General features: G+C 39.6%; 1 protein-coding gene across 2 annotated transcripts; it reads right to left on the bottom strand.

Annotated features, from left to right (window-relative positions):
* Positions 1-65,995: 65,995 nt before the first annotated feature.
* drd2b (dopamine receptor D2b) lies at positions 65,996-136,839 on the bottom strand. 2 transcript variants are annotated; one of them, XM_067439952.1, is made up of 8 exons: positions 136,542-136,839; positions 95,089-95,395; positions 77,239-77,348; positions 76,050-76,186; positions 72,743-72,942; positions 71,177-71,263; positions 67,673-68,018; positions 65,996-67,570 (listed from the first exon to the last, which is right to left on the bottom strand). In XM_067439952.1, exons 2-8 carry the CDS (start codon positions 95,365-95,367, stop codon positions 67,374-67,376), a joined length of 1,356 nt encoding a protein of 451 aa, XP_067296053.1. In that variant the 5' UTR covers positions 95,368-95,395; positions 136,542-136,839; the 3' UTR covers positions 65,996-67,373. The 2 variants fall into 2 exon arrangements, with proteins under 2 accessions (XP_067296053.1, XP_067296054.1); XM_067439953.1 differs by having other exon boundaries at positions 67,673-68,015.
* Positions 136,840-144,179: the final 7,340 nt, after the last annotated feature.

The following is a 144,179-nucleotide window of genomic DNA, read 5'->3' as shown; positions in this document are numbered from 1 at the left end:
CTCGGGTGTTATTTGAGTCTCGTTTCCCGTCCCCTGAAGCGGATGCCCGGCAGGGGACGAAATACGATTTTCGATATTTGGACACTCGTCCCGCCCAGTCGCAGGTCTTACTCGAGGCGACTGGATCGAAACCTGCCCTAGGAAAAACGATGTGGCCCGAAGCGTCTGTGACGGCAGGATTACCACATCGTTTTGCCTTCGAGAGCGTCGCGCGAGAGACAACCTCGGTTGTTCCCGCCCGAGGGGGACCGCTCTCTGAAGCCCTACCACAGCTAGGACTTCTTCCCAGCAGCCTTCTTAGCGAGAAGGACGTTCCTTAGATCGCCCTTCTGCACGGAAGCCTGCTGGTGAGAGCGCCGCCTCTGTTGCCAAGCTCCCGGAGGAGGGGCTCTAGAAGCGACGCTCTCTTTTTGCACCTGACGGTGCGAGGAGCTGGCTGACGGCTGCGGCTGCCCACTAGTGGCAGCCTTTGCTGGTTTTGGCCGACGAGGGAGAAACTGTCGGAAGGCTGCTGACTGTTTTTCTCGCCTCCTGAAACCTGTCGACGACCGAATTAACGGCGTCGCCGAACAGGCCAGAAGGCGAGATCGGGGAGTCTAGGAGAAAAGTCTTATCTTTCTCCTTCATTCCCGACAGATTTAGCCACAGGTGTCTCTCCACTGTCACCATAGAGGCCATGGAGCGGCCGATGGCACGGGCCGTCTCCTTGGTGACGCGGAGAGACAGATCAGCAGCCTTCCTAAGCTCTAATACATCCTCCGGGGAGGGACCTTCTCCCTCGTCAAGCTCTTTTAATAGGTCGGCCTGGTACGCCTGCAATATCGATAGCGTGTGCAGAGCGCTACCAGCCCGACCCGCCGCCATATATGCCCTGCCCACCAACGCTGATGTGTCCCTGCATGGCTTGGTGGGCAGTACCGGGGCTTTTAGGGACGATGCCGATTCGGGTGACAGATAGCTCGCGAGAGCATCTTCCACCCGCGGCATCGTCCCGTAGCCTGCCTCGCGCGCACCCATGACATTAGCATAATCTAATACTGGGGGGTTGCAAATGCGCGCGGAGTATGGTCTATTCCAGGACCTACACAACTCGTTGTGCAGGTCCGGAAAGAACGGCAAGCCCCGGCGAGGCGACTGAGCCCGGCGCGAGAGAAACTGGTCGTCCAGCCTACTGGATGGCTGGACTTCCTGCCTCTCTTGTGGCCAATCGATATTTAACTTGGCCACGGCACGAGTCAGTACCTCGATAAGCTCCTCTTGGGCGGGTGGGTGCGGTGGTGACATATATGCGGCCCCACCCGCCTCGATGTTGATATCTTCCGGATCCTCGGATCCGGAGAGAATCAACATCTGATTCTCCACCCCGGGGGAAGAAGCCGCTTCGCGGGCTTCCACACGAGGTGGGAGAATCTCTGAACTATCAGAGGAAGATTGAGAAAGTGCCTCGGCAGTCTCAATCTCCGCTGATACGTCCAGCTGCGAGCCCCATGATCTGCGCCGCCGCGCCGCCTCAGCGGACGCAGGCCCAGAACCACGGGGCTCACGTGGTTGGCCGGCCTCGTCAAAGACCGCCAACCGAGACCTCAGCACCCTGAGCGTCAGCAGCTCGCAGTGGCTGCAGGCGGCTCCCTCGAGAGCCGCCTGAGCATGCTGAACGCCCAGGCACTGTACACAAAGAGAGTGCGTGTCCGTTCCCGAGATGTAGCGGGGACACGGATGCACGCACCTCTTAAACTCAGAACTAGACATATTATCTTCGTTCTTAGGTCTCTTTTTTACTGAATATATATATATTTATATGGGACAGACAACAATAAATAGACAGACAATGTTCAAACACACACAGAGCGTTATGCTGAAGAGCGATAACTGACGCTACTATGCGCCGGGCTCCCCTTTATAGCTTCCGGGTATGCCGTCACATCTACGTCATGACGTAGGACCAATAAGGATTGGACTAGTTTCATTCATACTTCAGACGCGTTCATGCTAAGGGAGTATCCCCAAATCGTCGTTCCGATGCAGTGCGAAGTTCCCTCGATATAGGGAACTATATGTTTTATAAGAGTCCTCATGAACATTTGTCATTAAAATATGCTGTTTAATTGTTTAACATTTACTTCAAAAAGTACATTTTACAAATGTGTTTGAATTCATCCTGTGTATTTAACATGGCTAAAAATGTAAACATGCTGAAAAGCAAAACAAGCCTTCAATAATTTTGTGAATCGAAGTCAACAAGCTTTCTGATAAAAGATGCCACAAGAGGTTTTAGGCTGGCAATTTTTCTCTGGACCCTTTTTTCAGATGTCTGGCTGATCTGTGATTTTGATTGGCATTTGGCTATCAGGGTTTATTCTCAAAATGAACCTGCAAGCACAAGAAAAAACACATTTATCAAACCACTGCTTTCCCAACAGTCATAACATGGTGCTGTATGCACTTTGATGTTAATAAAAGCAATATGTACTATATAAATAAATAACAGTGTAGACAGATTATAATAGAACTTTGTGAGATTGCAATTAAAACGAGGGACACATTTTTAGTGATTATAAAGGGACAGCTCTTTGCATGCTTTTTGACATGCCAACTCAAACATCCAGTAGCCTAAGCTAGATTATCTGTTAAAATTAACAGTGGTTTGTGAATGAGGATAATATATTGGTAAACACTTATGTGATAAGTTATGGGACATGTTCGGTTCACTTAGTTTTGTCGTGGCCACAACATATAAACTTATATAATAAAAGTTATATAAGTTGTTCATCCATAAAATATATCCTATCTTTTCATTGTTATGCTGATGACACGCAACTTTCGAAACATCTCCAAACTCTGTCCTCTTTTCACCTTTCCAGATGCAGAGAAAATTGTCCATGCCTTTGTCTCCACCAGGTCTAGACTGCTTTCTCCATAGAGCGCTCTGGAAATCGATGTGGTAATCCCCCTGTCAATGACGCTTTGGGCCACATCGGTTTCCAGCATACGCACACTACTTTGTCTGCCCAAGGGGTTTCGGGCAGGAAGCATTGGCGTCCACACAGCGAAAATCATCCACGACCACTCTCTGCCAGGCAGCTGCTTTAGGGGGTCTAGAATGGTATTCAAAAAACATCCATGGTCAGACATGAGAGGCTGATTCCCTTGGTAGATTTTTGCCAGGCATGGCAACACCTGTTGAATATGTTGCCATGGGTCCTGCACACATTAGAAAAGGGGGACAGACTGCAGTTCGGCAACAGCCCACCAAGATTCAATGGGGTGGTCTGGACTGCAGTGGTCCCAGAGTGGGCTCGGTTTATGGAACAGGAAGCACACTTCCTGCTGGTAAAGGAGACCATAAAACGTGTTTCTCCACCAGAAAGAGAGTCAGGGTTCTACAACTGGTACTTTATAGTTCCCAAGAAGGACCGGGGTCTGCTTCCAAATTTAGAGATCTCCCAGTCTCTGAGGAGGTTCAGGTGCAAGATGCTCACAATACCTATTAAGGCAGGCATACACTGAGCGAATTCGGACACTCGAGAGGTCGTGAGATATTGCAGACGCTACAAGTCAGTTAATTTGATCATCGCATGAAATTAGATGGTACACAACACAACTGCATTGCACGGCGAACCGGTGTCGATTACACAAGCTTTCATGTTAAATACATGGAGCTTTCAATGTTGGTGATAGCTTCAGATACAAAAAGAAAAAAAAAGTGTGCAAATGATTTGTGGAAAAGCAGAGAACAGTAGCCATTCCTTTTAACCGAAACAACCAGAGGGAGAGAGAAGGTGCGCGTGAGAGAGAGAGAAAGAATGTGTGTGTGGGTGTGTGTGTACGCTATATGGTTGCAGCCACTGAGCTATAGCCTAATAATACTCATAGATCAAGCCTATGTGACGTGTTTGTGCATGTTTTGGCAAAAGGGGACAGCCATACACTGGTGAAAATCGGACCGACTATTTAAACATGCTTAAAAAATATTGTACGGTTATGAGGTGCTCTTAACGTGCTCGGCTCCTTTCACATTTCCTCTCACCTGAGAGAAAAAAAATTGTCTGGAAGTACGTACGACAGCAAAAATCGCACCGTGTATGCCCACCTTTATCATGAATCAAATTCTGTCCGAGGACTAGTTTGTCATGATAGATCAAAAAGATGCATAATTCCAAGTTTGGGCAGCAACCATTTCCAATGACACAACCGCACATGTACTTTTTCCATACTCATTTGTCCCTAAAAACACTCCTAGATATCTAAAACCAGCCTTTCCCTATTGTAAACCCCCAGGAAGTGGTGGACATTTCCCAACTTGACCACAACACACAGCATTGCTTTTACACCAGTTAACTTTAGCCAATTATGCCTTTCCATAACACTCTAAAGCATGATTTACCACTTCAACATTACCATCTTCTCTGATTAGAATTGTAACAACATCTACATATGCAGATCATAACAGATTGCTGGTAATTAAAAAAATTTAAAAAATTTTTTGCAGACCTGCTAGTTCTTTCCTTAATTTTCATAGCAAGGACTCAATAACTATACTATAAAGTTGGCCTGAAGGGGAACAACCCTGTCTAATTCCCCTGTGAACTCTTACAGGAGTACTAAAGCCACCAGCCATCTTTATCATAAATGTGGCTTCAGTGTGCAGTAACCTTATCATTGAAATAAAAGTATCTCCGAAACCAAAAGCCTTTAGAGCATCAAAGAGGAAAATATGATCCACCCAATCAAAAGCTTTCTCCTGATCTAATGATAAAAATCCCATTTCAATCTTATCATCAAAAGCATAATCATACAAGTATCTTACTAAATGTAGATTATCTACAATAGATCTATATTTTATACAGTAAGATTTATATTTATGTATGATTACATGCAGTACATTATTTAATCTGTTTGCCAAACATTTGGAAACCTTTTTTTAATCTGAGCACAAACATATCACTCCAAAAGTAGGTAACACGGACAGGTCTCCAGTTCTTTAAGTGCATTAAATCCTACTTCTTAGGGAGCAGAGTTAAGACTGCATGCTGAAAGCTCTTAGGAAGGATTCTTTCAGTAAATCTTTTGAAGAACTTCAAAGTAATCACGTCCAAGAACAGGCCAGAAAGCCTTATAGAATTCGGCAGACAGTACATCTATTCCAGGTGTACGACCTATAGAGAGTCCCATAACAGCAGCCGTGACTTCTTCATAGGTAAGTTCATTCTCTAAAAAAAAATTTAAATTATGAAAACTGGAAGATCATAAAGCAGTTTGTTTCTACTTTAGTCATTAGATTTTTTCAGAAGTGTAGACTAGAATAAAAATCCACAGGGATTTTACGCATTTGTCTGATATGGGCTGCATTTCCCAAAAGCACCGTAAGCTTAAGTTGATCGTAGAACAACTGCCACCAGTGGTCTCTAAAATCAACTTAGGCTTACAATGCTTTTGGGAAACGCAGCCCAGAAGTGTCTCGTCCATTACAGTCTTTTAAAACATACATCAATTTTTCTTGTCCCCTTTTACACTCAAGGTTGAAAAAAATATGTTTTTTTTTTTAAACGACTTCTTACAAGAGCTCCCTTCACCATTTCCTTCAAAATTGAGCTGATCAGTTTAGTCTTTTCAGTCCACAGATCTTTACAGTCCTTTGCCATCATACATTGTTCAATACTAAATATTTCTTTTTCAAGACATTCCTTTTTTTATACAAAAAACGAAGAATGTGATAGGCTAAATATTGTTGACAAAAGTTTCTTATTTGTACCTTCCCTATTTCCCACAATATGATGCAATCTTCATAACAATTCTTCTCACTCTTCCATAACTCCCAAATATTTTTAATGCTAAAAATGTAACATTAAAATCCCAAAAATAGAAAAATATTTTAATTTAGAACTCTGTTCCTAATGCACAATCAAAACACGCCAGGCTCTGGAACACACCTGCTCATACCATTCTATCTCGGCATCTAATATCCCACGGGCACGCAGTAGAGAGTTATAGGATTTTTTTTGTAATATTTTTGTAAATTGTTTCTCATATTTATCCATATTCATTGCTATTTTTTTTTCCATTGCTGTCACTTATTTGCATGGTATGATATAAAAATTGGGGTAAAACACAATTAAGCCTTCGCAAACTCAATAACAACATTGAATTAGCTTGTGCTGATACACATACATACATGCATGCACTAAGGTTGAGTACAAAATATGGCAATGTCAAAAGAGCTCTCACAAAAGAGATTTGTTTATGGCTACAAGTACATTTCCAAAACACTCAAAATACCTAGAGACACAGCTGGCACTTTTTCATACATTTAAGTTTTGTTAAAGAAAAAGCAACTATGATTAAGGAGAATAAAATGTTTGACCCAAGAAACATAAGAAAAACCCTACATTTACTGCCAAAGACTTGACCTGATGAAAAGAGGAAAAACATTTAAATGCAGACTATAAGTAGAACACTAGACAAGCATAGCTTTCATTTTGGGTGACTAAATTGGAACTGTTTCAGCAGTATGTCTGGCTAAGCTTATGAGCAGAAGAGCACCATCTCCATAATCAAACATGGACATGGTCCAGTATTGTTATGGGGGTGCTTTGCTGTTGCAGGAAATGTAAATATTGACTTTATGAAGGACATCATGAATTCTTGTAAGAGCAAGGCATTTTGGCAAAGGTGGTCCTTGGTGCAGAGCCTAAAGCATGATAATCAATGGACTTTCCTGCAGGACAGCCATCCCAAAGTTCCTTGAGCTTGATTCAGGAATTAGGCGTAGAATGCTCTTCAGTTGCCTGTACAGTCTTCAGATTTAAATCTCATTGAAAATATTTGGTGGAATTTGAAAAACCAGTGGTAATGAGAAAACCAAAGATGATCAGTTTTCTGGGAGCAAGGAATTGACCAAGATTGCAGTAGACAGGTAGCAGAAGATTCTAAGCACTTACAGACAATGTTTATTGGAGGTTTTAAATAATAAAATATTCTGCACAAAATTTGACTTGTGGGGTTTGAACATTTTTGTAATTGAAAGTTTATAGCCTTTTTTTATTATAACTTTACATATTCACAAATACACACATGTATACTAATACATTTTTTATAATATTTTACTAATGCCTTAGCTGAATAGGTTTCATAAAATGTTGTTACAAATGTCTTGCAGGTCAAGGGGTTGAACATTTTTATCAAAACTGTTTAATCTGAAGTTTTTAAGGACCAACTCTAAGACTGGTCAGTAAACAGCCACTGTTTTGATTGTCCCACATCATTGCATAGGAAACAATATCAATGCTCAATCCCATATGGCAGGAGATGAAGGACTGAGACGTTCCCTTTCGTTCAGTCACTCCGAGTAACGTCAGTGACTGACGAATGGGGGTCCCAATACAATCACGCCACTCGGCTGTCTTCCAGTGCCATGTGCAATCGCAAGGGGCTGCATAAGGGAGATCACTGGGGTACCAGCCGCAGGTGGATTTTTAACCCCAGGAGGTGGCAGGCTTGCCAAGGGAAGACACCCGCTCAGGGAGGCTTACGGTGGAAATACACATGTGGGGGTCACCTGGAGGGGGAACCATGCACATGGAGCACCTCACCTGGCCGGACAAGTGTGTCTGGGCTTAGTAGGGCAGACTTACTGGCGTTAGCATCATCAGTGCTGGAGGAGCTTAGGGCTTTCAGAGAAGCTCACCTGAGAAGAATATCGCACGTATCCAGTCCGTGGAGTGGAATGGCGAGCAAGCAAAGACACCTGAGCCAATCCATTACCAATAACGCCATTACACAAGATGGTGGGCGAGTTGGGACATGCGGCGGGAGCATAGACGTAGGTGGTTGATGTACGCTACAGCGGCTGTGTTGTCCGATCTGAATAGTACGTGTTGACCCTTCAGCAACGCTCGGAAGTGGTGCAGGGCAAACCGTACTGCCTGCAACTCGAGGCAATTGACATGCAGGCGGCGCTGGCTCTCTGTCCAGGAGCCCACGACAGCATTTCCATTGTACATGGCACCCCAACCCGTAGTGGAAGCATCTGTTGACACAACAACATGCCTGGAAACTCGTTCTAAGGGAATACCTGCCTGTAGGAAACTGAGGTTTGACCACTGGGTGAGTGTCTGTCTGCAGGCCCGAGTCTCTTGGATCCGGAGCGTGCCAGACTGCCATGCCCATCTCGGGACTCGATCACGAAGTCAGTGCTTAAGCAATCAGAGCGGCGCGGCCTCGACAATCTTCGTTAAGACGCGAGGGCCAGGGTCTTCAGGGTCCCGTGGGGCAGCAGCAGAACGAAAGATTCTCCTCCAGCCCTCCCCTGGGGGAAGGAGCGTTCCTGCCACCGTCTCCCGGAAAGAACTGCCCATCCCTGAGCTGTCCACGTCAGGAGCGCCGCTTAGCCTGGCGTTTAGCGGGCTGCAGGGCTGGAGCGGACTTGGGGCGGTTTCCTGCGTCGCGGTCCGGGTGAAGGCTGTTGCCGCGCGGGAGTGGGCGGGAGTGGGCGGGACTGCAGGAGGCCCCCTTAGCGGCAAGGAGGCTGAGGCAACTGTGTCAGCGGCGCTTCGGGTGCAGCAGCAGGCCGCCAGGGCAGTATATGCTTGATAGCCTCAGTGCGCTTCTCAGCGGCCGAGAACTGTTGGGCGAAGCTCTCGACTGCGCCGCCGAATAGCCCATCCTGGGATATGGGGGCGTCTAGGAAACATGTTCACTCAGCGTCCCGCATATCACACAGGTTGAGCCATAGATGTCTCTCCTGGACCACAGCTGTGGACATCACACGGCCCAGGGAGCACGCAGTAACCTTGTCGCTCGGAGAGCGAAGTCGGTCGCAGTGCGCAGCTCATCTCTGAGCCCTGGCTCGGCTCCACCCTCGTGCATGTCACACAGCAACTTGGCCTGGTAGGCCTGAAGAGTTGCCATGCCATGTAAAGAGCAGCAGCCTGCCCCACAGCTCTGTAGGTCTTCGCCACCATTGAAGATGTGAATCTACAGGCCTTGGAGGGGTGCTTTGGATCGCCACGCCAGGAGGAGGTGCTCTGGGGACACAGTTGCATCGCCACAGAACGCTCCACCGGGGGAACCCCAGTGTACCCTCTAGCCACCGCCCCATTGAGGGCGCAGAAGGCGGAAGAGGTTGCCAAACGCTCGCGGTAAGACAGCGGGGCCCTCCACGAGTGCGCAATCTCTTCATGCACCTCTGGGAAGAAAGGAATTGGGGGCCGTCCTGCCGTGGCGCACCCAAAAACCAATCGTCCAGCCGCGAACGCTCTGGCCCGATGGAGGGATCCACTCCAGACCAAGCGCCATGGCTGCCCGGGCAAGCATGGCTGTCAACTCCGGGATTCGACTCGGGCAATGCTGGCACACCCGAGGGCGGCAGCACAGCCGAATCCTCATCCTTGGAGGACTCTAGCCCACCTTGTGATGCGGTCACCAACATCTCATCGTCCTTTGGAGCGCCGAACGAAACCCGCGGACCAGCCGAGACCAAGGCCGCGGGCTCCATCACAATGCTCACGGGTTCTGGTGCAACAGAGGGGGTGTGGGCCGAGGCATAACTATCAGAGCTTTGTTCCACATCATCACCCTCAGATAACCCTGGCCACCAGCCGAAGTGACGCCTCGCGTAGAGACTCACTCTGGAGGCCGCACGGAGCTCATTGAGTCTCGACCGCAACACGGAGATGGCCATATTCCCGCAGTGGGAACACGACTCATCCACAAGCACCGCCTGAGCGTGTTGAAAGCCCAAACACGTCAGACAGTGCAAGTGCCCATCAGAAGACGCCAGAGACCGGCCACACCCAGAAGCACACAGGCGAGACATCCTGAAAAGGTCGTGCCACGTGTGTGCTATTTTTGTGAGAGGTTAACCTTGCAGTCGATGCCGAAGCGCCCAGGGTAGTGTGCTATCGCTAGACCGCGCCGTTGACACCAACACCGACTGGAAGGTCTTGTCATCTTGAAGAACTGACTGTTAACTCAGAAGGCTTTAGGAGTGACGAGGTATGTAACCCTTGGCTCCGAAGCTAAAACATAATGCGATCATGCCAGCTACTTCCTTTTATACCCACGTGGGTAGGCGGAGTTACGCATGAAAATCTCGCATGTCCATGGCATTGGCACTGCCATTGGGCGTTTTCTAGATCTCGAAGATGATAGGCTTCTAAGCGAAACCCCCCATTCGTCAGTCCCTGACGTTACTCGGAGTGACTGAATGAAAGGGAACAGACATATAATCTTCCGACACAATCTGGAATGCCATAAAAATAACACTTGTTCATGATGCTGGGGTCATAATAAATATTTACAGGGAAGCAACTTTTTTTAAACAAATGTCAGACCATATCCAAACTTTAAAAGGGTGCCAAAACAGCTCAGACTCCAGTGGGTTAATAATCAAAAACACTACAAATCTAAGTTGTATACAAACATATGCACACATTTTAAAAAACAAGATTTTATCCTGTTGAAAAATCCAGCATAAACCAGCATGAATTTCCAGCCTGGTATTTCATTAATAGCCATAAATACATAGGTATTAATACGTAAATTTCAAAGACACAAAACCAATGTTTTTGTACGTTTGGATAGGTGCTGAAACGTAAAATATGGATGTATTATCGACATTTAAATGTAGATTTATTTCATTTTTATAGCTAAAACACTTAAAATATTAGCAAATCTTTAGCAAATTAAATATCTGTATACTTTCCCTTTTACCATTTTATAAATGTAAGATCCCCTAACTAAAACATACATATTTTATACAGAATATTCAAAGAATAAAATGTAATGGACTGAAATTTGTCAATTTTAGTAATAATATAATCAAACAATATTTTGAGCTACTAATCCTACACCTACCCCTAAACCTATAACCATTCTTCACAACTATGTACTGTTATAAATAAAAGCATAACAGACAGCAATCCCAATAATTTATTTATTTATTTTTTGCAAAAATTATAAAAGCTCTACCAAATGTAGTTTGACTGACGATGTATTGCAGTCCCATTTCTCTCTGGTGGTACAGGCAGATTTTAAATTATTAATCCATGAAAATGTTGATCCGGCTTCTTTCCGCGTAGGCGCACATTTACCATTTCAAATTTACATTGACCAAAGCATAACGTCATAATCTGTGATGAAGCAGGCGTTATAGCGTACGTTATAGTGTGTATAAAAACGTGAGCAAATGTATGTGTTGTATTATCATAAGATCACATTGGAATTATATGTTGACCGGGCTGGTTTATGCTATCAATCAATCAATCAATCAATCAATCAATCAATCAATCAATCAATCAGCTTTCTTTATATAGCGCTTTTACAATGACGATTGCTTCAAAGCAGCTTCACAGTGTCAAACAGGACAATATTGCTACAAAATTTGATTCAGCTGTACAGTCATTCTGGAGAAAACAGTGATGTTATCAGCTCAATTAAATTTATCATACAGCAACAATGTTGGGAGATCAGTATTATAGTTTATAGAATTAAATCAGACATAAATAATACATTTTATTTGTATATTTAGTTGAATAACTTAGATCATAATTTTAGTGTCCAAAGGCGACAGTGACAAGGAACCAAAACTCTCTCAGGGCATGATGGAGAAAAGTAAACCTTGGAAGAAACCTGACTCAGTTGGGGTGCCAGTTCTCCTCTGGCCTATTAACAAACAGTGTATGATTATTATTATTCTGGCAACCTTACTGGTCAGAAATCACATTAGATTGGAATATTCAAAGTTTCTGGGTATCATGCAAGAGACGGGTTTATTTAGGATGGCGTGTTGATTACACAAGAGTATGAATAATTGAAGGATCGGAGTCCTCGCATCAGAGACGGGTTTATTGAGGATGACGTGCCGGTGAGGCAAATTCAGAGGAGACACCAATTGACACTTCAGGATGAGCTGGTCATGTTTGGGTGCAGGTCCAACATCTGATCTGGACACGGCCTGCATTCGGCCGATTGCAGTAAACCTTGGTATAAACAGAGAGACTAACATTAGTGTGGATGCCACTCTTTTTATGATGTAACGAATACATCAGGTGTTATGGGAAGTGTTCCCGGTTCCGGCTGACCTAGTGCAGCCTAACAATCAGTCAATTGATTTGAATAATGAAAGTAAAAAATGTTCTATGTGTATGCCATAGTAAAGAGATGTGTTTTTAGTCCAGATTTAGACTGACATTGTGTGTCTGCTTTCCGAACAATGCTAGGAAGACTGTTCCAGAGTTTAGGTGCTAAATAGGAAAAGGATCGACCGCCTGCAGTTGATTTAGAGATTCTAGGTATTATCAACTGGCCAGAGTTTTGAGACTGCAATAGACGTGAGGCAGTGCAATGTGTTAAGAGCTCTAAAAGAGCTATATACTATATAGCTGGGCATATATACTATAGTCCCAGCATGCAAAACAAACCTTATGCTGATGGCAATGCTGATTTTTCCAGCAGTGTAGACAGTGCTGGCTAACACATTGTTCCAAAATCTCCAATAGCAGTTTAATAAAGTCAAGGTAACCGCAAAGCACTTTAGAATAATGGATATGTTAGAAATATGGCTTGTCTTCTAAATTGGTTAAATTTGATTAAATATTAAGAAAATCAAAAATCATTGTTTATGTAATTTTTATTATTATTGTATGTCTGACTCGAATAATATATATATATATATATATATATATATATATATATATATATATATATATATATATATATATATATATATATATATAATTAAAATCTCTAAAATGCTTTTACTAACAACTAATTAAAACTTCACAAATCACAGCATGAATAATAATTAAGTGTTGAGGCAGCAGCTGTCACAGAAATTCCTGACTGGAATTTCAAAATAAAAGCAGGTCAAAAATATTGGCATTAATTGCTGAAAAGGCTTATAGCAACACTGTTCACTGGAAAAAGAATGTCTGTTTTTAAAGATATTTTCTACCAAAATGCAGTTTTGCAAGATTTTTAGTGACAATTACATAAACAGGCATCTACGGATGCAAGTCATGTACTTCACAAATCTCATAATAGCAATATGAAAACATCACTCAAGTCACCTTTATCCTGCAACTGCAGTATAACATTCAGACAGCACTATGGTGATATTTCCATTTTTCTTTGGAGGACATTACTTTACCCAGGGTTAAGCATTTAAAATGTTAAAATGAGATTTCTGTGGTCATTTACTCACATTGTCCCTCCAAAAATGACAAACACACCTTACTGTGTGCAGATATTATTCTTCTGAATACATTTGTTAGCCTTGTGTGTGATGAACAGAATATAAATCATTTTTACGTGAATAGATTAATGACAGATTAAGCAATATAATTGGCTCTTGTGTGTGATTGTGATTGTTAATCTTTTTGAATGTGATTTGAGAGCTGAGGTGGAGGCTGATCAGTTCATTTGTTTAGCCCACAGTAATGTCACATGTTTCTCCTCCATATAAAAACCATTTAAAAGAGTCTCAAAAACTGCTCAGATTTGCCAAGATATCAAAATTTGCTGTCAAATTCTGGGTTCTGGATTCGGCAAAGACCTACTAAGAGGCCAACTAACAGCATCTTTGTACATTTGCTGAAAATGTAGATATATTTTATAATTGTTCCTACAGGGATTTCTAATTAGCTCATCATTGTGCTACTGTAAAATATTAAATAACTTACTTACAAAGTGATAAAAAAAATTCCCTCTACCTCTATGAGTCCCACTTGTAATTTCCTGTTTTATGAAATTAATTAGTGAAATGTCATATGTTGAAAGATGGGAGTGCAGTTGTAAACACAATCAAAGTAAGATCAAATTGTGTCTAAATGTAATAAATCAGTCCCTATTGTTGTTGTCTACAAATGCATCATTTGAATATTGTGAAGGCTTTTTATCAGCAATCCAGTCAAATACAACCATTCATTAGCACAGGGACATTTTGAATGTGTTTTATGAGCTGTAGCGGCACTGTAAATAATTTCCTGCTTTGATGTTGCAAGCATTAGAAAAATATTTGTTTTTGAAAGTGAGAATGTAGGTCAAATATGACTAATTCTGAATGATATATATATATATTAGTGGTGGACCGTTATCGGCGTTAACGTGCTGCGTTAACGTGAGACTCTTATCGGGCCATTAAAAAATAAAAATAAATAACGTTGTTAATCTATTCTCAAAGTTGTTTTGGGAGCTGGGTCTATACCAGCGTTTCCCAACCGGGGTGCCGCGGCACCAGGGGTACTGTGTAAAAGGTGCCAGAACGCACTTGCCCAGCGGTTCATCTCACATCTGATGACGCATCTGATGACGCATCCTGCCCTGAGGGCAGCACGACAAACACTAATAATAACAGCGATATGAACCTATTGAGTACTCCTGCCCTGAGGGCAGCATGACAAACACTAATAATAACAGCGATACGAACCTATTGAGAACTCCTGCCCTGAGGGCAGCACGACAAACACTAATAATAACAGCGATATGAACCTATTGAGTACTCCTGCCCTGAGGGCAGCACGACAAGCACTAATAAAAACAAGGATATGAACCTATTGAGTACTCCTGCCCTGAGGGCAGCACGACAAACACTAATAATAACACAGCAATATGAACCTATTGAGTACTCCTGCCCTGAGGGCAGCACGACAAACACTAATAATAACAGCGATACGAACCTATTGAGTACTCCTGCCCTGAGGGCAGCACGACAAACACTAATAATAACACAGCAATATGAACCTATTGAGTACTCCTGCCCTGAGGGCAGCACGACAAACACTAATAATAACAGCGATACAAACCTATTGAGTACTCCTGCCCTGAGGGCAGCACGACAAACACTAATAATAACACAGCAATATGAACCTATTGAGTACTCCTGCCCTGAGGGCAGCACGACAAACACTAATAATAACAGCGATACAAACCTATTGAGTACTCCTGCCCTGAGGGCAGCATGACAAACACTAATAATAACACAGCAATATGAACCTATTGAGTACTCCTTCCCTGAGGGCAGCACGATAAAAGTATTATTTTGAAGGATGAAATGTGGCGAAGTAATATGATATCATCATCATCATCATCATCATCATCATCATCATCATCATCATCATCATCATCTTTTTTCATCAGTCTTTTTTTGCATATATCAGCTGCACATACAGCGGACATCAGTCCTCAGTTTCTGTCCCCTATGACTGTGCAATAGAGTTACAGCCAGGTACGCCTCCGCCTAAAGGCAAGTTATACTCACTTTCTGTTCCAGAAAGGAAGGCCATGGATGCACATTTCTGATTCTCTAGCAGCCGGGATCATCAACCCTTCTTCTTCTCCGGCGGGGGCTGGGTTCTTTTTTTGTGGGTAAGAAGGATGGTTCTCTGCGACCTTGTATTGATTACAGAGGGCTGAACAACATTACGGTAAAGAATACTTATCCTTTGCCGTTGATGTCTTCCGCCTTCGAGAGGTTACAGGGAGCATTTGTCTTCACTAAATTGAGCCAGTTTAGGGGTACCAGCCAACTATTTTTCCTAGACTAGAATTCGAAGTTGTGGTCCCCTCCGTTCACGTCTTCATCCAGAGGTGCCACCGCACATGAAGCAGAGCCAGTGAGACTCTTCTCCAGGTGGGGGTGTTATTTACAAACCAGTTACTTAGGAGGTGTAAGTGGTTCATAAGATCAGTTAGAAAGTGCAAGTAAAATAATTGATAAACTATTTAAATGTACATTTATACATCTTATTATTAAGACATATAGTAGTTAGTCAGTATGTTAATAAAAGCTTTATTAACATGTATTCCTACAGTAATTTATGATTAATTCAGGTAGTTATAAAATATTTAGTAGTTGTCATTTAACTGTTTTTGTGAGCTCATCTAAAGTGAGAACTATTTTTGCCTTGTAAAGCTTTTACAAAGAAGATATAAAGGCTCAATCTTCTTCTAAACAGAAAAAGGAAACAAACACAACATAGTGATACATAACACAGATATAATAATAATAATAATAATAATAATAATAATAATAATAATAATAATAATAATAATAATAATAATATGTATAAATGGACATTTAAATAGTTTATTAATCATTTACTTACACTTTCTAATTTATCCTAATAATTATACTATAACCAATCAACTAAATAATTGGTTGTGAATAATGTAATAATTAATTTAGAAATGATGAATTGATCATTAATGGAGTATTAAAATACAATTATTAAACACATTATAGATATGCGTATAAATCAAGAATAAAGCATTTATATAGCTTTATTTATAAACTGCTTTTTTATGAATGCTTTATAAATTAACTGTTTACTAATGCTTAAAGGGGGGGTGAAACACTCAGTTTCAGTCAGTGTCATGTCAATCTTGAGTACCTATAGAGTAGCATTGCATCCTGCATATCTCCGAAAAGTCTTTATTTTTTTTATAATTATATAAGAAAGATGCGCTGTTCCGAGTCTTTCCGAAAAAAGCCGAGCGGGTGGGGGCGTGTCGTGTGAGCGGAGCTAAATAATGACGTGTGCGCCGCGCGCTGCTGCTATTGTGTTGAGTCGAGTGCGTCGTAAAGCTGTGTCATCCCTAACAGTGGGAAAATAACTTTATTCAAAATAAAAATATGGCTTTTAATCAGATACAGCCATACATCTATGATCCGGAATCAGACCCAGAGGCTGCAGTTGAACAGGAGCAGCAGCAAAAACGACTAGAGCAGGACGTCTCTATGTTTTACAAGTTATACACTAACTATATAATATGCTTAGCGGCTTGTGTTATTTACATATTTATACTTGAATTATATCGTCGTATTTTCGTCTTTGAAGGTGTACATGTGGGAAGTGCAGTTGTGCACGTGTGTTTGTGTGTTTACGCGTGGTTTGTGTAGACAGTAAGCGGACTGGTTTTGCACGGCAGGTTAAGTTAGTGTTTACATAGAAAGACACAGAATAGTAGCGCATTTGAATGAAGAAGCGTGCTTATTTAGTTCAACATATTTCCCCCCTCTTTGTGTATTGTTGTTTGGAGTGCTTTTACAATACACAAACATAAAGTTACACATATAGTGGCCAGCTAAACAAATGTACACGCACTACACATCGCATGCTCCATTGATCAATTAACTATACGTGATCATGTTTGGGCTACTTGATGGGCATTGGCAAAAACACAGACATTTGAAGCAGTCTCACTCACCGCCTGCGGTTCTAACGTTGGGACCTTTATCGTTGGGACTGCTCCATCATTCAGCATTAGGCGATCGGGAAAATCCGGTGTCAGGCTGGGCCTTGTTTATGAAACAGTCGGCACCGAAATGCAGCGAACAGATATAAACATTCGCGCAACTCAGTTGCTGATCCGGAAAAGCAAATTACATCCACTGTTGCCTTAACGCGGGGTTTTTGGGGAATCTGTGCGGGACTGTCTTGGTCTGGCAACCAAAAACGCACTTTTTTGGTGACATTGTTATGTGCACATCACCTGTCCAGCATCCTACAAGCCAGCGCTTTGATGGGCGTAGCCTGTTACTTTCGCTCTCTCCCTCTCTCTCTCTCTCACGCTCTTCCGGTAGAATTGTCCGTAAGGCCCATACAAGGAAATTCCGCCCCCATTAACGTCAAAGGGGACGCATGATCTCAAAAAACTTGCCGAAACTTATGACTAACCGGAAGTAGTATTTTTGACAAAGAAATACTCCCATTAAACGTCCACCATAGAAACTTTGTCTATGTTTAGTATGGGATTCCAAGTCTTTAACAGTGTAAAAAGATCAGTATGCATGAAACAGCATTTCACCCCCCCCTTTAACTAATGATTCATGCAGTTATTATAACAGGTAGCACTTTAGAATACTGATCCCATCATTAATGAATAACTGCACAGGAACAAGTAAGTAATGACATATTAACACTCTAGTAACTACTATTAAATAACAATAATCTTTGATTAATAAATAGTAGTTAGTAATAGTGCCTAGCTGAATGTGGTAGTTCACTATTAACTAATCAATAACTATACCATACATACCAGAGTACTACTAAGAACTAATATATGCAGGTTCAAAATGAATGTGAATAATGCAAAATGTTTAATTAATTCTGGAATGTAGATTATGGTAACTCACTAGTAATGACTCAGGTATTATTAAATCCTTCTAAAGGAACTACTAATTATTTGGATCAGTATTCTAAAGGGAAGATCATGACAACTTTTTCTAGTATGACTGAAGTCGTTGTAAGGTTTTGATGTTTTTGTAAGGTTTTCAATAGTATTGACACAAGTGTTACTACATACTTCAAAAGGAATTACTAAAGAAGATCATGGCAACCCACTAGTAATTACTTAAGTGTTATTAATTAAAACTTTACAAAAACCTCAAAAAGCTTACAATGACTTCAGTAATTACAAGAGAACTATCATGCTTTTCACTTATAATACTGATCTAAATGGTTAGTAGTTCCTTTAGAAGGATGTAGTAACACTTATGTCATTACTAGTGGGTTACTATGACCTTCACTTTAGAATTGATTATACATTATGCATTTTTCATGTTAATTATGAACCTATTATAGTAGTCCTATAAGGTATGAAAAAATAGTAGTTATTGATTAGCTAATAGTGAACTACCACATTCAACTGTATTATACTTACACATTTATAGTTTCTTGTTAGTGCACAGTACTTGAGTGTGTATGTTGTGGTACTCATTTGTTCCTGTGTAGTTATTGTATTATATTGATGGATCAGGATTCTACAGTGTTGCCTTAGAAATGCTAATAGCAACACTTGCTGACCCCAAACTTGTGAATGATGACGAGTAACTATAAAGGCTACAACTTTTGAAATTATCAGAATGTCAGGACAATTACTTTTTCAATCATTTCAAGGGCTACCTTTGTTGAATCGTTACTATATGTGTGCTGAACTTGTACAATGCAGCAGTGCATTCATGGCAAATTAAAGATTGTGAAGTGACCCCCCCCCCCCCCCCACACACACACACACACACACGTATCTCTTCTTCAGTGGGGGAGGATCTCATCTCAGATGTTTTACCAGTTCTGACACTAATAGTGACAGAACATCTTTTTAAAATTCCACCCCGATTTTAAACATGCTCAAAAATAGCACAAACTGCCGGTAGTTCCTGTCGTGAAGGATGGTGCGTTTTAGCATCCAAGGTGCTAATGTTAAATTAGACTTCCACTGCTTGCAACGGCTCCGTTGTATATTTAGATGACTGCAACCCCCTCACACCAAAACACTGCTGTATTTATGCTTGAGCCAGGCTACATACCTTCAAAGACCCAATCTTAAATGAATGTGTGAAACACTCCATCTGCTTCATATAATGCTTTTTGGTAAAAAAACAAAACAAACAAATCCTATTTAAAATTATGCTCTTAGCAGAGCGTTAAAATAAATGTAATTAATAATTATTATTCAAACATATGCAAGTATCCAAACATATAACACACTATTACAGCTGGGTAACGGTTGCGTTTGCATATCTTTTTCAATTCAAAGACCAAATACTCAGTTGTGGCCAAAAGTGATATCCAGAAAAAAATGACAGATTTGCCCTTTATTCACACATATTATTAAAAATGTATTAAACATGTTGAAGACATTGCATTTTGCATTTCAATTGTTAATGAGACATGCCAAATTGTGCCGACATCACTTTTGGTCTAGCTGTCTGCTCTTATTATTCCCATTCTATAATTCAGTCAATCACTGCGGCTGTTAGCTATATTAGACACTATTTTGTGGGCTTTTATTGAAAATAGCGTGAAAGAGCTGTCTCCTGCATGGTCAAATACGGTCAAAATACCTTTAGATATTACTTGTTTGCTGGATTTGTCTACAGAATTAATAAAAAACAGTGTTAGACAGGTACCATGCATAATGCAATGTGCTGGGCTAGTCAAAGAAGACTAGTGGGCATTTTGATAGGAGGTTAAATATCACCTCAGTGTGTGACTGCTGTAGAAAAACGTTTAAAGTCTTCAAAGGTACGTAACATTGAGGAAACGACAGTTTCATCTCCCACAGCAAGCAAGTGGGATCTGTTTGGAGATTAATGTGTAATTTCAAACACAATAAGGATCCCACACAATGAAGGCACACAGCGAAGTCATGCCATGATCCATTTAAAATCCCTTGGAAAATTCTAAACTTGAATCAAAATGAATGATTGGTGTTTGAGCCTAGGCTATGCAAATAACTATAATAATGCTTTGCAAGAAATTATGTACAACATATGCACAAAGTTTGATGTGTATTATTTTGGCAAGGTTGCCTGGTAAAATTCGCATTCATGGGTCTATATATCACATAATAGTCGCTTCAACCCACGGACATGGAAAACAACCCGCGGAAAAAAAACACGGACTTGGCAACACAGTGCAGTTGAGTTCTGTTGACATTTGACAACTAACGTTATGCGTCGCTTCGTTGCTTTGATTGGTTGTAGGTCTATCCAATTGAGGTCTTTCCTGGTTTGGTTGAAACACGCCCCATAATCACAGCCCAATCGAGCAGTATCAGACTCATAATCTGACTAGAATTGAGTATGACCAAGTCAGGCTATGGTAGAGCCATAAAAATGATAACATTTGTTAAAAAATGTTTTCCATGATCAGAAGGGGAGATTTAAAGTGATGTATTTCCTTGGGGGAAGTATGTGCTAAACTGCCTTATCTTGTCTTCCCCGTTCAATGGTGAGAGAAATTCCAACAACATTTTAGAATGTGTCTGTTTCTCTCCTTATACATTTTTATGTATAACACAGCAACTACTATATTTTTATGGTGCAGGCCCTTGAAGGAACAAAAATCAACCTTGGTGTCATGAAACATTTCAGAATAATGGAAACGTCATTCAGTAAATGTCATCGTGTTTTTGCTGTTGCCATGTATCATATAGGTCATCGATCCTTTTCAGTGCCCCATTAAATTTAAGTGTTTGGTCTTCACATTCGACATCGGCGTGAACACCTAGAGGTTACAGAGGTCATATGGTTATTCTAAAGTGGTGAATTATCCAGCACATGTAACCCTCCAAAGCCTGCAGAGGATTTCTTGTCCGTGGAATTTCCATGACCTGAAGCATTTATTATTCATCATCAGAGCACAAATGTTCACCATCTGAAGACCCTCAGAGGCAACCCATTACAGGACCTCTTATTCTTTGTTTCTTTAAAGTTGGCATGAAATAAAAAATAAAATTAATAAATTAATCAAAATAGAATAATTCGATCTTTCGATGAAAACAGCAAAATGTCTTTTCAAAAGTTAAGTACTTGGACATCATCCTAATACCAATCTTATATGCTCATAATTTGCTTTAAAGGCATTACAAATATTTTTTTCTGAATTTTTAATTCTGAATCTATAATGTAATGACAAAAAAATGCATCTGCATTTGTAGCTTTTTTTACAGTCTGATGCCATTGGATAATTTTTTCATAATTAATATTCTGTAGTTCTTTACATACTAGTGCTTAAAAAACTTGAAACCTATTAAATGACCCTTTAAAGGGTTACTTCAGCGTTTAGCATATGGCTTTGTATCAGTAGAAACCCTGGAGTATATTCGAATGATTGTGCCCCCCAGAGCCTTTAGCCAGAGGCTAAAGACTACAGCCAGCAGAGGGAGCCATTTCCGCATGTTTTCAACTCACGCGTGGGGGACGGGAGATCACACTCACAGCACTCAGCTCGCAGCTGCAGCCTCAGGCATTGATGTAAACGGTGCGGCCTGCAGAGCAAAGTAAGTCTTTCAATTTCTCAAACTAATTCCTATAAAAGTTACACTCTAAATAATGCTGGGTTATTTTTTAACCCAAAATGCTAGGTTAAGACTGTTGAGTAATTTTTGTTGGTTTATTTGATCACATTTTAAACCCCATTGGGTAGTTTTAAATTTCCAGTCGTTGGGTTAAACCTGCTGGGTCGCAATGCTTGGTTGATTCTACCCAGCGCTTGGTTGTTTCACGTGCTTCCAGCCTTGATTCGTTTAAATTTGCTCCCAAACTGTCATTTTGAAAGGACAATGCAAAAGGCAAAGCCACTGGTTGCAAAAGGTTTAAGATAAGTTCATATATTTTCATTAATAATCATTTTAATTAGCATAATTATAGTTTTTTTTCTTCTTAACGGCAACAATTCATAAGCTTACATGACGTTAAGACAACAAAGGTTTTACCTCAGAATCCGATGCAATGTGACTAGTGTTAGTTTAGGTAAGTTAGGCATGTGAGACGATAGATTAATACAGTTTGTGATTACACAGAACCATGATCCCCTTACGAAAATTAAACATGGTTGTATGTAGGGATGTCAAAATAAAAGTTCGATTTAAACGTGAATAAATTGACAGAATATATTAGGTTTGTAGTTGTCATTGTAGCCAATTTTAATGTCATTGTAGCCAATTTTTAAAATTTGTGTATTGTACCATTTGTCAAGCAATAAAAATGATTGTTTTAACAGTCTAAACATGCATTCTTCATTTGTTCTTTCATGATTGTCTAGTTTTACAGTAGGCTAATGCACAGGAGATTTTTTAAGAACAACCCAGCAAGAATAACCCAGAATAGCAAATCAATTAATGGTAAAAAATTGACTACATTTTGGGTTTTCTTAACAGCTCAGCCTGCGGTTAAAATGCCACTGGGTTAATTTGTTCTGTCCAATACTTACCCAGCGCTGGGTTGCAATTTGGGTTGTTTTTAACCCAGCCATTTTAGAGTGTAAGCTTTCAAAGGCATGAACTCAAAACGCGCCAGACTGAACATGCACTGTGAATCTCTGCCGCGAGTGTGATCGCATTACCCTCAGCTCTCATTACGAGCTCATCCATGACTGTTAATATATCTGAAACCCTGCAGCATTTTGGGCTGTGAGACTCCCTCAGCGACTAAATCACATATTGAACAGACACGTTCAGTTTTTAATTGTAGTGTTTGTTCTCTAACTGAACTGATTTTATGAAAATGAATGCGGTTGCGGTGGGAAAGTGAAAGTGATTCAGTAATCTAGTAGTGGTGGCTTTGCGAGTGGCCTGTAGGGCAGCGAAGCATTCTGGGAATTGTTGTCTTTCATCCCCATGAGACAAAAATACATTTTCTGTCTTTTCTCAGTCTAGAAAGCACCGAATTAAAAATAATTTCACATTTCTACTACATTAATGACCCAGTTTAAATAAAGATTCATCTTTCCAGCGCTGAAGTACTCCTTTAAAGAATCCTTCTTTTTATAAAGAGTGTTATTTGCTGAGCCCATAAGGAAAATAACCATTGAAAAAAGCAGTTCTATGAATTTTAAATGTGCAACATAGGCTCATAAAAAAAAAATAATAATAATAAAAAAAACATGTCTACCTATTTTGATACACTTTTACCGTAAAGTGCATAATTTGTAAACTAATGCATTTGCATATGCATCAGATAACCAGCTTCATAGTAAAGTTGCTTAATAGCTCACCTGGTACAGCTTTGCTTTTGCGATACTAAGCGCTCAGATAAAGGTTACAGAAACAAGCTAAAATGGCACTGTTAATTCTTTAAATGTTTTTAATTTTTTATTTTTTTTGCATCACTCAATGGATCTTTCTAAACTACTTAATTAAATATATCAACCAATGTAATAAAACGTTGCTAGATTCACCTTCATCTGTTTCGTATAAAACTGAACATGCCTTCAGCACCACTAACTGGACATTCTTACAATGTGTAAGAAGCAGTATTATATTACTTTGCATAAATATCGCCACAGGCAACTTTTTCCAATGAGTGTGAATTGCGAATGACAGTTAAAAACCTTGATTAAATAAAACATGGGATATTTATATGCTGTCAGTAATCTTGTTTAAACTAAATTAAGCATCCTTCTGGAGATTTAGTATGACTTTCAATACATTTATCCACCAATGTCTTCAAATGATGCCACATATTGAGTAGGAAATGGGAATACTTTGTGAGTTTACGCTCTGTCGATAGACAGATCAAGGTTAAAAAGCCTCTGGACTCTTAATTATTCCTTAAGAAGCTTTGCGGTTCATTAGGACTGTTGCCACTAAACAGGCTTGGTGTTTGTCCCCATAATTATGTGGGAAAAGGACAGCGAGGATACCACTTCTATTTATACCTTGACCTCATTTGCATGTTTCATACTGAGCAAAATTGTGTAGTGTCCATGCTTTATGAGTGTATTTCTCTTATTCTACATCAGCCAGTCCATAAATTACCCCCCCCCCATTATATAATGAACTTATGATAATTCAGCTCCATTTAAACTGAGTTTTGAGGCAAACAAATGGTATCTTGCTAAGCTAAACAAAATTTTACTTCTTGTATGACATTCTTCTGTATGGCGTTTGCTATTGAAAAATATCTCAGTTAAAAAAATATCTCAGTTAATGTATGAAAATGTATAAACAACATGTCAACAACATGTTAAAGTATACATTTAAAGTACTGGTGTCAGTGTAAAGCTTGATTAAATGAAGACTAAGATGAAAAAACATATATTACGAACGAGATTAACAAGTCAACATGCAATGACTTAAATGTTAAGTGTGTCTTAATATAAACACAACAACAACCGACAAAAATGAACAGCACAAGGGTAGGCGATTAGATACACAGTGATGATTAACTAAAAAGACAAACAGCTGTGATGAATGGTGTTAGTGTCCATGGTGACAGATTGTGGCGGGAAAGTATAAATACAAACTAAAAGTCCTTGAACTCAACTATACTGAACATAATGGTGACAGTACTCTACCCTCCAGCAAGGTGCGACCTTGCTCCGTAACAGAACAACAGAGGAAGGACCAGGGGGGCTTTGGAGGTTGATGAGGTGATGGTGATAGGATGGTGAGAGGCAGAAGAGGAGGGATGATGGTAGGATGTGGCAAAGGGATGGGGAAGGTATGATGACAAGACCCCAGCGTTGATGATGGAATGTCCCAGGTAGCACAAACCAAGAGCTCTCCAGTGTTGACAGCCCACAGCGGGCACGAGGGAGGGTCAAGGGAACTGAGTGACAAGTGCAGCAACGAGCATTGCTAAAGGAGCCAGAACACCCTAGACTCAAGAGGCGAGGCACCTGCGGCAGCCATATGGGTGGAGGGATGGTGCACAGAGGTATGTCTGTGGCAGAACTGGTGTGAAGACCAAGGGGTTGCGAACAAGATGAGGGAAACTGGAGAAGCCACTAGGCTGAGGGTCTCTGGTGGAGCCAAAAGTGGTAAGAGCCAAAAGGTTGACAAGCCTAGATAGAGCAAAGGGAGCAGATGGTGATCGATAAAATTAGGAATTCATAGTTCATACTCCTGGTCAGGCTCCGGATGGAGCTTCATGTCTGGGGCAAGGGTCAGTTCTGTCCTGTTTTCCACAGGGTCTGGCTGACCCATCATGGCAGGTGGTAGCTCTCCATCTGCGAAGGGCACACACAAGTTCTCCGCGGTTGAAGGTAGTGATTCGGGCTCTGGGTCTGGCTAGGTCCTGGATCGGGGACAGATCACCTGGTCAGGCAAGACACCTGAAGATGGTTTCTTTCCAGTTTAATCCAGTCTGGAAGGTCAACAGTGTGATGATAATTTGGCCTGATCCAGGCAACAACAGTGGCTTTGTCATTGAAAAGTAGGAATCTATGGTTAATTAAAGGGGTGCTTGTTCCCCTGTTGTTTCATTTAGTTACAGGGTAAGTACAATAAACTAAACAACACATACAAAATCTGATATCACTCAGAAATATTTATTTGAAAAACAACTTAAATTCAAAATAGATTTATGAAACTTCTTTTTTTTTAAATAAACATTTCATTTCAAATAATAACTGCTGGACAAAAAGAGACATGTTTTGTCCCTTTTTTGTTTCTCTTGCTTGTCTTCCTCTTTTTGTTCCTCTTCTTCTTTTTCATTATTTCCACTGATAGATCGTAAAGGGTTAGTTTACCCAAAAATGTCATTAATTACTACTCTAATGTCATTCGACACCTGTAAGAAATCTGTTCATCTTCGGAACACAAATTAAAATATTTTTGTTGAACTCCGATGGCTCAGACTGGCTCAGACAGGCCTTCAATGACACCAATGTAATTTCTTCTCTTCAGACCTATAAAAGGCACTAAAGATGTCATTACAAAGTCCATCTCACTACAGTGGTTCTACAATAATTTTATGAAGCGACAATAATAGTTTTTGTGAGCAATAAAACTAAATAACATCTTATATAGTTATGGGCTGATTTCAAAACAAAGTTAAGAATGGTTAAGAATCAGCATATCAAACGTGTCAAACTGCTGAAATCACGTGACATTGGCGAGCCGAATCATGACTCGATACACTGATTCATCGAATTACCCCTTAAATAAAAATACTTACAGTATAAATCATTTGTTAATTCTCCTGAGAGTTACCCCTTTATTTCCCAAATATTACATATTGTTCCCTTATACACATACTTACTTTACTCTTACACTATAATTATTATTATTTCTATATATTATTTATTTATATGATGGCAAAGCATAATTTTACTCATCATTACTATAATTACATATTCAGTTTCACATAATCCTTCAGAAATCATTTCAACATGCAAATTTGCTGCACAAGAAACAAATATTTCGTATTAATGTTGAAAACAGTTGCTGCTTAATAAATTACATTTTATTTCATATAAATCATTATAAACATTAGACCAGTAGTGTATGCAGTATATGGCAGGAGTTTGCTGCTGAATTTAATTTAATTTAATTTACTTGCCATTATTATTGATAAAGCATTTAATTTCTAGTGGCAAATGGAGAGGTTCAGTATGTCCATGTGATGCCACTTTCTCACCATCTCAAATTTACAAGTGCCCCTTTCTGAAGTGCATTTTGCTTTACTACTCTTGTCCCTTCCTCTCAACCTTTTTAAAAAAAAATCTGAATACCCTAAACACCCTTTGTGGAGCTTTGTCGGCTAAGAGCAGGGGAGGAAAACAATAGCGAGTACCTAATTATGGCGTCCTTGATACCTCGCCTGCGAGAGCGCTGACAGCTCGCTAGATTCATATGGACAAGAGGCAAAAGGGAGAGCATCGAGCGGCTGTACAGATGGGCTCCAAACAAATATGGTTAAGCCGCTGGGATAAGATTGTATGGGGGAGGTGGGTGATAAAGTGGAAGGGAGACCAGGGGTAATAAATCAAACCATGTAGCGGACTGGAGAGGAAGAAAATTTCAGTCAAGCCGTCCACAACACAACTCTCTAGGACAGCAGCTAAGATCTGTATTCAGTTGATCCTCCTGCGACCTCCTGTCGAGTGTGTTTGGGGAGATTTGTACTATGCCTCCAGAAATATTGACCTTTTAAATCTCCGTCTTTACTTTGATGGGCTACAGCCAGCTCTGTTATAAAGCTCCCTTACTGTTGTGTGTGTTAGTTCAAGTTATGCTGAAATAATAATTTAGAAAAGAGAAGTACACTGTTTATGATGATGTTTATAATGCTTTAAACTATTTTTAGTGCTCGAGGCAAACTAGAACAGTTTTCGAGGCAATAGAATAAGATAGAACTTATGTTTTCAAACCATGGCAAATATTTTTTTTTTATCATTGCTGTCATAAATGTAGTAAAACAACAAAAAAAAGTTTTGCAGTGCAACTTTAATGCAATAAATGATAAGAAGTTGATTTTAGTTCCCTTTCAGTCGGTCACGTTCGATGTACGTCAGACATCACCGACAAATTGGGATAACTTTTGGGAGCCCCTATCAGCTTCAATATATAGAGAACGGGCCAATGACTATTAGCGTGCGAGACTTGCAGAAGCGATCGCAATGCACTATTGTCATTCACTTCAGAGCCAAACATCAACCATGTTGATGAAGAAGACTGTTCCTGCTTCAGAAGAGAGAGAAAGAGAGAGAACGAGAGAAGAGGCTTCTTTGAGTTCTGGGTGAGATGGCACGATCAGCGACGGCCGCGAGATCACTGAGACAGTGATAAACTGCTAAACAGTGATAAACTGTTTTCACAGCACTGTTTGGTCAGTTGGTTTGGTGAGGGCGTTCCGAATGGTGAGGGCATACACAGGGTTTCACTACTCTCCTGTGTTTTGTTGCGGTCGTTCTTGGGTGCTTCAGCACATTTAAAAGAGTACATTTTCTCATAAAAGAGCAGCGCGGGTGTGGCACTGTGTCTTTTTCAAGATGTCATTCACTGGCGCGTTTCTGGAGGCGGTCATTTCCTGTCCTGACAGCCACGAGCCCTCTCGCATAACAATGTTGAGATTGCATTTGTGGGCTATCCATGTTCTCTCAGGAGAACTGGATCACGTCACCACGCTGTTCGACTCGCCTTCCCCATTATGGTTTGAGTGTTCAGTGTGCTGTGCGCCGTCTGCTGCCGGCTGACAGCGTTGGTTACTCAGCGCTCTAGATGTGCGGCCGAGACTATGATACCTCAAATGGGGTTGAGTCCCTTCAGTTAAACTCTGATCTAGTTCCTTTTCTGGTGCTCTGGAAAAGGGCATTTTTGGCTGATAAGTCTGGGTGATCTGAGGATTTCAGTGGGGCCACCCTGCCGAGTACATATCTGTGGGCCCCCCACTCCTCTAGCGCATCGTAGCATGCTGAGACTGTGTTTGTGGGTGGTTCATGCTCTCTCATGAGAGCATGACCACGTTGGCATGTTGTTCAGTTGCCTTTTTCAAAAGGGCTTGAGGTTCAGAATGCCATGTGCTGTCTCACAGCCACGCTCACTATCTTGCATGCCTGCTGGTAGCATACAGACGGGATTGCTGGTCCTGAAAAAAAAGGAGACCTAGCATTTCATTTGGAGCTCTAGCAAAGGACAGATGTTAATCTCTGCATCGAAGAGAGGGCTGTTATGTGATGAAAATGATACTGAGATTCCCAGCATAATAGTGGGTGATCATGCTGAATCAGATTCATATTTGAAAGCCATGCTTTCCCAGCTGGCTGAGGTGTGGTGCAACACATAAATTGTCTTGCACACCCCCTTGCCTTTTTCGTGGATGTGCATTGGGAAAAATTTTGGCAGTGTGGAGCCATTGGTGCCAGAATATGGCGCTTCAATGGGGCCATAATCTGTGTAAAGTTTTTCCTCTCTCACTGCCCTGCTCGGTGGGGTAGCAGTGCCACTGGCAGGCTGCCTCTGCCCAGTACCCTTAATGCATGAGGGTAGTTCTGAGCCTAGGTTGAGCTGCGCACAGTGACTGATTTACATATAAAGTCACAGTGCTGGCCCTAGGTCAGACGATGTTCACCTGGTCCAGAAACATTGACGGCCCCCTCAGTCTGCTCATCACCATGGGCATCGGTCCGACGATGTCACCTGTCTTAGCTGCCAGTCAGCTGGGATGGGTCACCCAGATTTGGTCAGGAGCTGCTCATCCCCGGGGGAGGGCTGGGTGGAGAACCATTGGTAAATTCTGTTCTGCCACTGGTGTTAAAAACAGCCAGTGGTACTCCAAATTTTTAATTCTAATTTTTTACCGCTGGGTGCCAAGAGAGCGCACTTGGCGGTGGATGACACTCCCATGCCTTGTCACACTCAGAAGCCTCTCCAATCGCCAGCAGGGAGCAGGTTAGTGTTGCCCCACACACTCAGACCCCGCCACGGGCCGCTAACATGCCGCCCAACCCTGGTCCCTGCACGCTGCTTCGCTGTCCGCACTGTGGTGCCGTTGATTCCACTGGCTCGGTCGCTGGGGGCCTGGCTAGCGCTTCCCAGTCCGTCCCGCTGGCTCATCCGTACCATCAGACTCGGCTATGCGATTCAGGTTCCCAAGTTCAGGGGTGTCCACCTTACCTCTGTGTCGAAGGACAGCCCTTCTACAGCCCGTACTTCATTTTACCCAAGAAAACCGGCAGGTTACACCAATCTTGGATCTGTGACTCCTGAACCAGTCCCTTCACAGGCTGCCTTTCAGAATGCTAACGCAGAAATACATCTTCAGGTGCATCCATCCCCAAGATTAGTTTGCAACGACTGACCTCAAGGCGTACTTTCATGTCTCGACTCTCTCTCGACATATTCCACGGACGAGCATCCTACCCTTCGGGCTGTCCCTGTTGCCCCATGTCTTCACGAAAGTAACTGAGGCGGCCATTGATCCCATGAGAGAGCATGGTGTTCGCATCCTCAACTGTCTCTACAGCTGTTGTTCTGTTCCCTGACTGAGGGGACCCTCGGTACGGATGCCCTGGCACACTGCTTGCCCTGGGGCCTACACAAGTATGCGTTGCCCTCAGTGAGCCTTCTCACTCAGACACTGTGCAAGGTCAGGGAGGACGAGGAGCAGGTCCTGTTGGTAGCTCTATATTGGCTTGGTTCCCGGAACTAGTGCTCCTCGCGACTGCACCTCCTTGGCCCATTCCTCTGAGGAAGGACTGACTCAGAGACAGGGCACCCCCTGGTACCCATGTCAGGACCTCTGGAAACTCTTGTCTGGTCCCTGGACGGGACACGGAGGTTCTAAGTGACCTACTACAGGAAGTGACACCATCACTTCCGCTAGAGCACCCTATACGAGGCACCGTTATGCATTGAAGTGGAAACTGTTCGTCGACTGGTGCTCTTTTCACTGAGAAGACCCCCGAAGATGTTCGGTCAGTGCCATGCTTTCCTTGCTACAAGACAGGTTGGAGAGAATGCTGTCCACCCTCCACCCTCAAAGTTTATGTTGCCACTATCGCCGCTCTTCATGATTTGGTAGGTGGAAAGTCCTTAGGGAAGCACGACCTGATCGTCAGTTTCCTGAGGGGGGCGAGGAGACTAAATCCACCACGCCCTCCCTCTATACCCTCTTGGGACCTGTCTATAGTGCTGAACGTACTGCAGAGACCTCCCTTTGAGCCTTTGCAGTCAGCAGAGTTAAAAATTCTGTCTCTGAAAACAGTACTCCTGACTGCATTGGCCTCTATCAAGAGGGTAGGGGACCAGCAGGCATTTTAAGTCGACGAATCATGCCTGGAATTTGGGCCGGACAACTCTCACATGATCCTGAGACCCCGGCCTGGATATGTGCCCAAGGTTCCCACCTCGAAGGGGGCAGACCCAACCCTAGCTTTTCTCTGTCCCATCCGTGCCCTACAGATCTACGTGGACAGAACACAAAGCTTTAGGACCTCAGAGAAGCTCTTCGTCTGTTATGGAGGCCAGCAGAAGGGAAAGGCTGTCTCCAAGCAGAGGATGGCCCACTGGATAGTGGATGCTTGGTGTACGAATCCCAAGACGTGCCCTGCCCACTTGGGGTTAGAGCCCACTCCACCAGGGGTGTGGCCTCTTCCTTGCGCTGGCTCGTGGCACCTCGCTGACATATGTTGTAGAGCTGCAGGGCTGGGCGACACCCAACACGTTCACTAGATTTTATAGCCTGCGTGTAAACCCGGTATCCTCCCATGTACTCACTTTCATAGTCAGTAACTCCGAAGTGCCCATTCCAAGTGTTGGCTTGCTGCGCCACTCCCTTCCCCATGGAACGGATACGTACGCTTATATGCTCCAGTTGAGTTCCCCAGTATGGCGAACCATGTCGAGTCCTCTGCAACCCATGGTGGTCAGACGTGGCGGAGCGTTCGATTCAAGGTCTAACACTTGTATGCGTTGGTGGAACTTGTGTTAAGCTGGGTTCCATATGTCGTGACCCCCACGGCGGTCCCATATTTGTATTTTTCCACGGTATGACTCCCTATGGTGAGCCCATGTCTCTGCCGTCTCAGTCTGCTGTTGCTCCCCCACCTATAATGACCAGGGCCACCCCTGGGACTTCTGTATATTGTACTGCCCACGGCCAGTCTATATGTGTATTCTCCACATGGTAACTCCCTCTGGGCAGGATGTGGCTTCTGCAGCAGCCCCCCGGGCACACTTTCCCATCGTTTATCCAATAGTCTGCTGAATGGGTCTTGAGTCTGCTTGAATTTCCCTGCCCGGTACAGACGAGGTCTGAGTGAGGGGCTCTAGCAGGGCGCTGGAAGTGGTAGTAACTGTGGCGTTTTCCAAAGGGATCCCAATTCGTCTGTGACGTCCGACGTACGTCAAACGTGACCGACTGAAAGGGAATGTCTTGGTTATATATGGTAACCCTCGTTCCCTGAAAGAAGGAACGGATACATATGTCCCGTCGCCACAGTTGCTGTACCATTACTGCAGGCCGAGTCACTAGTTCGGCTCCTCAGTGAAAAACAATAGTGTGTTGCAATTGCTTTCGCTTTATGCCCGCATGGCGGGGCGGAGCGTGCGATGCAAGTATCACACGCCAATAGTCATTGGCCCATTCTCTATATCTCGAAGCTGATATTGGCTCCCAGAAGTGATCCCAGTTCATCTGTGACGTCCAACATACGTCTCTATTCCCTCCTTCAGGGAATGAGGATTACCATACATAGCCAAGACAATTTTACATCAGAGCTGCTCTGCATCTTATTTTTGTTCACTGTGAATGAGAATCAGAAAACAAATTGTTTTTAAAGTTGTCAATAAAACAAAAAATATTGGAGTTTTACAAGAAACTACCCCTTTCTCTACTTCAAAATGCGATGTTTAATTTAGTGTGTTAAATGCCATTTCTTGGTAATAATTTGTGAAATTTGCTAACAATGTGTGGTGTCAGAAAGAAAAGACCACAAAAATAAAAGGAAATCCTTCACAATATCAATGCTTGATAGCCTGGTTAACACCAGACCATTCTCAGTAGTGACTGAGTTATGGTCTGGCAAAGCTTCATAGACAAATAATGTCCAAATGGCGTCACCAACGGACGATGACGTATGCAGAGCGACGGAGAAACATCTGACACTGCAGTTCTCTGTGTCTTGGCTTCTGAAGACTTTTGCTGTTGTTGTAAACGAAATAAGATAAGAGATGTTGTCCACCACTCCATCAACATTTTAGCAAAATTTGTAGAACCTAATAGCATTTCAGACTGACTGAAACATCTTGGATTGACAGTCAAACAGAAAACATCAAGCTCTGATCGCATTTGCCCCAGTTGTAAGGTTTGCACTAATTTATCACTTGATACGTCTTTGGAAAATTGTGTCTCACAAACTTTATTCAAATTCATTCATTCCAGATGTGTTAGAACATTTTCAGACTTGAGCATAGTTACGCTAGTTATTATTATTATTATTATTATTATTATTATTATTATTATTATTATTATTACATGATTACCAGATCTAGTGTGAGGAAATAAGCACAGAAAGGCCAGATACAGAGCTGCTGTGTGGTGTTAGCACATGATCATACTCCCCATCATCCTAATCAAAGCCAGTGTAACATTAATCCACATCTGGTAACCGAGTGTTGTTCTTTTCTTGAGTTTTAAAAAAAAGGAACAGTTTTAACCCGCTTGAAACAGACGCTGATTCGCACCAGTGATGTTCCACAACAGCATCCTGCTTCACTGTCGCTGTGCTGTCGTCATCGTGTAAAGCCCGCCCCAACGTTTCTGAGTGGTGCCGCGACTTCGACGGATTGGAAATAGGTTTGAATGAGCTCTTTGCCAGACTTCTTGCAGAGCAAATCTAAATTTGCCAGTAGTTGTCTGGGTTTTCAAAGGCTAAATGCTTGCAGAAAATATCAAAAAAAACGAAAAAGAAAATATTAGCAACGTTTCGGTCTCATGATAAAAAACGTTCTTGATATAGTGTTTGATCTGCAAGCATTGACAGTGTGTGGGATTTTCTTTTATTTTTGGATTTGCTTATCCTCTTTAAGAATTTCTTTAAAAAAAAAAATTTTAAACAGATTTTAGTAATTTGGTATGAACATTATTAGGGTTTAAATTAATTTGATCATCATGGACATTGACTTAAAATATAAGAAAGATATATGCTAGAAATTTACAATGCTCACCATTGATCATTATCTATGTTTAAAGCTTTGTAACTTTATTTATGTCAACAAATGGTATTTATGGACAGAGGTGGTAAAAGTACTCAAAAGTTATACTCGAGTGAAAGTATATATACCTAAATAAAAAAATTTAAAAGTAGAAAGTCCTCCATTCAAACATCACTTGAGTAAAAGTACAAAAGTATCAGATTTAAAACGTACTCAAGTACCGAAAGTAAAAAGTAAATATTCAAATTAACTGTAAATATCAATAATTAGGCAGATAAAATCTTTTGGGACTGATATGCAATGCTTTAATTGAACAAATGATAAGATTAGATACTGCAATTAAGAATTTGTTAGATTTGCAATTAATAGGAGACAATGAAGCACCTTAACGCAGTATAGGGGTTAAACTTAAAATAGACATGTTCCATAACATTAGCTCCATCAAACAGATGAGGAGCAAGATACTATTAACTAATTCAAAATGAATTCAAAAGCCATAATCACAATGACATATTACATAACAATTAGTTAATAGTCATGTGCCTCAACAAGTAAAGTCATACTATAATTTTGCCAATTGTTATGATTAATGATGAATTAAACACAACTGAGAGTCGGAATGCATGCTTTGAATACATGAATTTACATTATTAGTTAATGTAATATGTTATTAGGGAATTAATGATGTCAATAGCAATTCATATATTACTTAATCTATTAATCATAGAGAATGTTCATAAGTTGCTGATGCAGTAATCATTTATAAATGGTTTAGTTCTTCATTAGTAATACATTAACTCATGATTATCGGTGCATTAGTTAGTCATGAATTATAATAGTGCACCTGTATTGTAAAGTGTTACTGATGTTTTCATAGTAAATTGTGTGCCGCAAAATAAAAAAGTTGGGGAAACACTGAGCTAACGTTAGTGTGGCAAACCTGACTTGGCAGCTTTTCCAAGTCTATACCCGACTGGATCATCCATGACCGACCAGACCGGTTTGGAAATACTTATTGGAGTAATAAATACTTAATACTTGGAGCAGGCGTGGGGAAATGTATTGGAGTAAAAAGTAAACTTTACCTTTAATATTGTAGTGGAGTAAGAGTAAAAGTAGATGCAAATAAAATATACTCAAGTAAAGTACAGATCCCCGAAAAAAATACTTAAGTAGAGTATCAAAGTATTTGTACTTGATTACTTACCACCCCTGTTTATGGAATATATAAAAGCATGATTTGACTTCATGCACTATTCACCCTTTAACCATAAATAGACAAACAAATATCAGAATTATTGCTCAGCAAGATGGTGTTATCTGTACTGTGTCCAGTTGCCACATGTGAATGTCCAGTTTCGTTGCCTTCTGAAAACTTTGGTTATAAAAAGAAATGTAGAAAATTGCATTGCAGGTTTTAAAGGTCATCACTCTCTTAATCTAGGTGTCCTGCTTCTTTCAGTCACATTACTGGCCCTCCAACAAAGCTAATTTTTAAATCCCCAAGGCACAAACTTTGGCATATCGCTCAATACAAAAAAACACTTGCATAGTGAGATGCTTTAATCATTCATTATCCAATTAAAATGCCATTTCTATCGCCATTTTCAAAGAGCATGGATGCTAATTGAAGCTAAATGCTTTAGTTTTATTGCATTTGTGTTCCTCTAAAGCCCTGATTAGAGTTTAGTGAAAGCAGGGGCTGACATTTTAAACAGGATGTATGTGAGGAAAGCAATCAGACTTCTGTATGTGTGATATTTAACTGTTTTGTGTGTGTGTGTGTGTGTGTGTGTAGAGGGCCACTCCATTGGAGTGCACAGTGGAAGAAATGGCATGATTAACATCCTAATTTGAACAAACGTCTGATACTGTGGTAATAGAAACTGAATTGACATGGATTTTGTAAAATAACATTGCTCTTATTACTATATTATACTATCATATGTTTTTTCATTAATTTGCTCTAAATGAACAGCTAATAATTACATTATCATTTTGGAAATAATTGATAAAGATTATACGAATTATTAATGCTTTGTTTTAAAGAATCTGGCTGGCATGGCAGATCCAAAGAAGTAGAGAATAAGTGTTTGTAGTCTCCTGAGTTATTATTATTTCCTGGGTATTTGTGATTAAAGTCTGTCTCCTAGAATTACACCTTGTTGTGAGTTTTTTTTACCGTATTTCCGTATGGAGGTCCCGTGGCGTGATAGACGCTTTTCACGTGGCGCGATGGACGCGATTTCGCCTCATCTGCGTGTCCAGTTCGTGTGAACAACGCGAATTTAAAGCGAACTGAGCGCCTTGCGCGTTACGCGCAAGTGGTGCAATCACGTGTTTGAAGCGAATTTGCGTATATTTATTTTTAATAAAATGTTTAACTTTGGTGTCAATTCGTGCCATGTTAACCAATGAGGAGCCTGCTTGCTGCTGTCACGTGGTAAAGTGACGTGATGAGAAACCCTGCATATAATTAAAAAATACTGTTATATTGTCACTAAATGTAGTTTTAATGCTTTTCAGTTGATAATGTAGTTGTTTAAAGCTAAAATATGTGGTTTACTTATAAAGACAGTGCCTATTTAAAAAGAATAGTCTTGTGTTTTGGAGTTGTGAGTTCCAAGAGATCTCCGGTCGCACAGCGCTTGTTAACCCCGGCGAGAGCAGCCTTTCATTGGCCAGTCCTTCTGGCGTTTGCCGCTGGCTCGGATGTCTCTGTAAAGGTTAAACATGACAAATAATTTGTCTTGTATACATCTAATGGGCGATCTTTGGTCAAATTAATCTATTGTTGCCTACCAAATCATTTTGACTGAGGGCAAAGTGGAGAGGCAGAGGCAAAAGAGGCAGAGTGGTGTTTTAGGACATTTCACCTGGAGCGCCTATTTCACTTCAAATGCTCGATTTCTATGCGTGTCTAATTTGCTGCGGACACATGAATGGATTCAAAGTGTTTACGCGTCAAACTAGATGCAGTAGACACAATTTTGACGCTCAATTCGCGTTTGGTGTGAACACAGCGTAACGTCACCTGCGGTACCCTTATGTACCAGCAGATGGCAGCTTAATTTCCATAGACTCTTTTATTCTTGGACTTCATTTCCCAATATCCTCTGCTCATTATTAGTTAACCTATTTCACCTGTGTCTTGTTTTCTTGGTTTATTACTTTGTCTATTTAAATGCCATTTGCCCTGTGTTCTGGATGTTTTGTTTGTCGGTTGGTTTTGGCTAACATTCACTGTTGGTATTTTGAGCAGTTTTTTTTCTTAAGGTTTGTTCTTAAGGAATTGCCCTGTTTTTCCAGCCTTTGAAAAAGTTATTAAAAACAAATATTTTTTAGCAAGTACATACAAATGAGGGAAAATCCCTGAAAATTAAGTTAATGGATCATGCATTCAATACAATACACAATACACACATCTCACTTTATGTGGTGCTTCCAAATGAAATTTCGCTCCCACACCAGATGTAGTACGAGATTTAGTTTTTTGATAAAAAAAAGCATTGTCATTTCATCATTGCCATATTTTAGAGAGGCATACATTTTTAAGCTTTGATCATTTCAGACGTTTTAAGTACACTTGTTTATTATACAAAATATGACATAATCTTGCCCCCCCCTCCACTGCATGGCTTTTTTCAAAGACTTGACAGTGGAGGTTATACATGTGCCTATATCAAAGGAGACTGCGTGATACCATTTAGGCTCACTACTTTTGGGCAAAATGCTTTGTCAGTAATAGGTGGTAAATTCTGGAATAGCTTCCCCTTTTCACTAAGAGAATGTCCTACATTCAACACCATTAAAACTCACTTAAAACAGTGCTTCCTAAAACCAGAGGTCTACTTAAATTTAACTCTCATACATTTATTAATAGTACACGTACACTTAAACTGTAAATCTGAATGTAGTATAGAGGTGAATGAACAATGTCTTGCCATTTGTGTATTTTTTTTTTTTTTTTTTTTTTTTTTGGTGAATGTGAATGATATTGTATGATTATTGGCTGTCTTTGTTATTTATGTTACCTGCCTAGGGACTGCAGACGCAAAGTAGTTATTTTTACTAATTCTGGATTATTTACATGGTGTATTTTTATACAACAATGTTCATGAATATGCTTGGTCCCTATTAAATAAACTAATAAAATAAAATAAATATATCACCTATGAATATCTTTTGTATATCTATATAATTCTATATCTATAATTCTAATTTAGCCTATATGAATCTGTTACTAGCCTATATATATCCTATCTGTCACTGATCAGTCAATATATCTCATTTAAATCTAGCCTAAATATAACTAACCATGACGCACAATAAATCGCACTTATATCACAAAATCTCTCTCCTCTCACAAAAACCCTTGAAGATGGATAACTTCACAAAACTGTGGGGAATGAGGTTCATTCAGATGTGTGACTTTGTGGTTTGTTCCCGCCACTTTTAATCAAAGCAGTTTCGAAAGGTGCACCTGATAAAACACTTCTGCGCTTCATTTAGCTGCAGTCACGTGAAATGGGTGTGTCGAATCACAGTTCGGAGCAGTGTTTCGGAACATCTGTGCTTCAGGATCTCGATACAGCGTCAAAACGACAGTTTCGCGTCAGCCATCCCTAGTTCCCTGTTCCATGTGGTGTATTTGTAGTGATGGCCAAATTAAGTGTTTAGAAGCATTATTGCTTTCTGATATAATTGTGTCGAAAATGGTTCATTACTCAAAGCTTCATTCAGATAGAAATTGCAGCACCATCTCCTGGTGAAGTAAATGTAATGCAACAAAGCTGACAACCAAAAAATGCAAGTAGGCTTGTGTTAATGCCTTCACGTTTATATTACGTGTTTACCGAGGCGATCAAAGCTGAAACTGTGTAAGGGCTGTGAATCTCATTTATGTAGGTGAATTTTACAGCTACAAATGAATTTCATGTGTTCACCTTGATAATAAAACATTAAGCATTGATGTGTGTGTGTAATTATTTCTTTAGACAAGTACAGAAGATCAGACCAGCTTAAAAAAGTTGGAAACCGTCACAGAAATTCTAATGGTTTCTATTCAAATGCCATTAGGAACGGTTGGCTTTTACCATTTAAACCACTACAGATTTTTTTTTTTTTTTTTCGTGTGTGGGACATATTCCATTAGGATGTGATGCCCCCATCAATAGAACCCAAACCAGAACCCAGAAGAGACCCACACAGACCACTATAATTCCCATTACAACCAATAAAATTCCCATGAAAAGCATTAAATTCGATAGAATTTCAGTAATGGTTTGTATAGTTTTTTTTGTTTAGTTTTTTAGTTTTTTTTTAGCATGGCAGTATCATGTGTGAAAGCACATAAGAAATACAGCCGGCAGGTTTTAAACCTGTCAACACTGATTGGGCTGTCAAAGCAGTCAGGTGGTTCACTACACGAGTGAAGCAGTGTGTTTGCTTCAAAAGGCATTTTCACGTGACTAGTGACGTAATGATACTGTCACGGTTCATGGATTCCCTGTCTCACTCTTGGGTGCGTGTTGAATGTAGGTGAGGGCGGAGCCTGGGATTGGCTCATCACGCACCTGTGGCTGATCACCTGCACCAGCTGCAACTCATCACCTTCACCCTATTTAGTCTCTCTGTTTCTCTCTTGTCTTTGTCAGAGCGTTGTTGGATGTTTCCCCTTGTGTCTCTGTGTTGGTTGTCGTTTCCCCCTTCAGTGAAACGCTGGATCCCTTCCCGGATTACCTCAACCGCGCTCCCGAGTCACTGCTGCTCACAGCCTGCCCGTGTCGCCAACAGAGTCTCTCTCACTGCTCCGTCTTATCCGGACTTCTTCTGTGTTCTGAGTTTTGGCTTCTGTGACACTTCTGTCAATAAACTAGTTACTTGCAATTGAATCCTGCCTCTGTGAATCCGTTACAGAACGCTCTGACCAACCATGGATTCAGCGAGTATCAACGCCCTACTGACCAGCAGCAACGAGAGACTGGACCAGCAGGAGGCGAACTTAACTGCCACAGGACAGGCAGTACACACCTTGGTGGCACGGGTGGCCGAGCTGACCCAACAGATGCAACAACTCGTCGGTCCCACTGTGCCCGACCCACCGCCGATTCCCCACACACCATCTGCATCACGGCAACCGGAACCACGTCTGCCTACCCCCGAGAGTTATGCCGGTGAGAGCAATTATTGCAGAGCCTTCCTTACCAAGTGTTCCTTGTTTTTCGCTCTTCAACCGCAGACTTTCAACACGGGAAGATCCAAGGTGGCATTCGTCCTCACCCTGCTCTCCGGACGAGCCGCACTTTGGGGAACGGCGGTGTGGGAGAACCAACATCCTTGCTGCTCCTCGTTCCAGACGCTGGCGGCAGAGATGAGAAGGGTGTTTGACCGAGCGGTGACCGGAAGAGAAGCGGCACGTCAACTCGCAGAGCTCCGCCAAGGTAACCGCTCGGTCTCGGATTATTCCATCGAGTTCCGCACCCTGGCCGCCGAGTGCAAGTGGAACGAGGAGGCACAGTGGGACATGTTCCTGCATGGGCTGGCTGACCGCATCCAGAAGGAGATATTCGCCATCGACCTTCCGGAGAAGATTGACGGTCTCATTGACCTTGCTTTGAGGGTGGACGCTCGTCTGAGTCGGCTGAGGTCCAGGATGGAGCCTCAGCATGGGAGTGTCGAATGCCCTCAGGCCAGCGCTACGGATGCGGTCAGCTACACCTTCGACCCGGAGCCCATGCAGGTGGGTCGAGCTCGGCTCTCCCGGGAGGAGAAGGCGAGACGGAGATCCCGTGGTCTTTGCCTGTACTGCGGCGGGAACGGACACCTGCTAGACTCCTGCCCGGTAAAAGACCACGCCCGGCGGTAAAAGGAAGGCTACTGTCGGGCGGGATCTCCGTGGAAAAGACCTCATCCTCCACTCTCCTCCCGGTGAGATTGCTGTGGGCAGCTCAGGATTTTTCCAGCCTCGCCCTCCTCGACTCGGGAGCGGAAGGTAACTTCATTGACTCTGCCCTTGCTCACAAACTTAACATACCCACCATTGCACTCAAGAACACCATTTCTGTCAACGCACTCAACGGACAAGTTCTCCCTGACATTTCATTCACCACTGAACCACTTACACTGATCACTTCCGGCAACCACACAGAACGCATTTCATTTTTCATCCTGGACTCCCCTTTGGCTCCCGTTGTCCTCGGTCACCCTTGGCTGGAGTTACACAATCCAAGGGTTGACTGGGGACAAAACTCTGTGTCTGCGTGGAGTGATAGATGTTATGAGTCTTGTTTGGTGTCTGCTTGTTCGTCTGTTTCTCGTTCTGTTTTTCAGAGTGAGACGGTGAATCTGTCTAACGTGCCTCCGGAGTACCTCGACCTGAAGGAAGTGTTCAGTAAGTCCCGAGCTGCTTCTCTCCCTCCGCATCGTCCCTATGACTGTGCTATAGATTTACTCCCAGGTAAGTCTCCGCCTAAGGGCAAACTATACTCTCTTTCTATTCCAGAGAGGGAGGCCATGGAGAAATATATTTCTGATTCTCTAGCCTCCAAATTCATCCGCCCTTCCTCTTCTCCAGCGGGGGCGGGGTTCTTCTTCGTGGGGAAGAAGGATGGTTCTCTGCGACCTTGCATTGATTACCGAGGGCTGAATAACATCACGGTAAAGAATACCTATCCTTTGCCGTTGATGTCTTCAGCTTTCGAGAGGTTACAGGGAGCATCCGTCTTCACGAAGTTGGACTTACGTAACGCTTATCATTTGGTTCGCATCAGGGAGGGGGATGAATGGAAAACCGCATTTAATACCCCCAGGGGGCATTTTGAATACTTGGTCATGCCTTTCGGCCTTTCCAACTCCCCAGCGGTTTTCCAGGCACTCGTCAATGATGTGTTGAGAGACATGGTCGACCAATTCATATATGTCTACCTGGATGACATTTTGATTTTTTCTTCGTCTCTCCAGGAACATGTTCGACACGTCAGACGAGTGCTTCAGAGGTTGCTAGAGAATGGGCTTTTTGTCAAGGCGGAGAAATGCGCTTTTCATGCACAGTCTGTTCCTTTTTTAGGGTACATCGTGTCATCGGAGGGAATGCGCATGGATCCCGACAAGGTTAAGGCTGTGATGGATTGGCCAAGTCCAGATTCCCGTAAGGCCCTACAGAGGTTTCTGGGGTTCGCCAATTTCTATCTGCGTTTTATTCGCAATTTCAGCCAACTAGCCGCACCTCTGACTGCCTTGACCTCTCCCCGAATGACGTTCAGGTGGTCCGATACAGCCGAGGCTGTATTCGCCAAACTGAAAAGCCGCTTTGTTTCGGCTCCCATCTTAGTCGCCCCTGATCCCACACGTCAGTTCGTGGTAGAGGTCGACGCGTCAGAGGTGGGGGTAGGAGCGGTTCTTTCACAGCGCTCTCCCTCAGATGACAAGATGCACCCGTGCGCGTTTTTCTCCCATCGTCTTTCTCCTGCCGAACGCAATTATGACATTGGTAACAGAGAGTTGTTGGCCGTCAAGTTAGCGTTGGAGGAGTGGCGTCATTGGCTTGAAGGGTCGGGGGTACCTTTTATTGTATGGACGGATCATAAGAACCTTGAATATATTAGATCTGCTAAAAGACTCAACTCCAGGCAGGCTCGGTGGGCACTTTTTTTCGGACGTTTTGACTTTGTTCTCTCGTACCGCCCCGGGTCTAAAAACATCAAACCCGACTCTTTATCTCGTATTTTTGATGCTTCCGAACGCCCGGTTACTCCCGAGTGTATTTTGCCAGAGAAGATAGTTATCTCTACACTCACATGGGAGATCGAATCGAAGGTCAAAGTGGCCTTAGAAGGGGTAACGCCCCCGCCCGGCGGCCCACCGAGTTGTTTGTTCGTTCCGGAGGGGTTAAGATCCGAGGTCCTCAAATGGGGTCACTGCTCCAACATTGCCTGTCATCCAGGGGTAAACCGCACTTGCAGTTTAATAAAGCAACGATTTTGGTGGCCACTTATGGCTCGCGACGTTCGCAGTTTTGTTTTGGCTTGCTCGGTCTGTGCGGTTGGTAAGACATCTAACCAACCTCCCCAGGGGTTACTTCAGCCGCTGTCTGTTCCTTCGAGACCCTGGTCCCACATCGCTCTAGATTTTGTTACCGCCCTCCCGCCCTCCCAGGGCAAGACGGTCGTTTTGACCGTCGTGGACCGATTCTCGAAGGCAGCACATTTCATTCCCTTGCCCAAATTACCCTCAGCCAAGGAGACAGCGGTATCTGTAGTAGATCACGTCTTTCGGTTACATGGCCTCCCGATGGACGTGGTCTCCGACAGAGGTTCCCAATTTGTGTCCAAATTTTGGCAGGAGTTTTGTAAATTACTAGGAGCCACGGTTAGTCTGTCTTCGGGTTATCACCCCCAAAGCAACGGTCAGACCGAGAGAGCCAATCAGGATCTGGAGAGAGTGTTGCGTTGTTTGGTATCCAAGAATCCTTCATCCTGGAGCCAGCAACTCTCTATGGTTGAGTACGCTCATAACTCGTTACCAGTGTCATCTACGGGCCTTTCGCCATTTGAGTGTAGTGTAGGTTACCAGCCACCTATTTTTCCTAGTCTGGATTCCGAGGTCGCGGTCCCCTCTGTTCACGCCTTTATCCAGAGGTGTCATCGCACATGGACCAGAGCCCGTGAGACTCTGCTCCAGGTGGGAGCGCGCACCAAGGCTAAAGCCGATCGCCACCGGTCTAAGCCTCCCGTTTACGTCGTCGGTCAAAAAGTGTGGCTTTCTACCAAGAACATTCCTCTCCGCTCCGTATCTAATAAACTTGCTCCCAAATTTATCGGCCCATTCACTGTCACCAAGATCATTAGTCCGGTGACAGTCCGCCTCAAACTCCCTCCGGCGTACAGGAGGATTCATCCCGCCTTCCATGTATCCAAAATCAAACCTGTTTTTCACTCCCACCTTAATCCGCCAGTCCCGGTTCCCCCACCGCCGCGACTCGTAGATGGGGAACCAACTTATTCGGTTAATCGCATTCTGGATTCTAGACGGAGGGGACGCGGTTTCCAGTACTTGGTGGACTGGGAAGGTTACGGTCCGGAGGAGAGAAGTTGGGTTCCTGCTAGGGACATTCTGGATCACTCCCTTATTGATGATTACAATCAACAGGTAAGGTCGGCTGGGAGCGTCAGGGGACGCTCCTAGGGGGAGGGGTACTGTCACGGTTCATGGATTCCCTGTCTCACTCTTGGGTGCGTGTTGAATGTAGGTGAGGGCGGAGCCTGGGATTGGCTCATCACGCACCTGTGGCTGATCACCTGCACCAGCTGCAACTCATCACCTTCACCCTATTTAGTCTCTCTGTTTCTCTCTTGTCTTTGTCAGAGCGTTGTTGGATGTTTCCCCTTGTGTCTCCGTGTTGGTTGTCGTTTCCCCCTTCAGTGAAACGCTGGATCCCTTCCCGGATTACCTCAACCGCGCTCCCGAGTCACTGCTGCTCACAGCCTGCCCGTGTCGCCAACAGAGTCTCTCTCACTGCTCCGTCTTATCCGGACTTCTTCTGTGTTCTGAGTTTTGGCTTCTGTGACACTTCTGTCAATAAACTAGTTACTTGCAATTGAATCCTGCCTCTGTGAATCCGTTACAGATACAAGCTTCATAGCAGTGGTTCACTGCAAGGACCGTTCGAGTTTGAAGCAAGCTTCGGAGCATCGGTGTCAGACGTAACATCACTATGTATTTGAACTGATTATATGTGCTTGACCCACAGCCTGGTATGGACTATGAACTTGGATAATATTTGTAAATAATATGCGTTTAGATTCTCACTCCTTCTACTGTATGCTTTCATTATAACACCAAATCATTACAGTTACTTGCCAATACTGATGTGCATTTAGCAGGAATACATGTACTAGTAGGATGTATTTTTCTGGACATCACTGAATTATCAATTATATACATATGTTCCAAGAAGTAACATTGCCCTCTTAACATGATGATGTTAATATGCTCCAGTGGGATTATACAAGGTCAAACCCCTTTGTCAGTGGCAATGAATACTTAATAATAAAGAACCAAAAACAGAAGAGAATTCAAGTAATAGCTTACAGTGGTCTGTAAATAATTAAATGCAAGTAATAAATTATTAATATTCTTAATAAAATAGTGCTCTGCATGTCTTGCTAGTCTCTCCACAATAAGCACAGTATGCTCCACATTACTTCAAGGCAGATAATTATAACAGGACTGAAAGAATGGCTTCTCAGACAAGCAGGAGAATGCACACTGGTATTTTTAGCCAGGAGAGCAGTTTAATTATTTCTGAAGAAAGTGCTGTAAGGATGCTTTGTTTTACTGAGTGTCTTGGCATCCCCACAATGAAGCATGTAAGGAACAAATGAGATCCTGTTGATGTATGAGGCATGCTGAGAGTAGTGCCAGCCCATTCTATAAAATGACATGCACCATGGAGACTAAGTCAGTTTAGCTTATTAATTTTACATGTTTTTATATTTAAGCCCTATTTAAATTTTGAAAGCCAGATTGTGAGAGTGTTTACAATATGAAATAAAATCACATGGTAAGATAGAGGGCTCTATCATACACCCGGTGCAATGCGGTGCCAGGCAAGTGTTTTTTTTTTTTTTTTTTTTTACTAGTTTCAGCCTGAAGCAGTTATCACATTGAATGCAAAGAGACTATGGAGAAAAAGCTGCTGTAAAATGAAACGTCTCAGTTACGTATGTAACCTTCGTTCCCTGAAGGAGGGAACGGAGACGTACGTCGTAACCGACGAATTGGGGATCACTTCGGGGAGCCCCTATTAGCTTCGGGATATAGAAAATGGGCCAATGAACATTGGTGCTTTGCATATAGCACCCCGCCCCGCTGCGCGGGTATAAAGCGAAAGCAATCGCCACACATTATTGTTTTTCACTGAGGAGCCGAACTAGTGGTTCGAGCTGCAGTGATGGTACAGCAACTGTGGCGATGGGACTGTTGGATATCAGCTGTTAAGTATCCAAAGTTCGTCAGAATTGTAGAGACTTGGTGGTGTGTCTGATTAAAACACTGGAAAAAGTTCTTGTCATTATAGTCTTTATTATGTTCATGATACTTAAATCTTGAACTCCTTAAACAACCCAAAGCACATGGGGATACTGGGAGCAAGTTCACATGACGGATGTTAACAGGACAGGATTATCAGGATGGAATAAACAGGAGGGATAGGATGAATGTGATGGTCTTTAGTCACTACAAACCATACAAAAAGGTGATCAGACTCATACAACCAATTCATAAATAAACAATATATATTCAATCCAAATAATTATTAAACCCAATTAATAAAAGCAAATTCAAATCATACAATTGTCAAACAAACTTACATAACGCATCCTAAGGAAAGGACTCAAAGGACATGGTTGGGTGTCCTTTCAAACACCCACACCTCACCAACGCAAAAGAACAAAAGGAGGAAGTGAGGTCTATTTATAGACCTTGATTGGGGATTATGGGTAATGTAGTACACCATATGATAATGTCAGTTACTTTGTGAAAAAAACATAAGAAAATTAAAGGGGAGAAAAGAATAAAAATGGGTCAATTTACAACAGGGACGTACGTCTCCGTTCCCTCCTTCAGGGAAAGAGGGTTACATACGTAACTGAGACGTTCCCTTTCAGTCGGTCACAACGACGTACATTGTGACCGACGAATTGGGATCCCTATGGAAAACGCCCCAGTTACTACCACTTCCAGCACCCTGCGGCTGTCCCTCGGACCCGTCTAAACGGGTGGGGAATTTCCAGCAGGGAGAGTCACACTGCCATCCCACAAGACCCAAACAGTGGACTATTGGATAACGCTGGGAAAGCGTGCCCCTGGAGGCCGCTGCGGAAGCCACACTACCCCGAAGGGGGATTGTCCTGTGGAAATTACACTTATGGACTGGCCGTGGGCAGTACAACATACGGGAGTCCCAGGGGTGGCCCCAGCCCTCTTGGGCAGGCAACAGTCACCGCACTGAGACGGCAGAGCGGGCTCTGCCGAGGGAAAGACACTGGCTCGCCGTAGGGAGCCGTACCGTGGAGAATACACATATGGGACCGCCGTGGGGGTCACTACATATGGAACCCAGTCTAACACAAGTTCCACCAATGCATACAAGTGTTAGACCTGGCGTCAGATGCTCCGCCATGTCTGACTGCCGCGGGTTGCGGAGGACTCAACAGGGTTCGCCATACCGGGGAACTCGACTGGAGCATTAAAGCGCACGTGTCCGTTCCATGAGGAAGGGAGTGGCGCAGCAAGCCGACACTAGAATGGGCACTCCGGTGCTACCGACTATGGGAAGTGAGTACACGGGAAGATACCGGCTCTACATGTAGGCTATAGAATCTAGCGAACATGTTGGGTATCGCCCAGTCCGTAGCTCTACAAATATCCGTCAGAGAGGCGCCACGAGCCAGCGCCCAGGACGAGGCTACACCCCTGGTGGAGTGGGCTCTAATCCCGAGCGGGCAGGGCACGTCTTGGGATTCATACGCCACGACAATGGCATCCACTTTCCAGTGGGCCATCCTCTGCTTGGAGACAGCCTTTCCCTTCTGCTGTCCTCCGTAACTGACGAAGAGCTGCTCTGAGGTCCTAAAGCTCTGCGTTCTGTCCACATAAGTCAGAAGAGCTCGGACAGGACAGCGAAAAGCCAGGGCTGGGTCTGCCTCCTCCGAAGGCAGCGCTTGCAGGCTCACCACCTGGTCCCAGAAGGGAGTGGTGGGAACCTTGGGCACGTATCCAGGCCGGGGTCTCAGGATTATGTGAGAGTAGTCCGGCCCGAATTCCAGGGACGATTCGTCGACCGAAAATGCCTGCAAGTCCCCTACCCTCTAAATAGAGACCAATGAAGTCAGGAGTACTGTCTTTACAGACATAATTTTTAACACCACTGACTGCAGAGGCTCAAAGGGAGGTCTCTGAAGTGCACTCAGCACCAGAGACAGGTCCCTAGAGGGTATTGGGGGGAGGGGGGGGGGGATTTAATCTCAGAAAAGCACGGGTGGAAAGACATCCTGAAAAGGACAGCACGTCACCCGTGTAGCTCTTTTTGTGAGGAAATCTGCTCTTTTAGTGCTGAAGCACCCAGGGATCGACAGTGGCAGAATAACAGGTTTTGTGTGCAGCCTGTTTCTGCTCTCACCAGAAAAGGAACATGCCCACCGAACCAACTGTGTCGTGTGTGAGTGTAATGCAATTTGCTCAGTTTCTCAGGTTTGCTGTGAAAACAGCAGCTCTCTCAGCAGCAGTGAGATCGCGGTCGCGCTGTCTTGTGCCGTCTGGCCAACACAATAGCGATTTCCCCGGCACACACTTTCTCTCTCTCTCTCGCTAGATAGAAGGCAGCCATGTGCTTCATCAACGCCGTTCGGCTCCGAAGTGAATGACAACAGTGCGTGGCGATCACTGCCGCTTTATACCCGCGCAGCAGGGCGCGATATGCAAAGCATGCACACCAATGTTCATTGGCCCGTTTTCTATATCTCGAAGCACATATGGGCTCCCAGAAGTGATCCCCAATTCGTCGGTCACGACGTACATCATAGTGACCGATTGAAAGGGAACACAATATTCTAACACTGTTGATGTATACATTCTTATTTGAACCTTCTGTTGACTATAGGTAACTTAGAGTATTAGTACACTGTCTGCTTGATATCTGCGCACTTTATTATGATGGTCCCTGAAAAGAGATTATGCTGACTATATTCCAAGTTCACTTTGTTTGTGTTTGGTTGTAATAAACTGAACTTGGGTTCATCTACAACTTGTCTTCAGTTGATCATATGTTAAAGAATACTAGACCTACACAATTAACCTAGCAGTTGCTCTTCTAATTCTCTGTCAGGGTAACTGGAATATAGTATGTTGAGGACTTTTGTGAACTTTGTTTTAATGAATTTTTTTTGTAAAAAAAAAAACTATTAATTCAAGGCATACCGAAGGTGCTTAGGCACCTATTGTAATTAATGGCGTTAATTATTATTATTATTATTATTATTCATCTTTTGCTCTTGAGTCTATGGCAGCCCATAGAACCGTATGGTAAAAAGTTGTGAAATTTGGCACACAGATAGAGGCTAGTCCCAACTGTCACTGTAGCATATTTTGAGCCTCTAACTCAATACTTCTAGCGCCACCAACTGTCCAAAGTTGCACTCATGTTTATGCTAATAACTTTTGAACCATAAGGGCTAGGAACAATTTTTAATTCGATTGGACCCGATGACGTCATTTTCCGTCATGAAATTTTTCCCACCATTTTGAATTTTCAAAAAAAACAACTACTTTTTCGAACTCCTCCTAGGCTGTTGCTCTGATTTTCACGAAAATTGATCCAGATCATCTTTAGACCATTTAAAAAAAAAAGTTATTAAACTCAAGTTGATTTGTCAAATCGTTTTTGATAAATGCGCTAACACATTTTACGTAGCAGTTGCAAAAATATACTTAAGGCTGTACCTCTGCAATGCTTTATCATATTGAAACCAAACTGGATACCTGTCATCACAAAAATGACCTAAAGTGACCTGCAGTGTTTCGGCACATTGCCACCTACTGGTCCATATATACAAAAAATGGCTATTTTGGCAATAACTTCTGATGGGTTTGTCCAAAAATCACAAAAGTAATCTTGTTAGATTCAGGATGTCATGCCAAAACGACAGATATCAAATTGTCCCATTTCTGCCATCGTGGACGTCAGCCATTTTGATTTTTTTCTAAAAATGCTGTATTTTACGAATGCATTAGCATATTGTTACAAAACTCGTTATCTGTCTTCTGCACCATTCCCTGAAGGTACGCAAAAAGTTTCGGGGCAACGCCACCTTGTGGTCAAAATGTATAACACAATTTACAAAAAGGCTAATAACTTTTGAATAAATTAGCCAATTATAATAAAACACACGTAATACATTTTTTGGCTACTGCTGAGAACAGATATAAATCTTGCCATATTTGGTAAAACTTCCTCTCCTCCATCTTTTTATTAGTTAAAAACCTACTTTTTCAAATTCCTCCTAGGCCGTTTGTCCAATTTTGACCAAAATTGAATCGTATCATCTTCAGACCATCTCGTCAAAAAGTTATTGATTTTACAACAATAGATTAAATCGTTTTTGTTTACCTCAGCAAACTGAGGCATGATGCCAAAATGGCTCTTAAGGTACGTTCACACAGAATGCAAATAGAGCGTCTGGAGCGAATGATTTCCATGTTAAGTCAATGGAAAGGCGCGTTGACGCACGTCTGGAGGTCTTGCAGCGCGATGGACACGATTCTGCCTCATTCACGTTAATTGAGTGTCTTGCGTGATACACGCGAGTGGTGCTTTTTGTGCATTCACGCGTTTGAAGCGAATTCGTGTCTACGCCCGAGTTGAACATTTTTTACTTTGCCGTCAATTCATGCTGCTTTAACTAATGAGGAGACTGCTTGCTGCTGTCATGTGGTAAAATGACGTGATGAGAAACCCTGCATATAATTTAAAAAATACTGTTATTTTGTCACTAAATGTAGTTTTAATGCTTTTCAGTTGATAATGTACAGGTCCTTCTAAAAAAAATTGCATATTGTGATAAAAGTTAATTATTTTCCATAATGTAATGATAAATTTTTTACTTTCATATATTTTAGATTCATTGCACACCAACTGAAACCTGATGTTCAGGTCTTTTATTGTTTTAATACTGATGATTCCTGTCTCAAAAAATTAGCATATCATGAAAAGGTTCTCTAAACGAGCTATTAACCTAATCATCTGAGTCAACTAATTAACTCTAAACACCTGCAAAAGATTCCTGAGGCTTTTAAAAACTCCCAGCCTGGTTCATTACTAAAAACCGCAATCATGGGTAAGACTGCCGACCTGACTGCTGTCCAGAAGGCAATCTTTGACACCCTCAAGCGAGAGGGTAAGACACAGAAAGAAATTTCTGAACGAATAAGCTGTCCCCAGAGTTCTGTATCAAGGCACCTCAGTGGGATGTCTGTAAAGTCAACGCTGCACAATGAGAAGAGGTGACCGGACCCTGAGGAAAATTGTGGAGAAGGAGCCTCCTAATCATCCAGATCATGATCCTAATCATCCAGAGCCACCGTGCACAGGCGTGTGCAGGAAATGGGCTTCAGGTGCCGCATTCCCCAGGTCAAGCCACTTTGGGCTATAGAGAAACACCACTGGTAAATGGTTTACTGACCATGGTATTACTGTGCTCAATTGGCCTGCCAACTCTCCTGACCTGAAGCCCATAGAGAATCTGTGGGATATTGTGAAGAGAAAATTGAGAGACGCAAGACCCAACACTCTGGATGAGCTTAAGGCCACTATCGAAGCATCCTGGGTCTCCATAACACCTCAGCAGTGCCACAGGCTGATTGCCTCCATGCCACACCGCATTGAAGCAGTCATTTCTGCAAAAGGATTCCCGACCAAGTATTGAGTGCAATTTTGGGTTTTCATGAGCTGTATGCCAAAATCATCAGTATTAAAACAATAAAAGACCTGAAATATTTCAGTTGGTGTGCAATGAATCTAAAATATATGAAGTTTAATTTGTATCATTACATTATGGAAAATAATGAACTTTTATCACAATATGCTATTTTTTAGAAGGACCTGTAGTTGTTTAAAGCTAAAATATGTGGTTTACTTATAAAGACTGTGCTTATTTAAAAAGAATACTCTTGCGTTTTTGGAGTTCTGAGATCCAGACGATCTCCGGGCACTCAGCGCTCATTAACCTTTGCGAGAGCAGTCTTTCCTCGGCCAGTCCTTCTGGCGTTTGCCGCTGGCTCGGATGTCTCTGTAGAGGTTAAGCATGACAAATAATTTGTCTTGTGTACATCTAATGGGCGATTTTTGGTCCAATTAATCTATTGTTTCCTACCAAATCATTTTGACTGATGGCAAAGTGAAGTTTCATAACTTAATATTTTATTTAAATATGCATGCAGTGAAGATAATCCAGGTAGTGCGTTGGCTGAACCACATGTGTGGCAGTTAATGCTTAATATATATTTTCTTGAAAATGAAAAGAGGCAGAGTGGCGTTTTTAGGACATATTTCACCTGGAGTGCCTTTAACGCACGTTTATTTCGCTTCTAATGCTCTATTTCTACGCACGTCCATTTTGCTGAAGACGTGTGAATGGATTCAAAATGTTCACACATCAAAGTAGATGAGGTAGACTCTTGACACTCTATTCGCATATGGTGTGAACGCAGCGTTAAGGTTGTTCCTCTGCAATGTTTTGACATATTGACACCAAACTGTGCATGTGTCATTATCACCTCACTCTGAACACACTACATCAATTTGGTCATAGCACCACCTATTGGTCAAAAGTGATACGTTATTAAATCTTTTCTTATTTTTATTTGATGTATAATTGTACATCTATTTTAATGTCTTTAATGATTCATTGATGCAGCTGGTCACCCCAAGCCATGTTGGCATGTCTTATTTTCTTCTTTGCGCTCATATTTTGAGTTGCTTTCACTAAATAGCCTAAATGTTTACTTTATTTATTTTTTATGGAATGTCAGCTTCTATATATTCGATAGTTTAAATAAAGATTGTCTAAAAATAAGGGAAGTTGGATTGTTTACAGTGTTTTTGTTTGTTTATTTATTTTTTGTTTGTTGTTGTTTCAAATATCATAAATTATTAATTAATCTCAACATTTTACCACCTAAACTAATCTTGTCACAAAAAGGCCAAATTACCTGATATCTTAAGATACTTTTTTCCCTCCTGAATATTAGTTGCACCAAATTACTTTGTTTTAGCAGAGAAATTATTATTTTTATTATGTTAAATAATTATGCCAAACTACTTAAATTGGTTTAAAAATATATATTAATTAAGTTTTGTCTTCGTTATATAAGGGCAGTGGATATTGTTCACATTTTGACTTTGTGTCCCCTAAAATTCTTAAAAAAAACCTTTGTTTTCCCCTCAGAAGTCATGCTCATAGAGGGTGTATGTAATTTAAAATAAAATAAAATATTAATTATATTAAAGAAATAAAAAATTTAAAAAAATTGCCCATTTGATCTCAATGCTGACTTTGAGACACAAAAGAGGAAAATAAAAAGATAGCAATCGTGATTTTTATTTCCTGTGAAGTAAAGCCACTGCGAGTGGTAAAGCAGAACTAATCTCAAAAAGATGTGTAAACATGTCATACTGCTCTGTGCAGTTTGTTCCCTGGAGCAAAAGATTCTCAGGTCTCTCTTTGCCACAAGGCTTATAAGGATTACAGTCTGCTGTTGTCACATCATTTGAAAAACTTATCTGGGGGCAGTACATTATTGACTTGTGGGCTGTTTGAGAAGGTTTGGTTGAATTACTAAAGGATTAGATCAGAGCATCTCCGAGGGTCAGTCCCCAGAGATATTGACTGGGGAAAATTGGTTGAACTTGACATCTCCCTTAATGGTGCAGAAATATACCATCTTCCAGTCAAGCCGCCATTCTCCACATCTCGATTTGTCAAGGCATTCATCTGAGGCTTAATCGTGATGATATGACAAATTCAAAGATGGACAGCTTGACAATCCAAGTGGTAGTACAGGAAGCATATGTCTCAGACCTTCATCAGAACATCAAATGGAAAGAGTCCATAGATGTGCATGTGGGGGAGTTTAATTGTCAAGAGGTGCTTGGTCTGGGAAACAGTTAAATCAATGAGCAGTGACTGTGAATTTGATATGTGGACTTGCACACTATAATCACTTTTATGTCTAGCTATAGTTACAGCATCATTCTATGCTCCATTTCGGACAGTCAAGGACAATTAGTTTTTGCCGTAACATTGGACTTTGGACATACTTGACATTTTTTTTATATAATTTTTTATTATAATTTATATTATTTTAAGTTTTTGTTAATATTTGTTTTTTGTTTTTAAATAATATTTAAGTTATTTTTTTTCTATATTGTTTATAGTTTTATTTAGTTTTAATAATATGCGTCATATTTTATATTAAATATAACAACAACAAAAAAAAAATCATAAAATAGTGAAACCATGATTTTCATTTTCATACAGTGCACCCGGAAAGTATTCACAGCACTTCCCTTTTTCAACATTTTGTTATGTTACAGCATTATTCCAATATTAATTAATTAATTGTTTCCCTCAATATTCTACAATTAATACCCCATAATGACAATATGAACGAAATTTGTTTGAGATACAACTTCAACTCCATCACAGAGAGGCATGAAATCCCTCTCCAGGACTTTTTCTTTCATTGTTCCTGGTTGGTGGAATGATCTTCCGTTCTCCATATGCATGACAGAATAACTCGTTTCATTCAAAAGACAGGTAAAAACTCATCTCTTCCATGAGCACTTAATCTTACATAAACAAAAAAAAATCTCTCTAATTCTCTTTTCTTCTTTCCTTTTCTGGTTTTTGCTACTCTGAGTAGTGTACAAATCTTGGTATTTGGGGCACTTTTTGCATTTCTTTGCCTATTCTTGACGGATCGCTTCCTGTACTCCTGAGTTGTAAGTCGCTTTGGATAAAAGCTTCTGCTAAATGCATAAATGTAAATGTAAATATTTGAAAATTTATATAAAACATTTTTTTTTAATTTTTTTTTTTTTTTTTTTTTTTTATTCCTGGTGGTTCCAAGCCTTTTCCATTTACGGTAATTGAGGCCAATGTGCTCATTGGGACCTTCAATGCTGCAGAATTTTTTCTTTAACCTTCCCCTTATCTGTGCCCTGGTCTACAGACAATTTCTCTGACTTCATGGCTTGGTTTGTGCTCTAACATGCACTATTACTGTGGGACCTTATATCAACAGGTGTGTGCCATTCCAAATCATGTCCAACCATCTAAATTTACCACAGGTGGACTTCTATCAAGTTGTATAAACATCTCAAGGATGATGAGATGGCCAAGGCCAATGAGTCTCAGTTTGAAAAAAATTATTAATCGTATCATTTTTCTTTTGATAAAAATTGAAAATGGGTCCAACAGACCCGAACACCATACAAGGGTTAAATTACAATATTTGCCTCTGAGATGAAGTTGAATAAAAATCTAATCACATTTCAACTCAAATACATAGTAAATTTATTTTGTTACAGCATTTGTAATGTTTAGCAACTGTGACAGCTGCTGTTGAAGAGTAGCAGTAAGATTCATGCTGGACTTAAGTTAACTGCCTAACAACAAAACAACTAAATATGTTCACTTCGGTCCATTTATGTACATAATAAAGAGTATAAACTATATAAAATCACATGTTGGTTACATATCAGTCAACAATTGAACATTTATTGCATTTTTATTTTATTTTTATCATTAGATACATTATTATTGGAGTAAATTGAACCCCAATCTGGCTTTCTCTTAAAACATCTGATGCAGAGCCGATGCAAGCTGCGTAGGGCCCCGCAAATTACTCAAGGCCCCGCCTCCCCCTCGTGTCAAAGCGCATCAATCAATGTTGTAAACAATGATGATAAAATTAAGCGGAATTATACTTCTGGCCATGAAAAGAGGGAAAAAACACCATGAGAGTGAATTGCGAGAACAGCAATCAGGTAAACTTGTTCTCTCCTCTCCAAGTTTGATGTCAGCATAACAGTTCCCTAAAGTTAAGTTGATGTGCATCTCTCTTCTGTTGTCTTCTCGAGCTGTCTAGCAAGCATCTCGTCTGTCTAGCTAGCTAATGCCAGCCGCTTTCAGGGCTGTGTTCTGTGTCTTTGTGCCTGAGAAATACAATTATTTATGTTTTTATTAAAAAAAAATTATTTAAAAAATTTAATAAACGACAAAGGGCAACGGCGTTTGTTTACTGCAGCTCGGAAAAGATCCGCGTCACGCATGAACATGCGTTCGTATGCGCGTGCACGAAATGAAATGTGCATTTTCCAGCAGAAATATCTGTGTGGATACCAGACCGACAGAACAGTATATGGGCATGGGTCCTCCTCCTCATGATACGTGCACATAAGGCAGTGAAAGCATATCTAGTCTAGTCTTAGTCAATGTTTACTTACAACTCTAAACTACTGCACAAATTATGCAAGATGGAAAGCAATTGACAATTTGACATTGATTGACTATTGATTTATAGGCTATATTGAATTTAAAATGTTGATATTAATTAGCTGGATATACTGGTCAATATGAATGCACATCCCTCAGTAAATAATAACCATAAATCAAATATTGCTTTAACATGCATAATATAAAACACAGTAGCATGCTATGGCAAGCCATTTTAGCTTTTATTCATTCACAATTTATGCATTTTTAATATTAATAATTAAATGTTCACTATTTACAATGTGAATTCTTGATATTAGGTATGGAATTTTTTTCTAGTAACAATGTCTTTTTGATATCAGGGATTACATGTTCACTTGTACAAAAGTGAATTCTTGATATCAACAATGATGTCATAATTCACAGAGATTCTTGATATCTGATTACTAGTTCACTAACATTACAACAGCCAAGCCATAGTATAAATAGTATTTTATATTTGAAAATGTATAAAAGGAAATCTGGGGGAGCCAGTTTGAATGGGTCTGATGCAGCTTATAAAATTTGTTATCTATAATTTGCAGGTGCTATGCTTAAGTTTGTAAGTAGAGGAGATGCTGGGTCATCTGCCAGTACAAGCACAGACCCAGTACAGCTAGATTCACCAACATTAAAGCCATCTTCAGCAAGTACTATCTTAAGATTTATTGAAGAGAATTTTCTATAGAATCTTGTTTGTTTGAACCTCATTCTTTGAGTGTTTTGTTCAAAGGAGGGAGGATTGTTTTGGGAGCACTAAGGTGTCAGGTGTGACTGCATGGCAATGGCAAATGGTTAACATAGCTCACAGGTCAGGAGGGCCCCTTAGCAGTATTTTGCTTTGGGGCCCAGGGAGGTCAGGATCGGCTCTGATCTGATGTCACGGTGCGCAATGAATTCTGGGGTAGGCAAGGCTGCGAAGTATCTATCCGAGCATCCTTCGTTTCACGGTAAAAAAAAAGGACTTATTTGCAGGCATTATTTTGAAGGAGCCTTCGAAGGACCTTTGAATTGGGACAGCCTTCTTCGCGCCGCGGTGACGCAATCCGCTATACCTTCCACTGTAAACAAGTCTCGGTGCGTGTGCGTCCTTTAAAGGCCGCGTCATCCTAGTAGACTCTTCCTCCTTTTAAAGAACTTTGAAAAATGCTTGATTAAAAAATGTATACCCTTATGCCATAGCTTTGACTTTCAATTACTGAATTTATCAAAGATTTGCGAATGCACATTGTTGATCCCAATGTCCTAAAGTTGTCAATAATCAGCGAGAATACTCAGTGACTGAAAGCAATTTTAGTTTCAAGGCCTCCACTGTAATTAGCTTCAATCCATCACTGAAGTGGGTGTGTACTTTTAGATGGTGGGTCGTAATTACGAGCTGTCTCTGTGACTTGCTGCATCTCACAATCTAATCATAGCTAAGCTTCCAAAAACCCCACCTGCCCTCTACAAGACTCTGAGACCACACTCTCATTTATACAGCACATTCATTTATAATTATAACCCCTTATCTTTAAAAACTTTTAAATCAATAAGGTTCTGATTGTAATTATGGTGGTTAAAAATGGCAAAACTGTCATTAAAAACAATCTTGTTATGAAGAATAAGGTGCTTCGAGTAGCGTACATGATACAATCAGTATTACTCAATATGCCTCAAATTAGCTGGGATAACAAAATGCTTTCTGCCACTGTGTGTTCAGATTACCCATAATGCCAATTGCTTTTTATCTCCACTCATTGTCAAACATTGACCTTTTCTTGCATTGGTTTTATTTTAAAGTAATGTCACACCATTTAAGTGCCAGAATGTATGATCAAAATGTTGCAGATTGCCCCTTTGAACATTATTAGAAGCTTATTAATATGATCCGACAAATAACACTTATTTCCTTTGACTTAAATATCAAAGTAGCGAATGTGTAGCAGGCCTTTTTGTACAAAAAAAGATCACTACTGGCAATGTCTGACATGTATTTTTATTCATTCAATATTTACAAAGCTATTACAAAATATCTGACATACCATAAACTTACATTTACTTACTATGTAAAAGTTGTCCATTTGCATGTTTTTTCCCCCAAAGCTGAACAAATTGCTAAGACTTGATGTACAAGGACAAGACCATGTTGAAAAAGACATACAGCAGAAGATATCGGGATTAAAAACTGTACAGCATTTACATTCCATTATATATTTGCATGAACACATACTGATAAAAGTATTCCTGATCAAAAGCAGGGGTCATTCTTTAAAAAAAGCCATAAAATAACACTGTGAATCAGGGATCAGCAACCAAGGAGCTATAAATGCTATTAAAGTGTAAGATTTTAACCTGTGCTTTTGAACAAAAGAGACAGCTCTGACAAACCATTTACAGAATTCTGCACACATATAGGCTAAGCTGTAGTTTTTCTTTCAAAATTCAAACAATCACCATGTTCTCCCAGCTGTTTGATGTCAATACCAAGATAAAAAAGACGTTCTGCACTCTCAAGTTACTTTATTCAATTTACAAACAGTGTTAATAAAATGTCACAGACATTTCAGCTAAAAGCTTCTTCAGTGCTTTTAGTCCCTTATTGTAGATTGAATAAAGAACTCACACTCAGTATGCAGAACTATTTGCATTTCACACACAAAAGTTTAAAATCCATTGTATGAAAAAAACGCTATATATATTAGGGGTGTAACGGTGCACAAAATTCACGGTTCGGTTCGATACGATACACTGGTGTCACGGTTTGGTTCGGTTCGGTACGTTTTAGATACAGCAAAAATAAAAAAATGGCAGATAAATTATCTTTTTTATTTTTTAAAACTAACAAAGTATGATTTTTTATTTTATTTTTTACATTGAAAAAAGATGGAGCTATACTTTACTAATCTTCTATGTAGTTACAGAAATAGACATTAGATCTTTACAATAGCTCTCTCCACACAGCTCTCTCTGTGTGTTTTTTCACACACTACTGCTTCTGTCATCCCTGTGGCCAAATCCTCACTTGTGTGACTCTCAAGGGGGCGTGTCTGAAGAACGTGGCTGTTCAGCTCCCATTCATTATGTAATGTTCCGTTACAGTCAGGTAGCTTTGTGTAGCCGTTGACGTCCAGCCGTCTGTTGTCAGAGCAACCACTGTTGCTTTGGCCAATTGGTTCTCTATTTGGGCTTTTGTTTTTTAATACAAAGCAGGAATTACTGGCTGAAATGGGCTCATGTAGGAACATTGTAACGGGGCTCAATTACTTTAAGCGCGTTCTTAAAACTCCGTCTGCAGTGCGTATGCGGTGCGTTTTGCACTGCGTATGCGGTGCAGGAGCCGCACGCCCTGTTGTCCTTTCACATATGTTGCGTTTTCAGTCCGCAACCGTTAACATGGGTACAGAAAAAATACGCACCGCATAGGCTTCGCACTGCAGACGGAGTTTGTGTGAAACGGGCGTAAGGTCTCATATCCGCGGCTATAAATGTCTTTTGCCATTTGAATAAGTTGGAAATGTCGGTCTAAATGCTGTGGGGATAGTTTGTGGGATAGTTTGTGGCTGTTTCTTCTTTTTATCGTCTTGTTGTCGGCGTAAATGAGTTGATTGACATGACATGAATTATTCCCGCTGCTGTAGGCTACCATCATGTAGCAAATGCGACATACCGTTGTTTTTTAATCCATCACTCTTGCCAACACCATCATAGCATACAGAGGATCCAAAGTTCACCAACACACCAGACCCGTTGGTTATTGGAGGATCTTCTATTTCTGGTCTGTAAAACGCAAGCCTGCAGTCTCCCTCTCATTTACTGAAGCTTTCGCGCCTCGATCGCCCCCCGGTGAACGGTCCCAGTATAGCCGCCCCTCTGTGTTTTCTAATGGACACGAGGCAAACTAAATAATAAAATTACACTTCAAAAATGTTCCCCCAAAGTTAGTATATGTCACTGAAGGCAGTTATCATCACGATGATTTCATTTCAGGTGTTCGTTTTAAAAATAAGTTTAGTTTGAGTTAGTTATTTGATGCTATAAAAACGGGGGGTGTGACGTCATGATTGACAGCTGAGACTGACGGCTTCTCTGAGTGAAGTTGTCACTGAGGCACTAACGGACTTTTTTCGAAATTTTTGGGAGCAGATTAGAGCTTTAGCTTTAATTTCTACATTTCCATAACTGTTTATTTCACACCAACATAATTAATTGTTCTGCATCTGCGAGCGTGTGGGCGGGCTTTTGATATCGCGACTGTACTTCCTGCTCTACTTCCTGCGCTCTACTGCGCAACTCCGGTCCCGAAATCGTTACTGCGCAGACTTGGTCCCAAGATGTCTGCGCCGTGCAAGGCTGCCTGAAAGCTTCAAATCTGCCAAGCGGAAACGGATGATGTCGAGTCGTCCATATTTTTTTACGGTCTATGGTAAAACGCAATAGCCATTTTGCAATGAGCATTCAGCGTGTAGGCCTACTGAGTAAGCGAACACCTGACTGAGCAGTCTAAAAAATATTTGTTTTTTCTTTTTTTCTTTTAGTCAGGGGCATTGCCTGTTACGTCGTTTTCGTTATTGGCTTCCTTGTTGAATGCATAATATTATATTTTACATTCTAATTAATTAGACCAAGAACCGTTCGGTACATAATGCGTACCGCGTACCGAACCGAAAGCCTCGTACCGAACGGTTCAATACGAATACGCGTATCGTTACACCCCTATATATATATATATATATATATATATATATATATATATATATATATATATATATATATATATATATATATATATATATATATATATATATATATATATATAATATATCAAATAAGTTTGTGATTAATCATGTTATGTGATGTCCTGTATTATCAGGCTTTCCATATAAAATGGACATTTTCCATTAAATATAAATAAACTTTAAAAAAAAAAAAACATATTTATAATTACATAATACATTTTGATGAGGATATTAACAAGAAAAATTTAAAATGGCACTTCATGACAAAACAGTTGCCAACCCATGCATGAAGTAAATAAATGGAACAGCTTTAAAACTCTTTAGACTGTGCCAAATTGCATCTATTTCAGCTTCAGAGTCTGATATTAGTTACATAAAACCCCTATAGGCACTCATTGAAATGTCTTCATCTACAGGATCTGCATGTTTATAGCTGACGTGTGTAATTTTTGTGCCATGAGAGTCACAAAATGGAATTGCACAAAAAAATACTGTTTTCAAAAAGGGTGTCCTCAGATACTTCCCGTCTTCCTTTGGTCAAATACGCATATTATGACAAGCTAATGCTATTGGTGTAGCTGATGTTGCTGTGTCCAGCTGGTTTGTGATATTATAATTTTTTTATAGCACCACAACATTTATAAATATAGCTTGCTTCTCTGCATAATAAGCTGTAAAAAATAAATAAAAAATACACACTTCATCATTTAAATAATTTACGTCTAAGGGTACTGTTTTTAAACCCTAGATCCTTTTCTTTCTGCTGACTACTTCCCAAATGGGGTTAAGCTGGATAAAATATTATACATTACACCAGTAATGGCTTATCTTTCTCAGCAGAAAGAAAAAAGGAAACTTAATTATAGTGCAATTATAACATTTTTACCTGCAAGATTTTAATGTTCATTATCCTCTATAATAAAACCCTATGTACTGAAGCTTGTGAAATATGAATTCCCTTAAGATTCCCTTTTAAATGGAAACTTGCACTGTGTCCTCTAGAGGACACTATGAGGAATGCTTCTTCCATGATCCATGTCTGAAGCATGTATCTAAACACATCAATTGCATTGGCTGGTAACAGCCTATGATGTCATTACCGGTGCGTTTATTATGACAAAGTAGGCGAAGAAACAACTAGACAGCAAAAAAGAAAATGTCGAGTAAGATGCAATTCAGGAAGTGTGAAGATTTGTGTCCTTTGTTTCTGACACCAAATGACACACACCTATGTGTGGTTTGTTTTTGACAAGGTGACAAGGAGACAATAAGACTGATAGTGTTGGGGTCTCAGTTGGTAAATCTCTCACGCTCCTGAATGGATGACGAGGTAACTGCTGGAGGGGGATGTACTGTCACTTACATTCTCTGATCTAGCAGGCAGTGTTTTGCTGGCTTTGAGCCAGGAAGAGCAGGCTGTGGCTAAGCAAGGTGAAAAATCTTCCTAACCAGCCTGCCCTGCATATGAAGAACTGCTGGAGGTTATGGAACGTGCCTCTGCCATATTAGATCTGCATTGGGAACGCGGGAAAGAGGAAATCATTTGCGGAAGGATAGACGGGCTATTTATGTCTGGACTCCTGTGAGCCTTCCTTTCCTTCATGATCTCCGCATGAAGATCGAAAAGGAAAACCCGTATTTGACCCGCATCTATCGACACCAGCATGCCAATGCACAGATGGTAACACTGTTAGCCGGTTCTGTCTTCAGAGTTGAGCACCGTTAAGTCTCTTCTTGCGCTAAAAAGATTGTATGTGAAACCTTCACTCCCCATAGCCTGATTGCTGCAAGTACCGCTTTCAAAGAGCAAATAGCAATACTGGACTGGTATGCTTTTAGGAACATACTCCACTACTGTCTGTAGTAGTAAGAATTGTTGTGCCTCCTCTCATTTTAGATAATCCTCTCCTCTCATTTTAGACAACATAATACTAAGGGCTCTGCTTGCCAGAGCTCAGCACAAACAGTATTTTTGTATATCTATATCGTTTTTTTTGACAAAAAAAAAAAAAAAAAAATGAGGAGGCTGCTGCTCTTAGAGCTCTGTAATACAGTGGTATTTAAATACCCAGCAAGCGTTGTTCTTTAAGAGCCTCGCTAGATTTAATTGCCTTTTTAGGTCTATTCATGTACTGTCCTGGTTAAGGGTGTGGTTAGGGCTCCCCTCATTTAGAGAGCAATTTTGTTGAGGCCTACACTCCAGCTTTGTATACTGTAAACAGTAGTACTAAACTATCTATTAGGGCCAAGTGTTGTTAGGCCGCCTCTCATTAAGAGAGTTATTATAGACAATATTAGACAATATTATAATTTAGCTTTTGGAGCTTTTTTGATTAGACTGATGTGGGCGTAGGGTGGAGTTAGGTATTCTCTATTTTTTTGTTTTTGTTTTGAGAGTCGTCCTGTTAAGGCCTTCGCTCTCAGAGCTCCATACAGAGAGTAAGCTGAGTATTATGAGGCCTCCTCTTATTTAGAGAGTCTTAGAGCTGAGGCTTTCAACCTAAGAGGTTCCTACATCAGTGGTATTTGAGTGTTAGGCTCTTTGTAACCCTATTCGGTTTAGTGTACTTAGGCCTCCTATCGCTCAGAGCGTCTTTTGACCCCTCCGCTCTCTAGAGCTCCGTACTGATAGTGTTTGCCATAAGTATGGCTCTTTATGGTCATTATGTTCTGTCTTTAGATCTTGACTAAGCAGTAGTGCTAAGGTGTTAGGCTCACTGTGAGCCTCATTTTATACTATTGTTTTGTTAAGAGCATTGCTAGGTCTCCACTCGCTAAATAGAATAATCCTTTTGAAGCCCCTGCTCTGAAAAAAAAAAACAATTCCAAGTTGTTAGGCTTGTACTGAAGCTGTCCTAAGGGTAGAATATAGTTAGGCCTCATTTCGAAGAGAGTCATTATGCTGAGGCCTCCATTCTCAGAGCCACATTCAGTAAACAACAGAGAGTAGTACTAGAAATTGCAGGCTCTTTTTTAAGACACCTCCTAGGATACTGTTTATTTGTTCCCCATAGTGTCCTCTACAAGACAGAGCCATTTGGAAGGGAATGTCTCAGATTAGACATTTAACCATGGCTCCCTGATAAGGGGAACAAGACACTGTGTCTAATTGCCATGATTTTGGGATGCCTGCCATGCCTTCTTTGGATGACAAAGAAGGCATGGCAGGCATACATCTAAGTGGATGACATGTTCCTCAGATGCCCTTTTTATACTTACAGTTGCATCATAGACTGTAACAGGCCAATCACATTTAGATATGGGCTTCAGACACAGGTCATGATGGATGCATTCCCCATAGTGTCCCCTAAAGGACACAATGTCTTGTTTCCCTTCTCAGGAAACCATGGTTATATGTGTAACATGAGAATTTTTTTTCCATGAAGGCTCCCTCAAAACATGATTTTTTAAAACATGACACCAACATTAGTGTCAGTAAAATGTGCACGGCTGCTCGTAGCTCGTAGCAGTGTGGAGCAAAGTAAGTGTTTTCAATTAATTCCTATGAAAATTAAGCTTCCATAGGCATGAACTGAAAACGAGCCAGACTGGACATGTACATTGAATGAATGACAGTGTGGCCATCAATGAATACCTGCCCAGCTATGCTCATTTTAGTTTCTAATTGGAATTAGCACAAATTCCAGGGGCGTGTTACTTGAATTTGGGTTCATTAGCCCATTCTTAATGAAAAAAATGTTACAATGACAAACTCACTTAAATAAAAATGTTTTGCTTTGTAACCAAAATCTTCTGCGATCATTGTGTCATTCAGCTCCTCACTCTCGTGATGAATAAAATCTGACTCCTGCTGCTGGTCTGTGCTGAGACTCTCATTCAGCTCACACTGGATTGAACAAACATGTTCAGTTTTTAATTGTAGCTTCTGTTATCTAACTGAACTAAATTATTTTATTACTACACAAATGAAAATGACGGTGGGTGCATTGTCACAGTGGGCAAGTGATGTAACTGGTAGGTTTGGATTAAGAGGGGACTCGTAGGGCAGTGAAGCAAGTGCACTATGGGAGTTGTTGTCTTTCATCCATATGAGCCAAAAACACATTTTCTGGCTTTTCTCAGTCTAGAAGACACCAACTTCTAAATATACTCCTGAACAAAATCTTAAGACCGAATCTTAAGATTCATCAGCTGATCAAAAGTTTAAGACCATAGCCATAAAAAGGTCAAATCTGCACAAAAATATGGCTTTCATGGCATTGTCCTTTAAGCAGTCATACTGTCAAGATCTCCTGATGGCAAAGGCAAAAAGTCTTTCTCTCTTTGAACGTGGCAGGACTGCAGCCCAATAACCATAAGACGTCATCTGCTAGAGAAGGGCTCAAGAACAAAAAACGTCTTCAAAAAAAGGCCACGTCTCCTCCCACGACACAAACTTGCCCGTTTAGAATTTGCAAGGGAGCACCAAACATGGGACATTGAAAAGTGGAAGAAAGTTTTATTCTCTGACGAGAAAAAACTTAACCTGGACGGTCCTGATGCATCAAGCATGCCGAAACGAGTTTTTGAAGCGATCAACAAGAACGGTGGGGCTACTCACTACTGAGTCCTTTTTTGACACTTTTAGTACTGTTGTGCGTTTATTTTTGGGCTATGGTCTTAAACCTTTGATCATGCTGATTAACACCCGGTTTCAGTTTAAATGCAGTTTTCAATAAATTGCCTATTCTCTACTTTTTGGTCTCTTTCTCCTGTTTCTTCTTTTGGCATTTTGAAGCAGCACTTACAACCCGGTTATCCACTAGTGCGAAATGTGTAAAACTTGCAATGAATCCCCTGGTCTTAAGATTTTGTTCAGGAGTGTAATTTCATATTTCTAATACATAAATTACCCAATTTAAATACACATTCATCTTTCCAGCGGTGAAGTATCCCTTTAATATTTATATCTGAGTACTAGAGCTTACGGTTAGGGTAAGGGGCGTGACATTTCCCGAATGCGCTACGCACTGCCAATCACAACATACTGGGCGAGCTAACCAATCAAAGCACATTATGTATTTCCTAAGGAGGGGCTTCATCAAAACAGGAAATAAACAGTATGTTTGGGCCAGAGAGGGGAGAGAGGTACTGTAATAATGTACAATATGTGAAAATAATGTGTTTTTTTGAACAATCAAGCATGAAAGCATATTCCAGTAGACCCCAAAAACTAAATCAATGCTTATAGGGCATGAAGCAGGACCCCTTTAAAAATCTGAGATAATGTGTAGATCCAGCAGTGGATATTTCTGGCCATGTTTAAAATGGAACACAGCTTTTATCATTTGAAATGTCTTTTTTTCACAAATTATTTGTGCTTTATTTATTTTTTCAACCACAAAAAACGAACAAAAAAAACTGTCACATCAAATCAAACACCTTTTTCAGTAAAAATACTAGTCTCAGACAAAAAAACAGACAACTTCATTTAGCGCAGATAATATTGTGTACTTGTGATGTACACAAATAATACAAGAGACATACATTGGCTGCAATTTAATGTGAAGTACCAATGTAACATGCATGATCATTTTTGTCATGGGCTTCAATAAAACTATTTAATTCATATTTACATTATCCTTCATAGTCGGTAAGTCAAAGGCATTCATTTATGTTTGCTTAAAGGTGCACTCAGTATTTTATTTTATTTTTTAAAGGAAATTTTACAATTTCTTAAAAAAGTTTTACACAAAGTAATTAAAAAATATGTATATTCTGCTTAACGCTGTTGGTGGGTTGCCTCATTGGGTCAGAAATGTTGTGATCAAATTACCATACTACTTTGTCTTGGCTGTTATCAGACAATTTTGCTCAATAAATAAATAAATTACGTCTCACTGCGAACGGCAAATTTAAACAACAAACATTGCTAACTAAAAACGTTTCGCTAAAATTGCATAATTCTGCGCTCCAGGCCCCCAGGTGCCTATATAAGTTCAAGACGGCAGTGCAACATAAACAAAACCTTACGGAGTGCACCTTTAATATCTTTGGCACTGTCCCAAATGGCACACTTCATATGCACTTTCAGTCTTGTGGACTTACAATGGCTGGCGTTTGCACCTGTCCGTTAAATCCATGAAACTGTAGAGTGTCCCATTTGTCATTTGTCATTCGTAGGAGGACTGCAAGTGTTAAGGGGGCCATTTGGGTCAGGGCCTTCGTGTTCTGGCTTTATAAAACCGCAAATGGTATTTTCACCTTGTTTATGCTTTAAAATACTGTAATAAATATTGGAGACAAAATAAATACTTGAATAAACAGAGCTGTAAGCATTTTGTAACCAGTTTCTCACCCCTTAATTGATATAATAGTTGGTTTTTGACATTCAGGTCCCTGCTTGCATAAAAGTCTCTGTGGCAAGATCCAATTTCCGATCTCAAATTCTCTCCAATTCTTTAATCGACAATTAATCACATTCACACTCGAACTCCGAAGAGAATAGACAGGTGTTTGCGCACACACTCCACTGCCTGACATAATGGAGACACAAATAAAACTCTACTTTTACATTCATTTGAACCTCAATTTTCTGTAATGAGTTTTTTCCCCACTGTTCTGCATTAAAAGCGTGGCTTCGTAAATCCTTGATTTCACATGTCAGTGAAAGACGGCACTAACCTCTCTGAAATCTTCCATCTCTCCTCCTCTATGAGTGCAGTGAATAATGTCCTCAGCAGTGCAATATCTTTATGAAAGCCTTTCTGAACTCCACATTGAAAGTGGTATATATGATAGGGTTGACGGCGCTGTTCACATATCCCAGCCAAGTGAAGGCATTGTACATTTCCAGTGGCACCACGCAGCTCGTGCAGTGAGTTTTCAAAATGTGAGTAATAAAAAAGGGCAGCCAGCAAATAATGAAAACACCTGCAACAGAGAAAATAAGCTGAGGTACTCTGAGGACAAGACCTCAATAAAGGACTTATGGCTGAGCAATACTTCTATAAAATGACCGCATCGTGACCTCACCTAGAACAATGGCCAGCATCTGAGTAGCCTTCTTCTCTTTATGTTGAGATATCTTCCTCTTGCTCATGGTTTTGGTCACTGTAGTTCGCGTTTTGCCATTGGACAGTGCCTGAGTTTCAACAGGTTTGGCTTCTTTAGGGGTCTGGACCTCCTTGGCATGCCCATTTTTCTCATCTCCATTTGACTGACATTCCCCGGGGGAGGGAGAGGCATGGACGGGGCTTGGGTTGGCCAGCAGGTCGACGACCAGAGTGGATTCCTGTTTCTTTTTCTCTGGAGGGCTGGTGCCTGCCACGATATCTACCCCCACATCATCACCCTGGTGCAGGACGTCCTTTATCAGCTGCTGTTGAAGACGTGTTTATCATTAATTGTATAATGACACTTTGAATTTGTACTGTTAAGTGCTAGTAGAACAACATGGAAAAACAAAAAAATATATTATGTGTGAAAATAAGAGCATTTAAGCTGATTTACCCTGACATGACAGTTTCTGACAGAGGTAATTGGTGCCCTTATGGCCTCTCATTAACTATTCACATTTAAAGTAGTTGTTAAATCAATGCTTATTTAACACAGGCAGGCTGTAAACATGGATGTATGACTCACTGTAATCCAACTATAATCCATCTAATGTGATATATGACTCACACTAACCAAACAAACATGCAGTTCGTAGAAAGAGAAGAATCCACAGATGGAGTTATCTGCTATGCTATATTTTAACCATTATAAACAAGGAATAAGCTATAAGTATACTATAGTGAAACTTCTAAAACTTATAATGAAAAAGAAAACATTACTGTCACATTAATTATCATTAATTCTACCATGAATCTTTACCCTTATCTTCTACTAAACACCATGGTTTTTCCATGGTCCAACTATTCTTTTTTACAGTCCACATTCCATTCATAATGTAATGAGGAACATACTTTTTAACACAATTTAAAAGGCTTTCATGAACACTAAGAAAGAATGTGTCTAGTGGTTGTTTGCAAACCCTGGGTTATCTCATTCATGGGTAGCCTATATGAACATAAAGCATTCACATACGTTTTTGTACATTAGTATGAAGCTCCTAAGGGGACATGGTGATGGGTAAAATATGAGATGGGAGAAAAAAATTGTTTTTGCACTCAAAAGTTTTTCATTCCCTCTAGACACACTATGTGTTTGCTCAAACGACTTCAATGCAAATGCATTGTCATTTTTCCTTCAATCTCATATTTTTTCCATCACCATGTACTGTTAGGGTCTCTGAGTATTTGAATACTGAACAATACAAGATTAACTGCATCTAAAATATACATTTATTTAAGATATACTTCTGTATACTTTGACATAATCACATAGCTGGAAAAAATTATCAGGCATTATATAAGTGTGATGCTGTTAATTTAATTAATTTTTTTTTATACATAAAAAAAAAAATCAATATTTGAAACCCTTGTCTTTCCATGATTTTATGAACCTCAAAGGATTTATAAACATTTTGTTTCTTATTGTCAATTCTAACTGAATTGAATTCTAATTTTGCCAATCAAGAAGCTCTGCATTGTTGCTTATGTTGTACGTATCCGTGTCATAAATAAATTATTGTCACAAAATGATTTTTTTTCAACAGTTCTTACCAAACACTTCCCCCCATCTGCCCTCGGTCAGAAAAAGAAACACACACCATTGGTTGAGCCAATGTTGAGCCCACCATGCTGACTGCACTGAATTAGTGTCCAACTCATACAGGAATCATGTATGTCTTCATCTGGGTACAATAATTGCTGCCAGGATCTAGAAAGTGCCCTCCGTTTTATACTGTGTACACTGTATTGGAAATAACACCACATTTATTTCCAACATGAGGTGCATCAATTGTCCATTAATACCACTTACAGGCCCTGTTCCAAATTGCACCCTAAACCCTTGCGGTCTTTTTCTGAGTCCACACTTTCACAACGTAATGCCGCTTTGACTGCCGGAAGAAGTCTGCTGCGTAACCCGCACCAATGCCGGCTCAGCTGAAGTGCGCATCAAGGGCGCATATCACCATTAACTCTTTCCCCGCCAAACACGGAATTTTCTGTGTTTTCACTGTCAGACGCTAGGGGGCACTATTGTGCATCTTCTGAATGAGATACTGAATCTCCTGATCAAAACACACGCAAATAAGACACAGTGAAATGAACGATCGCATGTAATCATATGCATATGAAAAATAACCTGATCATCAATAAACAGCATATGAATCAAAACTGCCAAATGTTACTGAATGAAATGTGGACCCAGGACGAGCTACATGACTGTGCAAGCATTAGGAGTGTTGATGGACTCTATCTACTCCATCTGCGTTTGATCGTCGCTCTGAATCTGATCTGGAAACAGTCTTTCACAAAAATTAGGTTTTCTCAACTTTTTGTTCAAAATTTTGCTTTTTTTATGAAACCTACCCATATTCAAGTGTTGATAAAAAAAGGAATGCATGAAGCTAGAATAAATTTTTTTTTTTTTTTTGTTTAAAAGAAGAGGGTCAGCTCTTTATTTTGATATATTGCATGCTCAGATATTCATTAAAAAAAATATTCTATGGGCTATTCAATTTTTGTGCAAATTGTCAAAAACCCTGGCGGTGGCTGGCAACTTTTTTTTTTTTTAAATGCTGGCGGGGAAAGAGTTAAAGGGGGCGCTCGCAAGCACCCTTCTGAGACCTAAAATGACAAATGGGACACCCTGCGGTCTCGTGGACTTAACCGACAACGTACGCAGCGGCTATTGTAAGTCCACAAGACCGAAAGTGCACATGAAGTGTGTCATTTGGGACAGGGCATTTTATGAACTATGTGGCATCCTATCACAGTACTACTCTTGAATTCACAGAGCTCTTCAAAACATGTAAATGCAACCTGAATGGGTAGGGGCTTAATTTTATACACCTGTGACAATGGGTCTGATTCAAACGCTTGAATTCAATAATTAAGAGGTGTGTCCCAATATGAAGTTTTGTCCATATTGTGTATATTATGCCTTCAAGATTCCATGTTTAATTCTATACGTTAGCATTTATATGCCATTATTAGTCATATTTACAAACAGTTTCCTTCTCTAAGTATATCCTACACCTTTTTTTTCAAGTAGATGAGGAGATAAGAAAAATAATTACAATATTAATTTCAATATTAAAGACACTGAAAATGCACTGCACTGCAATGGTATTTGACATACAACACTTAAAAACAATGGTAACCTAAAAAAATATAACATCTAAATTTACTGATTTAGTCAAAAATATTATGTAATATAAATGAATCAGCCTAAATATTTAAATTTGTACCACAAAATGTATGTGGTACATTTTGTTTTATAACTGCACTCTTCACCATAATGAGACAGAGTACTGAGGTATAATGGATGTGATTGTGGTAATGTAAAGGCAGCTGTGTACATTAATCTACAATATTTTACAATATAATAACTTGTTGATTTGTTTTATAAGTAAAACTGACTTACTGCTTTCTTGGGTTTGGCAGGCAAACCACCGTTGGTCTTAATGATAACTGTGCACAGTTTCACATCTTCAGGATGAGTGCACTTTTCCTGTGGCAGAGGTAAAACGGATTTGATTCAGCATGTGGTCGACGTTACATTTCAATGACAGCATGGAGCCTTGAAAATAATTCCCAGGTATATTTGGTGCCTCTTGATGACACACAATGCATATACATCCACTGAACACAAAATAGCCTTTGTAGCACTAAAAAAGAAAATGCTTCAGTTGTAAGTATCAAAAAAGTCCTTGGGACTCTTTAAAACTAGATGACTGAACCCATAGATCCAAAGTGGCCATTAAAACAGCTGGTGAAAGAAATCAATGATGAAAGAGCGCAAAGGTCAGAAAAAAGAAATAATTTGTAGCACTTCTGTATTGTGATGAAAATGGAATAGGAATAAAGTGTAACCGGTATATCATATACGCAATCTGCTTTGACACATTGATTGCACAGGGAATTGTTTAAAAACCTTACAGCTCAGGAAAGAATGTCTTCTAATTGTTGGCATGGTGATGGTTTCATTTGCTTTAATGGCTTAACTCTCACAGTGTCCAGTGGGTAATGCATATTCAACAAAGGCTAAGGCAATGCCCCATAACAAAATACACAATGGAGATACTGAAATGAGACTAAGACTGTTAGTTATTCTGGGCTAATCTGGTCACATTAAAAAAAAAAAAGGTTTCTATGTTTTTACCTTTCCGTTTTTGTCCTGTGAAATCTGAGCTTTTTGAAGACACATACATTTTTTTCAAATTTTTATGTGATGACACGTTAGATCTACCAGTAGATATCTATGTTTATGCCGGTATGTCCTTGCTTTGTCCTATTCACATTTCACATTGATACAAATTTCATATTACATTCCTGCAGAGACGACAGACAATCTGTCCTATGACAAATACGATGGCAATTGCATTTTAAACCATACATGGAATGACAATTGTGTGACCTGGACATACCAATAAGTGATGGGATATTTAGCTAATAAAATTGTTCCAGAAATAATAATGTAAGAACTTTGTCTGTTCCATCTCAATCAGCTTTTATTATGTTTTACGTCACATACAAAATGATTTAAACGTTTCTGACATTTCAGTGTGGATGAGAAACGCTTGGAAAATGTTTGAAAAAGCTAGTGTACTAGATAGATAGCATATTTAAATGAAAAAGCCATTTTCAAATGTAACCGGATTAATGTAGATGTGTCCTAAAGATAAAACTTTGAATTAATTTTCATCTGCATCCCTATTATATCTGCCATTAACCAAAATCAAGCTTTCAATTAAACCTACAACACTGATTCTAGGGGAGAGTAAAGGTTTTGGAGTAACTGAAACTCAAGTAGTGTCCTGCAGGTTCTGGTATTATCCCAGAGATTTTATAATTAACGCTGACAGATACTCTCCATATTTTCTAGAAAAAGGCCAAGTCCTTTCGTAAAATGACACTGACACCATGTCTTCTCCTGTGGGGAGTGCTGGGTATTTTCCCTGAGGCTACTGTCTCACATGATGCACATCACCTTGAGAGAGGGTTGAGCATCAGCATCTGTTTTCTGGCAGCTCCGTTTAGTGTTGACCCGTTTCCGGCGCTTGCGAAGAACTACGTAGATCTGCACGTAGACAAGGAGGGTGATGATGAAGGGCACGTAGAATGACATGATGGAGGAGTAGACAACGAAAGAGGGGTTGGCAATTTCACACACGGCACCATCCCGTGTAGCTGAGAGAGAGAGAGAGAGAGAGAGAGAGAGAGAGAGAGAGAGAGAGAGAGAGAGAGAGAGAGAGAGAGAGAGAGAGAGAGAGAGAGAGAGAGAGAGAGAGAGAGAGAGAGAGAGAGAGAGAGAGAGATGAGAAATATTATTACACAATTAATTATGGTTGCAAAACTAATTAGTTCATTGAGGCACTGGCAAACGCCTGTATGGGCAAATTTCCCATAACAAGTGCAAATTAGCTCTAGATTATAATTTGATTAGAAACATGCTGGAAAATGTATAACAATGTGACAACAGTGTTCTGGAAAATGGATTATACAGTATGAGAGTACATATATAGAATGCATTAAAAAGTGACAGTAAAGACGTGTCTGGTTATCACCAGACAAAACTCAATTTAAAATTGAACACTGGTCTGGGCAGTCTGCTCTGTATTTTCTACTGCACAAGAGGTGTGATCTACAGGCTATGACCCATCGCTTCTCTATCCATCATCATGTTAAACCTGCCAATAGTGGGCCAGATTGATAATCCTTTCTGCGATAAGTTCCCGCAAAAGTGTAACAGAAGCAGTATAAATGAATGTACAGGTTTCCAGACTGACCCTTTGCAGTGACACTCATATATTTTACTCAGGTGCTGTCCATTTCTTCTGGTCATCCTTGAGATGGTTCTACACCTTCATTTGAGTCCAGCTGTGTTTGATTATAATGATTGGACTTGATTAGGAAAGCCACAAACCTGTCTATATAAGACCTTACAGCTCACAGTGCATGTCAGATCAAATGAGAAACATGAGGTCAAAGGAAGTTCTTGAAAAGTTCAGAGACAGAATTGTGGCAAGGCACAGATCTGGCCAGAGTTACAAAAAGACCACCTAAGAGTTCCTAAGATCACAGTGGCCTCCACAATCCTTAAATGGAAGATGTTTGGGATGACCAGAACCCTTCCTAGAGCTAGCCGTCTGGCCAAACTGAGCCTTGGTGAAAGAGGTAAAGAAGAAGCCAAAGATCGCTGTGGTTGAGCTCCAGAGATGCAGTCAGGAGATGGGAGAAAGTTGTAGAAAGTCAACCATCACTGGAGCCATCCACCAGCCAGGGCTTTATGGCAGAGTGGCCTGACGGAAGCCTCTCCTCAGTGCAAGACACATGAAAGCCTGCATGAAGTTTGCCAAGAAACACCTGAAGGACTCCAAAATGGTGAGAAATAAGATTACCTGGTCTGATGAGACCAAGATAGAACTAGAAAACCAGGCACTGCTCATCACCTGTCCTGTACAGTCCCAAAAGTAAAGCATGGTGGTGGCAGCATCATGCTGTGGGTGTTTTTCAGCTGCAGGGACAGGACGACTAGTTGCAATCGAGGGAAAGATTAATTTGGTCAAGCACAGGGATATTCTAGATGAAAACCTTCTCCAGGGTGCTTTTTACCATCCAACCTGATATTACTAGAGAGGATCTGCAAGGAGGGATGTCAGAGGATCCCCAAAACCAGGTGTGAAAAATGTGTTGTATCTTTCCCAAAAAGACTCATGGCTGTATTCAGAAAATAGATAGATCAAAAGGGTACATCTAATAATTACTGAGCAAAGGGTCTGAATATTTAGGACCATGTGATATTTAAGTTTTTCTTTTTTAATAAATCTGCAAAAATGTCAACAATTCTGTGTTTTTCTCTCAATATGGGGTATTGTGTGTACCTGAATGATAAAAATCAACATAGTTATTTGAGCCTCTTTGGCACTGATAAGAAAAAAATGCTAGTCTATTGCGCCGGCACGATAGCCGACTCCTGGGGGTTAATGAGAAAAAAAATGAACTTAAATGAGTTTAGCAAATGGCTGCAATATAACAAATAGTGAAAAATGTAAGGTGGTCTGAATACTTTCCGTACCCACTGTATATATTTTTGACCAATTAGGTTACTTAAGTTCAAAATCATTGGCTGGTGCTTGCTACTTTTTGTTTTGGGCATACTAAAGCGTAAAGTTCGGAGAGGGTGTATATACCAAAAAAATTATTCTAATAAAAATAAGTAAAAAATAAGTAAATGTCGCCAAAAATAAGTAAATGTCGCCAAATGTCAAAAAGACAATCAAGCATATTTTCATTTTCCATATGCATGAGTAAAGCTGATGGTTTTTCTGATCAAAAGAGACCCCGAAGATGGAACTTCCAATAATGAGGATAGCAGGAATCAAGAGCAACGGGAGTTAGTTCATTCATATTCAGAAATCGATGTAATAGTAGAGGCATTGACATCATATTTGGTTTCAACATAGCTAAATAGATGTAGTTAGGGCCATGCGGAAGCCTAAGTATGATGCTCTTATAGTTGCCATCACCATTTAATGGTGTCATTGTATGTTCTGTGAAAACTAAAAATTGTACGGTCGGTCACAGCAGCTTTTCATTACTGTTTTTGATCAGTCAATTATTAATTTACAAATCAGGCACAGGTCATTATTTACAAACCTGAATGTTGTGAATTGTAGAATACAAAAGAATCCTAAAACAAGTCTAGAGATGATGTCATGAAATCTATAAATAATTATGTGCTATTGTCCCTGTGGTGCTTTGTCCTTTTTGGAGCTTGATAATTTTTCCCCCAAACTCTTATCAGTTTAAATATGCACTATATTGTCAAAAGTATTGGGATACCCCTCCAACTGATTTCAGGTGAATTCAGGTGTTCTAATCACTTCCATGGCCAAAGGTGTATAAAATCAAGCCCCTAGGCATGCAGATGCTTCTAGAAACATTTGTGAAGAAATGGGTCGCTCTCAGGAGCTCATTGAAATTCCAGCGTGGTACCATGATAAGTTGTCACCTATGCAATAAGTCAATTTACTCACTACTATATATTCCACGGTCAACTGTTAGTGGTTTTATAACAAAGTGGAAGCAACTGAGAACAACAGCAACTAAGCCATAATGTGGTAGGTCAGGTAAAATCACAGAGCAGGGTCAATGTGCTGAGGTGCACAGTGTGCAGAAGTCTGCAACTTCTGCAAGAACAGTGCGTAGAGAGCTTTATAGAATGGGTTTCCATGGCCAATGTCAGATGCAGTGTAAAGCATGCCGCCACTGGACACTAGAGTTCAGTTATTTACCTGTGTTATTTAATCCAAACAGCAGGGGGCAAGAAATAGCGAACGAAAGCACCCAAACCACCGAGATCATTACAGTGACACGTCTCTTGGAGCTGTAGCGTGTGTTGTACAACATCGGCATGGCAACAGCTGTGTACCTGCATGAGAAGCCCAGAGGAAAAGAGATGAAAAGTGGGTAGTTAGGATGTGGTAATTTCAAATTTAAGCAGACAAACAGAGGAAGAAACTTTAATGGTCACACCTGAACAGCTGCCTCAGCTACCAGCTGCCGTTATTGTACCATCATATATCTTGCTTTTTTAACTGTAATGAACCTAAAACTCATCATCATTTCCAAAGCTTCAGGGGTATTCCTACTCTAACAAAATGCTTGAGTTCACTAATCATGCAATATGCTATCTGAAAGTGTTGTTTATTAGTGCTGTCTGCATTGTTTTAGCACTCAGTTTAGCACTCAATGTATTTTACATTGCAATTCCCTGATTTATGCAGCAAACTATACTGTAATCTGAGACTTTATTGAAATTGTGCAATTTCAATCCAGCATTGAAAAAGTGCCTGTTTATAATGCTCTTCTCTTTCAAATGGTCATAATTTGATGAATTACTGCTGACATGATCAATAAAACTGCAGACAAACATCTCTTTTTTTAAACTAATATTCAGTATAATGCCTTTTTTCTATGGGAAGGAATAGCATGTTTAACTGTGGAAAGCAATTTAGCACCTGATTAAACTGAATTGCAGGTGTTTAAAGAAAAAGACAAATGTTTATTGGATTCATCCCTTTGAATACACTACGCCTTCTCCCCAAAAATTATAATTGTATCACCATTTACTCGCTCCCATGTCATTCCAAACCTGTATGACTTTCTTTCTTCTGCGGTACACAAAATATGATATTTTGAAGAATGTTGGTTACCAAACAGCTTTGGTGAACACTGACTACCATTATATGGAAAAAAAATATTGATCTTTTTTACTATCTTTTATTTCTCTCCCTCTCCTGTTTTTAACAACTAACTCAATTGACCAGTTTACATCAACAGGATCCAATATGTCAATTTCATGTCAATTTCATACAATAACCCCTCATCCCACGGACCACTGGAAGATGTGCGATTGATCTATGGTATTCTTGCCATTTAGGAGAATCATTACACTTTTCATGAACTGATAGCAGAACTTACCTGTCAATACTAATAGCACACAGATTAAGAATGCTCGCTGTGCACATCATGACGTCCAATGTGACGAAAATGTCACAATGGATCTTACTGAAACGCCATTCCCCCACCACCTGCAACACATGCACATACACACAATCAGTTTTGAAAAGACAAGTTCAATTATTTAGGACAACAAGAAACATACTTTAGTAATGATGAAGAATATTCACAGGGAGAACCTGTGAAATACAAATGTTTTCAGTGGTTAAAAATAGTTAAAAACAACTTTTACTTTTTTGCATACAAATGCAAATCTGAACAAATTATAAAGAATAGGCCTAGATGAATTCTTGCCGTCTCAGAGAGAGTGCGAGACAGAAAAACATAAAATGTTTAAATGAGAGATGAACAATGGCAGTGCAGCTATTTGATTTGAGATTACACTGTCCTTATTTCATTCATAAAATTTACACTCATGTATCATACCATACAAGCTCTAAAATATTTCAATTGACATCAAATAGTAGAAAATGTGTATGATGTAGTTGTTTAGTTGATATATCTCTTATCAAAGCTCTGTTTTATGAGCGCAGAGATTGATTTGTGATTACGCTTTGCTCATTTCATTCATAAAATGTATAAGCCCATGGCTTACATGTTATTTGGTATAAGCCATAATGCTTTTCTGAAAAAGGTATACTTTGAGCACATTCCTAATAACATTTTAATATATACTCAATTTTTCAGGAAAAAACTTCTATGTTCTCTAATCAGCTATTTTAATGTACGAGTCCTCTTATTGAAGGTTATTGTTTGACATAACTCAAATATAGGACAACCATCATGCACGCTGGTGTCCTCAAGGGTCCAGGAAGGGGAGAATGGAGAAATCACCACACTGCCATATGCACTGGTCACCATTTGTTGGAGGGTTGGAGCTAAACTCTGCAGCACAGTGGCCCTTCAGGACCGAGTTTGCCCATTCCTGATATAGGGGTATTCAATGGTTATGGAGGCCCCACCTCAATGCCTGACACTCTAGGCAATCATCTACTCTGCCTAGGTAGTGGCAGCCCTGCCTGGACCCATCTTGACTGAACACATGATTCCCCGGCACGATGAAGACAACAGATCTTCTGTTTACACTACACCCACTGTCTACTTTTTGCTTCTCCTTTCACAATTTATATTCCTTTTATTTAACATTTAGTATTGTTGTTTCAATTAGAAGATATTTTAATAAATGTTTTAATTATTATTAAACAGACATATTTATTAAATATGAAGGAAACAAAATGGAATTCTTGTGAAATTTCATAAACTTCCTTCAAAAGCCCCAGCCACTTCCGGATTTATCAGAATAGAGAGACAGATACAAATAATTTTGAGATTGTTACAATTACAGCTATTAGCTCTGCTGCACAGCCCTAATTATTATAATTTAAATAAATTTTTCTTTGAGGAACAGAAAGTTTGGAGAAAATTGTTAATTTGAAACTGATATATACCGCCACTATACAAGTTCTTCCTTTCGCATTAGAACTCTACGCTGTACACTTCATCATGAGATAACGCTATGGGAATGCTCTGCATGAGCCAGTGTCTGAAGCATGTGTGCTATACAGCTGTCTGGCTACTGCCAACTGGCAGAGTATATGGCACCCAGAGAGAATGTCACCAGAGTCTTTGTCTTCAGGAAGCCATTTGTCTGTCTGTGCATATCAACATTTATTTCTGTTGTGGCTAAGAGTAAAAAAAAAAAATATATATGTTTAGCAAACCATATGTCTAGCAAATCAATTAAGTGTGTGGCCATGTCAGAGGTACATAACACCAGACGATCTTCATAATATTTGTGTTATGTGCCTCAGAGCGGAGCGCACTCAATCAGCCCTCAAGGTGAATGGTTGTCCTCATTCACTCCCACTTGACACTTTTCAAGGGGGATGGCAGCCAAGCATCTGCACCTTGTGTATTAAGTCCCTTGCTAGGTCTTCAGCTCTCGTGCAAAATCCGGAAATCTGCTCGATGGCTTCTTCCAATCTGGCATAGAGTATGCTATTAGGTATAGAGAGCAGGTTTCACTGTTAAGCGCCCTGCCCCATGGTCTGTCATGCCCTTGAACACCATGGAGCTCATGTATCACACAATTGTTCTCGGACACCCACAAGAAAAAAGTTCTGCTCAGATGATCTGTCGAGAACAAACTGCAAGAACTCCCAAACCAGGGCTGCAAGAACAAAATAATGTAATTTTCTTTTCACAGCCCTGGGAGAAAGAATTTTTTCTATGTTCTTGCGGAGTATGTAATAGCCTCTATTTATCTCCGGAAGCTAGATCTATGGAGGTAATCTGGATATGCTCTCTGATATAATGGGTGTTGAAGATGTGGACTTTCACTGTAATGTGGCCGCGAAGACCCATTCCTCTACCTGCTGCCCTTCTTAGTGCACAAATTATGAAAAAATAGTCACATGTTTATTGTTGCCTGTCCAACACTAGGAATATGGAGTAGATATGGATGCAACTCCTTGGTAATACTTAAATAGCAGACCCAGATAAAGAGATTGGGCATTTCATTCTGTCGCAACCCACTCTTTCATCTGGTGCCCTCCAGTCAAGAATACAAAGGCAGTTTAGAGGTGATAGTGATATGCTCCCTTTATAACAGTTGAGTTGTGATAAATGTGGATGATAGGTAAAAACACAACTTGCGTGCCACATTATCACTGTTCACCCTTCTCCCTTCTGTGATCACGTCAAGAGGCTAGACAGTACAGGAAGATTGGGCAATACCGCTTTAGCATCCCACTTCCTTGGCTTTAGCTCTCTCTGTGAAGCATTTATCTGCTTCTTCTTAGTCCTAAGGATAGGAGGGGATAAAGGATAGGATGCTTAATAGTGTGCTTCCTAATGGCACACCAGTCAGAATAGCTTTGAGGACTATGTACTATACAATGCAGTTATGCACACAGCAAATCTGAGTTTGAGTCATGGCTCGAGGTTCAGACTTGGAGCCAACATTAACCGCAACTAAAAAGCCAGTTTGAGTCTGTCAGCTATCTAGATCCTGATTCAGTGATAGGTCAGGGAATATGGGTAGTATTTGAGCTATGGACATAACCTCAAGCTATCTAGTTTTTGGTCGTCTGTGAGCTATATGGCAATGCTTTTGAATACAGCTTGTCTTACTGGATAATTTACAAGCACAGTGAGCAGACAATCTGTCAGTATGGCAAAATGGATATTTCGTTCCAATAGTGTCAACTCAAGGCCCAATGTAGAGTTCCACCTCGAAAAGGAATGTCTCAGGTTATGACTGCAACCATGGTTCCCTGAGAAAGAGAATGAGACACTGCGTTGCATTGCCATGCTTCGGCATGCCTGTTGTGTAGCACATGTGCTTCAGACACCGGCTCACCAGTAGCATTCCCATAGCGTCAATTCATGATACAGTGTCTTGTTTCCATTCTCAGTCATAACCTAAAAAGGTTCTAAAATAAAAAGTATATTGTTTTTTTATATATATGTATTTAAGTATATATTACATGTAATATAGGAATGTCAAGTTGTTTTTCCACAAAACCTCTCATTTAAAGCCATTGTGTATGCAGAGATTTGAACACCCCACAGAGCATTCGCAATACTGCTGTGAAGCCATTAACACACACACAAATCAGTGTGACGATAAAAAACTCCCTTTCTATTAAATATTCAGGTTAGCTGTTTTAAAAAGCAAAATATAAAATGATAGCTCACAGAAATGTAAAAGAGCTAACAGCTTTTGAGAGGTGGGAAATATATTCATGCCAATGTAATGTTGTATCAAAGACTATTTTCTCAATCATAAGATTTAAATGAATGAATGTATTAGATGTGATTTAAAGGCATTAGCATATGGTTCATTTACTTCATGTAATTGTACTATATTTGATATAGGCTAATGTATTATGAAATGGATTGCATTAAATTCCTTACACAGTAAAATCTGATCAAATTTTTAATTATTCATAAAAAAGAGAAACACATTCAGTGATCATTTAGCTTTAGTTTTACAATTTATTTCCTAATGCAGGCTTTAAAGTCTAGCTTTCAATTCAAGTGCATTCAAAAATCTCTTATTGGAGCTCTTAGCTCTTAGTATGAATAAGTCAAGAGGTACTTTACTGTATTTGAATTATGCATACTTAAAATGCTAAGCATATAATACACTAATTATGTGTATTTTTTCTATTCTTTTGTGCATTACATATTTATATACTAATTTATGGCCTTGTCCTATGCAGATTTCATGAATACAGATATCCAGTTTGTTTGTTTGCTTATTTACCCAAAACACAATTTATTTCGACTTAGTCAAACTATTAGTAAAGCAGACACAATTAATTACTTTTGGTGGTGGTGGTGGTATCATGTTAACTTGTCTGTATTCATGGTAAAACCACTGAAATTGTGTATATAAGATGTATTTATATATAGTGATCTAAAAGTGTATTTAATGGATATCCCTCAAATTGTCAAATTTTTAAATAGTTAAAAATTTTCACAAAAGGTTGATCTAGGAAGTTCTCAGGTTTTATACAGTTATATTATATAAAGCTCTACCATATTTGCTCAATAAAATTGAGTTTCATAGTTTTAATAGTAACAGGTTTGGGTAACAATTTAGAATACTGTTCTGTCATTAATGCATAACTACACAGGAACAAACTATTAACACTATTAACTATTAGCATTCTAGTACCTACTACACTGTAAAAAAAGGTTGTTTTTTGTTGGTTTAACTTAAAAAAGTAAGTTTCCTGGTTGCCTTAATATTTTGAGTTTATTGAAATTAAAAATGTTTGATACAATGAAGGAAATTTGTTTAATAAATAGAAACTCAAAATATTTTTGTATTTGAACCACATAAAAAATTTGATAAATCATGAAAATAACACTATTTGGCATGTTTCACTGCGTTATCAGAAAAAAAACACACACACAATTACCCAGTATGCTTACAAAATCTTTTAATAATATTTTAATAAAGGTTGTCGAATCTCAAAAAATTGTCATTGTATTAACTCAAAATTTTAATTTCAATGAACTCAAAATTTTAAGGCAACCAGGTAACTTTTTTTCTAAATAATTTTTTACAGTATATTAACTAACACAAAACTTTAACCTTCACTTTATAATTAACTATACATTATGAATTATTCATGTTAATTGTGAATCTGTATATAGTAGTTCTTAGTAGTCCCCAGGGAGGTATAAAAAATGATATTATTTATTAACTAATAGTGAACTACCACCTACATATTTGCTCTATTACTTACTAATTTGTTAATTAGAGTTTATTCTTGGTTAATTGTAGTTACTGGAGTGTTAATAATGTGTCCATTGTAGTTATTCATAACTATGGAAGAGTATTCTAAAGTGTTACGCAGGTTTTGCTGGCTCTGCGCATGCCCCGACAGAGAAATTGGACATTAAAGTGTGTACTGAAAATGTAATTTTGTTATCTTAAATAAAGATCCTCCTTAGAAAGTGTTTTCTTAATAGTGTTAAATGCCCTTTAAAAACTGAGAGCTTATTAGTACTCATGTGGCACCACATTAGACAGCAGTAGCTGGTACCAGGGGACAGGAGGAAGGAAGACTGAATAGAGAGCAGGATTTTCCAAAACAACTATACAGTAACAACCAGAGCCAGTCTGCTTTTTTCTTTATCTCAGGGGACATAAAGAATAATTCTCCACCTCTTTTCACAGCAACCTGTCATGTTTGATCTACCCATCATTTCCACCATCAGCAAATTGCAGAAATGAAAGCAGTCTTTGAAACAGACCGTCCAACAAGTTGACTGTTTTCCTAATTCTTATGTCCCCCACAGTCTGCAAACTTCTGGACTATTAGAGAAATACATATAAATCAAATGAGTACAATCACTCATGCAAAAGTCAAATGATTTTCACCTATTGGTTTAACTGGATATTTGTGCACACTGCCTGTAATGTTGGAATGCCTCATTTAATGTCGACATGAAACAATGTATTATGTGAGTTATACAGCTTCATTTTTTTTATTAATGGGGAATTGATTGGATGGTTGGTTGATCTTTGTGGTTTGCAATTGCTGTGATATCATATTAGTAACAGATTATCACACACTTGCGGCAGTAAACACACATTTTGATTAAAGATTACAAAGGGCAAATAAATACGAAAGTAATAATGCTTTGAGGGCTTCCGTGCTGTAACGTATGTTTAAATCTCTGTATCCCCTTGAAATACAGAAAAAGCATGTCCAGTAACAGTTTTTTTTTTTACTGTAATATGCTTTTGTTCTGTTTCAATAAGCAAAGCAAAAAACTAAATATTGAAATAGCCTGAATATTGAGTCTGTTAGATTGCTTACAGACTAGTGAAGGACCATACACGAATGGGACATGACCCATGACCAGTCAAAAATAACATTATGTGTACATCACTGTTAACAAACAGACTTAAGCCCTATTCGGACTGGATTAGATTAACATGGAGATGTGGGGGTAAAGTAGTTATTACCAGAGGTTCTCTGTGATTTTAGTCCCGTCTGAATGTGCCGTCTCTGTAATCATTACGGACAATGTCAGTGAAGATTACCGAGACTTTTACCTACTGTAAAAAGGTCCAGAAAAATGACCTTGGGTAATACTAATCCTGTTTGAATAGACCCGCTGTAAAAATGTATGGTAACATTTCGTCATTTCCTGTTTAAAAGTTTTTTAAAAATGCCAAATGCAAAAATTTGGACATGATCCTCCTGTACTTTGTGAGTAAAACATGATTAAATTAACTTTAAATGCAGTATCTGTTGAATTTCTTTTTATTGAACAGGGGCTCATTATTTGATTCTAAGAAAGGTGCAGGTTTGTGTTTTGGTTACTGAATAAGATGTCTGTTGTTACCATATGCACAATAGTGGCACACTTATTGTAGTAAATTACTCCTAGCATTATCTGCTGTAGCTGATGGAAAATTGGGTCTTTTTTCTCTGACATTGATTTGAATATTATTATATTGTTCTATATTAAGAAACACTATATCAGCTCATTCTTCAAGACCATAATAAAATCTCTAGAAAAATATCTGTCCCTTCTGCAAGAAGGAAATGATGAAGGTTTACGCATGGGAGTCATTGATTTGGTGTCATTGATCTCACTGCTTCAATCTAGCCACTTACAAATCCCTATTATGAAAACTTACATCCAACAATGAACACTTTGTGCAACATCATGTCTATTTTCAAATGCTAGTAAATCATGTCCTGTCAGCAGGCACTGCCAGCATAACTCAGCATTAATTCTCTCAATGTTCTTTTGCTCTTGTCACTACATCTTCAGCTTTTCTCAACACAGATCCCATTACCTTGACTTAGTTTTATGAATCAGTGCTGATATAATTAATCAGCCTTCCCTTTCTCTGTCCTCTCCATCATTAGATGCAGAAATCACAGTGAGAGCACGTCTACCCAAGCACATCTTTATAAAGCCATTCGTTATTTACAGGTAAACGTTGACAAGACAGCACTTATTTTACATGGCCAGACTCTCCATCTCGGTTGACAGCTCAATACAGTGTGTCTGCAACATTGTCAGGAAACTCTTGAGTGATTGAAGATATATATCTGATCTAAGTACCCATCAATCTCAAAGTCATAAAGGAACTGCCTCAGTTACCTCATCCACTGTATGTTGGGCCTAATCCAGACTCTTCAACAGGGGTTCTAAACTGCTACTACAGGGGTACACCAGTTATGGTTTGATCTCAAAATATTATATAAAAGGAAGTATGTAATTAGAAGAATATAACATTATGTTTACTAAAACTAGTTTTACTGGAATATCCACATTAAAGCTGCAGTCCGTAACTTTTTGCACCACAGTGGTTAATAAACAGATCTGCATGTGTCTTGCGGAAGAACATTGCAACCGGAGTTACTTCTCTCTGGTTATGTCTGTGGCGGATCACGCAGGGACTGTGCTCCTCCGCAGCGGTACCTACCAGTCTGGCCTGAAATAGTCCCAATCTAAATATTTATTATAAGTGTACCATAATGATTCAGGGTAAGACAAAAACACGGTTTGGAAAATGAATTAATGTTGTACATTCTCATTATATAATTTTAGTAAATCTTGAACACAAAAAAAGTAACAGACAGCAGCTTCAACTCTTTCCAACCCAGCGTTTAAAAAGAATAGTTGCCAGCCACCACCAGGGTTTTTGACAATTTGTACACATTTTTGTAAAAATTGTCAAAAACCCATAGAATATATTGCCCATAGAATTATTAGCCCATATAATATATTGTTTTATGAATATCTGAGCATGCAGTATGTATATATATATATATATATATATATATATATATATATATATATATATATAGTGTATACAATGTATACAGTCGTTGTCAAAATTGTTGGTACCCCTGGTAAATATGAAAAATATGCATTGTTTATCCTTTTGATTTTTATTTTAAAAAAATCACCGAAATCTAAAATTTCATTTAAGTAAAATAATTGAAAAGGGGGGTAAATCACATTATGAAATAAAAGCTTTTCTATAAAACACGTTGGCCACAATTGTTGGTATCCCTAGAATTTGAAATGAGTAAAATGTCTCTGAAGTATATTTACATTAATATTTACATTTTTTAGCACACCAGGGTGACAAGGAACATGAAATTGTCCAGCTATGATGTCTTGTTTCACAGGAGTATATATATAAGGAGGTATAAAAGCCTAATTCCCTTAATCATTTATCACAATGAGTGAAACCAAAGTATATAGTTCTGATGTGCAGCAAAAGATTGTTGAGTTTTAACAAAATAGAAAGGGGCTGTAGGAAAATAGCTAAAGCATTGAAAATCCCCATTACCACCATCAAGGCAACAATTAAGAAGCTCAATTTAACTAAAGATGTTACAAATCACAAGTTGTTTGGAAGGGATTCAAGAAAAATTCTCCTCGCTCATCAAGAAACAAACTCCAGCATATTCAGTTGCCAGACACGACTGGAAAGTCAAAAGGGACCTGGTTTTGTGGTCAAATGAAACTATAAAATAGCTTTTTGGCAGCAAATCTACCAGATGGGTTTGGTGCAAACAGGGATAAAAAGTACCCCATGCCCACGGCTAAAAATACAGCTGGATCTTTAATGTTCTGGGCCTATTTTTTTGCTGGAGGTCCTGGACAAATTTTTCAGATACATGGTATCATGGATTCTAGCAAATACCAAAAGATAAATCAAAACCTGATGGATTCTGCTAGTAATCTTATAATGGGCTGTTGTTGGATCTCCCATCAGGACAACGATCCAAAACAAACATCAAAATCAACACACAAATGTGTCACTGAGCACAAAATGAAGCTTCTGCCATGACCATCCCTTATTCCTGACCTGAACCCTATAGAAGATGTGTGGCTGAACTGAAGAGAAGAAGCACCAACATGGATCTGGGAATCTGAAGGATCTGGAGAGGTTCTGTATGAAGGAATGTTCTCTGATCTCTATTCAGGTGTTCTCCTGAACTCATCAGGCATTATAGAAGAAGACTCAGAGCTGTTATCTTGGGAAAAGGAGTTTGCAAAAAGTATTTAATAAAAGGGTACCAACAATTGTGGCCAACATGTTTTGGAGAAAATAATTTGTTTCATAATGTGATTTACCCCCCATTTTCAATTATTTTACTTTAATGAAAGGTTAGATTTTTGTGAATTTTTTAATAAAAGATCAAAAGGATAAACAATGCAGATTTATTTTTTACAGCCATATTTGATAATATTTACCAGGGGTACCAACAATTTTGACCACGACTGTATATAGTGGTGGACCTTATCGGCCTTAACATGCTGCGTTAACATGAGACCTCTATCGGGCGATAAAAAAAAAATAACAGCGTTAACACTAGAACTGCCATGACAGTCAAAATGACCGTCAAAAGTTTGTTGAATAAAAAAAATACAATCTTGCTGATTTGTGACTTTTCCTAAAAGTGTTTCTATTTTTACTTACAATAGATTTTAGATAAATTGCATAAAAGGCAAAAAAAATATGAGCGTTTCTACCTATTAAAGCCATTACGGTCATATTGACCGCTCTAAATCATGCGCAGCCACGCCGTTCTTTCCCTCGGTTTATTGTCTCTGTCAGCGTCTATTACTATTGTCAGTACTAGTAACATATGGTAATTTGATTAAATATACAAATTCTTGGACTACAAATTATTATTGCCTTTTAAAAAAATATTTATAAAGAGTTTATAAGTAGCATTTAGAAAATGTCTAATACAAATAATAGAATGAAGACAAATATGACTTTTGCCATGGCCTTGGAAATGCTTCACAATCTGGACAGTGATGACTCTGATGCAGGGGCGCTGTCTGAGGTGGAAAATGACAGCGACTTTTCCTGGGTGCAAGACAATAATTCATCCTCATCAGAGAGAGAGTCCATCAAAAGGAAAAAGAGGCGGCTCTCTTCCTCTGAGATTAGAGAACAAGCTGTTCCCTTCACAGCTGACGTTCCAAGTATTTATTTTGAATTTGAATTGATTTTTTATTTGATCAGGGACAATGCACAGAAAAAACATTAGTCTAAAAAGAAGAGATGTCATGTGCCAGGTTATAGCAAAAAAATTCTACCCGCAGTCCCTGGACAAACTTGGATGCCCATATTTTTACTAGTTCTGCTGTTCATATTATTATTATTTTATTATATTATACATGGCCGTCAGAAGCAAAAAAAAAGTGAGTGGGTCCTCTCTCAGATTTTTATTTTTTATTTTATTTTTTTACTGGAGTTAGATACCATATTTACTGAATACAAATATAACGCCGTTTAATAAACGATTGATTGGGCCAGACTAAATTACGGAAATCACTTCAGTTATTTACTGTCACTGTAGTGTAGCAGTAAGATGCATGTCATCAAGTTTTGACGCAAATCGATCGGAGGTTCAATCCACCTTTGCCACACTCACTCACACACTCTATTATTTATTGTAAGAACATGACAATGGCAATATTGCGGTCAGGACTCTCTTTTAGAGAGGGAGTCACTTCAGTCACACCCTGTCCTGGTCCTTTCGCAGGCTCAATCCCCATGGGACTCCCATTCCTCATCACACTTTGTGCCCGATCGAGTTCCTGAATGAGTTAGGAGGCTCGTCTTATTGAGAGCCTAATTTCTCATTTCTCATCCCAGTCTGAGTTTGACTCGTAGTTGTCAGCCATGCTTGCCCGGGCCTTCACGAACATCAGGCTAGACTGGAATCCTCCACCCTCTCCTGTTCTTGGCTGGATGATTGGTATCTTGGCTCAAAGGGCAACTCTAATGGAATGCAGCACCTTTTGCAGCCACAGCCTGCTTCACAAGCTCTTCCACCCTCACTATCCTGGACGGTGGAGCAGCCATGGGGTATATGGATGTTCCCCAGGCGGAGCATTAGATTGGGATGCATTTATGCCTACAATCCATCAGTTGAGAGCCAAGAACCCGAAGAAGGCTCTGAAGTGTCCCTTAGATGGCAGACCCAGGGATTACGTGAGCTGCTCTTTCCCAGGAAGTGGTATCCAGACCACTCCTTCCTCTGGTGGAGGACTGGGAGAAAAATATTTCGTTTCTTTTAATTTCTGCCGGAAAAGCAATGGTACCCACATTTTCAGAGATAAAAAAGAAGCTTCCTCCTCACCTGGGCCATACAACTTGCGTTGTGTTGGATGTGAGTGTCCCACCTCCTCATACTCACGACACACACAAATCCCCACTCAAGTCAATGTGCCACGTCACAAGGACATGCAGCTTCCTCACCCGTCACAGGACAAATCCAGTTTGGTTACACGGAGCTAGGTGGGTGTATCAGGTCAACCACAGGTTCAGAAGTGACGCTTCCAGATGTGGAGGCCAACACTCTGCTTCGCCTCTCTGCCACAGCTATGTCAAAAAACGATTTTCCCTCTGGTGCCACTTGTACAGAGCTTGGAAACATGGTTAGCCCTCTCCAATCTGTTGCACTGGCTCATTGGGACAGTCAGACTCAGCTATTTTATTCAGTTCGCCAAGGTTCAGCAGCTTCCTTTTTACCTTTGTGTTACTGAGTAATTACTATCTGGTTTAATTACAAAATACTTTTTCTGCAGTAGCTAATTTCATTAACATACTTTAACAGACAATGTTATTCCCAGTTACCATACAAAGGATGATTGTCAAGTCAATCATTTCTGTTGGGCCAAATTCTGGCCATTTCTAATGGTTGTATAATTAAATTGGCACTATGTACATGTAGACACATGTAGAACATTACAGTCCTTTTCACACTCCTTTCACTGCAGGAATGGAGGATAAGCATTAATATTTCTGGTTGGAGATGTGAGCTACTTTAGGCCTTCATTGTAATAATATTTTCAGAATACATTGCACAAGCCTGTATAATCATTCACTGTAAATAATAGGGTGACCACTTCTTTTTTTTTTTTTAGGGAGAGTGAAAGAGCAACTGAGCTGACCCTGCAAAGTGCAGACAAAGGCCATGTTTCACAGACATGATGCGGAGTGAGATAGACACTGGTAAGCGGCATGGCAATGATGCCAAGTGGGTCTCTCCTTTTCTCTTGACCTGCCGTACATTGAAAGCAAATTGTGTAGAGCCACAGAGTTTCAAAGTTACCACCAGATGAAAATGTCAGCATGCTTTTATTTTAGCCATGACAAGGCTTATCATGTATCTTTAATAATGCTGTGCTACCACTGATGTTTTTGCACATTTGAGGTTAAATTGAAAGTGGTATATGTTCCCATTGTCTGGTTTGATCTTGTGTGTTGTTTCCTGTATCTGTGCCATGTCTGTATTTCTTTGTAGTTCTTTTTTTTAGTCCGTGATTGTTGCCAGATGTGTCTTGTTAGTCTCATTACCCCCTGTATAAATAGTCCTTGTGTTTCTCTTGTTGCTTCAGTCAATAAATGTTGCATCAGTCATTAAATGTATCATATGTGTTCGTTACTTGTGTTTCCCTGTTTTGATTTGGTTACTTTAATCTTTGCACTAAGATACTTTGTCTATGCTTACCTGCCTTTGCGTAAATCTTGACAGAATGACTGACCCAATAGCAGGAGTCTCATTTTTCAGCTTCAGTATGAGCATTCCCTTAAAGGGATTTTTTGTGATTTTATGGAGCTGATGTGGGTGCAAGAAGGCAGCATCCCAAGCCCAGAGGTCCAGGCGCTCATAAGCCTAGGGGGTCCTAGCACTTTCAAGCCGGTTGATCTTGGAGGACTTTCTGTTGTCCTTAGTGCTTCCAGTGATGGTAACCTCCATTTTGTGTATGAGTGGCACACACCTCTTCCAAGATGGTGGCATCTGTTATTACCACTGAGGCTGGCTCTGAATTCTCTGTACTCCCTGCCACGAAGGTTGATTTTATGCCCTCTGATGGCCCATTATGGCCATGAGACTGTCTCTGAACTCTTTGTGCTACCTGCAATGGCCAAGGAGGGTTGCTCTAAACTCTCTGTGCCCTCTGTGGACTCTTACAGCCACAGAGGTAGTTCTCACCTGCTCCACCTGCTCCACCATGTTCACTGGCTGCGCACTGGGTACCTGCTCTGCCTGCTCCACTGGCTACCTGTTCCTCTGACATGGGGAAACTCTGTTATATGTGCCCCATGTCTGGTTTGGACTTTTGTCTAAAGCCCTATTCGCACGGGACAAGTATTATCTAGGGACCTCTGGTGATTTGTAATAATTGCAGAGAATGTCTGTGATCTTACTCCCATGCGAACCGGCCATGTCTGTAATTTGTAGAGTAAAAATTCCCCCACAAATTACCTACCATATTTCGCCGAACACCGAGGTCCTGTGATAGTAGTCCCATATGAATAGACATCTCTGTGATTGGGCCAGGATTAGGCGGATCGTTTTAGGCGGATCGAAAATGTTTGCTAATTTTTTTTTTCCTCTGAGCATTTCTATCTTTATCTTTCATGAAGAAGGGAGTCTGCTTTTATAATGCACACCGTTATGAATGCCCGTGCAGCGACACGGATTATACATTCACTTAAGAATAAGTATCAATTTGGGAGTAAACTGATTGAATAGTGTGTTTAATATTAACATCAATACTTTTCTTAATGAAAAACAGAACAGAACAGTACAATGACAAGCTCCTTCAAATTGACGCTTTTACATTTAGCTTTGAAACTGAATCTTCCGCCGTGTATTGTCAGCTTCTCACTCATGATAAATAAAATCTGACTCCTGCCGCTGATCATGTCACTTTTAACTGTTCTCTAACTGAATGAAATAATTTGTATTACTATAAAACAATTAAAATGATATCGATGCCTGTTTATGATTTCATACAGCTATATCTATTACAAAGTCTTGACATCATATCCGGGAGAAGTCAGTAAATACGAGTAAAATCACAGGCTTTGCTTATCCTGTGCGAATGCACCATGCAAAACTCAGATGTGAGGGAGTCATTTCTAAATCACAGAGGTCGCTAGATAATACGAATCCCGTGCGAATAGTGCTTAATTTTCTTTTTCTGCACCATTCTTGTAGTTCTTCCGAATAGTCCCTGATTGTTCCCATATGTCATAAGAGTATAGTCTCATTGCCTCTTGTGTATAAATAGCCCATGAGCAATAGCCCATTGTGTTTATCTTGTTGCATGTGTGATTTGTTCTCATGTGTTTGTTCTAAAACTTTAAACCACCATCGACTGTCTGTATTAACTTATGATCACAATCTAAACATAGTTTATCCCTTTATGTACAATGATTACAGATGGCCCAGATTATTGTTTTTCAACATTAACTGTTACTTGATCTGGACAAACTGAGTATTATTAGAAAGATTTAAGACTCCAGCTTTAATATTTGACCACTAGATAAAACTAGGTTCATTTCTTAATTTATGTCAGGAACGTAAAATAATCTGTAAATATTCTCTCACATCTGCTCCAGTTTATTTGTGTATTATTGGAATATTGGTTTATTCTCACATGTTTGCAAAATATTTTGTCATGCAGAAAATAATTTCTATTAATTTTAAATTATGCAACCCGAAGAGTTGAAAGAGCATTCAAAACGGCTCTCCTCCTCACAGCACCGAAACAGTTCTGCTCAGGATGACAAATTACCTTCTTATGACAGATGATTTAGGATCAACATCACTGATCATTCTCCTCGACCTATCAGCGGCATTCGACACCGTGGACCATACCATCCTCCTGTACCACCTCCATAATACAGTTGGACTATCGGGAGTAGCACTGCAGTGGTTTCAGTCCTATCTTTCTGGCAGGACTGAGCATGTTATATTTGGAGAATGTGAGTCCAGGTTGTTACATGTGGTATTCCGCAGGGGTCGGTTCTCGACACAATCTTATTCATTCTCTACATGTTTCCCCTTGGTCTTGTCATCAGCAGACATGGACTATCTTTTCATTGTTTTGCTGATGACATGCAACTTTATATCAAAACTGCCCTGAGCCCCTCCAAAGCCCTGTCATGGCTCACCTCATATCTTGAGGAGATTAAGGCATGTATGGGAACTAACTTCCTCCAGCTGAACTCCAGTAAAACTGAGGCACTACTGGTTGGCACCCCTCATCACATCCATTCCTCTCCCTTATCCTAGCTCACATTTGATGGCCAGGTCATCACTTTCTCCTCCTCAGTCACAAACCAAGGGCTTCGGTTTGACCCAGAGCTGACCTTCAGTGACCACATTAAGCACATTTGTAAAACTTCCTTCCATCACCTTCAAATCTCCAAACTCTGCCCCCTTTTAACCTTTTCAGATGCAGAGAATCTTGTCCATGCCTTTTTCTCCACCAGGCTGGATTACTGCAGCGGACTATCCTGTGGAATTTCTGGCAGAAATATCCAGATGCTTCAATACATCCAGAACAGTGCTGCCAGAGTCCTTATGAGAGTACGTAAATATGATCACATAACTCCCATCCTACACTCATTGCACTGGCTCCCTGTCTTTTGGGTAAGCCTATGTCAATTTATGCCCCAATTGCCAAAATGGTAGGTATGAGGTAAGGGGTTAAACATTCTCTTTGCAATTAGATTCTTTGTCCCTGCCTGCCTGCCCCCGCGTACATCTTCAAAGCAACATAATATAAGTCCACATGAATGTTTGCTTAGAATTTGATTGTCCATTGTTTATTATCATTCATTGTGGGAAATGTTTAGCCCCAATAATAATGGCGTTTATTGTCTTGTCTAATGCCTGGTGGGCTTGTTTCATTGATATCTCAGTAAAACTGAAAATTCTCCATCTGTGCTACAAAAATGCACACATTCCCTACATTTTTAGCACTATTGTCAAATGTTTTATTTATTTTTTATGATCAATGCTGAACACAAAGAGGAGTTCAACAGAGAATGCCTGTTGCGCTTTAGCAGTGGGACTGTAGGCTTTTGAAATAATATTGCCCTAAGCACAAACTAAATTGAATAGATCCAACAGGAGGCCTCAGCTACAAACATCAAGAGGTCTCTCAGTCACTCAGTCTCTGCCAACCAGAGTTATTATAGTTAACTAAACTAAAATAAATGTTAACTGAAAAATAACTGGCAATGTTTCTCACTTTCATGTAGTAAAACTAAAATAAAAAATAATAAAAGGGATTAGATACAAAAAATAATTATGAAAATCTAAATAATAAAATCACACTATTAATAAAAATATAATAGTATCTAAAATTACAATAAAATAGCAATGCTGCCAACCTGATTCAAGCAAAGGCAGTGCTCAGACAACAACATGATGACAAAGGATTAGTCAATTTGTTGTAATTGTCATTAGAAGTCAAAGAGTTTCTTGTACTAATTTATGTGTGGAGGTTAATAGATCTTTATAAAATGACCAGCAGCAGTGATCTGTCAGTGGAGGCCAAGATATTTCAGCTACTAGTTTAGATTAGCGTGTTTAGACATAAAAAGATTACAGTGTCCACAAGACATTGACCCCTATTCAGATGCTTTTGATTGGTTCTCTTGTTTGAATTTGCAGCACACAATGTCTGGAAATTTCATCAATCCAAATTGCTGCTGAAAGCTTTAGGTTACAACCTATCTGAGAGTTGCCACTGTGGCGAGTGATTAAAATGCTTTCCAGTGCTGTATATGTAGAAAAGTAATCAATAAGTAATCAGTTGCATTACTTTAATAAAGTAAATTAAATAGTTACACTACTATTACATAGGGTAACTTGTAATTTAAAAATGTTAAATAGGTTAACTTGTAATCTGCAACCTTTTACATTTCCAAAGTAACCTTCCCAAGACTATTGTTACCATATCAGTTATCGGTTTTAGCCTAATATTAGACATTCAATTTTTGTTCTCTTATACACTATGTAACACCGAAAGTTGTAATGAGAAAAAGTTAAATTACCCTACTTTATGCATAGCTAAAACTAATTTACCGGTAGTCCTCTAGTACCTGCGAAACATCTGTGGGGCAACAAATTATTGTCTGAGGGGCATTATGTTTCAAAGACAAAGAACAGATCAATTGGCTTTCTGGGAGCTGGAAATCACACAGCCGACACAAAAGCCCTGTAAACCAAAAGCTGTAAGGTGCCAGCTCACTGCAGCCCATGGGACATGTCCCAACGGTGTTGTCAGGTGATAATCTGATTAAATTAATTGAAAACAGAGCATGTTTAAACAATAACAAGACACTTTGAATAATGGTATCCTTATAGTGTTTAAAACTCAGTGTTAGGCTCATTTTTGTTATACAGTCTTTTTCTTACAGGTTATTTTCATCTTCCAGCACCCTGAAATGTAGCTCCATATGACAAAATTAACTCGTCTTACCTCAAGATATACCACCCAGGGCATAACTAATGTGGCCACGAGAAGATCTGCCACCGCCAGGCTGACAATGAGGTAATTAGTGGTGGTCTGCAGCGCTTTCTCTCGGGAGACTGCCATACACACCAACACATTGCCGAAGACGATGACAAAGATGAGAAGAGTCAGGAGCATAGCATAGTAGTTATACGGATGCTTGGCCCCACAGCTTGTGCTGTTGAGGGCCCCGGTCCCGTTGTCATAATAAGTGTCATTGTAGGGATACTCCGTGAGGAAATCCATGAGCTGTGGCCAGGGAAGATGCCTGAAACTGAGAGACATAATTCACTGTCAGTAAAGCCACAAAAACGGAATGAAAACAAACAGTAGTATGTCAACACAAAGGAAAATGTTATTTATCAGACGTTGCTCTATCATATATCAGTAGAGTTTCATGTTTATGTTTTATTTTAAGCAGAATTGTGTAATTTCTAGGCCAGCTTCTTCATCAAATGGTTGAACACAAAAGACGATATTGTGAAGAATATTGGTAACCAGACAGCTGACAGTAGCCATTGATTTTTATGAAAGAATGTAGACACATTTGTTTTTGGGTGAACTTTCCCTTTAACAGATTCAAAGAATTAAACATCCATTTGATGAAAGGTCATTTAAATCCACACAAAATGTTTTGTGACTTTATGAGGACAGATTAAATTCGATACAGTTATGAAAGCGTCAAAATGCTGAGAAAAAGAAAATTAATGAGAACAGGCTCACGAGCACACTCACACAATACGGGTGACATTGAGCATTGTAAATGAACAATCAGCACAATCACAGCATTCGGCTAACACTCTCTCGATCAAACCCATCTTCATTTGCTGTATAATATTTGATACACACACATTTTGGAATATATCTTCCATACTTCCTCTGATTTCTCCTCTAAGCACCATAACATCGGACAGCTGCTGGAGCAGGATTGATTTTTCAGTGTGAATAGTGGCATAATAGCGGTCTTGTATTGATTTGGAATTTACACAGCAAGATTCCTGCTGCAAAATCAACATCTCAAACCAACCAGAAATAACAGTGAGTCTGAGCTTCCAAAGCTTACAGACAATTACCATAAATATATACATTTTGCTGAAAAGCCTATTAAAGAGGTTGCAATTTTAGGAACACGCTCAGCACTGTAAACCAACCAAACTCAGCAGCATCATCAACAGTTGTGAATGTGTCAACGCACTTTTTTCTTTTTTTTAGGCCATAAAGTTAAAATATAATGAAAAATGTTTGATAGCTTACAGCTAATGTTCTAAAAAGAAACTGACGTTCAAAAATGAAATTCTGACAATATTCATTATAATATAAAAGTCTGATACATAATGGTGAATGTGCTCTCTAAAACTCATTAAACCCTTCCGTTCTCCTAGATATCTTGAACTAGACATGCATTTTGGTGTGGAAATTCAACCCGATCTATGTTGATCATCAGTCAAATGCTTTGCACTTGTGAATATTGAGAATTTATCTAATCCGGCATGTCACTGCCTCCTTGTGCTTATCCACTCTGTAACATAGGCTTTCTAACATTTGTCGAAAACCTGCTGCAGAGCTTTAGAATAGTTGGCCTCTAATCAAGGGCTAAAGCTAATTATACACAGGGAAACTTTTTGAGCAATGTTGCTGGGCAATTTTGCCGAAAGATGTTGCTTGGGCCCTTTCCCATTGAGAATGGGCAACAAATTTATATCTGGATATCCAAAAAGAAATGTGTTGCCCATTCTCAATGGGAAAGTGCCCACAGCATCATCGCTTGGCAAAATTGCCGATCATCCAAAGGCCAAATCCCAGGTCGGGACCTTCGAATGTACCACCGGCCTCAACCTTAAAGTGCCACGGAGGAAACGTGTAACTAGCGGGTATCTTCCCAAAGACACTCCACCCAAAGGAGTGTGGAAAGCAGCTAAGGCCGCCACATACACCTTTATTGTGGAGGGGGTCAACCCTGCCGATAATCTCGCCTACAGGAACTCCAGCACTGTACCAACCGGGCAGTTAACTGGGTCCAACTGGCGTTCTCTGCACCACACTGAGAACAATCTCCATTTTAGTGCGTACAGCTTCCTCGTGGACGGAGCTCTGGAGTGAAGGATGGTCTCCACGACCTCAGTCGAGATACCTTCTTCTAAGAGCCTAACCCCTCAGAGGCCAGGCCCACAGTTTCCATAACTCCGGGCGGGGATGAAGGAATCTCCTTCCCGCTTGAGAGAGGAGGTCCCTCCTGGTCGGAATCTCCATGGGAGAGCTTTCCAGGAGAGATATCAGGTCCGAAAACCAAACTCTGTTCGGCCAGCACAGAGCCACTAATAGCACACGGACCCCGTCCCGGCGCACCCTCTCCAGAACTCCCGGAAGCAGAGCAATCGGGGGTAATGTGTACAGAGGCAGCCTCGGCCACTCCTGTACCATGGCGTCCAGCCCCAGTGGTTTATATAGGCGACCACCGATGTGTTGTCTGATCTGACCAGTACATGGTGGCCCCTGAGGTCGGGCAGAAATTGTTGCAATGCAATCTCTAGCCGATTTATGTGCCATAGCTGCTGATGATCCTGCCATAGACCCTGGGACGAGTGACCACTCATGGTCACCCCCCATCCCGTGAGGGAAGCATCTGTCGTTAGCATGACGCGACGAACATGAGCCCCCAACAGAGGTCCCTGGGCCAGAAACCCAGGATCTTTCCACATGACCAGAGCACAAAGGCATCGCCGCGTGACTTTGATTGTGCCGAGTGGATTTCCCCTCGGGGGGAGAACCCTTTGGTTCTGAGCCACCACTGCAACGGCCTCATGTTCAGCAGGCCAAAAGGTATCACGTTGGACGCAGCCACCATGAGGCCTAACAGTTTCTGGAACTGCTTTACAGTGACAGCACCGTCTAGCTTCAGTTCTTTCAATGCTACCAGGATCGATGCTATGCGTGTCGGCGATAATTGCGCCCGCATAATTACCGAGTCTCACGCCTAGAATAGTGGTCCTCTGAGCCGGAGAAAGCACACATTTCTTTGCGTTTAATCTCAACCCCAACCTCGACATGTGCGTGAGAACATCATCTCGATGCTGAACCGCTATCTGCTCGGAATGAGCTAAAATCAACCAATCGTCGATATAATTGAGCATGCGGATGCCCTGGAGACGCAACGGCGCCAGAGCTGCATCCACACACTTGGTGAAGGTGCGGGGTGACCTTCCCACTCGTCTAGAAAATCTACAACGGGGAACCAGCCTCTCGAGGCTGGCCTCTGGTGTACTTTGAGCAACAAGTGCAGTGCCCTGAAGCCCCCTCGGGTGGTCCGCGGGGACCGTCTGCACCCCGGCATTGCGGCGGGGTTGGTAGCATGGCCCCCAGAGGGCACCGCAGGTAGACGGATACCGTGTGCTGAGGTAAGCACCGTCTTCCTGCGGAGGGGATGACCCTCAGCGTCCTGACCCTTCTGGCATCAGGAACGCTTTGACGAGGCCTTCTTGGTGATAAGGACTGTCCTCAGATCAGCCCTACCCCTCGAAGGCCTCGCCTGAGAGCGCCGCCCCGCCTCCCATTCTCTCTGAGGAGGAGTGCGGGTGGCGACACTCTGCTTCCGCTGTGCCCTATGTGAGGAGCTCCTACTCTGTCTTTCTTTGGGCTGCTGAGCTGCAGCAGCCCCTGGGACTTGGACCCGGAGAGGGAGAAATTGTTTCAGTGCCGCTGCCTGCTTTTTTGACTCCTGGAACCTCTCGGTGACTGATTGTACAGCGTCACCGAAGAGGCCCGCAGGGGACAGCAGCGCATCGAGCAGAAAGCTCTTCTCCCTCTCCTTGATTTCGGTAGGGTTCAACCATAAGTGCCTCTCCGTGGCCACCAGGGCTGCCATAGAGCAGCCCACACATCTGGCTGTCTCCTTGGTGGCCCGGAGAGCAAGATCTGCCGAGTGTCTTAACTCATTAATTACGTCTCACCCCACCTCATCTCTACCATCCAAGTCCCTAAGCAGGTTGGCCTGATATGCCTGCATAATTGCCATCGTATGCAGGCACGCCGCGGCCTGACCAGCCGCCGAGTACGCTTTACCCACCAACACTGATGTTGTCTTGAGCGGTTTGGTGGGTAAAGTCAGGGCCTTAAGGGACGATGCCCGATGAAGGTGAGAGATGGCTCCAAAGCGTCTCTTCGACCTTCGGCATCGCCCCATATCTATACTGTTTTAGCCCTACAATGTTGCTATATGTAGATGTTTGAGGGCTAAAAACTCTATATGAAGCCGGCTTCCTCCACGACCTAGACACCCATGAGAGGGCAGGAATCGCTCATCTAATTTACTTTTCGGTTTACGATGGGATTCTAATCTTTCTGCCGGCCAGTCGATGTTTAATCTGGCCACAGCTCTCGTGAGCACCTCAATAAGCTCCTCACTAGCGGATAACTGAAGTGGCGAGTCTTCAGTCACGATGCTCTCAACGTCCACTTCCTCAGAGCTGGATAGTTGGAGAACCGGTGCCCCGCCCGGGGAGGAAGAAACCGCAGGGCGGGCTTCCAAACCCAGAGACGAGGCACTGGACGGTACAGGTGAGGGCTGAGATAAGGCTGGACCTGTCTCAAACCCCTCTGTAAGGTCCATTTGTGAACCCCACGACTGAAGCCACCGCTCTGCCTCGGCAGCAGCGGGACCCGAGCCACGGGGAACACGAGCCGAAGAACCCTCCTCGAAGAGTGCCCGGCGGGAGCGCAGCGTTCTTAACGGAAGCCACTCACAGTGCTCGCAAGCAGCCCCCTCGAGGGCTGCCTGAACGCGCTGCGCTCCCAAACAGGCTACACACAATGAATGTGTATCCCCACCCGTGATGTAGCGAGGGCAGGGATGAACACACCTTGTGAACTGTTCGCTCGCCATAATACTCTCTTTTTTCTCTTTATGTTACAATATAATGATTTATTTAACAAAGGTGGAAAAATTCTCTCTCATAGACAGACAAAAACACAAAATAGACAGACAGGTTCACACAGATCGCTTGCTCAAGCTAGTTTCTGTTTGTGTTCACGGATGCTTTATAGTTTCCGGTCGATGACGTCACCCGCCTATGACGTTCGATCTCCTGATTGGACTGGTTCTACATGCGCTTCACGACGCAATCACGCAGAGACGTTCTCACAGCGTTTCAACGTAGCTCGAGTTCCCAGATAGGGAACTATATTAACACTATAAACTCTACTCAAGTCATATAAGCTTTTTGTAAGGTTTTAGATAGCAATTATTTTAGATGGAATTGATAACACTCGAGTCATTATTAGTCGGTTATCATGATCTTCAATTTAGAATGCTGATCCAAATGTACAGTAATTCCTTTAGAAGGATGTAGTAACTCTATCCAGTAATTGCTATCCAAAACCTTACAAAATCTCAAAAGCTTACAATGACTTCAGTCATTATTAGAACTGTATCAGGCTTTTCTCCTTAGAATACTGATCCAAATAAGTAGTGCTCCAGAAGGTATGAAAAAAATGTAGTTAGTGAACTATGAGTTAATAGTGATCAACCACATTCAACCGAGCGCTTTTACTTACTAATTCATTAATTTGAGTTTCTTAATAGTAGTTACTAGAATGTTAAAAGTGCGTTACTCATACTAGAATGTTAATAGTGCGTTTTTCATTAATGACGGAACCGTATTTTAAAGTCCACTGGAATCTCAAGAGAGTCATAATTTTATCTATTGTTAAACTCAATCAGTAACAAATCGGTTTCTTGTGATGGCAAGTCAGTGTACAGATGAAGACTATGTTGCACAATAAGACACTCACAAATGATAATAGCAAAGTCTAACGAACCAAGAATAACACAAATGTTCAAGCTTCAAGGTTAGAATCTAAAAATAAATAAAATATCAATTCATAGTGCTTTATCTTTTTCATTCCCATAGAAAGATACGGCAAGCAAAGAACATAAAGCGAAACGAATGGCCTTTTACAGAAGCAATCTCCCTGGTCCTTTTATAGCAACAATCTATATTCGTTGCCCTCCACCCTTACCCAGAATCATTTCTGTAGCTGAATGTGAGTGACGCTGATGCCACAAACCTAGTGGAGCAAGTGAGGGCTACTGATTGATGCAGACTGCCTGACAAAATGATATCTGTGTCAAACACAGCAGTGAGGTCCCTCCATCTGACTTTGACCAACAAGAATCAATGAATCCCTTCGAACCACTGAGTGTCTTCCCTTTTGCTCAGGATTGGTCATTTTTTCAAATGGCTTGTTTTGCTTATTTGCAATCCTAAATGACTAGAACGTCTGCACATTTTTTATGAGACAGAGGGAATTTTCATTTAAACACATATCGGGGTTAATAAGATGTTGCCGATGCCATTTATTTGATGAAAATTACAATAAAACAGCAATATTGTGAAGAAATTAAAAAACTTATTTATTGTATATTTAAAATATTTACATTGTATTTAAAATATTTACATTGTATAGACTTTTTTAACAATAAAAAAGACAGGCGCTATGGTTTATGAATTTTATATTAATAACACACACACACACACACACACACACACACACACACACACACACACACACACACACACACACACACACACACACACACACACACACACACACACACACACACACACACACATGTTGGTCTATGTGGTTTACAGGGACTCTCCATAGGCGTAATGGATTTCATACCGTACAAACCGTATTTTCTATCCCCTTACACTGCCCCTACCCCTAAACCTACCCATCACAGGAAACATTCTGCATTTTTTCTTTCTCAAAAAAACATCATTTAGTATGTTTTTAAGGCCATTTGAATTATGGGGACATTTGATATGTCCTCATAAACCACATTTATAGTGTAATACCAGTGTAATACCCATGTAGTTATACAAATTTGTGTCCTCATAAACCACATAAACAGGCTCACACACACACACACACACACACACACACACACACACACACACACACACACACACACACACACACACACACACACACATATGCTAATCCATTCATGTCCTTGATCTTTAAAGTGTTACTGACAGAACAGCGATTTTCAGTGCTCCAGGCCTGAAGTACGTTCTGTTATCAGGATACGACTGTTGCCTTGCTGAACTTCGCCTCTTGGGAAATCTAGGCAAGGGCAGATATGGATTAATACGTTTTTGAATTAAAACTAATGCTACGGAGGAACACAGCGATTTCAGTCTCTGCTATGTAACAATTAGCCTCAAACATCTTTTCCTAATCAATAACATGTGACACTTTGATTTAACTGAATGAAGGCTGGCTTCCTCCAGCACAGAGGACCTTTGATATTTCAGTGCTCCCTGATTAGCTGTCCAGAATATCTCCCTCTAGTTGGATACAGTATTTGACATGTTTTCATGGGCTTTAGAGGCAAAGAGCCCTGTTTCTGCCAATGTATGATCGGAATCACATAAATGAGAACTGACTCCCAAACCAGTGGTTGGTAAGATATCACAAAATACAGTGCGACTATCCAGCTAACTGTAAAGAAGAAAAAGCAATTTCAGTGTCATTTTCCTCATATCCAACCCTACCTACAATAAAATTGGTCTTTTTGTGATACGCACTTGAACATATGATTGGTGAGAAAGATTGTATTGCAATTTCTGCTGGTAAAGGATCATTCAGCTCACAGCAACCAATATGTGCAGTCCGGAGCATTGGTCTCTGATGGAGGACATCCTATTGCAGGACTAATGCAGAGAATGGAGATATTATGGGTTGTGAAATTATGAACAGTATACACACTTTAATCTTTGAATCTTCAGGTGCTGGGAGTAGGGGTGAGCGGGGCACAACCAAACACAAGTTTAGTTGTAACACAAATGGTTTTAAACTTTCCACACATGCCAGCATGAAAAAAGTTGTGGCAAAAGTAAAAAAAAATAAAAAAAATAAAAAAAGATAAAGGATATTACTAACCATTTAACCATAGCAAAAGTACATTTCTTACTTAAGTTATTTTTTCATCTTTTTTTTTCTTCAGTTTATTTAAAATGAGACAAATCTGATATTATCTTAATCTTATATCTGTTGTGTAACAGTTGAGATCATTGTTTAATGCTGATATAACCAGCAGAAGACTCTATCCAGGTTTAAATCCCAGTTGTGCAGGTGGAGCATGTTGTCACACTGCGTTACAATGTGCCCCTATTATAACTATGCTATTCTATTTTATAAGTTTATTAATTCTATTGAGAAATAAAGAAAAAAGACGTGAATTAAGTCAATGAGAGTCAATGTTCAGAAATTATTAATTATTATTATGTTTTGAACTATCCTGAGGTGCGTTTCCTAAAAGCATCATTAGCCAACTTTGGTCGCAAGTTCCGTCGTTATCAACATAGTTCAATGAGTCTGTGTTTCCTGAATCCATAGTTCCAACAAACATTCAAACAGTGTCGCAAACTTGTGTAGTTGTAAAGACAGCTCTTGACCTGTGGTTAGAGGCATAGTTTCTTGTTTGCATGACATGTGGACTTAAAGGGTTACTTCAGCGATTAGCATATGTCTTTGTATCAGTAGAAACCCTGGAGTATATTCAAGGTTAAAAATAAAATATACTCCCCCTAAATTAATGATATTTGTGTCATTGGAGGAATTTTTGGCCAAAGGCTAAAGACTACAGCCAGCAGAGGGAGCCATTTCCACGTTTTCTACCCGCGCATGGGGGATGCGATCTCAGCTCAGCTCGCAGCTGCAGGCATTCATGTAAACGGAACGGCGGAACAAAGTAAGTAAGTGTTACAACTTCTCAAATTAATTCCTATGAAAGTTAAGCTTTCAAAGGCATAACCTGAAAATGTGCCAGACTGAACACAGACTGGAAGGTGAATGTAATCTGACTCCTGCTGTGTTAGTGTTGTGACACTCGCTGGTGACTCACTCATCATTATATTGAACAGACACGTTCAGTATTTATTTGTACTGTCTGTTCTCTAACTGAACTAATTTATGAAAATGAATCCAGTGGGAGAGTGATCCAGTCACAGTAATTCAGTAGCGCTGGCTTTGGGAGTGGCCTCACAGGGCATCGAAGCATTCTGGGAATTGTTGTCTTTCATCCCCATGTCTGTCTTTTCTCAGTCTAGAAAGCACCAAATTCAAAAATAATTTCACATTTCTACTACATTAATGGCCCAGTTTAAATACACATTAATCTTTCCAGCCCTTTAATAAATCCTCATCTTGAGCAAAATAAGCAAGCAGACATTTAGTACAATCTATAGAGGAAAGCACGAAGCACTGGAAAAACATAACTGAGTCTGTCTCCCGATACACTTACAAAATACTTAACTATTTGTATGGATAGAAATAAATTGTTTCTATGTAACAATAAATCAGTGGGATTGTAGTTAAGTACATGTAACGCTATAGCTGCGAATAATGAATTGCACAACAACGTGAATTCCTGTCTCGTAGGAAAACTCTACTAATAGCTAGACAGAAGAGTAGCACCAAATGTTGGGCCCGGTCACAGAATCAAGGGGTGGGCCCCTAACAACTATGTCATTTTGTCATGTTAATATTATTGATTATCAATATATAATTGTAGGCCCTCCCCCCTTGCTGAGGGACCCTGTTACTCAGTTCCTGTCCGACGCCCCTGCAGCTAGGTAACAGCTACTATTATTAATGAGAATAGACAAAGGAACAGACAGAAACTCATGGTATAAATGCATTAGGAAAGTAATCAGGTTCACAGATGAACAGAATAGATAATCAATCAGTAACCAAAGAGATGAATGAGAATTCAAACAGGCAGACAAACAGGAAAAAGGATCAACAACCAGAAAAGAACATGACCGTGACAGTACACAGTGTCTTCGTCTTTTCGTCCGGTTACATCAAACAAAGTTGTAATATTGTGATTCACCTTGTAGCTCGTTGATTTCATTCATGGCTTCATGGCTTCATGGCTTATAACTAAGACTTTTTTTTTAAATGGGGAAAAAAATACTTACGAATCAAATATTGCTTAAAAAGTGGGCAGGAACTAATGCACACTATATTAAGATTAATTTATCCATCCATCCATTCATGAGGGTAGACAATGCTGAATCAACACGGTCTCACTCCCAACTCATCAACATATTGAGGCTTGGTCAGGACCCCTCTGCTTTATTCATTTAAATGAGAAACCTTTGGCGTCATACACAGACACATTGGGCATATCATCATAATGATTTTGCCATTATGACATATTGGAGTATATTTTTATTTACATTTATTTTCATTTATGTTAGTTAGACATATGTTAACATGTAACCCAACCCCATCCCATCCTTAAAACCTACCAATTTGTGTATTATATTATATAAAACCCACAATATATCATGAAGATACAACTGCATGCACAATTTATTTAAAAAGTACAAATATTCCAAGTGTTCTGAGGACAAAAACGACTGATTTGTGTGAAGGAAATCCCAAAAAGCGATCAACATCTCATGTCGATTATCACGCACACATCAAATTTGAAAAATTACCGTCCGAGGAAATGTTACGCCAGATATCATATTGAAATTTAATTGGCTCTCGTATGTCTCGTGACCAATTGTGTCATTGCGTCAGCATTGATTGTAAAATGTCATTGGCTCTCGTGTGTCTTGTGACAGATTGCTTCATGCTAAAGAGTTTTGTGTATCATTTGAATGAGATATTACAGTTTTTTTCAATCGCTAACAAGCGCTTAGCTATACTTCAGATAATTTTTCTAAACTCTTAACACAGACTGACACCTACAAAACACAGTTGGCCAAATCAATAATTTTCTTCTCAAAAGAACATTTTGTTAAATATACACTTACTCTTCATTTCAAAATAGAACACATCTTTCTCTGCACACACTAATTTTACCAAAACACTGGAATTCTGGCTCAAAATGAAATTATTCTGTCAAAGAATAACACTTCTTTTCACTTCACAAGGTACATGCAGTCAATCAAAGTATACCAGGTTTCAAAATACTGGCTATTGTTAACATTACAAAAATTGTATAGACTTTTATGTTTCAGTTTTACAGGTATTTGCATGAAAAACATGCAGTCCACCATTTTTACACTACATTTCTTGGTTTGGAACTGTATGTCAACATGTACAGTAATGTTCAAATTCAAAAGCATTACAGTAAAAACCACAATCGTTTTTTTCCCCCTATACTATTTACTACAGGAGGTAAAGTAGAAACACGCTATGATAGAACAGAACAAGTTTTACTGAAGTTTACTGTATCCAATCTCTGAGATCTTCAGGGTTAGGCCACATGTTTTCATCAACATCACATCTGATTTTATCCAAGGGTTTTATGCACCTGGGATAAAACTGCTTAGTATGTCCACCCTTGGATCCTGCACCTCTCACTGCATCTCTCACTGGGCCTGCTCTTCTCCTCGGCTCTTTGCTCTTACTCTTCCTTGTCCAGACATTACAGTGTTTGTCTTTTTCCAAAAACATTACTCCTCAAAGTCCTCCTGTTACTGTATAAGTGTCAATGTAATATAAAAAAAAAACACCTGTCACTGAGTCTAAGCCAGACTGGAATCAGCTGTGTTTTTAATTATTAAATTGTTTGTTTATTATCAGCTGATTTATTGTTTTTTAACTGATATCTTTGGAGAAGCAGGGGTTTTTATACTGTATCTAAGGTTTGGAATATTGTTTTTTCTATTGTGGGATGTTGTGTGTTAACATTCGTAAATGCTACAAAAATAATCCATAATTTTGTTGGGAGGTATAGCTTGTCTGTTAAGAAAATGTAAGAATTATGGAAATGTGTTCACTCACTGCATATTGTGTGAAAACGACATGAAATGTGTGAATGGTATGGCCACAAAAGACTGATGCTGTGCTTAATTGTGTTTAGAGTTTTGAAAATGTGACAACTGATTGGACAAACGCTTGTTAGTGACTGAAAAAAACTGTAATGAGTGCATTCACAGAGCAGTGGGATCATCATTTCAGCGATTAAATCAACTCTGTTTTTTACGTAGAGACATGGTTTTGGTCAGTTTTTTTCAATAAATACCCGTTACTGTACATTTATTTGCCTGTTACGTGTTTTATATTATTGAGAAGTGGGTAGGATTTGGGTTAGTTGCTTCAAAATATAAAAGTAGCCTATACATATTTAAAAAATCATGTCTACTTTTACAAATGCAAATAATTAAATGCGTCCTGATCTGATGCATTAGGCAAACAATTTAAATGAATGGAGTTAAAAAAATTACTCTAAAGGGGTACCCCATGCATTAAAAGGGGACGCAGAGGGGTCCTGACCAAGCGTCAATATGTTGACGAGTTGGGAGTTAGACCGTGTTGGCTGAAGTCAAATGGTGGGAATTCCAGGAATTCATCAGCTCCTCATGAACCTCCAGAAAAAAAGGGACGGGTTCCTGGCAGAGGGCTCGCTGCCGGCGCCTCGGGAGCAGGAACCACTCATTGCAGCGGCTAAGGGAAGGCTCTGTCGAAATTGACAACTCCAATCTAAGCTCCTCTGTGGGTTTGAAGAGGACTCGGATGAGTTTGAAGTCCAATCTGGGCCAGGGATCATCTGAGGTAACGTGGCGGAATCCTCAGTGGGGTTCGACCACTCTTCCATTTGCGGACAGGGACATGGCATCATTGCCTTCATCCTCCTCGGATCATTTGAGCCACTTGCACCACTTGCGCTTATGCGAGGAGAGGAGTGAACAGGGGAGTGCAAGGGGCGAGATTGCTTTCTTTAAAGAAATGGGGTGCAGTAGAGCCCTGCATGTGTCACACTCGCGGTGCAAAATTTTGCAATCATTCGCCGGATGGCCACAGAAAAAAGGCGTCTGTCTCAGCCGAGATCGCTGTCAGCACTGCCAAGTACACTGTTAGTCCCATCAAACAGTGAGCAGTAGGATTTTTTTCTTCTTCTTCCTGAAGTTTGCAAGATGATATTCGCACTTGAATAAAGATTCTGATTGACTGTTACTCAGCAGCAGCTTGTTTGTGTGCTCTGAGATGCCATTGGTCTGTGCAATTGCACATATGTGATTCATTCAGGCTTCACTATAGGACAATGAGCTGTTAACAAAAGGTAACTAAATAGCTTTTAGTGAAAATCATTTGCTCTGATTGTCCCTACCCCTGGTTGCATTTTGATGTGTACAGACTTGCTAGGGACATTGTCTCTGTAAGGTCCACAATAATATAGGGCGCCCTACTGTGAGGGCATCCAGATTCAAGCCTGTACTGATGCCGACTCCACAGTGGGCCACTATTTGACAATCTATACAGAACTTCCTATTAGTAACTTCATAATATGCTGGTATAAAGTATGGATTTGGATGAGGGTTGTTTGTATGTAATGCACCTGCAAAAAATAACTCTTTAAATTCTTTCTTTGAACTTATACTTAAATTTGTTGGTTAAATGTATTAGTTTGTTCATGAATGGTAAATATATTTACAATATTCTCAAATTATATTTATGGTTTGGTTCAATCTTTACATTTAATATTAATCATAAATCTTTTTTTCCCCAATGTAAGAAATACTTAAATATTATTTTAAAGACCATACCATACATATTTCCTTTAAACATAAGCCAAACTGTTATTTAATGTAGGTCAATATAGTGTTTTTTTCTTCTTCTTAATTTTACCATAACCAACTAAATTAGCTATATCATAACAGTATAATTTTCACTTAAAGGGTTACTTCAGCGATTTAGCATATGGGTTTGTATCAGTAGAAGTATATTCCCAGGAGTATATTCAAATGAGTGAGTGTTTCAACTTCTCAAATGAATTCCTATGAAAGTTAAATGGGTACTTTAGCACTGGGAAGATGAATGAGTATTTAAACTGGGTCATTAATGTAGTAGAAATGGGAAATTAAGTTTGAATTTGGTGCCTTCTAGACTGAAAAAATACAGAAAATGTATTTTTGTCTCATAGGGATGAAAGACAACAATTCCCAAAATGCATTGCTTCACTGCCCTGTGAGGCCACTCCCAAAGCCGCTGCTACTGGATTACTGGATAACTTTCCCACCACGTTCACTTCCATAAAATCAGTTCAGTTAGAGAACAGACACTACAATTGAAAAGTGAACCTGTCTGTTCAATATAATGAATGAGTCCCCACGCGAGTATCACAGTACAAATGCAGCAGAAGTCAGATTACATTGACAGTCATGGATGAGCTTGTGATGAGAGCTGAGGTAATTGCGACAGCGCTTGTGGCATGTGGTTTGGCACAATATATTCAAGGGTTTCTACTGACACAAAGCCATATGCTAAGGTCCGTGGTCCGTGCTTACCTCAGCTCTAGTTATGAATGTAATCTGACAGCCTGTCGACCTGTCTACTCAGTCTTGGCTCTTCCCATCTTCGGCTCCACCAGAGACCCTTTGGACTTGTGGTTCCTCCGGGCTCCTTCATCCTACCGTCTCCCCCTTTGGTCAGTTGTTACACCCCTTTTGCCTCGGACTTGTAGGCCATCCGCTGCACTGCATCCCTCCACCCCTACAGGTGCAGTGGATTCCTCCTTCCTCTTGGCGTCGCCTCTGTCCTCAGGCACACCGGTTCCACCTCAGCCCTCTTGTACTTCACTACATCTTTGCCCAACTTCAGAGCCCCCACCATGCAAAGTTGGTTCCAATCAATCGGCTTGATCATCTGCATTTTTAGAATCTGGCCTTGAATTGATGCAGTAAACCCAACAATAGTATTACTAACTGTGTTTACAAATGCTTTAGAAGCCTTGGAAGCTGAAGCTTGCGGTTATGGTAAGGTGTGTTACATTTACGACATCCTCTTGAGGTGTTCTGCCAATCACTACGCACTGGGTCAGCTGGCCAATCCGAGCACCCTTTGTATAAATCTGCGCATTTCAGACAGACTGCAATTAGAGGAACTGCAATAATGTACAGTATGTGAAAATAATGTTTTTTTTTTAGCTATTCTATAACACACAATAATCAAAATAATTAGGCTTTTGACACATCCCTAGGCTAGAATCCTTGTTTTGAGTTTCCATTGCTCTGTTCACACATGGGAATATATAGAGAGACCTCACCTAGACATATCATGTGTTCATGTATTTTATAAATAATATACATTTTTTTTATTACAAATATTTTTTAAATGGTAAAACAAGTTCAAAGCACGATTTGTTAAGTGCTGCACTTGCTGTTTAAAGGGCATATTTGTCTAATGATGCAGTGACCTTTGCATATCTTGGGTACAAAAGCGTGCCAGAAGTATATGAAAAAGTGCAATTTGCAGTGGAGAGGAGTTTTCAAATTCCTCTCCAAACCGTTAAGGTCAACGCATAGAAGAAACATTCTTAGATAACAACAAAAGGGCACTTAGACTTGGAGAATGTTGACCCGCATTTGTATTGTTTATCTCATCTGCCATATTATGAGGTGGGAAATCATACTTAATATTAAGAGAGAAAGCTGACAGGTTCCCAGGGTCTGTTCGCAGAAATGACACCAAGAGCGTAACTCAATGTACCACATAAACATGCCAGTTTTGCAGGTCCTGGTGACTGTAGTGAAGTAAAAGACACTGTTGCAAGTATGTTGTGGGCTGCTAGGGTGTTTGAGGCTGCGTAAAGTCTGATCACTCAAAGTAATCACTCACATTTCCTCAACATGTATCATGAAATCATTTATGTCATTAGTAGGATGAGATACATGCCAATGGAGCCATTCGAACAGAATGCATTTTTGCCTTTACAACTGTGAGACACCACACACTGTTAGCCCATTCTAATATAGAGCCACAGTGCTAATAAATGAAAAAAAGGCTGAGTCTTCTTGACATGCCATCATAAAAAACACAGCACTTATGCACAAGAGGATAAAAAGCAGCAAGACAAAAGAGTGATACACAGAACAACAGTAAAGTCTAGTGCATGTTTAAATAGAAACATAATTTAAAAAAACAGTGACATTTTGAAAAACAAAGCAAAAAAAAAAAACATTTTGGTAAGTGGCAAGGCACATTATCCTGCTGAAAGAGGCCACATGCACCAGGGAGTACTGTTTTCATGAAAGGGTGAACATGGTCTGCAACATTGCTTAGGTAGGTGGTATCTGTCAAAGTGACATCCACATGGAAGGTAGGACCCGAGGTTTCCCAGCAGACCTTTACCCAAAGCATCCTACTGCCTTTTCCAGATTGCCACCATCCCACAGTGCGTCCTGGTGCCATGCGTTCCCCAAGTAAGAGATGCACACGCACACAGCCATCCACTTAATGTAAAAGAAAATGTGATTCATCAGACCAGGCCACCTTTTTCTATTGCTCCATGGTCCATTCTGACCACTGCAGGCCGGGAACACCCCACAAGAGCTGCAGTTTTGAAAATGCTCTGACACAGTCATCTAGCCATCACAATTTGTCCCTAGTCAAACTTGCTCAAATAATTATGCTTGCCAATTTTTCCCGCTACTGATACATCAACTTTGAGGACAAAATGTTCACTTATGGCCTAATATATGCCACCCACTAACAGGTGCGGTGATGAAGAGATAACCAGTGTTGTTCACACTGTGTCAGTGGTCATAATGTTATGCCTGATCTGTGTATATGCAGTTCATTCAGTCAGAACCTTTCCCCACAACTTATTTTTCAAAAATATTACTGTAAAAAAACATTGGGTCTGAGGACTACCTCACTATTTTTTATCTGTTGTTTTACGTCATTTTATGTTTGATTCATCACTAGTTCCCTTATTCCCCTTATTATTCCCATATTATTATGTGTGTGGAATGAAGGTCATAGAATGTGCTGAATGTTAGCTTTGCTTACTGTGCATAAGAGAATAATCTATTTAAGTCCACATCCAGTGCACTGTTAAACCTTGCTGTAGATTTCTGGGTAAAGAACTGTAAAATCGCTAGTATTTAGCTTTAACATCATTGAAAGGTATTTTACCGTAATATGAGATGAGGTTATGCTGCACTAATAATAAACTACAGTACATTAATTTCAGCGCCCATAAATGGAAATAACTGTAATATTAATGGTAAATTACTGGGGCCTGTTCTTCGTACGTTCGTGCGTGATTGTTGACGATTTGGCATAATCTCGGATTGTTTGGTTCTTCGACGCTCATCCTGGGGACGTATTACAGAAAGATGTTAACTTTAGAATCCTATCGTATCTGTTTGGTAACCATGACAAAGGCTATAACAGAATGGCATTTCTTAAATGCATAATCTTATCTTAACTCTGGATAGGAAACGGGTATTACAGAAGCATCCTAACTCGACAAAAAATCATAAAAGCATTAACTTAACTTTAAGAAAACCCCATTGGTGTTCTAACTTCAAACCTTTTTGAAATCCAGCGGTAAAAATCACAGTAAAAAAAATCATTTTTCGAGAGTGTTACATTTATTAATTATATAAGATGAAGAGCAGCGAAGTTTTGATGGTGAAGACTTTGAGGACCCAGAGAATGTGCTATACGCTTTGCTGGTACAATGCTTATAAATAATGACAGACTCCCAGGACACATGATTTTGCAGTTAGTTGACAAATTGCGACCAACATTACAAAGGCCAACGAACCGTTACAGAGCATTAGCCTACCGGCGCTGCTTCCGGAAAGTTGCTTTGACGCTGGACGTTCGATATCTGCAAATTTAAGGACTGCCTCTGAACTTACATACATTGGTATACCTACACATTTCTAACTTCATTAGCATTTGAACGGAATATGTAAAAGGTGTGTATCATAGCTGACACCCAGATGAACACTTTACAGATTGCTTTGATACTGTAAGACAGTCATTCCGTTCAAATGCTATTGAAGTTAGAAATGTGTAGCAATGTCGTATGTAACTTTAGAGACGGTCCCTACATTTGACAATTTTGAAAACTTTCTTTCTTTCTTTCTTTCTTTCTTTCTTTCTTTCTTTCTTTCTTTCTTTCTTTTCCTTTTTTGTGTGCAAAAGGTGATTTATAAAACAGGCTTTAACTTTTCAACGGAGCTTATCAAAATATCAATTTCTGTCGCACTGGAATTAAAAGCACGCTGTTGTTTCCCCATTTTGATTTTAGATTTACCTCAGAAGCAATTTGCGAGTAATTGGTTTCTTGGTAACGGACCTGACAGTTGATAACCCAACTCGATTGAGTGGTTTAAGATTTCCTAGATAAAATGATCTTGTAAGATAGGATAAGAATCCTAAATCAAGTTAAGATTTGCTTCTGTAATACAAAATTGTTATAAAATTTGCGTATAATTCTATAGACACAGTCACTTGATTTAGAGATTTATTTGTGAATTGTGATTGAATAATTACTTTATAGTTGTATTGGAGGTTTACACACATTGTGCAGTTAATCTGCGTCATGCATTCATTTCGATTAATGTGAGTGATGACGGATATTATGGGAGTGGCTTGATGCAGCAAGAGATGCAGATCATATGATCTTGACCGTTAAGAAACTTTAATTAATACTGTCATATAACAAATCTGCTTCAAACTGAATTAAAAAATGAAATTACAAAATTGAAATAAAAATGTACAGTGTGTAAAAATATTATAAAATCGTGAATATAAATAATTGGGAATCATGTTCATCAAAACAGTGCACATTTAATTTATCTAACTTTTATGTTGGATTGGTCATTTGGCTGTTTCCTTATAAAGGTTATTTTTTTTCCTTTGTCAAGTTTTTTTCCAGGTGGCTTTTTTAATTATATGATGTCATCACGTTGTCTTGATTCCAGCCAATCGCTGCATTGCTGATTGTGGTTTCGAGTATCGATGCATCTGCCCTCTTCAGGGAACACAAGCACGAGCAGTGATCTCAGATAATTTAATCCAGATATTTTAATCCAATCCGCAAATTCATTTGAAGAACCAAATTAGCCAGAGATCAGTTATCAGGATTAAAAGATCTGGGATCTGTCAAATCATCTTGGATGTATTAAGTGAGGTACGAAGAACAGGCCCCTGATTAGTAAGTTTTTTTGCCTCTCCTCACAACTCCTCACTTAATATCCCTTTGTGTAGAAATGTTTTCCTGGAGTAACTGCATTTATCAGCAATTTAACTCTTGTTGATAAACAACTAATTTTTCTTAGTTAGTCAGGCTTTGCCTCAATGTGCAGATGCAAACTTTCCAATTTGCCTTTTCGCCAACAAACTTTTTTTAATACAAAATAACACTAACATAGAGCAAATTTTGAAGAACATCAACCCGAATGTCAGTGGGAAATGATTTACATCTACTAGTCACACCAAGGCTCATCATGCATGGTAAGTATGAAATATATGGTAAATAATTAATGTTTTAGTAGTTTTTATGGTGAGTTCATATTTCAGGAGCCTTCTAAATTCATCTAAGTTGATGATCAGCATTGAGTGGAAAGTGACACACATTGTATTGTTGAGCAGATTTTCTGTGTTTTTCAGCATCTTCTTTGTTTTTAACATTGAATACCAAGAGTCAGCCAGTGCCACATTAGAACTCATTGAAAGGTACATGTGCAATCATGTAACATGAGTTTGCCACAGTTGTGCATTTTATTTTTATTTATATATTATTTTGTAGTATGTTATTTAATTTTTGAACTGTTTGATTTGGTTCTCCAATTTCTAAAATAGTTGTTGTCTGATTTACTCAACAGGTTTTTTTGTGAGGATTATTCCTGAGGGGACAAAGTGTGCTTCCAAAGCTGGAACCAGCTGTAAAACTGTCATCTGTGAAGAAAGATTCAAAACATAAATCCACATGTACATACATTTTTGTAGTGGCTCACTGAATTTAAGTGGAAAACATGCAACTAACTGAAGGTATTTTGTAAATGTTTTAAATGTACGGATGTAAGGTCATTTAATTTATGTTAACATAAATAACCTCAGGGTTATTAGTGTCTGAGATGTACATTTGGTTGTTACAGGTCCTTCTCAAAAAATTAGCATATTGTGATAAAGTTCATTATTTTCCATAATGTAATGATAAAAATTAAACTTTCATATTTTAAAAATATTAAACATGTTTGATAGCATGTAACTAAGCACATGTTTCTGTATCAGTTTGTTTTGTTTCTGAATATCTTGAAAGTAGTTGGTGGTGTTATCCCCCATAATTTAGTCTAGGAAGCCCAGTCTTTCTCTGTAACCATTTACAAAGTCGTCTGCTTAGTGATTGAAATCTGTTCACATTTTAAAGTCATGTAGTGAATTCCTAAAATGGGTTGGTGTGCTGGCTTCTAGGATGTATCTTTGAGTTACTTGGTTGCTATGGAAACAACACTAAACATGCTTTGTGTCTCATCACTAGCCAAAGTATTTTCAAAGAAGAAAAAATGATGTGACTCATAAGAGTATATGTGACCCTGGACCACAAAACCAATCATAAGTTGAACAGGTATATTTGTGGCAATAGCCAACAATATGGGTCAAAATAATGAAGTATTAATAGATAGATATTAAGTAAAGATCCTGTTCAATGATAACATTTTGAAAATTACCTACCATAAATATATCAAACGGTTATTATTAGTAATAATATGCATTGCTAAGGACTTAATTTGGACAACTTTTGCATTTTTTCTCATGTAGATTTTTTTGGCACCCTATGATTTTCAAATTTTATCTCAACAAAATACGGTCCTGCCCTAACAAACAGTTTTATCAATGGAAAACGTATTTATTCAACTTTCAGATTATGTATAAATCCAAAAATAATTGTTTAACTTATTACTAGTTTTGTGGTCCAGGGTCAAAATTATGCACTTTATTATAAAACAATTATTTCTGTACAGATAAAAAAAGTGTCCTGAACATTCAGGTACCCCTTTGCATATTATGTATACTGTGATAAAAAACTATATCCATACTTTATGTAATCTATGATCATGCAATGATACTGTACAATCTACTTCAAAATATACATTTTACAAAACCCACAATATCGAGAAGCATGGAGTATATTTGAGTGCTCATGTCTTGCTGTGTTGTCTTGGAAAACATCTCATCTGGGACTTTATCATCCAAACATGATAAAGTATCTCGAGTGTGTAAGTCGAGTGTGTTCTGTGTCTGGGGCTCTCTCTGAAAGTCGCTTTAAGACAAGCCAAAAATACCTTTGACACAGTTAGACTCATTCCAACCCTAACTCTAGCCTAGATTGTAAAAAAAAAAAAAAAAAAAAAAAACAACTATATTTTTTTTACATTAATGAAACAGACAGCCTATAGGCTATAATACCTACTGTACCACAGATATAAATTAATGTTACACATCAATGTTCACATAAGACATAACAGATAATGCTGCATAGACACTGGCCATGACAGATATCTTGAAATACTATGATTCTGTGTATGTGTATATCAGGATTGCAGGCTATTTGAGGCATCTTAGTGCACACGTGTCGGACCAGTTAGTCAGCGCAAGGGAAGGTACTCCTCTCAGAAAACGTACAAATGTTGAATAGCTATCTGGAGCATTGAGCTCGCTAAATGAGTACTTAATGAACACATTTTTGTGAAAACGTAAAAATTGACATTTTTCACATGTTTTGCTTGTAGCTCATGCGCATTCCAACTCCTTTTGCCAGCACAGGTCACATATATAGAATAAAAAAGAAGAGACAATGTCAGGGGATTTATTGCATGTTAACCCGTCCTTATGCTTGGATGCTCAACTCTAAACTCCCCTTTTAAGGTGTTTTTTCCCCCTCTTTTTTCTGCATGACTAAGGTCAGTTTGAGCCTTAAGTGGTATCAATGATAGTCTGCTGCATTGCTGGTGGATGATTCACAAGATCCTCAGGAGGCTTCATTAATTATGTTTATAAAGCTTGGATTCAGAGGGCCAGAGCAAGCCCCTCAACCTGTAATATAACACCACCAAGCACCACATCTTATATATTTAACCAAGAGGCAATTTTCCCTTTAAAAGCTATAGCCAGGTAATTTAGCACAAATGCAGGCAGCCAATTCACTGACAATGCCTATTTCACAGGAGGAGCACTAACATTTCACAAGCCTTAAATTCAGACCCAGATGAGAAATACTCAAGGGAAGCAGAAACAGCTAATCTTAAATTGTAAATTGGGTATAGAATAATATGCTAGAAATCATAACCATCCAATAAATAATATAACAAATCCATTCAACCGAGACATTTGCAGACAATGTTTAATTTTCTGTCTAACAGCCATTCAAGCGGTTACGCAGAAGCTACAAGGTGAGAAGCTGTCAGCAAAAGATATATCTCTAAAGCAACTGCATTCACTCTAAAAATGTCTGGGTTAAAAACAACCCAATTGGCAACTCAGCGCTGGGTAAATATTGGACACATGCTGGGTTAAATTAACCCAGTGGCATTTTAACCCAGCAGGCTGGGCTGTTGAGAAAACCCAAAATGTAGTCAATTTTACCATTAATGGGTTTGCTATTCTGGGTTATTCTTGCTGGGCTGTTCTTAAAATTTATCCTGTGCATTAGCCTACTGTAAAACTAGACAAGAAATAACAAATGAAGAATGCATGTTTAGACTGTTAAAACAATCATTTTTATTGCTTGACTAATGGTACAACACACAAATGTGTTAAAATGGGCAACAATGACAACTACAAACCTACACTCTAAATAATGCTGGGTTATTTTTTAACCCAAAATGCTGAGTTAAGACTGTTGGGTAATTTTTGTTGGTTTATTTGATCACATTTTAAACACCATTGGGTAGTTTTAAATTTCCAGTCGTTGGGTTAAACCTGCTGGGTCGCAATGCTTGGTTGATTCTACCCAGCGCTTGGTTGTTTCACGTGCTTCCAGCCTTGATTCGATTAAATTCACTCCCAAACTGTCATTTTGAAAGGACAATGCAAAAGGCAAAGCCACTGGTTGCAGATGTTTTAAGATAAGTTCATATATTTTCATTAATAATAATTTTAATTTTAATTAACATAATTATAGTTTTTTTTTCCTTCTTCGCGGCAGTAATTCATAAGCTTACATGACGTTAAGACGACAAAAGTTTTACGTCAGAATCCGATGCAATACTGACTAGTGTTAGTTTAGGTAAGTTAGGCATGTGAGACGATAGATTAATACAGTTTTTAAATACACAGAACCATGATCCCCTTACGAAAATTAAACATGGTTGTATGTAGGGATGTCACAAGTACCGGTACTTCGGTACCAAGTACATACTGAAATGTTAAAAATGTGACGATAGTATCTGTATAGCATCGACTCACAAGTAGACTATATTCGGTCCCGCAGCTGCGTTCAGTCGTGTCACGCAGGGCTCCAGACTGTAGCCGAATTTATATGATTGTCTGTGTATATTAAATACTACTTAAATATTAACGTTACTCTTCCATGTTTTGCGTCTCTATGTGAATGACGGGGCGCGTGTCATATCATGAACACAGAGACTCAAAGTCACGGCAAAATAAAAGTTCGATTTCAACGTGAATAAATTGACAGAATATATTAGGTTTGTAGTTGTCATTGTTGCCAATTTTAACACATTTGTTTATTGTACCATTTGTCAAGCAATAAAAATTATTATTTTAAACATGCATTCTTCATTTGTTCTTTCATGATTGTCTAGTTTTACAGTAGGCTAATGCACAGGAGATTTTTTAAGAACAACCCAGCAAGAATAACCCAGAATAGCAAATCAATTAATGGTAAACAATTGACTACATTTTGGGTTTTCTCAACAGCCCAGCCTGCTGGGTTAAAATGCCACTGGGTTAATTTAACCCAGCATGTGTTCTGTCCAATATTTACCCAGCGCTGGGTTGCCAATTGGGTTGTTTTTAAACCCAGCCATTTTAGAGTGTAATATATTCTGTCAATTTATTCACGTTTAAATCGAACTTTTATTTTGACGGGTTGTCGTGACCTTTAAGTGTCTGTGTTCATGATAAGACAGTTTTCTCAAATAAAACGGTACATTCTCATGTCCTCAGTGACACGGCCAGAGGCTAAAAAGACAGCGAGAGTGTGTGGCGCCCCCGTCATTCACACAGAGATGCAAAACATGGAAACATGGAATAGTATTTAATATATATTCAACACTATATTCGACTACAGTGAGTGAGCCCTGCGTGATGCGACTGAACGCAGCTGCGGGACCGAATATAGTCTACTTGTGAGTCGATGCTATTGTCACATTATTAAAATTTCAGTATGTAGTAGCGAAGTACCGGTAATTGTGACATCCCTACATAAAACCATGGTTAATTTTCATAAGGGGATCATGGTTCCGTGTAATCACAAACTTTATTAATCTATCGTCTCACACGCCTAACTTACCTAAACTAACACGATTTAGTAACGTTGGCTACATTGCATCGGATTCTAAGGTAAAACTTTTGTCGTCTTAACGTCATGTAACGTTCATGTTAATATGAATTGTTGCCGCGAAGAAGAAAAAAAAAAGATAATTATGCTAATTAAAATGATTATTAATGAAAATATATGAACTTATCTTAAAACATCTGAAACCAGTGGCTTTGCCTTTTGCTTTGTCCTTTCAAAATGACAGTTTGGGAGTGAATTTAAACGAATCAAGGCTGGAAGCAAGTGAAACAACCAAGCGCTGGGTAGAATCAACCAAGCATTGCGACCCAGCAGGTTTAACCCAACGACTGGAAATTTAAAACTACCCAATGGTGTTTAAAATGTGATCAAATAAACCAACAAAAATTACCCAACAGTCTTAACCCAGCATTTTGGGTTAAAAAATAACCAAGCATTATTTAGAGTGTTCATTCATTCATTCATTCATTCATTCGTTCATTCATTCATTCATTCATTCATTCATTCATTCATTCATTCATTCATTCATTCATTCATTCATTCATTCATTCATGTTTTTAAAAAACCTGAAGTATGTTGCTTTATATAGAACTAAATTCCTGTGAGTTTTATTTACTGCAATATAAATTAAAAAGCTGTAATATTCCAAGTAATATTTTAATATAATGTTTCATCATTAATGAATAGCTGCACAGAAACAAATGTGACACAATATTAGCATTACAGATGTCATTACTTGTAACCTATCTACTGATCGCTCGATCAGTCTTTCTGTCCGTCTGTCCATCTATCTGTCTATCAAACCTGTCCCCATAACCTTAAACATATCCCCACCTGCATTCAAATCTAATTTTAGTTCCAAAATTCGACCTCAGAGGAGAGCACAGCATTTTCTGATGCACTCAAGCCACTTACAGAGCATTCAAGGTTCATTATGTGATCTGGGAGCCGATGTCATGACCATGTAGTTGGTAGAGCTATGCTCCATTTGTACAGCTACAGGAAGCCCTTAAAAAGGTTCACAACAACATTATGTATACAGCTCACCCTCAGGCTGATCTTTTTTCAAATGCCTTGTGTGCTATTTCCAGGTATTACGAATCCATATGATAGCTGTGTGTGGAGATTGAGTGTCTTTTTTGTCTTTTTCTTCTTATTAGTTCTTATATACAAAATAAATAATATCAAAACAAACATTCCTCTAATCTTGATTGGATTAAATTTCAGTTTTCAGCACCACTAGTGAACACTTCACAAACTTCGGTCTGCTTTATTCAACCTTAGAGGAGAGCACAGAAACTTCAACTTCGGCCAGTACAGGCTAAGTACAGGTTTTGACACATTACTATTTGTAATGTTTTTGAAAGAAGTTTCTTCTGCTCATCAAGCCTGCATTTATTTGATCAAAAATACAAAATTTCTTTTTTAATATTGTGATATATTATTACAATTTAAAATATTTGGTTTTTAATTTATTATACTTTAAATTATCATTTATTTCTGTGATGCAAAGCTGAATTTTCAGGATCGTTACTCCAGTCTTCAGTGTCACATGACATCCAGTCTATCACATGAGCCTTCAGAAATCATTCTAATATTCTGATGTATTATGAGTGTTAGAAACAGTTCTGTTGCCTAATATATTTGATGAATAAAAGGTTCAAATGAACTGCATTTATTCAAAATAAAAACATATTTTCAATTAATATAAATCTCTTTTACTATTATTTTTTATCAATTTAACACATCCTTGCTGAATAAAATCGATTTAATTTAAAAAAAGAAGAAAAAAAAAGATTGACCCCAAATTACTGACCAGTAGTGTATATTGTTGTTACAAAATATTTTTATTTTTGAAACATTTGCTTCTTTTCTTTGTCTTTTTTTCTTCATCAAAGTATTATAAAAAAAAAAAAAAAAGTATCACAGGTTGTGAAAAAAAAAAAAAAAAAACATTAAGCAGCAGAACTGGTTCCACTTTGAAAATGAATCATCATATCAGAATGATTTCTGAAGGATCATGTGACTGAAGACTGGAGGAATGATACTGAAAATTCAGCTTTGCGTCACAGAAATAAATGATCATTTAAAGTATAATAAATTGAAAACCAATTATTTAAAATTGTAATAATATATCAAAATATTACTTGTTTTTCTGTATTTTTGATCAAATAAATGCAGGCTTGATGAGCAGAAGAAATTTATTTAAAAAACATTACAAATAGTAATGTGTCCAAACTTTTGGCCTGTATTGTATATATGTATACATATACACTGTGTATATAAATATATATACACAGTGCCTTGCGAAAGTATTCGCCCCCCTTGAACTTTGCGACCTTTTGCCACATTTCAGGCTTCAAACATAATGATATGAAACTGTAATATTTTGTGAAGAATCAACAGCACGTGGGACACAATCATGAAGTGAAGAATCATATATATACACAATCAAATCAAAAACTGAAAAATTGGGCATTTGGCCTTGTGGGTTTTGTTTTCTAGTTATGTTTTGTTTTGTAAATAAATTATCACTTCTCCTACACGTGTCCTCGCACCATTTCCTTTGTGTTCCCGACAGTGACATTACGTGTAACACACTTCTTAAAAAACAAATGTAATGTATAAATACAAATATTCATTTTTTTGATTACTACATTGACTTTTCCCAGTCAAATTTGACTGTCTGAATCTTTATTTACAGTAAAAAGCTCAGTGTGATACACATGAGCATTCAACTCGACACAACTGGCATCATAGTACAGAACAGGGGCTCGTTCTTCGTACATCGCTTAATACATCCAAGATGATTTGACAGATCCCAGATCTTTTAATCGTGATAACTGATCTCTGGCTAATTTGGTTCTTCATGCAAATTTGCGGATTGGATTATATCTGGATTAAATTATCTGAGATCACTGCTCGTGCCTGTGTTCCCTGAAGAGGGCAGATGCATCGATACACGAAAACAAGATCAGCAATGCAGCGATTGGCTGGAATCAAGACAACGTGATGACATCATATAATTAAAAAAGCCACCTGGCAAAAAAAACTTGTCAAAGAAAAAAAAAGAATAAAAAGATAATTTCTGGACCTTTATAAGGAAACAGACAAATGACCAAACCAACATAAAGTTAGATGAATTAAATGTGCACTGTTTTGATTAACATGATTCCTAATTATTTATATTCACGATTTTATAATATTTGTACACACTTTACATTTTTATTTCAATGTTGTAATTTAATTTTTAATTCAATTTGAAGCAAATTTGTTATGTGACAATATTAATTAAAGTTTCTTAACAGTCAAGATCAAATTATCTGCATCTCTTGCGCTGCATCAAGCCACTCCCATATTATCCATCATCACTCACATTAATGCACGACAAAGATTACCTGCACAATGTGTGTAAACCTCCAATACAACTATAAAGTAATTATTCCATCACAATTCACTAATAAATATCTCAATCAAGTGACTGTCTCTATAGTATTATACACAAATTTTACACAACATTAAAATATTATTTTCAAAAAAACGTATATAATTATTTATTTTTTTAGTATTAATATTGCCCCTGTTTCAGTAATGAACTCTTGTAATAAAGTAGCAGTGGCTGTGACAGATTTTAAGTATCACCTCAAGATGCAATCTAATCCTGTTCACATGAAATAAGCTGCTCCCGATCAGGTTTAAGCTAACGGACCTGTTGCTATGACAGCAAGTCCAGAATGAGCTTCGAAGAACCAAACAATCCAAGATCAAGCCAAATCATCAACAGTCAAATCCAGCTAACTGAGTTAGCGACGTACAAAGAACAAACCCCAGAAAGCAATTTGTGTCAACAGAAAAAAAAAAAAAATGTTGTATTATAACAAATATTTCCATGATGAAAAAAAACATCTAAAGATTTTGACCAGTGTGGCACTAGCATTGACTTAAATGTTTTGGGTGAGTAACAACAACTGAAAACTGAACTGTTTCTAAAAAAAGTGCCAAAGCGATTAAGAAAAATCGTAATAGTCATTCATAGTAAATATGCAGTATATAAGAGCGAGCTGTAGTATGAAATATATCACCTTGTCTGACACACAACCTTTTACCTAAACAAGAAGGCACCCTTATATAGAAGGTCACCGAACAGATTAACCTTGACTCTGGAAATTTCATAGTGCCTTAAGTTATATCAGAGTTGACACTGTCAGGTTCTATATCACTGATATCTAATATGTACTGGGTCTACCTCAAGATTTGGCATTATAGTATCAAAGTACAAAGCTGTTTTTAGTGTGTTTGAATTATTCAGTGTCTTTTGTTCATTATAAATATTTTGGTCTCCAAAGTGAAAGCAAATCATCCCACTGACTTCCGTTGCAAGGACTAAAAATAGAACGAAAGCTAAAGGGAACCCAAACTGTTTGGTTGTATTTCACTATATCTTCTTCTTTTTTCTTTTTTTTACAAACTGTTAATGCATGACTTTAATAAGTTAAATTAAACATGCTTTTTTGTTTGATATATATATATATATATATATATATATATATATATATATATATATATATATATATATATATATATATATATATATATATATATATACACAAAATGAATGTTAGGAAGGATCACTTCATTTTTTCTATCTACAGTACATTTCTGTTTTCTTTAAAGCTAGATATGAATGGGCTATCAGTAGTGCAAAATCAATAAGCAATTTTCTTAAATCTTTGAGTATAAAAACATCCTTATAAAGTCTGTATAGTAAGCAAAGTGTTTCTGAAAACCAACTGACAGCACCATTTTCCCCCGTATGTCCTAGGTGGATTAAGTTACCAGTCCATTCAATATTTAAACCTCTTGACTGACAGTCTTTCCCAATTGAAATGACACGGCTTTGCAAAAATCACCGTATCGAGATACACAGAGAGGATAATTCTGCAGGTGCTAAACCTTGATGAATGATTGGGAGTCATGGTTTTCTGACGTTCCGGCTGATACACTTTGTACTCCAAACACACAAACACAGAGATATATAAAAAGTCTCTGTGCACAAATATACGGATATGCTCTAAATCGCCACGTATAAAAAAGGTAGCATACACACAGCTCTAAAAAAAAAAACATGCAGATTTTAAACACAACCAAGAAAATGAGGAAAAAGTCGGAGGTCTTAAATTTTACATTCTATTAATATATGATAAGACACACTTTACAAGATAAATGGATACTAAAAATGGATCCTTTCAACCGATTGATCTTGAAATTAAATTTGAAAAACCACCTGCTCCTTCATAATATCATACATATGGGCATTTGCAGAAGACATGTATGGCTGCATTCATCCTAGACATATTTTGAATGTCTTTTTACTGCCACAGTTGAACATGGAGCTGTAGCTGAACATACAATGATGCACAGTGACCTGTGTGAAAAGGTGGAAATCTTAACATTTAACCACAAACAGTCAATTTGATTCAATATAATAGACGTCACCCTTGCTGACCCTGCATGTTACACAGACATGATGGCTATCCAGTTCTCTGCTTTCATGTGATCTTGAGGTGAATTGTTTTCCAAAACGGTTGCTAAATGCCAGATGCACCCTAGAAACCTTGACACAGAAGGTTAATGTAAATGGCTTTTTCATTAAACAAGCTGTTGGAAGTATGAGATTATAATAATGGTAATTATGCTATAATATTTAACACACTCAAAAAGATATTGATACTTTACAACTGTATTATAGAACTATACAAGGTCTTTTATATAAGCATGTATTTTGTCAAACTAAACTAAGGAATAATTAAATATCTACGTAATCAATTAGCCCTAAGACTATATGTCATATACGACACTATATTTCTATAAGTGCACAATTGACCTTCTAAACTTCTATATCATGTCAGCTAGAAAAACGGGCACTATCAGTACTGAAAAGTCAAAATCAATAAGCAATTTTCTTAATCTCTGAGTTAAAAAACTTCCATTTAATACTGTTTTGAAAAAAAAAAAAACACACACACACACACACCATTTCCCCTGCATGTCCTAGATGGATTAAGTTACTAGGACAGAAAATACAGTGCGTGCAGCCTTATATATACAGGTCCTTCTCAAAAAATTAGCATATGTTATAAAAGTTCATTATTTTCCATAATGTAATGATAAAAATTAAACTTTCATATATTTTAGATTCATTGCACACCAACTGAAATATTTCAGGTCTTTTATTGTTTTAATACTGATGATTTTGGCATACAGCTCATGAAAACCCAAAATTCCTATCTCAAAAAATTAGCTTATCATGAAAAGGTTCTCTAAACAAGCTATTAACCTAATCATCTGAATCAACTAATTAACTCTAAACAGCTGCAAAAGATTCCTGAGGCTTTTAAAAACTCTCAGCCTGGTTCATTACTCAAAACCGCAATAATGGGGAAGACTCCCGACCTGACTGCTGTCCAGAAGGCCATCATTGACACCCTCAAGCGAGAGGGTAAGACACAGAAAGAAATTTCTGAATGAATAGGCTGTTCCCAGAGTGCTGTATCAAGGCACCTCAGTGGGAAGTCTGTGGGAAGGAAAAAGTGTGGCAAAAAACGCTGCACAACGTGAAGAGGTGACCAGCCCCTGAGGAAAATGGACCGATTCCAGACCTTGGGGGACCTGCGGAAGCTCCAGGGAGTAGTCTGGAGTAAAAACATCCAGAGCCACTGCTGGTGTAGGTCCACTGTGTTTTATCAAGGGCAGGGTCAATGCAGCTAGCTACCAGGGGATTTTGGAGCTTCCCTCTGCTGAAAAGCTTTATGGAGATGAAGATTTGGTTTTTCAGCACTACCTGGCACCTGCTCACAGTGCCAAAACCACTGGTAAATGGTTTACTGACCATGGTATTACTGTGCTCAATTGGCCTGCCAACTCTCCTGACCTGAAGCCCATAGAGAATCTGTTGGATATTGTGAAGAGAAAATTGAGAGACGCAAGACCCAACACACTGGATGAGCTTAAGGCCGCTATCGAAGCATCCTGGGCCCCCATAACACCTCAGCAGTGCCACAGGCTGATCGCCTCCATGCCACGCCGCATTGAAGCAGTCATTTCTGCAAAAGGATTCCCGACCAAGTATTGAGTGCATAACTGAACATAATTATTTGAAGGTTGACTTTTTTTGTATTAAAAACACTTTTCTTTTATTGGTCGGATGAAATATGCAAATTTTTTGAGATTTGGGTTTTTATGAGCTGTATGCCAAAATCATCAGTATTAAAACAATAAAAGACCTGAGATATTTCAGTTGGTGTGCAATGAATCTAAAATATATGAAAGTTTATTTTTTATCATTGCATTATATAAAATAATGAAGTTTTATCGCATATGCAAATTTTTTGAGAAGGACCATATAAACATTCCCCCTACTAAACAAGCGGTTGCAGGAAGCACGAGATTATGATAATGGTCATTATGCAGTAATACCGGTACTATTGTGCTTTTTATTTTTAGTTTTTAAATACCTCAGTAGGATATAATGTCAATTCTTTTGCAGAAAGGTAAGGCAATATGAATGTTTAAATGACAGATTTGGATCCAATATCTTGACATGGAAAGATCTTTAAAGAATGCTTTAAATGATAATTCAATATAATAGCTTAATTACAGATAACATCGGTTGAGTCCCTGGAAAATTATTGAATGAGTATATGAGTATACCTATTTATATTTCAGGATATCTCCTAAATTCATATAATTATTATAGATACACATTGTAGTGTGTGTGTGTGTGTGTGTGTGTGTGTGTGTGTGTGTGTGTGTGTGTGTGTGTGTGTGTGTGTGTGTGTTTAAATATTGTAGTAAGACTTACTGTAATAACTGGTATTTTTGTGGAGGGCACATGGTGAAACGCCAGACCCACTGTATCCCACCTCAATGTCAGCAAAAGTGTTTTGCAATAGGAACACAATTGTACTTATTTTTTGATGTAGTTATGGCCACCTAATATATAAAGTGGGACCGTGAAGCCTGCAGAGAAAAGATTTCCCTTTTGAAAATGCACTTACTGTAAAATTAGCCTCCAATTGACCTTGAAGTAATGCCATGTCCAGAAATGTGACAATTGTGGAAAATTCTATGAACAGATTTCCACACACACAAAAAAAGGCCTAACAAATCCCTCAATTTTAAAGAAACATTTGCAGTTTGACACAAAAACTATTATTCTGATCAATAATAATATTCTGAGCTTTTAAAAAAAAATGCAATGAAAAGTCATTATATTTGAACATAATTCAGAATTCACATTAAAGATTTTGCGATTAAATTTTTATCCTTTGGTCTAAAATTACTACTCTGGCATTTCATGATGGAAAAAAATCAATCCACCCAAAGGCCACAGTCTGAGTGTCTGCTGCACCCTCAGGTAATCAACGGTTCAAAGGAAAAAAACACGGTGCTTCTCCACATAATCTGAATTAAATAAACACACAGAGCAACGTTTGTTAGATAACAACGATGCAACCATCAACGTGTGTCAAACCCACATTATTCCAGTGTTCCAGTTCTGTCTGTTCTAGCACTCACTCATTCTGAAGCAACCATTAGGGAAACAGTGGAAACGTCTGCTTCTTGGAGAGCAGCAGCAGCAGAGAAGCACCATAACAAGCCTCAGATGAGCTCATTAGGACTGTGTCCACGCTGTATCCTAACAACCATGTCTTGGAGCAGCCCCTGCCTGTTTCATAAAGGAGGGAGTCTCCAACCCTCAAGGGTCAAGCAAGAGTTCTCCTGCCATGGCAGTATGGGAAGCGGTATGAAACGAATAATGATGATGTGGGTCTGGAATACCCCAGGTGGCTTCCTGGCCAGTGTTTTAGGGAGATTTTAATAGAACAGTTGGCTGACACTAAAGCAACCTGATATATTGACGACCGTTTTAGACAATTTTGTACTGCATGTTAAATCAAGGCCTAAAGACAGCATATATTCATCCAGGGCAGACAGTGTGCAAAGTTCATCCATATTAAAAACACGAAGACATGATGATGAATGCGTCCTAAGGTAATTAGCTACATGCCATTAACATGTAACAGATGTTACGCATTAATCAAGCCTTTGGACACATGTATGAAGCATTTTTCTTTTGTGTGTGAAGTTTGTAAGTTAAAGGTCATAGTCAAATGTGATCAGTGCTTTTTCTAATGACTTACCAGAAAACCACACAACTTCATGTAATGCACTGCAAAAAGTGGTAACCTACATTTGTTACTTTCAGAGGTGGACAAAGTACACAACTCTATTACTTGAGTAAAAGTAAAAGTACTACTGGTCAAATATTACTCTGTTACAAGTGTAGTACAAGTACAGAAGTATTTGTTTTCAAAAGTACTTAAGCATAAAAGTTTTTTATGCCAATGCATTATTTTATTATTGTTGTATAAATGCACATTATGCCTTCATTGTTTAAGCCATTCAGTGATGCTCCATCTGACATACTAGAATACGACTAACTAAAAACTAATTTAAACACTTGTATATAAGTTACAAAGCTCTTTACAAAGCTGCTGTCACTTTAAGGCTGATCCAATACATTGATACACTTCTGATATTCTCCCAACTTTACTCTTCTCTTTCTCCCAGATGTTTATATTTTTAATATTTTATAAGACATCCACCAAGTGTATGCCAACTAAACTAATCTTGATATATATATATATATATATATATATATATATATATATATTTTTTTTTTTTTTTTTTTTTTTTACTGAAACATACTTTCAAATATGGCTATGGGTTTCAATACACTTGTGCCTAAGAACCGTCTTCTTCCATTTTGCTATGAACTGATCAGTGTTCAAAAAAAGTTGGGGAAATGTATATGACCCTATAAGAGAGATTACTGATAGACTGTCTGCAACAACAACAAAAAAAAAACATTTTAAAGAAGGAAAAAATCATCCTCCGACTTTCAGAGTTGCTACAGAAATGACTTTCGACCTAGATAGAAATGTAGTGGAGTAAAAAGTACGATATTTGTCTTTCAAATGTAGTGAAGTAAAAGTTATAAGTTTCCAGAAAAAATAATACTCCAGTAAAGTACAGATACTCAAAAAGTGTACTTAAGTAAATATCAAGTAAATGTACTTAGCTACTGTCCACCTCTGGTTACTTTAAAGAGCTATTTCTACCCGATGTAGTTTTGGTGGTATAAATAAATGTTTTTCAGTTGATTTTTGTTGATAACATATTTTTGACTTTGAATAAAATCAGTTAATTTAGATGTTACCATTTTTTTAAGTGTGGATAAAAAATGGAGGAAAAAAGTTTTCACTTAACATGAGGTGAGTAAATAATATTTTTTGTTACCCTGAGAGACATACACGTGGTCTACCCAAAAATGAAAAATAATTTTGCAAAAATAAATTAAATGTTTGATCTTGAGTGTCAAGCATACAGTCAAAGTCAAAGTCAAAGTCAAGTTTATTTCTATAGCACATTTACAGATGGCTGAGCCACATACAGAGCCGCATTAGGGGTGCGTTTCCCAAAACTTAGTTGCTAACCTGTTAGCAACTTAGTTGGTTGGCAATGGGAAATTGCATTGAAACCAACGAAGTTGCTAACTTAGTTAGCAACTATGGTTTTGGGAAACGCACCCCTGGCCAGCAAAACTCCAAACACATCTTCCCTTTATTAAGAATGACTTAAGTGCCGTTCTTTGTTCTTTTCTCAAAGAAAAGCTTAACTCCAATTCTACCAAAAAGTCCAGCCAAAGCCAATTTGAAAGGCCGCTGTTCTCCAGCAGTAGCAGCCGCATTCATTGTTTTCAAGTAGCAGGGATTTCACATGGAACCAGCGCAACTCCTCCGTCATTATGTTAACCCCATCTACCGACTCTACACACAATGTGATTGGCCTGACTAGAGTTTGGTTTTTCAAGCTCGCAATCCAACGGAAAGTTGCTAGAGGACCCTAATTGCAAATTGCATTTGTTGCCGCTAGGGTGTGTCTAGTTTTCTATAATTTCTATTAACATTTTTGTGCCCGATTTCACAGACAATGCTGCTATCTAGTCCCCGACTAAAATGCATGTTTGAGCTGTCTTAACTTAAAAGCATATTTCACTGACATCTGTCAGACACAGACAAGGACACAGAGGGATTAGTGCAAGTGCAAGGTTTATTAAAAGAGTTTTCAAACACAGGTGATAGTTAGAAAGTGGGTGACACTCAGACGATGAAGCTGAAGATGACGATGATGATGATGATGATGACAATGATGAAGAAGATGATGATGATGATGATGATGATGATGATGATGATGATGATGATGATGATGATGATGATGATGATGACGGGTACAGATGAGGGCTTCTTGGACGGCCAGGTAGTCAATGGTAGAATCGTTGCAAGACCAGACAATGGGAGTGAAGGTTGGCTGGGTTGATATAGTGGTGACTGGTGATGGTTCCCAGGTGTTCAGAATGATGGTGTTGGGGAACGAGTGGGCGTGGCAGTGACTGATGACTGTGAGGGCGTGACAACATCTTACAATATTTTTTTGTCTCAAGATGCACACCAGTTGTGTTATTGGTTTTTTTTGTTCTTCTAATTAAACCAAGGCCAACTCCTTGATGTGCTCTTTGAACAAAGTGCCTAAGCTTAAACCTCCTAAATCATATAAAGTTATCATGTTTCTTCAAAACACTTAAATTAAATCACTCAAATCATACGGATTACTTTTACATTGTCTTTATGTATGAGAGAATATTAAAAATATGTTAATTTGTGTTTCCGAAGGTGAACAGAAGTGTTTGGAATGACATGAGGGTAAGAAAATGATGAAAGAGATGCAATTCTTTGAGTGAACTGACCCTTCAGGGCAAAACCTTACGCGAGTTAAGTAACACACATGGTTTAAAACTTTCCACACATGCCAGGATGACGAAAATTTATGCATTTACTAGTTGCCATATAAACAGTATATAGAGAAAAAATGTGTCAAAATTAAAAAATCTTTGGAAGATATTACTGAAATTTTATTTAACATAGCAAAAGTACATTTCTTACCTAAGGTTATCTTTAATCTCTGTTTTCTGTGTTTGTTTAAAATAAGATAATTTTGATATTATTTTAAATTGTATGTCTGTTATTTATTTAACAGTTGAGATCATTCTTTAATACTGATCTAACCAGCAGAAGACACAAGCCGGGTGTAAATCCCGGCATATTGCCTCCCACATCTCTAACAGATGAAACACCTGGGCCCACCACAGACGTGGAGAAACAAGAGCCTCAGAAACAAAGACTGAGCAAATCATCGCCCTGGAGCCCGAGCATGACGAAAAGTCTGACCAGATGCAAAAGCTGGCAATGTCGTCAATACCAATGGGTGCGCTAGTGGAGTATGTGGGCATGGTGGTAACCATGGTGGGCATGGTCCGCCCACAATCCTGCTACCAAGGGTGAGCTGCAGCTAGCATTCGTAATTTTTTGATGCGGATTTTGGAAAAGGATTATCCCTGTAGTCTCATGTCTCTGCCGGTTCCACCCAGTGCCTAGTCTCCGGTGTCTCTGCTGGTCCCTCTCATCTCCAAGTCTCCTGTGTCTCTGCTGGTCCCTCTCATCCCCAAGTCCCATGTGTCTCTGCTGGTCCCTCTCAGCTTCAAGTCTACTGTGTCTCTGCTGGTCCCTCTCAGCTCCAAGTCTCCTGTGTCTCTGCTGGTCCCTCTCAGCTCCAAGTCTCCAGTGTCTCTGCTGGTCCCTCTCAGCTCCAAGTCTCCTGTGTCTCTGCTGGTCCCTCTCAGCTCCAAGTCTCCTGTGTCTCTGCTGGTCCCTCTCAGCTTCAAGTCTCCTGTATCTCTGCTGGTCCCTCTCATCTCCAAATCTCATGTGTCTCTGCTGGTCCCTCTCAGCTCCAAGTCTCCTGTGTCTCTGCTGGTCCTTCTCAGCTTCAAGTGTCCTGTATCTCTGCTGGTCCCTCTCATCTCCAAGTCTCATGTGTCTCTGCTGGTCCCTCTCAGCTTCAAGTCTAATGTATCTCTGCTGGTCCCTCTCATCTCCAAGTCTCCTGTGTCTCTGCTGGTCCCTCTCAGCTTCAAGTCTCCTGTATCTCTGCTGGTCCCTCTCATCTCCAAATCTCATGTGTCTCTGCTGGTCCCTCTCATCTCCAAGTCTCCTGTGTCTCTGCTGGTCCTTCTCAGCTTCAAGTCTCCTGTATCTCTGCTGGTCCCTCTCATCTCCAAGTCTCATGTGTCTCTGCTGGTCCCTCTCAGCTTCAAGTCTAATGTATCTCTGCTGGTCCCTCTCATCTCCAAGTCTCCTGTGTCTCTGCTGGTCCCTCTCAGCTTCAAGTCTCCTGTATCTCTGCTGGTCCCTCTCATCTCCAAATCTCATGTGTCTCTGCTGGTCCCTCTCATCTCCAAGTCTCCTGTGTCTCTGCTGGTCCCTCTCAGCTCCAAGTCTCCTGTGTCTCTGCTGGTCCCTCTCAGCTTCAAGTCTCCTATATCTCTGCTGGTCTCTCTCATCTCCAAGTCTCATGTGTCTCTGCTGGTCCCTCTCAGCTTCAAGTCTACTGTATCTCTGCTGGTCCCTCTCAGCTCCAAATCTCATGTGTCTCTGCTGGTCCCTCTCAGCTCCAAGTCTCCTGTGTCTCTGCTGGTCCCTCTCAGCTTCAAGTCTCCTATATCTCTGCTGGTCCCTCTCATCTCCAAGTCACCTGTGTCTCTGCTGGTCCCTCTCAGCTCCAAGTCTCCTGTGTCTCTGCTGGTCCCTCTCATCTCCCTCTCATCTCCAAGTCTCATGTGTCTCTGCTGGTCCCTTTTAGCTCCAAGTCTCCTGTTTCTCTCCTGGTACCTCTCAGCTCCAAGTCTCCAGTGTCTCTGCTGGTCCCTCTCAGCTGCAAGTCTCCTGTGTCTCTGCTGGTCCCTCTCATCTCCAAATCTCCAGTGTATCTGCTGGTCCCTCTCAGCTGCAAGTCTCCTGTGTCTCTGCTGGTCCCTCTCATCTCCAAGTCTCCAGTGTCTCTGCTGGTCCCTTTTATCTCCAAGTCTCCTGTGTCTCTGCTGGTCCCTCTTATCTCCAAGTCTCCTGTGTCTCTGCTGGTCCCTCTCAGATCCAAGTCTCCTGTGTCTCTGCTGGTCCCTCTCATCTCCAAGTCTCTTCCAGGCTCCATGTCTCCTGCATCTCCACTTATTCCGCCCATCCTCCCTTTCCCAACTCCTTTACTAATGACAGCCAGTACCTCTGCCCCTTCCTCCACTGGTACCCTTCAGTCCCTCGGCTCCTCCCCTAACTTCACTCTGCTGCATGAATCTGCCTCGGGTCTTCCTGTCTCCAGCTACTGCTTGGCAAGATAATCCCCTGGCTCCATCACCAGCCGCCGAGCCCATGATTTTACCTCAGCTCGTCAATCAGTCGGCTCAACAATGGCTCATCCCTCCCTCGGTTTCACTTGAACAATTATCATTACTGCTCCAAGAGGCGCCCTCGTCCCTCTTGGTCAGTTGCTGCTTGGTCTGCGCCACAGACTCGTCAAAAGTCACTGGTGTATAATCCGGTTTTCAAAACCATCATATTTGATTTTTAGTGAATCATTTTTATATAATTAACTGTTAAATTAGTATAACAATTATAGTTTTGATGAAAATAACAAATATACTTTATTTTGTATTTTAAAATTTCTTCCGATGCAACTTTAGAGCTGTGCATCCTAGACAAGAAGTCAGGAGAAGTTTCTTCCAGATTTGTGCATCATAGTTTTGGGTTTAAAATAGTTGTAAAAATGTCTGAACGACTCTCCAGCAGGGCCTGCACTTGCTGAAGCATGCACATTTTAGAGACAGTATTATTTAAGTTTGCCTATGGTTATGATCCATAACATTAGTCATGGTCTAAAACCCCTTATATCTCTGCCCTGTCTTCTAAATTAAACAGAATCACATAGTGGTCAACAAGGTAAACAAAGCTAGAAATGTCATGCAAGATTTTGTCTGAGTCAAAAATAAATAAATTACATTTGGTCTTCCTATGAGTTAGATGCCATGTCCTGGATTACATAGAGGCATCGTATAAGGGCATAGTCTTGCCCACTGTGATATTTGTTACACTTTCATTATAGTGCTTACATAGCCAGCTATTGTGAGTTGTACAGTTTTTGTCACCATTAAAATCACAGTAGCGAAATTTCCGAAACACCAATTTCAGGGACGCCTTGTGTTCAGCATTAATAATGTCTATTCCAACATCTGCTACCAAATTTATTTAGACCATAATTTGCTGCACTTCCAAAGAAAGAACATAAAACGAGAGACATTTATTTGCTTCTCTCATAAAATCTGAGAAATCCATGGGTGTATTTTCAGTCTGTGCATAAAAACAAATACTAAATGTTGCAGTAAGAGCCCAGCATCTGGAATGGAGATTTACAGTATGGCCAACCACCTCTGATATTTGTTGATACATCTTTAATTCTAGCTGAAACTTGCATCAACACCAGTAAGATTTGTGATCAATTTAACTGTCACAGATTAGTATGGTTCATTCCCTTTTTTTCTTGTTTTCAATGGTATCAAAGGTTCTTGTTGAAAGCTGCTGTGAAACACTGCCCCCTGTTCAGCAAGCTCCTAAAAACAGGCCTGTTAAATAACAAAAGGGCAGTCTGTGCATGGTGTATGCCTCTTCCTCCAGGGAAATGTCAAGAAAATGCTCTCAGGGCCACGCCCCTTCACGCAAGAAGCCCCAGGGAAAAAAGAAAAAAAATCTCCCTCAGACGTTTTCAGTCACTTTCATTTTCCCATATACATGTATTTCTCATGCACTTTATGTTTAATGGCATTCTTCAATAGGCTACATGGTCATTTTAACCAAGATATCAGTTATGAAATGGAGACCGACCATTCCATTTATCATATTTCCTCTTCGTGTCAGACTGAGTCAATTTCACACTATCCACTCTTGCAGGAATGAATATTTAAACCAGCAGGTACTAGTACAGAATACTACTGCGATCTGTAAATGGACCAGCACTCCATGAACATATGAGCACCACCATACTGACGGTATGATGATTTAGCACAGATTATACTTGGCAGCCATTTGGCTCACTTTGCCAACTGTCTAAGGTTAGGCAGCTTGGTAGATCTCAGAATATGTTTGTGGATAATCTATAGCGATAATTAAGAGGAAGTGATCATGTCATTGTAAATCAATAAACAGCAGACTTCAGAATGTGTCCTTTCCCCTGTGGAAAACCTCTTGGAAAAATGCCAGGCTTCACATAAACTGCTAATCACCTCTCTGTTTATCAAACAATGCTTATTCTGTGTTCTACTCACACATCTCTGTACCACTTTTTGCAACATCTGTTTAAAGAATGCCCATCATTTTAATAGAAAAACTATTTAAAAAACTGTTATCATTTTGGGTTACTTTAACAAAGACAGCGGATTTTATTTAACAGATAATAAACTGAATGTTACTTTAAAATACAGTATGTTTTGGAAGCAAAAAGTATAAATTGCCATACAAATTCAAAATCTATACTAGGCTACTACATTCAAAAAGGCAACATTACCTAGTTGGAAGCATTTATAAAACAGTTTTAAGTGAAAAAAGCTAAATCATTTAAAAAATATTATTATTTAGTCATGTTGTTTGTATGTGCATTGGGATGTTTAAATTGCATTTTATGAGGTTTAGTTATTTTATGTTATATTTTTAGCAAAATCATAGATTTTAGTAGGTCAAGGAGATTATTATATTATTAGTAGTATATTATTATTTCATAAATGTTATGTTTATGAACTGTAAAATACACAGCAGCCCAATTCCATCCAATAATACCAGAATTTATGGCAACCACAGCTGTTTTATTTCCCGTAAATGTGACATAAGTGCACGCTCGAGCTTTCTACTTCAGTTGCTCAAGTGAAAAAAAGAGGTATTAAACCGTTTTTTTTTTTATGTATTACAGAAAAAAAACATTATTCAATATCCGTTTGTTCAAACGGAGAGGCAATGGCAAACACTTAGGCTACATAAAAAGGTAACTTATCTCACTGATCATTTAAATCAAACAGTAAATCCAATAGTTTTATGTAAAGCATGCACCTCACCTTCAAGCCATAGGATATCAGGAATGAGCTCTGTTCTTCTGTCCGTTTATATCCACAACTTCTTGATGTTTAGCATCTTTTCCCCGCACAGTGTAAAACTGTCCATACTCGTTTTTGCCAGATCGTTCAGTGTTCTCGAACTATTGACGATGGTCTCTCTAATGCCGGCAAAAACGTATTAGATTTCTAGTCTTCTATCTCACTTTAAATGGTAGTTTTAAATAGTTACATTAAGTGCGTGGTGTCAGCAGAAGAGCGCGAATGCCGGGTGCAGCGCCGCTAGTTCAGCGCGCTCAGATCCAGCAGCAGTAACCGAGAGCGCGTGGCAGACAGGAGGCGGAGTTGACTGATCTCAACACAAGCGCGTGTTGAAATGCCCAGAGGATCCAATGACAGATGAACACTAAACACAAACCCAGTTAAAGAACACAATACTGTCTAAAGTACAGTGACCCTTCAAAATTGTTTGGACACCTAAAATACACTGGGAAAAGCAATAATGCCATTGCATTAGGCAAATATCAACCCTTGTGACGTTGCAAGCACACTGCTTTAACAATATATATCACATGCAGTCTGATAGGTTTTATATGAGAAAACAAATATGTTGATCAAAATGAAGGCAAATGCATTTGTGACACTGTATGGTTTTAATGTGTTTAGCTATCCGGTTACAGTGCTTCATACATGCATTAAAAAACAGCTGGACACTGCAAAAAAAGATGGCCTAGTCCACTGGTCAATCCGCCACTCCACTGCAAAACCTGCAATCGTTACTTTAAAGCTGCTGTACGTAACTTTTTTGTGTTCAAGATTTGCAAACATGATATAATGAGAATGTACAATGAGAATCAATTTTCCAAACCATGGTTTGTCTTACCCTGAATTCACACGTTTGTTTACCCATATACTCTTTAGGCGATAAGGTTTAAACGTATTTGGCTTGCGGTTGAGAGGCTCGAGGGAGCCGCTTCTACTCAAGCTTAGATTTACCCCCCAGGGACTAGTGCTAGTGTAACTAGTCTTTTCTTCTCTTGCGTTGTGTTGTTAATCAATAAAGCTTGTGCTTCAAAAAAACCTCTTCTTTCATGACTTTATTCACTGTAACACATAACAGCGGGTGACTGAATGTATTCAAGCATATTCTACATCTCGCTCTAGTGCACTGGCTTTACACACATAAACTGATAAGTACAACGAAGTTGAACAAATTACAAAAAAATATAAAAGACAGTTCAGAATAATACAATCTCACAAAATCAAAGCATGACATGTACCTGTAACACATAACAGTAGGTGAGTGAATGTATTCCAGTTCTACACCTCTTTCTGGTGCTACGATAAAACACATTTTGCACACTTCATCAATGTTAAATATGTAAATGCTGTTGCTCAAGTTAGATCACACATTTCATTTACAGACAATTGCAGCTTGAACTAAGGAGCTATCAAATAACACAACGTACCGCTGGCTTTACACACATAAATTGATAAGTGCATTAGAGGGCACATCCAACAACAGCCAGCCAATAAGAAGCCCTATCAATCCCTGTTTGATACAATCATGTAGTGTGATTATTTACCAACACATCTTTAGCAAGTGGAGACCCACATATGTGTATATTTATTAAACTCTGTTACACTAGGAAGAAGAGAAATGTAAACATGAATGTAAGTAGGTGGAGTTGGGGAGGTGGAGGGAGCAAAACGACTGATGCCTGAAAGTGGTAGGAGGCTGCTTATATGCTTAGCAGTTGATTGAAAGATTAGATGGGTTCAATCCTCCCGAACTTGCGTTTGTGTACGTTGCTTATTGAAAGATTAGATGGGTTCACTCCTCCCGAAATTATATTGTGAAATTTTTTAATTTTGGTACACTTATAATAAGTGTTTATATTGGGACTATTTCAGACCAGACTGGTAGGTACAGCTGCGGAGGAGTACAGTCCCTGTGTGGCTTGCCATAGACATAAACAGGGAGAAGTAGCTTTGGCTACAATGTTCTTCCACATGCAGTTCTGTTTATTAACCGTTAGAGCACAAAAAGTTACAGACTGCAGCTTAAAAGAGATATTTCTACCTGATTTAACCCATATAATGCTGTTTTGGTGGTAGCTATAAATAATGTATTTAGGTTGATTACATTTTTGACATGAATAAAGTCTGTTAATTTAGATGTTACCATTTTTAGGTCGCATTTTTTCAATGTAGAAGAAGTCTGTTGTAGGTTTGTAGTCCGCTGCAAATATGGCTTGACCCCAAAACAATTCTTACAATTTTTTCTCAGTGGTTTACAGTAGTATCAGATGTACTTAAAAATTACTAAAAGTTTACCAAAGTTTCAATCCACCAAAGGCCCCATTTTCAAAATGGCGGCCATCAGTTCCTTAAAATTACCATTGCTCATTTGTATTCCTTCTACACGGCAGGAATTCTGGTGCCTGATACAGGTTTTGACCATGTAAATTCTAATTAGCGTATTTGCATGATAGTGATCACTGTGCAAGCGATAATATTGAAATGGAAGGAGTATCAGACCACTGCAAATCTACCAAGACCGGGCCGTCCCTCTAAACTTTAAGCTCATACAAGGAGAAGACTGATCAGAGATGCAGCCAAGAGGCCCATGATCACTCTGGGTGAACTGCAGAGATCTACAGCTGAGGTGGGAGACTCTGTCCATAGGACAACAATCAGTCGTATACTGCACAAATCTGGCCTTTATGGAAGAGTGGCAAGAAGAAAGCCATTTCTTAAAGATATCCATAAAAAGTGTGGTTTAAAGTTTGCCACAAGTCACCTGGAAGACACACCAAACATGTGGAAGAATGTGCTCTGGTCAGATGTAACCAAAATTGAACTTTTTGGCAACAATGCAAAATGTTATGTTTGGCGTAAAAGCAACACAGCTCATTACCCTGAACACACCATCCCCACTGTCAAACATGGTGGTGGCAGCATCATGGTTTGGGCCTGCTTTTCTTCAGCAGGGACAGGGGAAGATGGTTAAAATTGATGGGAAGATGGATGGAGCCAATTACAGGACCATTCTGGACGAAAACCTGATGGAGTCTGCAAAAGACCTGAGACTGGGACGGAGATTTGTCTTCCAACAAGATAATGATCCAAAACATAAAGCAAACTCTACAATGGAATGGTTCAAAAATAAACATATCCAGGTGTTTGAATGGCCAAGTCAAAGTCCAGACCTGAATCCAATCGAGAATCTGTGGAAAGATCTGAAAACTGTTGTTCACAAACGCTCTCCATCCAACCTCACTGAGCTCGAGCTGTTCTGCAAGGAGGAATGGGCAAAAATTTCAGTCTCTCGATGTGCAAAACTGATAGAGACATACCCCAAGAGACTTACAGCTGTGATCGCAGCAAAAGGTGGCGCTACAAAGTATTAACTTAAGGGGGCCGAATAATTTTGCATGATCAATATTTCAGTTTTTGATTTGTTAAAAAAGTTTGAAATATCCAATACATTTCGTTCCACTTCATGATTGTGTCCCACTTGTTAATCCTTAGTCGGGGTATATATATATATATATATATATACACTCACCTCAATGATTTTTAGGAACAGCATAATAATTCTGTTTGATCCCCTTTAGCCTTCAGAACTGCCTTAATTCTATGTGGCATTGATTCAACAAGGTGTTAAAAGCATTCTTTAAAAAAATTGGCCCATGTTGATAGGATAGCATCTTGCAGTTGATGGAGATTTGTGGGATGCACATCCAGGGCACGAAGCTCCCATTCCACCACATCCCAAATATGCTCTATTGGGTTGAGATCTGGTGACTGTGGGGGCCATTTTAGTACAGTGAACTCATTTTCATGTTCAAGAAACCAATTTGAAATGATTTGAGCTTTGTGACATGGTGCATTATCCTGCTGGAAGTAGCCATCAGAGGATGGGTACATGGTGGTTATAAAGGGATGGACATGGTCAGAACCAATGATCAGGTAGGCCGTGGCATTTAACAATGCCCAATTGGCACTAAGGGACCTAAAGTATGCCAAGAAAACATCCCCCACACCATTACACCACCACCATCAGCTTGCACAGTGGTAACAAGGCATGATGGATCCATGTTCTCATTCTGTTTACACCAAATTCTGACTCTACCATCTGAATTCCTCAACAGAAATCGAGACTTATCAGACAAGGCAACATTTTTGCAGTCTTCAACTGTCCAATTTTGGTGAGCTTGTGCAAATTGTAGCCTCTTTTTCCTATTTGTAGTGGAGATGAGTGGTACCCGGTGGGGTCTTCTGCTTTTGTAGCCCATCCACCTCAAGGTTGTGCGTGTTGTGGCTTTCCAAATGCTTTTCTGCATACCTCGGATGTAACAAATGGTTATTTCAGTCAAAGTTGCTCTTCTATCAGCTTTTATCAGTCAGCCCATTCTCCTCTAACCTCTAGCATCAACAAGGCATTTTCACCCACAGGACAGCTGCAAATGAATGAAGCCTCACTCTTTTCAAGATGTAAAGCTTCACTATGGGTATCTGTGGCAGATAATAGCTATATTATTATACATTATTGCCATCATCTGTCTTTTTGCAAAACTGTCCACCTTTGGAAACAATTTCCTCCCATTGAGCCACATAATAGCTTTGCTTCAAGGTACTGTGAATCAGTTTACATAGTCAGCAGTATGCACCCATTTGATGTGTCAACCCCCCCCCCACACACACACACACATACACAAACACACACACACGTTTGTTTTTGTGACATATGGGGACATTCCATAGGCGTAATGGTTTTTATACCATAAACAAACCGTATTTTCTATCCCCTTACACTGAACCTGCCCCTAAACCTCCCCATCACAGGAAACATTCTGCATTTACTTTCTAAAAAAAAAAACCTCCTGTATGATTTATAAGCATTTTGAAAAGTGGGGACATGGCCAATGTCCTCATATTTCACCCTCTCCTTGTAATATGTCATACCCATGCCATTATACACCTTTATGTCCTCAAATGTCACATTTTTTTTTTCTTTTTCTTTTTTTTGTGAACTTTCTCACAAAAAAAAAACTCCTTCTGTATGATTTAAAAGATGTTTTCCTCATGGGGACCAAAAAAATCCCAAAAAAGGATTTCGGATATTACCATCTTTGTGGGGACATTTTGTCCCCGTAATGTAGGAATTACCAGCCCACACTCACACACACACAAAGTGATTCATCATGTTGTGGTTTAGCTATCAATGGACAGGGTGCCGGTACCTTGAGGGGGTGCTGGAAGTGGTACTGTAAACACAGCTCAGTATCTCCAATCACAAACATGCACTGGTGTTTATATAACATGTAGAGAGCACTTTGCATTCATGGAATGTGTTATTGTGTAGGATGATTACTGATTACATTTTGATTTGTATTTATCCACAGCATGTCTGGAATGTAATCAGGGCCCATGCAGTGTTCCCATTTCATCATGTAAAATTCATTTTTTGCAGGCCAGGCACTGTGTATCCAAGCAATGTAGTTTTCCGTGGCACACTCTATGGATCACTGAAATTTATATTTTTTGGTTTTAATATATTCTTGCTATATCTGATAACCTTTTATAAGAAAAATTACTATTCAGTGTCACATACTGTTAGACTATCAGATTAAGTAGAATTACATTTTCTTTTTTATTAATTGTATCAGCTCCTCCATGGTTTCTTATTCTACTTAACATACAGAGGGTTTTTCCCCCTTTCCTTGATTTCCTTTTGCTTAGTGAATGTTTTTTTTTTTAAAGCACTACTCGTGTACACTGTAAAAAAATATTATTATGGTTCCAATTGAAAATTTTCTAGTGACTTATCACATCTAAATCTTTCAGTTGGGCGAATTGAAATTCTGTGAATTGATGCAATTTAATTCACAGAAAATCAATTTGGCCAAACATTTTTTTTTTTAGATCTGATCAATCACTTGAAGGAGCTTCAATTGGAGACCTGGTTTTTATTATTATTAATATTATTATTATTATTATTTTACAATGTACTACAATATGTATTGTAAAACACAATATGCAAATATGGGATTGAATTGAATTAATTACACATTTTGTGTCACATCTCTTTTTCAGAAGTCTACTTCATTTTACAGAACATTTTACTGAGTGTCTAGCCTGACAAGCCAGACCCACATCAAGATGTTTGGTCTGGAAACTCACCATTGATGGGGCTCAATCAGAGGGGCGGGATAAACGGTTGTCTTTCAATCTCCCTCTGCACGCGATAGGATAGAGCTACCAGTGCTACAACCAACCAGAGCAATGAAGGTGAAGCAGAGCTCGCTGATAGATTAAACATTCACCGTATCCGGTCAGCAAAACTCCAAACACATCTTCCCTTCTTAAGAATGACTTCAGTGCCGTTCTTTGTTCTTTTCTCAGAGAAAAGCTTAACTCCAAGTGTTCCAGAGTCGCGGTCAAAGCTGATTCGAATGACCGGCGTTTGCCAGCTTCTGTGTTTACTAGAAGCACGCAAGCGCAACTCTTGCGTCATTATGTTAAGCCCCGCCCACCGACTCTATACACGATGTGATTGGACCGTCAAGAGTTTGGCGTTTACAGCTCAGAAGGGTATTGAGAGTTGCAAGACGACACTCGCGGGCAGATTAGATTTGCTGCCGCTAGGGTGCGTCTAGATTTCTAGGCTACTTTATAGGCTAGGTATAGATTACTCAGGCATCTATACCAAAAGTACAAAAGTACAAAGACAATTTTCATTTCTTCATTAAGCTAACTGTGAATAAACCACTATAATACCATTCACAGTGCGACACCCATGGTATTCACGTCACAAAACACAGGCTTCGGGGTAAAACTTATAGTAACAATTTGCCACAGCTGGAATATTGGCTTGAGTGGACATCTTTTTTACCATTTCCTTTTTCTCTAGCACTGGAAAATCCCTAGAGTGCAATTTTGTGTGGAGAAAAAATAGCTTCAAAAATTAACCTTGTACCGTATCAAATTAAAAGATGAATGAGACTCCTGTCAGATGCTAAAACTGTTCAAGGTTGTTCTCCATCAAGAGAAGAAAACAAGTTCATGGTAATTTTGGATGATTCAATGTCATTTAATATGTCACTCTAATTTAGAGACTGTTAATACTTCTCATGGGGCACCATGTTCTTTATCTTCTCATCTGGACTTGTCCTTGCTTAAGACTGTCCTAAAGAGGTTAATTAGAAGAAAATTATATAGATCTCTTTTAATACTATGTACAGAGGTCACTAAATACTAAATTATTTCTCTCATCCAAACATGTAAAAAATAGTTCAAATTGCGAGATTTCCCCTTAAATGTTTTTTTTTTACAGCTTCAAAACATTTGGAATATAGCTCAAACAATAGGAAAAAGAAAGAAACCAGACAAAGCTAAAAACTAAAAGCTCAAATGAAACACAAAGACCCAAAAACATAATCCCTTCATTTAAAGGGTGGCTTATAATGGCACAAGGAATAACCAAAGGTAGTAAAATAGGATTAAGGCGATCTATAGAAGTAAGAAGAGGAAAGGCAACCGGAGACCATGACTGTGTTGATTAGCTGGATCGGATATGTTTAATTAAGATTGGAGCTAATCTCTACAGTATAGTGGCCCTCCAGGAGCAAGATT

Source organism: Pseudorasbora parva, chromosome 3 (assembly GCF_024679245.1).
Source record: "Pseudorasbora parva isolate DD20220531a chromosome 3, ASM2467924v1, whole genome shotgun sequence".
Taxonomy (NCBI): domain Eukaryota; kingdom Metazoa; phylum Chordata; class Actinopteri; order Cypriniformes; family Gobionidae; genus Pseudorasbora; species Pseudorasbora parva.
Note: the sequence above shows the minus strand (reverse complement) of the source record. Positions and strands in the feature narration are given on the sequence as shown.

What these genes read in the sequence shown, in the direction of transcription:
- drd2b (XM_067439952.1), bottom strand. Translation starts at nt 95,367, where the DNA reads ATGGATTTCCTCACGGAGTATCCCTACAATGACACTTATTATGACAAC. An exon ending in ATGCTCAACCCTCTCTCAAG is followed by an intron (nt 71,264 to 72,742) that starts GTGATGTGCATC and finishes CCTCTGCCACAG; the next exon opens with GAAAAGTGCACTCATCCTGA. An exon ending in CTGCCAAACCCAAGAAAGCA is followed by an intron (nt 68,019 to 71,176) that starts GTAAGTCAGTTT and finishes CGTCTTCAACAG; the next exon opens with CAGCTGATAAAGGACGTCCT.